The sequence below is a fragment of the Hyaena hyaena genome, unplaced genomic scaffold, assembly GCF_003009895.1.
Source record: "Hyaena hyaena isolate Hyena2069 unplaced genomic scaffold, ASM300989v1 scaffold_201, whole genome shotgun sequence".
NCBI classification, from domain to species: domain Eukaryota; kingdom Metazoa; phylum Chordata; class Mammalia; order Carnivora; family Hyaenidae; genus Hyaena; species Hyaena hyaena.
The window spans coordinates 28,301-172,479 of NW_024080833.1; the positions used below are offsets into that span (position 1 = coordinate 28,301).

Consider the following 144,179-nt stretch of genomic DNA (forward strand, 5'->3'; position numbering starts at 1 on the left):
TTTTGCAAAAGCACTTGTGAATAAGACCAGAATCACAGTCTGGAAAGAAAAAAAAAAAAAAACCCAACTATTTATTTATAGAACTCTGAAATGGATTGAATATCACTTTACTTAAAAAGCACACCCAGCGAATCTATTTCTAATGTAACTGGATCCATTTGTTTTCTAAAATCCTTTGGTTAGAACTTCAAAATATTATCAAAATCAACATTTACAAGGTGTAAGGCCTGGCTGCTGAGCAAAAGGTAAGTCAAGACAGGATGTGGGCAGCACAAATATGTGTCTCGTTCCCCTCTACCTCCCCCCCAACAAGAGTCCTTGGAGGAGTGGAGAATTTTGCTGACTCCCGCCCATGGACAAAAGGAAGGGCCTCCCCACCACTGCACAAACAGTGCCCTGGTCCTGTTTCACCAGGTCTGGGCTTCCTGGGATGCCCTTCATTTTGGTCATGCAATCAGTTGGTTTTCAATTAGAATCTAATTTTTAAACCTTTTCCTCTAAGGACAATGGACTGGTTAGCGCCCGTTTTACAGGAAAATAACTCAGATACTACTGACTAAAAAATCTAGAACCTTCCTTTTCTCATGGTCTCCGTGAATTCTGATCTCCTGGCAACAGCACAGAAGCGAACTCTAAAATGCATCAAGTGAAACCACTGAGCAAACACACTGTTGGCTCAGAACTTCCCTCAGACTTCCCTCAGGCTTCCCCTTCCCCACGTAGTGAGGGCTGGCTCTGTTCACACTCATCGTGGTGGACGGTCCGGGATGTGTGCTGCTGTAGCGCTTCTGCCACACTGAACACACACATCAACAGCCCTGCTTCGCAAACACCGAATGATGTCACTCTAGGACAGAAGAGACAAACCTGGTCTGCGAAGGGCCGGACGGCACAGTTTAGGTTTTGCCCTCACAGCACCAAAGGAGCCACAGGCAATATGCGAGTGAAGCCGCATCGCTCTGCTGCAGTACAAGCTTTTCACAAAATCAGGAGGTGGAACACAGTCGCCTTGCTAGCTGCAGTCTGCAGATCCCGGCACTGGGATTCTGGACTAAGAACATCCCAAGAGCAACCCCCCACTTACAAGAAGCGTAAGGATCTAACTGGCTAGCAAATCCACGAACTTGAAATTCCCAGTTCTTACAGAATCTTGCCACAACCTGAAACCAGGAGAGCCATTTTACAATGAGATCTTCAAGACGGCCCCACGTCCGTGATCCACCCCAGGGTGTCTGCTCTCCAGGAAGAGAACCTCTCAAAGTCAAGGGCACCATGTTCCTACTTCATCTCTGTGCAATTATTGTAACGTCAGCCCGCGGGTTCCAGGAAACCGTGCGTGCAGTTCCAGCACTGGCTCCTTTTCCTCTCCGCCTCCCTTCCCTTGTCTGTAAAGTGAGGGCGGTGGATTCAACAACCTCAGTCTCTTCAGCTCTCACGTTCTAAAGTCCTAGGAGGTAAAAGGCTGTGATCGCTAAACAGAGACAGCTGCCGCCGCCACGGAGCCCTCCAGTTTGCTCAGAATTTTCGGGTGTATGGAAACCAACTTGACAAGAAACTATAAAAGAAAAAAAAAATTCTCCAGGGGCACCTGGGTGGCTTAGTCGGTTAAGCGTCCGACTTTCGCTTAGGTCATGATCTCGCGGTTCGTGGGTTCGAGCCCCGCGTCGGGCTCTGTGCTGACTGCCGGCTCAGAGCCTGGAGCCTGTTTCAGTCTGTGACTCCCTCTCTCTCTGACCCTCCCCTGCTCGCGCTGTCTCTCTCTCTCTCATCTAGAAATAAATAAAACACTAAAAAAATTAAAAAAAAAATTCTTGTGTAAAGAGCACAGGCCTGGGAATCAGAGGAGCTGGGTTCTAACCCTGGTCCGGTCACTTCCACCCTCTGGGCTTCTGTTTCCTCCTCTGTACCCTGCAAAGGTTGACCTCACCCGTCTTTAAGGTCCCCCTGGATGCGGAGTCCATTACATTAGTGACCCGTCAGTCCCTCGAGACCATCCAGGTGGCAGGAGGCATCACCGAAAGCAGCATCCGTCCTCTGAGTTTTAACCTCAGTTTTTAACTTTTTCTCCGAGCTGTGAGATTCACAGATTGCCTCCCAGTCTCCTCCTTGATCCCTATCTCAGTCCCCTTACGGGGCTCCATGACAACACGTTACAACTGACTTGTCAAGAGCAGTGACATCTGCATTCCTGACATTCCAATCTGGAGATTGTCTTTTTATAGTCAGTGCGGTGGGAGGCTGCAGCAATGGCTGTAGCTCAGACAGGATGAATTTAGCATCGCAAACTGGGAGGAATACGTTGTCCTTAATCTGAATAAAGTGCCTCTAGTCTGGGACTGTTTCCCCAACAATTCCATCAAGTCTCTCCTTGCTTCCAAGGCAAGGAGGGTTCAGAGTGAGAGACGCGGTGACCTCACTACCAGGCCGGCCAGCACCCTCTGATGCTTCGCGCATCTCTGGCGGCCCTGCGCCGTGCTGCCTCTCACCGTGGACCGTCATTTGGAATCCATGCCAAAAAATCAGCTGTGTCAGCTGCAAAGTGTCCAAGGGCTGGGAGTGAGTGAAGGTTGGGGCCCTGCAGCTCAGTAATTTAAAAGTTCCCTTGACAAGAGGGGCAGCCCCTTTGCTAGCCCCTCGGTCTCTGCTTCTGGGGATCTCGGAGGAACGCAGGCCCCTCTTTTCTGCAGCTTCACTTGGCAGGCTCGTTCTTTCACTTTCACTGAGGCCTCCCCTTTAGCAAGTCAGCAGCTGGCCTGTTTGTTGTTCAGTGATGGGGCTTTCATGTTGGGGGGAAAACCTCACATCTTTTGTCATTATTGTGAATATATTTTAAAGAGAGGAGGAGGGAGAAGACTCTTCAAATACAATACTTCCAAGCCCAGGACTGCACACGCCCAGAACGCTGGCTACGCCAGGGGGAGAGGCAGCATAAACCGAGGCGATAGACGCTTCCTCTCCTCTTCACACCAGAAGCCCTTTCTCTCCCTTCTGTGTACTAGGAAGCTCGTCTCCTCAGGATGCCACCAGCTCCCTTGCTGCTCCTTCTAACCCTGAGAGCTCAGGGCACCCGAGTTTGATATCCCCCAAATCCCCTTGAGCTTCGAACTCCTGCCTGATGCACAGACCACACAGAACGAACAGATGCTCACATCTGCCTCTCATCCTCCTGGCCGGATCAAACTGAGCCAGCTCCTTCTCGACGTAGTACAGGACCTTCATAGAGTCTCTCTCTTTGTCAGCTTGGATCCGGTAGCCTTTGCGAACTGTTAAGGAAAGGACAGGAAGGTGAGCTGAAAAAAGCAGGAGTAAAGTTTTACTTTACCGAGTGAAAAACATGGTTCCCGCTTACAACACTCTTTTTGAAATCCCCCAGGAATAGTCATCTATATTTATACGTGTGGAACCATACCTGAGATCCCTTTCATCAGACGGTGCCCCTGGGATGGAGCGACAGCAGGTAAATAACAAAGTTCTATTACAGCATATTTTGGGTCATTTGTTAAGCTCTGCTTCCTACTTTCTGACCTCCTATAGCTCCACTTAAAGCTCATCTTCTCAAAGCTCAGGGAAGTATACTCACACTTAAAAAAGACCCTATTTCCTAGACAGATCACTCTATACCATCTGAGGATCACATCTTCACTTGGTAGGAGCACATGTAAATTAAACAGACAGCCCAACATGAGGGACCTTGACCAAGGTGGCCCGAAAGCCTCTAGTTTCCTGGGAGATGAAGCAAAAGTTCCGTAACTGGAATTAGAGATCATAATATACATTTGGGCAAAGTAAGATCCAAACGACATGAATTGCTAAGTATGGTTCCATTTATTTCTTTCACATTTTCCTTTTAGGAAATGGAATACCATATTCTAGATGTGATAAATTCAACCTGCCACTATGTGGTTACAAGCAGGTGTTATTTTCAGGGCTCAATAAAAGAAACAAAACTAAACTAAAGCCTGAGAGATAATACCATCTCCTACCTCCCCATCACCCATGTTGTCAGGCACAAGGCTGTGTAAGCCCCATATCACTTAAGTATCAGTCAAGTCCAATACCAGCCCCAAGGGTGATCAGACACAGGCAAGTCTAATCTTCACAGATAAGGGAAAGGAGAGAAAGAGAAGGGAAGGGATGGGATGGGGCCGGAACGATAATGGCAAGAGACAACACTCCCTGGGCACCGTAATGTGCTAGGCTCTGTGCGACGTGCTTTGATGGACATCCATTCCTCACAACCCCTAATGAAGTTTCTATCGCCTCATTTTATGGTTGAGAAAACTTTGATTCGGAGGGATTTCATAAGTTGCTCAAGAATAACTGGCAGCCTGGGGCTGAGGCCATGTAGTCGGACCGAAGCCTCTCTGGAACCTCGGAGCAGGGGCGGTAGGAAAGATAGAAGAGAAAGGCAAGAGAGCTCAGAGTAGGAAATGCTCGGAGGCGTGCCCTGCGTCGTAGGATTCGAGACGTAGTCCTATTTTCTGGCCGGTTGGGCCTCTCCAGTGGGAGGGAAGCAAGCGACCCCATCCCCTGTGTTCTCTGTCCCCAAAGCAGGGCGAATACCATAAAGAAACCACATGACTGCATGCGCCTCCAGAGGGGGCTGTGCTTCCTGTTCTCTGGTCACCTGACTGGCTGTGGACAAAGTCCCGCACACAAACTAAGTCCATGGAAGATTAAAATAACAGCACTCCGCAGCACCCTGATCACAGCCCTGGCACTGGAAACTGGAAGAACGCCCCCACACCCGTTTGCAGGTGCACCGATTTTCTCTATGAGAACATTCTGGGCAGTTCAGATTCATCTCAAATTGTGGAATTACTTTAAAAAAAAAAAAAAACCCAACAACTAATGAATCTCAGCACACGCTTTTAAGTGGCACCTTCTCCTGGAGGTTAGATCCATAATCCTTATGCAGAAGCAATTATTAGTAGGGATGATTTTATTTATCAAGCTACACACTCTTCCATCTCTGCAGAGGCGGTTACAGAGTAGTACAGACAGTTCAATTAAAGTGCAATTATCTCACGGAACTGCTAGGTCTGTTCCGAGGCAGTTCTGTCTGATGGGTGAAACACAGGGCTGCGAAATAGGGAACTGGGTAATTGTAGGCACGTTGCTGGTTTATTGAGGGGCTTCAAATAAAAGATGACCTATCAAGGACCCGGGTTTAATGTCTATAAAATGCAACTAATACTTCCCAAACTTTAAGTCTTCCCAACCTTTCTCTTCGCAAGGAAGAGAAGACAAATATAGAAAACATTTAAAAAGGAAAATAAAAGGAGGACAACAAAGACCAAATCAGTAGAGTACTTTGAGTTCTTTGTAGTTATTACGGGCAGCTCAAATGGCACCACATCCAAAAAGTGTTCTCTGATTCCCATAGCTAGAAAGTTCTATTTCTTCTCTCTGTCCATCTCATTTCTCTCTTACAAGCCATTTACCTTGAACTTTCAGTATGGCCGTCAATACGTTCTAGTTTGTTCCAAGTTATGTGTAGAAATGCCTAATCTTCCCAAAGATTTCTGAAGGAAAAGAATTCTTATTCTAGATGAGTGTAAAGCCCGGGGCAGTGCTCTAAGCACTCAACATATGTTTGTTTGAGCTGAATTGGTGCTCGTCTGGAGACGGTGTTGGGGGTAATGATGTCTTTGGAGAGTATTTTCCATGGAGCCTCCCTGCCTGGAGTGTGAACTTGCTGAGCACAAGGACCAGAGCTACGTCTCCATCGCCAGCACTAGCATAGAGCCTAGCACACTGCACACACTCAAAACACGTGTTGGTATGAATGAATGAATGAGTGAATGAATGAATGAACGAACGAACGAACAGAAATCAGGAATAGAAGCTATATTACAAGGGATTGCAGAGCAAGGCAGAAGCAGCCACGTGGTTGGTTGGTTAGAGGGCTTTGGCCAGGAAGGGGAGGACTTGAACGACAGCTGGAGGGAGCTCAAGCAAGGTTTAGGTCAGTTTCGCTATTATTGATGGTTATTTTTTAAAGGAGGAAACTAGCATGTGTCTAGGCTTTAGGGAGGGACCCATCCTACCTGAGCTATGCCTTTAGCTAGGTGTTCTAAAGAAGGGAAGCACTGTTTCGGTAAACATTCAGCCATACTGCGATGAAGTGGAGGTGGGGAGCTGTTGCTTTCTGGAACAGTGTAACGGCTGTTCTCTGGCGGTGAGAGATGGTGGCCTCTCTCAGCAACAGCTGGAAACCTCTCAGTTAATTGCAACTTGGAGTAGAGCATAGATTGTTTTCTGTGTCATTATAACGAACTGTGTTCCCCCTTGTGAGACAGATTTGATTATGTATGACAGGTTATCGCATCCCTGAAAAGTCACAGTAACTATCTGCAGCCTCAAATAAAGAGAGTTGCGTCACCTTCCACGCCGGCATTATGAAGAGACTCCACTGGAATGGACACTTTCTGCCTCGACTTCTCAGTCACACAGCTAATGCCGTCAGAAATCTAAATCCCTCTGGTTTGCCAAGAAGGACAAAGGCAAGTTATTGATATTTAGACTTTAGAGGAATCATCTATTCGGTGTCGGTAGCTAAAAAGCTGGGCAAGTCTCCTTGTAAAAAGGTGTTTCTTTTTTTTTTAGATCAAAAACTAAGTTTGACTGTGCGGCACACTCCAACTAGAACTAACACTAGTTCTCTCATCCTGGCAGAATCTGGCTCTGTCACACATATGCTCAGGAGCATTTCAAACACGAGAAAACTTCTCTTCATCCCTCTAAGCAGGTGAGACTTTTCCTTCTCTGAGCTTGCGTCAAAGAACAGTCTCATCATATACTGCTTTGGATGATTTTACTCATTTTATTTCCACCCGCAACCCCCCAAGTGCCCATTTTGCTAGGCTGCAAATTCGGTGAGGGAAAATTCGTAGGCATTCGTTAAATTTTTCCTTGATTTGAGAACAAATAAAATGGTGTCAGGCTGATTTTTATCTGTAATTTGCCTGAAGACCCGGGAACTCTCTGACGTATGGTGATAGTTTAATAAGACAGGCCCTGGACTATTGGCCAAAGTCCAGCACTTTCTGGAAAATGACTCCCCAGGGATGTTTCAGTTTAGCATGGATGGAGGACTTATTTATCTTTTCAAGTTCTGGCCGGTCCAAGTCCTTTGGTTGGTGTGGCTCCTCATAGTTCAGCTCCTCTCATCGATTAGCCATGGCAACTTTGGTTCTAGCAGAGAGGGAATATTGGGATATTAATTTCAATGCCAAACTACAAAAATTCTTCTTGTTAAAGTAGTTGAGCTGATATGTTTGACCCAGTTAACTGAATATTAGCTAGTTTTCAGTTAATTTCTCCTCTACAGCCAAGTCTAACTTCTAAAACTTGCAAAAGGAGTCTCGAAGGCAGATACCCATGGATATAGCCTTGTTTTTCCCGTCCTATCTTAATGAGCTAAGTAAGGCTGTTTATGGATGATGGAACAGGTGCCAGATTCCACCCCCAGGGTGACAGCAGCTCAGTTGTGGGAGAAGTGATGTTTAAAATTTGCATATTCTCTGTATACATACAGTAGGCATATATATAGACACATATCCTTATTAGTTTTGAAAATGACATTTCAAAACCCGACTTGCCTACTCAATTCTTTTGTAAGAAGAATGAGGGGAGGCCAGGTAGATGTGAAAATGAATTAGAACAAGGCAAGTGTAGCTGTGGGAAGCCGATGCCGGAGACAGTTGCACTAATCAGCGTGAGAGATGACGGAGCAAGGACCAGGATGGTACGATACAGGTGGAGGAACGTAGGCCGATTCAAGGTTATGTTGAGGTATAATGTGAGGGCCCGGGTCACCAACTGGATGAGGGAAGTGAGGAAGAGACGTGAAGGCGAAGAATGGCAGATTAATTCAATTTCCTACAGTCTGAGTTTGAAATGCCTGCGCGATGTCCAGGCAGTTGGGTATATGGGACTGAGGAGCAGAAGTGGGGCTAGAGACAGTGAGTGGGGGCCACAAGCATAGAAGAAATGACTGAAGCCATGGGAGTAGATAACATTTCCCAGGGAGAGGACCTTGGACAGAACAGGAGAGCCAGCGTCTGGGTACAGAGGAAGGCCCGCCAGCATACAGAGAAATAAGTAGGAGATGCCACTAACCGAAGTGCTGAGGACGGCAAAGAAAGATGAGTGGGGCAGGGGTGGTAAACGCTTTGAGGGAAGTTAAGCATTGAGAAGAGCGGATTAGATTTAGCACTAAGGCAATCTTCACAAGCACTGGTTTGGGGAGTAGTAAAAGCGATAGCAAGATGGAGTCGAGGAGCTGGTGAAAGGCAGAGGAAATGCAGATATGAAATATCCCGAACGTTGAAGGAGTTTAGCCACGAGGAGGGAAAAGGGATAAGGGAAGTTAAATCCGAGGACTACGGGGTTTTTGCAAATTGTTGTTTTATTTTAATGGAAGAGATTTAAGCATGTTTTGAATGCTGCTAGGAAGGAGACCCTAGAGGAAGACAAGCTGGCGATGACAGGGGAGATGGGGGTGGCGTGTGGATACTCCATAAAGAGAGAACCTGGACAAAGCTAAAGAGGCTGAGTCCAGAGCAGGACAGGAGGAGAGTTCTTCTATTTAACAGAGGTCTCAAATAGCTGCCAAGAAGAACGAGGGAGGGAATCAAGGCACCTCTTCTCTCTCCCAGTTGGTAACGGACTGGCTGTACTCTACATAGCTCATCAAAGATGCCTTTCCATCTACCCAGAGGGTTCAAAAGGGTACTGTATACAACTGTAATCTGAAAAATCACTGTTGCTAGATGATTACCCTAAAATTGAACTAGCATATAAAATAAAATAGGCTAAATTTACATCTTTATAAGTCAGCATTTCTTACGATCTCTAACATTCTTTAAAAAATAATGTGCATAAGAACGTTGGCTGAAGTCACCATTTTCTGAACAGACAACCAAATGCCATCAATAATTCTGTCCACGGAGCCATGAGTACACAAACATGCCCACAGGGGATCATGAGGAACTCTATCCTGACTCAGTGGACCAGATAATGACACCCTGAGCCAGACTAGCGGTGACTAACATAGGTTGTGCGTCTTCCCCATTTTGCTTGCTAACGGAGCCCCGACTTTGTTCATTTTCAAGGTGATTGGGTGTTTTTGGCCGAAGCGATGAATCTTGATTAGTTCAAGCCAATCTGGTGTGGAAATGGGCACAGGACACAACTCTTGCCAATAAAACTGCCAGAAGTCCATTAGAAGGGGGACGGGCTCCTATAAAAGTGCTTCTTGAGAAAAGCAGCACAAGGGAGAAGCATAACTTTTTCTTCTCCGAAAGCATTTAGTGCCTGGAACTAAGGAAGTCATCAGGGGATCGTAAAGGGAGCCAGCCCAGAAGGACAGAACCAAAGATGTAAAGAACTAAGCCCGAGCTGATCCACGCAGCGACCCGGAGCCACTTTTCCTTAGGATTTCTTGCTGTGGGAAATAATACGCGTTCCTATTTTTTAAGCCACTTCTTGCAGTTGGTTAGTATGGCAGGAACCAGGAAAAGGATGAAATCGGGAGAGAGGAAGTATCTGTCACCCTATGAATAAGAATCATCTCATTATGAGAATCCATTTTCAGAAAGGAAGTCGGCATGGGTTCCGGTCGGAGGAAGGATAAAAAGACTGGAGAAAGGGGAAGCTACGAATAGGGCATGAGACGGCCTCCATTAATGCCCTGCCCATTCCATCCCTGGGGAGGTGAGCTGCATTGTCTTTCTCTCTCCAATTCCCTGTGTCCTTGATCATTAACTTTTACTTCTCAGTCTGTGACTCATTCCCAGGCTCAGACGTCAGAGCTCTACTAATAGTTCCAAAAAGAGGGGAAAAAAAACCCTCACAAATACCAATTACTCACTGAGGATATCCACTCCTTCCACGGTCCAGCACTGACAGTTCATTCAGTGGGCGGGGCACTCTTCCCGCACCCACCGAAGGAAGTCCAGATCCCTCCAGAGAAGTGTCTGTTTTACCAACCCTACTGGCTCGTCCAGACCTAGGGATTTAAGTTACCTCCCAAATATACTTCACACACGTCTAACCTTTCCTACTCTGTGATCCTGTTCGGACACCTCCAGGAAAGCTACTTTTTAACGTCTCTCTGCCCTTCTCCCCCTGTGCCCTTGCCAATGACCACACATTCATCATGCCCCGAATACCGGGGCTAATCTCCGTCCAAATAAGCTCTCCCTTACCTGTTACTTAATTCTGTCTATGGGGTGCATCACTGGACAGCTTGTGCTCATCCGGAAGCCTCCCCTTTCCTTCATTCCCTACAGTCACCTTGCTTCCTCTTTTGAAGTATCTCTCAGATCTACCTGCTCCTTTCAACTTCCATGGCCTCCGTCAGACCCAGATGCTCTCCCACCCCGAGCGGCTTCAATCGCATGGCAGCTGGGGACCGCCGACCCCACTCTCTTCCGTTACCACTTGCCGTGTTAGCACGTCACCCCTCCGGGAACTCAGGAACCGGTCTGCAGTGGCTCCAGCCTCCGCATGGCACGAGCCCGGCTCTCCTGGGTAGGTTTCAAGGCCCTCCTTCACCCGGATGAGGCCCCGCCGAAGCCATCCCCTTTCCTCCCATCAGCCAGGTTGGAGACTGTCAAACACACACCCTGTTCTTCCAGCCCCAGGCTTCCACCAAAACTCCTTCCTGGGGGTGCCCGGGAACCCCCTCTCTGCTCTACTCTTCCTCTGTGTTCTTCTAGGCCCAGCTCAAATTCACCTCTTCCCGGAACACTCTGCAACTGCTCCAGCTCTTTCTCCTTTGAATTCCCAGCGCCATACTCTTTACAGCACCTGATTGTCCCTAATAAAAGTCTATTCTGTCTCCCTGGCTAGGCCTACTGCTTCCGGGGCAAACCGTGTCCTCTACTTCTTACTGTCCCGCACAGGGCCTGCGATAGCCCTGAACACTAGAGACGGCTGAAATAACTGTGTCAACTGGATGACCAACATTCAATGGGTGCCTTGCCTCCTTATCATCTGAGTTACTGAGGAGCCTGGGAAGCGGCGGCATCCCGCGGCCCTTGGAAAGCCTGATATCCAGATGGCATCTGGTACAGCTAGAGAGCTCCCACTTCTGGAATGGTGACCATCACTTTGCAAAGAAGAACCGCTGAGCTGACGGTTCTTATCAGTAAGGAGCCAGAGCGGAAGCCAGAGAGGAGCGCGGGGCGGGGCCGTCTGGAACTACATTTACCACTGTGGCTTCCTCCAGTGGGGTCACTTGGTGCCAGGGGAGGTGGATGCGGCTTGTCCATCAGCATGCCGGACGAGGGGGCTCCTCCCAAGGGGACAGAGGGGATGGAGTAAGGGCCGGGGACACCGGAGACAGAGGGGGGGTGCCCGGCCTTTGCTGCTCTCCCTGCTTCATACACTGTGGAGGGAGATGAAGAGCAAAAGAGATTATATTATGGTCCCGCCCTCCACAACCCTCACACCAAAACTCCCTGAGCCTGCGCCTCCGGGAGCGCTTGGGTGTGTGCCTGTGTGTGTGTGTGTGTGTGTGTGTGTGTGTGTTCTCCTAGGCCTGAACTGATTCATCAGAAGCACTTTCCCCCAGCCCCCTGGACTCCTCCTGCTCCACCAAAAGCAATGACATAAGGAATTACAGTGCTTAGTACCTGACAGGCGAGTAATTAAGCAGTACTAGGAGCCGTCATGGCAGCCTCTGCGGTGACAGCGCAGCCCACTGCTAACCGCACTGTCTGTAGGCTGCCTCCGTCCCTCCGGAGCAGGCCTAGCACCAGGCCACCCACCCTGCTGGGTGCCAGGAGGGCCCCAAACCTCTTCTAGAGCCAGGCCATGAGCTTGCACCCGGCTCTGCTCTGTGATCTCAAAGGCAGAGCAAGTAACTTAACTCTTCTGGGAAACTGCTTTACGCCTAAGGGTCTTGAAGACACACGTATGTCTTTCTCCTTCAAGATGTATTTGGTTTATGGCTGGGGTGCCAACTTAGTGGCTAGACGGGCTCATCCACTAAGGTAAAATTGTGAGGCTCAGTGCTGACAGCTCCGGGCCTGGAGCTGCTTCAGATTCTGTGTCTCCCTCTCTCTCTGAGCCTCCCCCGCTCATGCTGTTTCTCTCTGTCTCAATAATAAATGAAACATTTAAAAAAATTAAGGTAAAATTGTGGATCCCCAGGTGAGGGCTCGCCCCTTTGTGGACCATTCTGTCACAGGGACAAATAAAACTCATTCCCGGTTGGATGGTATTGGAGGCTGCAGTCTGCATACTCTGCTTGTAAAAAGCGTTCTCTGCACAGGAGAGGCATGGCCTGAGCCTGAGTGCCTGAGGACGGCGCCAAAGCCTCGCCCACGACCTGACCATCTGGAACCCGCCCTTCCTTTCTTCACTAGTGCCAATGAGAATGGCACGGGCAGGGGTGATTGGTGAGGATAAGAAGTATGGAGGGGTGCACGCAGGGGAGAAGGCAAACACTCGGTCATCTCAGGATCAGAGGCGTGGGCCTTGAACGACCAGCTTTTAAGGTGGAAGGAAGGGAGGTGGAGATGGGACTGAGGGTACACAGCTGTCTGATGGAGAGGCGACATTTCTTGCGCCCTCTCTCCATCTCCCCACCGGTCAGTCGCTTTACTCACAGGCCTGAGGGCAGCAGCAGGAATCTGGGCAGCACGGGCAGCGGATGTAGCAGCAGCAGCTGTGAGGGCAGCACTGGCACCAGCACACGCCAACCAGGACGAAGAAGAGGAAGACTCCCAGGAGCACCAGGCCAACGAACACCCACTCTGCAAGGACGCACAGAGAAACCACCGTTGGGGGGCGCACCGCCGGGGCGGGCAAACTCCCTGCCTGGCTCCTGTGGGGGGGGTGGGATCTCCTGACGGGGCAGGATTCTCCAAACTCAGGGGTAACTCTGAGGGAGAAGCGCAGACTTTACAGGGCTGGGGGGGTGGGACGGGGACGAGGAAGGAGGGTGACCTAGGACGTGCGGAGCTCACCATGACCAGCACAAGTGACGGGGGCAGGGGGGCTTCAGGGCCCCCTCCTGGGAAAAAGGTTCACCGTAGCAACTGTAGTGTCAGAACAAGTATGGGATGGGAACAGACAGACTCCCGGCTGGGGAGAGGAGGAGGCACGCTGGCTGAGCTACGAAGCGGGGGGTTCTGTGAATATGTTCCTTTTGTGGCAAAGTTGTTCTTATCGACAAAAATATAAGTCCTGGGGCGACTGGGTGGCTTAGTGGGTTAAGCATCCAACTTCAGCTCAGGTCATGATCACAGTCCGTGGGTTCGAGCCCCGCGTCAGGCTCTGTGCTGACAGCTCAGAGCTTGGAGCCTGCTTCCGATTCTGTGTCTCCTTCTCTGTCTGCCCTTCCCCCCCTCAAAAATAAATAAACATTAAAATATTTTTAAAAATATATATTAGTCCTGAGAAAAAGTCCTCTGTGTCTACATGGTCTAAACTAGAACATATTTAAGTGGTCCAGGTCTCTTGTGTGTTCATCTACTTTCCCTGCAGACCAGTCCTGTAACACGCTTCCTACAGGAAGCATCAAGGCTGAGATCGAAATCTTTTTCTTATACCTATGGAACAAACCATGGCTAGGGAAATCTAGAGACAAAGACTCAGGCAGAGAATCTGATGCCCCCATGCCCCAAGAATGGCTTGGTTTGAATCACGCTCTGGCTGACCGTGCTCGACAGCCAGCATCGCTGTGGCGAGATGGCTCAGGGCGGTGGTGACTCTGCTGCTGTGTTTGCTAACTCCTGCTAGTTTCACACCTCTACCAGAGGATGGCCACAAATTTTAGTTCATTTGCTCATCCAAAAGACAAAGAGAAAGGACACAAATTCCATTTGGCTTAGATAAAAAGGACCGTGACCCTCGAGTGGCTTTGAGTTGTGCTTTTGGGATTTGGCTATAGGACTCAACTTCCTATAGCCTTGCACAGACTAGAGTGAGCCACAGGTTCCTTTAAAAGTCAAAAAATTAACGTAATTCATTTTGATTGAAAGCCCTCTACCCAAAATCCCTTTACAGTGAACTTTAAGTATATATTGTTTTTCTTGCACTGTGGTTATTAAATATTCCTTCAATTAAATGGGCATTCAGTTGGAGCTTGAGAATATGACATTTGAGTTATATAAAAGGTTTTGTGATAATGATAAAATTATTTGACCTTTGTCTAGAACATAATTTCCTCAGAGAAAAAACCAAAAACCTTTATTTCCTGAATGTCCCTCCTCTCATCCACCTGAAATACATTCAATGTAGCCAGGTCACCATCTCTTCAGTGAGGAAATGAGAAGGCCCTGCGCCTGGTGAGAATGGTCTGGAGAACATTCCTGCTAAGGACAACAGACAGCTGAGGGCTCTGTCCTGGACCTGAGCAATAGCCCAGTAACATTCTGTAGGACTGGATGACCTGAGGATTGGATGACCGTTGTGGCACACGGTGGTTACAGCAGTCTTGGGTCAAGGAGTCAAGGGTAAAAGACTAGCGGGTTATCTTGGAGAAACAAAAGAATGTTATCCATGAAAGGATTCTTGGAATCAAAAGGGAGGGACGTTCAAGGGACCAGGACCAGATATGAAAAATACAGTAACTCTTGTCTTAGGATGGGGGAAACAACATCTAGTTTGAACCAATGCTTTGTAACATTGTACGTGTGTGTTTGTGTGTAATGAACAAATGGATACACACTGACAGCACTCTGGATAAGGGGGATCACAAAGAGATATTTATTTGTGTCCGAGGGATCAACATCAACACCAAGCAGGTCTATATTTGGGTTGGGCAGCTAATGGCAAAACAGGAGAATTCATGGAAGAATAGTTAGTGAAATTCAACTGTGAAGACTTTGGACATTTTTAAACCTGAGTAAAGTCAAAACCAATGGCCAGGAATCGTCTGTATCTGTCTCTTGCTCCCAGTTATTATGCAGCTCTTAACCCTTTGGCAGAAGCCCTCCAAAGCAAGAATGAATCCTAAGTCTTTCCTGTGCCCTGAGTTCGGATATGTCCTTTCCCACAGTTCAGTCCTGTTTCTCTCTGAACCTCCTTCCACTTGGAACGACAGTGCTGTGCTGAACTGATGCTGGCTTGTCTAGGCTGGTGCGTTCAACTTCAGCTAAGTAACACGACAGAGGTGTGCATCTGGGGTTTCCTTGACATGTGGTCCATGGAGCCCACAGACTTCTGGGATCCCAGAAGCCCCTGAAATTGACTACAAAGCAAGGTCGGTCTGTAAATGTGTGCTTTTCAAGGGAGGAGGGGTGTACTGCCTTCATGAGGATTGAAAAATGTTTCGATAAAGTTATAAAAAGGCAATTCAGAGCGACACGGTCGTACACTATTGAGTGGGTAACATATGACTTAGGGACTAAGGAAATGCAGGTAAATCCTAACTTCATCACGGATGCCTAGAGCTGACTGGGCACAGCTGAGATACTGACTGGTTATGGGGCTTGCCACAGCGGCACACCTGACGCTGAAGGACAGGGTCCCCATGGCAGCTTATTTTTAATTATCATTATCCTTTTAGGGCCTAGTGACAGAAGAAGAAAAACAATCTAAAGGCTCTTCTGTTGGGCTTCGTTCATCCTGGAAAAGAACACAGCAATAATGCAGACAAATGTGCAAATAAACGAAAGGAGCAATTAGTGACTAATGCAGAAGCAAGACAGATGGGGTGGCAGCAAATGAAGCCAACAAAGAGTTAAATGACTGAGTACCTGGCATAATGTCCTCGGCAAAACTGGGCAAGAGGTCAGCAAGCAGCCCTGTCCTGCCTGGAGGAGGCGGAGGAAAAGAAGAAGGAAAGAGGTTACTCCAAGGGAAAATACAGGGTGACGGCAGGCTCTGGGTGGTGACATCCGTGCCCGGGGCCATGGGCCCAGGCTCCTTGGGGCGGGAGAGGCAAGTCACCGGGGAGGGGCGCCGTCAAGAGAGTGACTGTCTCCATCAATCTTTGGCAGCCATCTACGTGAACTCTGTACCTAAACCAGATGGAAGCAGAGACAGAACTTTCTCTCCAACTATTTATAGAAGGAGGAAATCTCTGCTTCGAATATGAAAAGCCCTGCCTGAGCAGACTGACACACCATCTCCATTCAGTTCTACATTCTTCTCCGCACATTTTATTGGAAAGTCAAACCCAACTGTGTCCAAACGTTCAACCTACATTTTCATACATCCATACACAGTCCTATGTCCATATAAAAACAAAAGTACATATTTGGTTTTAAGTCAGAATTGTCTCACTACATGCTTCTATTTATAGCCTAAAGATGTTTCAATGATTAAAATTTTCAAAGGCAAGCAAAAGATAAAGCGAGATGAGTTACACGCTCTTCTACACTCCTTCTGGTTTCAGAAATACTCTATACATATGTATATGGTATGGCTTTTCCATATGGGACCCACAGCTGGCAGCGTATGAACCCAAGTGTCTCCTGCATGATGCGGCATATGAGCTGATGAGCCGGCTGGTGTCAGAACAGGCGCCCCCTCGGGGCTCCGGGAGGCAAAGAGCTGCACAGGAACCGGGACTGGGGAAGATGTGGGGGAGGTTAGTCCTTTTAAAAACTAGTCTGACTTAGGGCGCCTGGGTGGCTCAGTCAGTTAAGCCTCTGATCCTTGTTTGTTTGTTTTTTTTTAATTTTTTTAACGTTATATTTATTTCTGAGAGAGAGAGAGAGAGAGAGAGACAGCGTGAGCAGGGGAGGGTCAGAGAGAGAGGGAGACACAGAATCTGAAACAGGCTCCAGGCTCTGAGCTAGCTGTCAGCACAGAGCCCAACGTGGGGCTCGAACCCACGAACCATAAGGTCATGACCCGAGCCGAAGTCGGACGCTCAACCAACTGAGCCACCCAGGCGCCCCTGATTCTTGGTTTAAGCTCAGGTGATGATCTCACGGTCCATGAGTTCGAGCCCCACATGGTACTCTGCAGGGACAGTGCGGAGGCTGCTTGGGATTCTCTGCCCCTCCCTCTTTCTGCCCTTCCCTCTCTTTGCCCTTCACCCACTCATGCTCTCTCTCTCTCTCAAAATAAGTAAACCTTAAAAAAAAAAAACTAGCCTGATTTATAGGAAGAAGCACTGAATGCTTTCATCAAGTTCTCATATCAAGGTAAACGTAAAGGCCCTTTTGCACCTGTACCAGATGTTTCTACCACACTGAAGCCTTGCTAATAAACAAGACTTGCATTATGAAACAACTAGCAAACTGCTCTCCTTTCCGACCTCTGCTAGCAAAAAGTCACTACGGTAGCTCCTAAGCACGCAATGGAATCTTACTTCAGTTCCGTGAATAACATATGCCTCTAGAACGGCTCTATCTGATAGAAATATAATGTGAGCGACAGGTGATTTTAGCTTTTCTAGTAATCATATCAAGGAGAAAGAAAAAGAAATTAATTTAATACTATATTTTACTCATACCAATGTAGCCAAAATACTAAACACTTCAAAGGCTCGGTAGCCGCATGTCACTGTTGAAAACACACTTAGGGGTCTGTTTCATGCATATGGACTGGGCTCCTTTAGAAAACAAGCTTGTTGAGGTGCATTGGAGAAAAAGTTACCCATGTGTAGTTTATATTTCAAATCTAAAGGGTTGGCTTGGCATGGTTGGTCACTGGTCCCTGCCTCTGTCAAACCACTCTACAGAAAAGAAGGTCTGACAAACTTCAAAAAAAAAAAAAAAAAAGGGAGACCCCCCCCCCCCTCAGGATACTTACTTTACCCTGGCTGTCCCTAACTACACAAGGTCAACGGGGCAAAATGTGCTCTGGTCATGTCTCCCGCATGGGTCACGGTTCCTCATCTGAAAAATTAATTGGGACCACAACATAGTCCAAGGGGAAGGAAGGATAGAATGAGTGACTTGGGCTATCTTGGCAGGAAAGGCTTCTTTCTGTCTGTCTGTCTATCTTGTGCAGCTGACACGGTAAGGATGGTCTGCTGCTTGCAAGGTCTCTTAGAAGAACACACGAGAGCCAAGTGGGACGCTGGAAAAGATGTATCCTGAAGGAGGTTTCTCAGGCTAGCCTGTGGCCTAAGCCTTCATGAAAGTCAAAGAGATGCCCCGAAGACTCACGCGTGATCTAGGATGGGATACCAGACAGAAATCTGGGGCCAAATTCTGAGCAAGTGATTCGGAGCATGAATTGGTCTCATCTGGAGTGTTGTGTGTACAAATATCTCTTGGACACCCAACAAGGAAACAGCTGGTCCAGGACCGGGGAATTTGGGATGTTGGCCATCTCTGAGAGACATAATTAATATTAATTACCAGCCAATAGCCAATGATCAAAAAGTCAATATATGATGTTTTTCGAAAGCTAGTTATGGGATACTTACTGAATGGTGGTTTAAAAAAAGAAAATCCAGGGGCGCCTGGGTGGCTCAGTCAGTTAAGTGTCCGACTTCAACTCAGGTCATGATCTCCCTGTTCCCGAGTTCAAGCCTCGCATCGAGCTCTGTGCTGACAGCTCAGAGCCTGGAGCCTGTTTCTGATTCTGTGTCTCTCTTTGGCTCTCTGCCCCTCCCCCACTCACACTGTCTCTGTCTCTCAAAAATAAATAAACATTAAAAGAAAATTTTTTAGGGGCACCTGGGTGGCTCAGTCGGTTAAGCGTCCGACTTCGGATCAGGTCATGATCTCACGGTTAGTGGGTTCGAGCCCAGTGTCGGGCTCTGTGCTGACAGCTCAGAGCCTGGGGCCTGTTTCAGATTCTGTGTCTCCCTCTCTCTCCGACCCTCCCCTACTCACTCTGTCTCTCTCTCTCTCTCTCTCTCAGAAATAAATAAAATCTGGATTTAAAAAATCCAGAAAATTATCACTTCTGAATGTACCTCTTATTGTATCTAGTAAAATGAGAAGCTTTTCTTGTGTCTAGTCTCAAGCTCTCAAGCCTGCCAATGTTTTAAACATCTCTAGATATGCTATAGCCCATAATTAACTACACTTATAATAGAAATGTTGTTGATGATATAAACTACTGATCTGTACACTCACAGGAAATTAGCCAGGTGATAATTATTAACTATAAAAAATCTATACATTCAAGGAAAATATGGTGCTCATCCCTATTATAGAACACATTATATTGGAGAAAGCAGTGAACTGGCAATCAGGGTACTTAGGGCACCTTTGCCATTAGTTTACTTGGTGACTATAGGCAAATTACTTCCTCTTTCTAGGTCTCAGTTTTCTCATTAGTCAAATGAGGTGACTGAATAAAGTGACCTATAAATAGGGAGACCATATAGCCCGGTTTGTGCCTGGTGTAAATACTAATAGCCTACCTTTTACTCTCTCTGAGTCTTATCGTGGACAATTAATTATATGGTCACCCAACCTATAGTATTTTCGGTTCTCAAATCTGAGACTTCGTGATTAGAGTTGCAAACTCAGCTCTGTATGTTGACAGGGACAGCAGGTAATGCAAGTGAATGCAGCTAGCCGAATGTAACACACGGTGTAACGAATAATGTAACACACGGTATAGCTAACGTAACACGTTGTAGCGAAATTTGTAACACACGGTGTAGGGAACAGCAGATTATGTGTAGACACTTACTGCTCAAGTCTAGCCAACTGCAGACCCACAGGGATGTGTCTTCATGGCTGCAGGTCTTCCTATTTTTCAAGATTAGCCAGACCCCTGGTTTTTGTGCAAAATATCTTCATTTTCAGTGCTGGCGACCGATTCGTAGATTTTTAAAAAAAAAAAACACCAGACAAACCATACAAAGTATGTTTTGGGGCTGTATGGAGCGCACAGATCACACACTTGCAACCACTGATGGGTATATATAAGCCAAAATATTTATGAGCAGGTAAAATACAAAAGCCAGATTTCCCCATAGGCTGGTGTTCCGACATTGCTTCTACACCAAGAATGTCAGCAAATATGAACTCTAGGAACCTAGGTTCAAATGAAAATCTGTAAGAACCAGCACTGCACAGCAAACTGTGTGCCTTTCTAATTTCTGGGGACCTGGAATGGCCATCATGGAGAAACAATGGAGAGAGTTTCATTTCTAGATTTCTTTTTTTACATTTGTAATAAAAAAAATTAAGGATAAGGTGGTGTCAGAAATACAGACAGGAGATTCACAAAACTTGGCATTCCAACTGGAAGACGTACATCAAGCTTCTCATTCTCCCTTAGGGAACAGCCAATAGCTGATGCTTCAGAAGAAGATGATGCTTTCCCATAATGCACCTGGTTGTGCCAGCCCCAGGATGGCGTGGGGGACAGAATCTTGCCCTAGAATCAGTGAAATGTAATGTCTTCAGAATTCAGAACACAACGGGGGTTTTGGGGTAGCGGACAATATACCATGTCAACAGCAGAGACCGTGCAAAGCTGTCTGGCTTTTACACCACAATTATATTTTACTGGGACTAAAGGCATTTTTTACAAGTAGATTTATGCTGGAATAACATATTTCTGAAAATCATCTGCTTCCAGTTTGTTGCCTAACCGTTTCTAAGAAATGCAGTTGCCAGTAAGGAATGTTGTATCTTTTCTTCCTATTCTATCACATCCGATGAAGGTCTGATCTTAGAAAGTCCAAACAATTGCAGTAAATACTTTCCAGATTTCAGTAGCACTTTAACAACACTTGTGAATCATTGCAATTCTTCCAGGATTCCGTTTAAGTGGGGCAATTAGAAGTCACTTTAATGTCTGAGGAGAGGATAGAAAGCGGACCCTGCAAATAGAAGGCCACATTTATGCTTTTCAAACCACAGCTCACACCATCAGAAGAAAATACAGTTTTTATGTAAGCACTCAAACAGTTTTCCCCAAACCTTGCAGAATCCATTACTTTTAAGAAATTTCCACATGAATAGACCAAACAAAGTAGGCATACGAACAGTTGGTACATGCACGCCAGTGTCGGCTTCGTACAAAACCATCACTAAGTGTGTAGCCAAAACCAGTCATGTCCTTTCAGCGACTGGTAAGGGCAGAAACGTGCGTTGTGAACGGAACGACCTCCGTAACCATGGAATTCCCGGCGCGGCTGTGTTCTGACACACCGAGGGTCCCCCCAACTGTCTGTCGTACATATTCATGAGGACCAGCTCACCTCTGGAAGGTCTCCAGCTCATTCACTCATCATTCGGTCAACAGGGAAACATGTACTGTGACCGGGGGAGATGTGGACCCTAGGCCGGGGAGGCTCATTGTCCAGCCTGGGCAGCTTATCACACGGTGTCGCCGTAAGAACTCGGTGTTAGTCACCTGCTTCTGTTTCACAAGGCGTACGAAGGCCAATGGGCTTGCCTCCTGCCAAATCCAATTCTCACCAGTCTTTTTCTTTCTTGTTTTACGTTTTTGACATCAGGTTGCACCCAGCATGAGGCCTTTCCCCAGGGACAGAGTCTTTGCCTGCTTTCCCACTTCTCTTCTAGTCACGGCCCTATCTTCGCACGTTTCACGACAAAACGTGTCCTGGTGACACTTCCCGAGGTTCAGATGCTCTCTTCCTAGTAACCAGGGTCCTCAAGGCAGGATTACCTGCCTGCTTTACTAACAGAAGCAGCTAATACACTCCTCAAGCCCCTGCTTTGTTCGAACCCTCACCGCACACGGCCTGCGAGGCTCTGAAATCCGTCCCCACAGAGCCCCGGAAGAGCGCTGCACCGACGGGCGCCTCCATGCTCCCCGGGAGCACCGAGCACACCTTGGTGAGCACTCAGCAGCACGGACTCCTTTACAGGCGCCTCCACCCGCAGCTTGGAAGCCCCTGGGGGCAGAGCCTGCGTGGTGTGTGGCGGCCTTCCGCACCCAGCAGGGCCTCGCCGGGCTTCCAGGAGCAAATCCCCACTGAACGGTGCGCCGAGCTGCCGGCTGCACTTCGGGTTCCCTGCCCGTGCGAGTGCATTCTGTCCCAGAGGAAACAGGCTTTTAATAAGAACATGAAGGAAGCGTTCATTCATTCACTCATTAAGCGCCACTCTGTGTCCTGGAGTATGTTCGGCTCCCCTGGGCTCAGGGCTTGAGGCCAGGAGCATCCTCTAGCCCTCCAACGTCCCCAAATGCCATCTTGCTCTCTAGGGGGACGGAAGCACAACGCCACCCCACACGATGACATCTACCAGGCGATGTTGTGTGAAAGGCAGTCCTTACAGAGAGACGCAACACACATGCAAATGTTAGCCGAAACAACTGTCTCTGTCTCTTCTTTGCCACTTCCTACCACCTAACCTGCATGCACTCACTGCAAGTCCTCTCTGCTATCTTCTTTTTTTTGCTTGTTTTCTTGTTTTGTTTTGTTTTTATTGCTTTTCTCTCTACTCTAACGAGTACAACTATGGTCTTTGGAAGGGACTCACATATTTATAGTGCATGCATGGATTGCTCACAGTTCTGACGACTAGTCTATGTCTTCAATTAACTCCTGTTCACTTCCACCTGGAGGCCTTCCGTCCTTCTTCAACTCAGCATGACCAAACTCTAAGCACATTTGTTCAACAAAACTAAGGACCTATGCAGCAGGTCCCCTGTTTAAGAATTTATGCCGGGGCGCCTGGGTGGCTTAGTCGGTTAAGCGTCCGACTTTCGCTTAGGTCATGATCTCACGGTTCGTGGGTTCGAGCCCCGCGTCGGGCTCTGTGCTGACTGCCAGCTCAGAGCCTGGAGCCTGTTTCAGAGTCTGTATCTCCCTCTCTCTCTGACCCTCCCCTGCTCACGCTCTCTCTCTCCTAAAAATAAATAAAAATATTAAAATAAATAAAACTGAAATCTAAGCTCCGATTATTAGTCCAAACCTTCAAAGTGCAATGGAAGGTACTAGAATTCTGGGTTTAGGAGAAATTTGTTTTCAAATCCCAGCTCTGCTATTCAATTACTTGCGGACAACTGACACATTATTTCATGCACTAGAACCTACAGAAAGAAGGAAAAGCAAAACTTCCTTCGCACTCAGGATGTCACCAGGACGCACAGCACGGTCGGCTTCGTTCATCTTTGAACTTCGTGCCTCGGGGTCCTCCTCAGGCTTGCCAGGATCCCACGCTAATGAACTTTCTGCTCGGGACAATCCGGAATACTTTTCTTCCCCCGTTGCCGTGATTCCCTTCTTCTCCCTTCTGTTTAACGCACATCTGGGCTTCATCCCACTTCTGAGCTTCCCTAACATGCCCTAGATCCATTTTCGGGGTGTACTGTACCCACCCCCTGGTCTCTCAGCTCCTAACCGTCCAAAACGTTTCTCTCCTAAGTCTTTTAGGAGAGCAGATGGCTTTCTCTGGCCCTCTTAAGTGTAAAGTTGTTTCTATGGCTATCTGGAATCCCAAATAGACTGGAAATTTCCCAAGTGCACACACATCCCTGTTTTTATTCTCTATTCCCATAGCAACCATGCATTCAATAAATATAATTTATGATTATCCATTGGAAACGTGGGTATAGCTTTCCTTTCTTTTATATGTATTTATAAACTGTATTTAAGCGTTTCATGCATATATTTTTTCCTTTTTATAGCTTTTACATTTTAGGTCACTATAAGTCATAGCGAACAATTGTGACAGTGAATTCTCTCCACAAAATGACTAGTATTGGACCATCTGCAATTAACTGTTAATAAATGCTTCAGGCTTTTTGGCAGTGATCATAAGCTTGGCCTAAGGCAGTGACTTCTTCTATTCACATAGATTCTAGAAATAGGTTTTATAGCTAGAAAGAGTCTCAAGGGTCATCTAATCCATCACCCACTCCATGTTTTCAGGAATCTGAGGCTCAGAGAGTTTAAGAATCTTACTCAAAGTCACACAGCTAATAGTCGAACCGGGAGAAAAAACTGCTCCTACCCGTCTCCATTGCAGTATTTTTTCCGAATACCTCATCCCCTCTCAAGCTTTGCTTATCCTTAATTTAGAAATATATATAGCAACAACTCTGTAGTCTCCTAGTATTTGCAGGGAATGTGCAGGCAGCAACCCTGAAATTTATGCCTGTGGCATTATTGCTCTACTTATATAATTAAGGTATATTTCTGGATGTAAAAAATGGTAGAGATGGCTAAATTTTTCAGCATCTTTTAAACTTGTGACCGGAAAGTGATTACTGAACACCTCATAACACAGTATGAGCTAATTAGGCGGCATTCACCATTCTGCTACAAACTAATAAACAATAATGAAATGACTGCAAAGTATTCTGCCTTTGCAAAGCGCTGTAGTGAACCAGCTCCCAGCCCCCAGAGGGAGAGGAGATGCCAAGTATTACGCGTCCTATAACATGCACAACTTGGCCTGGGATGAAATACAGAAGAGGCTAGATTTGATCCGAACCGACACGGGGGAAGGTGGGATTTAACGGAAGAAGGAAAGGGACTTTCTTGGGACCCGGTGTGATTTTCTGAGCTCACGCGCTCCATCCAACAGACTATCAGAGGGAACTCAAACTCAAGACGCCAAAAATGGCTACTTTCCTGAAGCCCCTGAGCCCTGCTGGTCTGACGCAGGCTCGGAGGCGCGCCGCGCGTGGGTCTGGGACGGTGGGGGACCCTGCCCCTCCCTCTGGGGGTGAGGGGCGCCCACCTCGGGGCTCCCCCGCCGGGCCCGGCCACCGCCGGCGTGTGAGCGCGAACCTTCGCGCTCAAAGGGCAGCAGGTGGCCCCGGAGAAGAAGGCGCGACTGTCTCCGGACCGGCTTTCGGGGGCCGCAGTTCTTTCCCTGCAGGGCTGAGCCGGTTCCCCGGCGCCGCCCCCGCGCCCGGGCCCCCCGGTGACGCCCCCGCGCCCGGGCCCCCGGTGACACCCCCGCGCCCCCGGTGACGCCCCCGCGCCCGCGCCCCCCGCGCCTGGGCCCCCGGTGACGCCCTCACCGCCCTCACTCCCGCGCCGCCCCCGCTGACACCCCCGCGCCCCCGGTGACGCCCCCGCGCCCGCGCCCCCGGTGACGCCCTCGCACCCGCGCCCGGGCCCGGGCCCCAGGCGACAATGGAGCAGCGGGCTGACCCCGCCGCGCCAGCCCGCGCCCGGTAACCAGGGCAACCGCGGGCTGCGGGAATGCGCGCTAATTGAAGGCCGAGTTTCCTCCCACAGTGATGAGCAACAAGTGAAGCAAAAATAGTGAGGCGGGAGAGCGGCTGCGGGGGGTGCGGGGGAGCGGGGGCGGGGCTGGGGGAGAGGGGTGGGGGCTGGGGAGCGCGGAAGGCAGGGAGCGCCTTCAAGACCTCGTTTGTTCCCTTAACGACCCGGGTCCCGAAGAGCTAGACCGACACCCTTCCCCCTGCGGACGGCTTAGTGCAAAACATCCTCGGTGACCGGGCACGAAGGCGAACCACCGGCGCCGGGCTGGGCCCCTCTGGTTCCCGTCCACCAGCGGCGACGTGCGCATCCCGAGGAGCCGCAAGTTAACTAGCGGCGAGGGTTCAGCTGGTGAGGGACTGAGCTACCCTGCGTCTTCTGTTCTCTTCAACCGAAAGGAGAGCCTTCGAGGTGGTCGTATTCACGGGGTGCGCGTCATACCAGTGCGGACAGTAGAGTTATGCCTTATCAAGTGGTCTTGACAGTAATTATTAAAAGTTTCCCCTTTTCACTGTCAAGTATCCTGATGTGGGCGGTAAATTATGAAGTCGTCCAATCTGAAGTCTTTCCAGAGCCATCCAGATCCTCATGCAAGTCAGGTGTTTCCCCCAAACCCCTCCAGACTTCATCAAATGGCCTGTGTGATGTACTCCTTGCATTTAGGCACTGAGCACCCTGTAGTTAACTAAGGGCCATCCGCTGAGGAATCCGGACGTCCAACAGCAACCAAAACATAGCAACCAACACATAGCATGCTGGGTCAGAATGTCCTGAAACCCACGAGCAGGAAGCTTCCCGCTTCCTGGGTCACCACTGGCAAGGCGCTGCACACATGTCATGGAGAAAACGTGCATCTATTAGTAATAGGACCGCCGATTCACAGATGGCCCATTAAAGGCTCTGCCTATGGAGCGGGCTAAAGGGAGATCAGCTCTCCAGCAGGAGCCCCAGAGCGCAGAATTCCCTAGAGAGGGCACCTTCAGATGAAGGGTAACACACTGGCAATGAGATGGGGGGATGGGAACCGGTGGGAGTTCTTATTATGTGCCATTTAATCCTCACAGTAGATCTACCCTGTAACTTTTATTGCCCCTTCCCTATTTTTACAGATAAGGAAACCCAGGCTCAAGGTTGTATCGCTGCACTGAGTCCAGGGATATCTGACCCCAAAGCCCTTGCTCTTCACATAGACCTTGCCAAGTATCCAGATGGACCTTTGATCAAGATCAGGGTTTTGCAACATGGGCATTATTGCCACTTGGGGCCAGATAACTGTGTGGGGAGGGCTGTCCTGTGCATGCAGCAGCCTCCTCGGATTCTACCCACTAGATGCCATAGCACCCTGCAAGCTGTGACAAGCAAAGTGTTTCTAGACATTGCCAAATGTCTCCTGGGGGGGCACAGTGGCCCTCCTCTTGAGAACCAACAGCCGAGATATTTAATATCAGTCTTATCTTTTCTCGTATTCTCTAATTGCTTCAGAAATATAATATGTTTCTTCATCAAAAGACAGTAATTTTTATAGGGACAACCTGGCGTCATTTATTTATTTCGTATCCTTACGGTGCTAGGGACATAGTAGGCAAAAAAGAGTAGTTCGATGTAAACCATAATTTCGATGTAAATCATACTTGAAGCAAAACTGACTCGACTGCACGGTGCCTATCGTAGAGCAAGGGTGCGGTTGTGCGCTAGAGAGGTCCAAAGGCCGTGGGGGGTTCCTGCAAAGAGTAAAAGGCGTGATCCCAACTCTTAGCAGCAACGCCAACCCCAGTCCGCCGCTCCTATGGTAGAATGGTTGTTACGGACGGTCATTAGCCAGAACCCTACGCCAGTTGGTGCCTGGCTACCTTTCAGTTCTTCCAACAGAGGCATCTAGGTCAGCTCAGGGCAGAGCCAGGGCTGGGAGCGAGGGCTGGGGACAGACGGCGATGGGGCTGAAGCCTAAAGAGCTCACTTCTCATTAGGTCTCTGTCCTCTCACAGGGGCTGGCACAGTTATCTTGGCCCCTCTGGATACCTGAGGGCACAAGTGTCCACTGAAGACACAAAAGATGGCTCTGCCCTCCTAGTAGAACCAAGTCCACTTGAGGTCTTTCACGTGTGGCCAAGGTACCTGAGGTACAGTTGAGTCCGCAAATGAAACCATGGGCACAGCCCAAATCCAAAGGTGTTCCAAAGGAGTGACCCCCAGATTTATGGCTAGAGTGTGGCTCTTAATTAATTCCTTCTCTCCTTTCTGCAAGGAGTAAACTTTTTCTTTCTTCTCCCCCGATTCTTTTTCCCTCTTCTTCTGTTTGTAAATCTTGGAGAGAAGCAGCAGCAGCCACTCTAAGAGATCAAAGTTTTAGCGAGCAACAAAGACCTCCAAGGAGGCTGTTGCCATGGGAACCCTTGGAGCTGAAGCCCTTTTAATCAGCAAATCTCCTTGGTTAGCAGCAAAGAGGAAGAGAAGGAGGAGGAGGGACCTTGGCAACAAGTAGCCTTTCTTAACAGCCAGAGCTAACGTCACAGGGGTGGGGGGGATACAATGGGATTCAGACTGAGGCAGCACGGACACCGGGGTGAGTGCTAAAGCATCTCTGCTCAGCCTTAGAAACACACACCTGTCCAAAATCCCTAGAGTCAACGCCAAGTTGAGATGTCCCCTCCCAAGAATTCCCTGATTTCTGATTGATTGTGTTTTTTTTTTTTTTTTGAAGTTTATCTATTTTTGAGAGAGAGACAGAGAGGGTGAGCGGGAGAGAGGCAGAGAGAGAGATGGAGAGAGAGAATGTCAAGCAAGCTCCATGCTGTCAGTGCAGAGCCTGATGCGGGGCCTGAACTCACAAATCAGGAGACCATAACCTGAGCTGAAACCAAGAGTCAGAGGCTTAACTGACTGAGCCACCCAGGCACCCCTCTGATTGTGTTCTTAATGGCTTCTTTTTTAAAATGTTTATTTATTTATTTTGAGGGGGTGGTGAGAGAGGGGTAGAGAGAGGAGCGTGAGCCACGGAAAGGAAGAGAGCGAGAGAGACAGAGAATCCCAAGCAAGCTCTGTCAGCACAGAGCCCAACAGTATGGGGCTCGAACTCACGAACTGTGAGATCATGACCTGAGCCAAAACCAAGAGTGGGACACTTAACTGACTGCGCTGCGCAGGCGCCCCTAATTGGCTTTTTGATACTAACAGGCTGGGGGCCCTTGGGTGGCTCAGTCAGTTAAGTGTTCAGCTTTGGCTCAGGTGGTGACTTTACAGTTTATGGGTTCAAGCCCCCACGCCAGGCTCTATGCTGACAGTTTGGAGCCTGGAGCCTGCTTCAGATTCTGGGTCTCTCCCTCTCTCTTTGCCGTGCACCCCCCCCCCAACTTGTGCTCCGTCTCTTTTTCTCTCAAAAATAAATAACACTAAAAAAAAAATTTTTTTTAATACTAACAGCCTGAAAGGTTTATTTTAGACTGCAGTAACAATTTCAGGCACAGTGCTGTGAATAGTTGATTTTATAAAAACTCATATATGTCTGTTCCTTCACCCCTTGCCTAGGTAATATATGTTTGTACTTCTGGGTAAGTCACAGAAGGAGACAGACGGAAAGCTAGAAGCACGACAGAAAAACAAAGGTAGCTCTGTGGCATTACCATCACAGGGAAGAATCAATCCTAACTTAGCACCTCCTCACAAGGACCTGCTGGGAGCAAACCTATTTTTGGCTTCCTGGAATAGCAATGCACTTGGCCTGTAAAGAAGCAGAAACGGATGAATTCCACAAAATATTAACAGTGTTTGTTTTTGCCTGCCTTCTTCATTTGGAAACGACTGCCCAGTTCCCCTTTAGGAAGCTACTCTTCCCTCTTCCCTTCAGTGCCTACAGTTCAGCGGGGGCTGATGGCCCCTGGGTCCGTCCCTCTGCCAGGGCACGGCCACCCCAGCAAGAGGACTTCTGCCGAAACCTCGACGAAAGGCACTCTGTCCTCCTGAGATGGAAGGCAGCAAAGACCGTTTAACTCTGGACCTGCTTGGGGCCACCTTTGCCCCAAACGGAGAGCCTTCCTGAGAATTAAGCTAACACCGAGGAGACAGAGACTCTTTAAAATATAATCTGGGGGCAGCTGGGTGGTCCGCTCAGTTGAGTGACCAACTCTTGATTTCAGCCAGGCTGATCCCAGGGTCATGGGATCAAGCCCCACATCGGGCTCTGCACTAAATATGAGGCTTGCGTAAGATTCTCTCTCCCTCTCTCTCTGCCGCTCTCACCCGCCCACATGCACTCTCTCTAAAATAAAATGTAAAAGTTTAAAAAATAAATAAGGGGCGCCTGGGTGGTACAGTCAGTTAAGTGTCCGACTCCTGATCTTGGCTCACGTCATGATCTCACAGATTGTGGGTTCGAGCCCCTCATTGGGCTCTGCACTGATGGTGCTTCGGATGCGGCCTGCTTGGGATTCTGTCTCTCCTACTCTCTGCCCCTCCCCTGCTTGTGCGTGCTCTCTCACTCTCACTCAAAATAAATAAACTTAAAAAAAAATTTTTAAATAAGTGAAATATAGTATAATCTGAACATAGACATACCTGAACTTGGACTTACCAATTACCTAAGCCACAAAAGTCCCCTAAGCCAGGCTAAGTGTCTATTCCTTGCAATCAGAAGCGTTCTGAAGGATAGATTCATTAGCTCTGGATAGTGAGATTTTAGGAGATATTTTCTTCTTTTGTACATTTCTCTTCTGATTGAAATGTTTACAATACACACACATCCTTTTCTCTAAAACAGAAACAATATTAAAGCAAAACAAGACAGCCATAACTTAGGCATCACCCTATAGAGAGAATTAATTTTGCAATCTGTGGATCTTTCCAGTAAAGTCAAAATCAGAGAAAGGACTCTGAAAGCGATCTTGTTTATCCTAATGTTCTAGACAAGAGAACCGGTTCATTGTTGAAAGCTCATCAGAGAGGGAGTTTCTGTCATTTCCTCCACCAACCATATTTTCTAAAAGTTGTTTGTTATTTACCATCAGGAGAGCCTTCCTTAGCTTTAACCTAAACACCCCCTCGGGTAATGTTCTCTTACTCTGTTCTTGGCCCAGAAGGAGGAGTATTCACGCGCCCATCCTTCCACGGGCACCCTTTCCCTCATTTTTCTATTTGAAGGCACTTAAAACACAAGCTACCACGTGAGACTTCAGAAAGGAGGGGTCAGGCCCTCACATTGTGCATGGAAAGAAGAACAAGGCGAGCTGCTTTTAGATTTTAAAATAATAACTTCTCTGCTTGAGCCTTCCTGAATGGTGAGGTCCTTTCCTGCCAGCTGGAGCCGCCTAGGGGACTTGACTTCTATCCAAATGGTGGCATGTTTCCAGGCTAGAGACACCCCGTCCTTGTCAGAGACGTCCTTGCCACAGACCTTAGACCAGCGTCTAAGCTCAGGGTGGCAGGCTCCCGGACATTCCCTCCTTCTGTCGCCCCGTATGGCCCTATGATCCCAAACATCTAAACGTTTCTAAGGCACCTGACACAGTCCTCTCAAAGCACCCAAAACACCAAGTGCATCTCCAACTTCAGTTTGACTTTACTTTCTGAACCATCAAAGAGAGATGAAAGAATGTTTGGTATAGTTTTTGTGTTTAATGTTGAATCAGTGGTTGTCTCCTCATTTCTCTGAATCACTTGTCTTCAGATATTTCTGAAACGTCTGAAAGAAGCTTCCAGAGCGATCTGTAGAGGGCTCAGATGTATGGGGGAAGGAGGGTGGGGTCACGCTCCGTGGGGAGAGATGCAAGCCAGGCAATGGCAACTACGCCTTTGAAGTGAGCGCCTAGGTCACTGGTTACAGGCAGCTGCCCTTAGAAATACAGTAAAATACTAAAGCAAATCCGGGACAAGTGAAAATGATTACCCATGACCTCAAAGCAGCAACCACAATTTTCAAAACATGGCTTATGGAGGGGAGCATCCTATAGCTTCTTAATATACATAGGTCATGTGGCTCTGTGGACAGAGATGAGGCTAGGAATCAAAACATTTGGGTTTGACCATTAAAAAAAAACCATTTCTTTAAAGGGAGGGTGGGCGCCTGGGTGGCTCAGTCGGTTAAGTGGTCTGCTCAGGTCAGGATCTCGTACTTTGTGAGTTCAAGCGCTGCATCGGGCTCTGCGCTGACAGCTCGGAGCCTGCCTGGAGTTCTCTCTCTCTCTCTGCCCCTTTTTGTGTGCGCTTGCTCTCTCTCTCTCTCTCTCTCAAAAATAAATAAATAAATATTTGGGTTTGATCATCAACATTGTCCTTTTATTTTTGTTTTTGCTTTTTTACTGGGATGATTGTTATAAAACCGAAACGTTAATTTCTTCATTTGGAAAATGAGGAAAATAGTGCCCGCTCTCCTACCTAACATGGTCATTACAGAAAAAAAATCTGTGAACTACAAATTATTATCACTGTACATTAGTACTAGTATCAGACATAGTAGTGGACATTTATTACTTTTTTTGGCATCTCACATCCATTCTTCTTTTATAACAGTGCCTCAGTTTACTCTGAAGAATGAATTCTTCTCCATATCTGGATGGACTGGCCACCAACAGCCCCAGGTCTCCCAAAGCTCAGCACTGGACACCGGTCCAAATTGGGCCACCTGGACTCTCTCCGGAGACAGATTCTCGAGTTGGAAAATGCAAAACCGGAAAAAAACAACAGTTGAATTGATTTATTTTCCTGGCTAAGGAGCCCTAAAAAGACATTTTCTTTTTTTTTTTTTAATATTTTTATTTATTTCTAGGACAGAGAGAGAGAGAGAGAGACAGCGTGAGCAGGGGAGGGTCAGAGAGAGAGGGAGATACAGACTCTGAAATTGGCTCCAGGCTCTGAGCTGGCAGTCAGCACAGAGCCCGATGCGGGGCTCGAACCCACAAACCGTGAGATCATACCTAAGCGAAAGTCGGACGCCTAACCGACTAAGCCACCCAGGCGCCCCTAAAAAGACATTTTCTATTAATTCTTGCTACATAGACCCTGGAGCGTCTCTGGCACCACAAGGACCATGCTGTGCTCATCACAACATTTTTACTTTTTTCCTGGGGAAATACAAAGTAATGGCAGAAGTGACCCATGTCACCGCCAGACCTGGCAGCTAAAAACTCTCACATGACCTTTCTCGCTCTCTTTCCGAAGCAGCTGTGAGTAAATGTTTCCAGTACAGCCGAGCCAAACAAGGGAGGGGCTGAGACTTGTGTCCAGAGAGCTCCCCAGGTGCGTCCCCCAGCCCAGAGTTGACCAGGACGAGAGGAAGTAATAGACTTCCACTGCGGTGAGAAGGGGGGTGGGACTGGGGGCTGTTTTTGTAGAAACTAACAAGTGTCACCCTAACACGCTATCCTTTTCAGAGACTGTCCAGGCTTCCTTTCAATGATGATACCCTTCCAACAAATTGTTTTCCGGCTGAAGTTAGCCAGAGTCAACCTCTGTTGCTCTCACCCACATCCCTGACGGGTCGATCGCCAATAACAATTTCAACAGCCAGGTAAAGAATTATGACCAGTGAGATTAAACCATGTTAACTCACTTGAGTCGGTACACATTTATTGTACTGACCCTTTATAAAGCAACAGATATATACTCGGCATTGACTAACATTTAAGAAGCATCATGTGTTAGTTGCAGATTCTGCTCGTTTATCAGTTAAAAAAAAAACAAAAACATTCACATGAGCCTCTTTACACCCGACATTCTGCGAGGCATTACAGGTAGAAAGACACATGAGAGTTGGCCCTATATCTGAAGAGCGCGTGGTCCAGTGCTACCGAGAAGCTTCCAGTGTCGTGGGAGAAACCAAGACAAGTACCTACACAGTACCGGTGTTACTACTCACAGGAAGTAACACTAGAATGCAGGACTGACAGGTTCTGTCTTTGGCCCCTTCCACTTTATATAAAATCTTCCTGGGTGACTCATCCATTCTTTCATGGTTCTGATGATCACTAAGTAGTCTCAAATCTATCTTCTCTGATCCTTGCTTCTCCACTGAGCTCCAGAGCTACGTTTCTGGTCCCCGAGACATCCGTACCTTGGTTCCCATAGGCCTCTCCTATTCAACCTGTCAAGAACCAAAGTCATTCTCCTGCCTCCCCAACCTGGTTTCCAATCTGCGTCCTCTCTTAGTTGATAGAACAGCTGGCTACCCAGCTAGCTAGAAGTCATGGCGTCCTTTTGACTCATCCCTCTCCCTCGTCTCCTTTCATACATTAGTCACCAAGATCCATCACTTCCATCTCAGAAATGCTTCTGTATTGTTGCTTCCCAATTCACTGCTCTGGTTCAGAATCTCCTAGGCTTTCACCCACACTGCTGCTGCAGCCCCAGGGCCCATCCATCTGTTCTAGCCTTGCTTTTGCACTGTCTACGCTGCTGCTGGTTATTGTTTTGACCCTAAGATCTCACTTCATTCCTCTTATCATTACTTTACCGGATCCCCCAAAGTCTTCAGGATGAAGTCCAAACTTCTTAGTCTGACATATAAGCCACTTGGCAATCTGGCTCTGTCAATTTTCCCATCTTCACCTTTGTATGATGAGAAAAATAAATTCCTAACTTTGCCTCTAATTTACCCCCTTTAACTCATCTTTCCTTGCTGATTGGTCATCTGAAATTCCAACGAGTTTTCTGCTCCCCACTTCGGGACCATCTCCAAGGAAAGCTACTTTCAACTCTGTGGCTTCCTTGTGAATGAGCATCACCCTGTACATCCTTGTAGCCAGCCTGTACCCCCTTCTATCTCTGTCACGAGGACTGAAGTCCTGGGAGGCCATTTTCTCATCTACCGAGGTGGTCACATCCCTCATCTACTTTTCAATCCAAAACTTTAAAATTGAAACAAAGCTCAAAAGTTACCTAGATCCCATTTCCTCTACATGAATGTCTCTTTTATAACAACTCATAAGAAATTTTCCACCCTCTTGGGACAAAGAAATCACGATTCCTGAGAATACTTATTCCATCTTTAGATGTCCCCAGTGGTTACCAGCTATTTCTTCGTACTGGGCTGGACTCCTGCCCCATGTAGCCTCTACTCCTGGTTCTGGTTCTACACAGCCACGCAGTTTCCAGTCCCTCTTCTGTATGATTTCACTTCTGATATGTGGAGCTGCTTCCCGTAATCCCTTTCCCAAGGCCTCCTTCATTAGATCAAACCCTCTCAGCCCCTGCAATCAACCATTCCTCATGTAAAATTCAGTGACTGAACCAGTTGCTCATGGAGGTTGTAATTAGCAGTCTGCGGGCCCAGTTACATTATCCCTGAGGCCTCCATGACTCCTTGAGATTGACCTCAGCCATCAGGTTGCTCTCCCGGGCTCACATCAAAGGAATCCTTAACAATTAGGCCTGCCGGAGATAACAACCAAATCGTTAGAATTTTAGAAACTGCGACAATATTTTGAAAAATTCTATACAGCGTGTCGAGACAAAGACGACTCAGAATTTTGCATCTGGAAAGTAAATACAGTCGTTTGTGTGGCCAGAAAGTTCTCCCAGATTTCCAAATAACTTCTTTACATAAATAGCACGACCAGTGTTGCCCTAAGAAGTTTACATGGCAAATATATCATCCTCTGAACATTTCTCATTAACGTGGAGCACAGCAGAAGGGTGTGCTTCTCCTCCCCAAGGACCCGGCATGTGTCTGCTTATCCCACAGAGCAACTGCTTCCGCCTGTGGTGAGCTCACCTGCAGCCTCCTCGGTTTTCCTTCACGGCTCTTTCTGGACTGAACTGGCTTCCGTTCCTCATCGTCGCCCTCACCCTCGGCGACCATCCTCATGCGAGCCTGTCTCTCACCCACCTGTTTCTGTCCTACGGACAGACAGCCCCTTCCCCCCAGCGACTGCGCGTTTCGATCCAGGGAAATGCCCTTCCTATACTTGCCGCACATCCTCAGAGGACAAGCCTTTCCCTCCGTTCGTTCCCCCGCATTTGCAGAACTGGGAACGAATTATTTAAAGTGGTTTCTACCTGGCCTCGTTTTCCTCTGCAGGCAATTACTTCTCTGCAAATGGCTGCACTAGCCAAATAACCGTGTCCACAATTAGCTAATTGCAGGTTCAACGAGCCACTTGTTCCTTCAGACTCGGCCATTAGAGTTGTGTGACTGGGCAGAAATTTATCTTTCTATTCCCCTCTGATTTACAGAGTCACAAATCTGATTTCCCTGCATTCTTTTCCAGTGTGAATCTAAGCCTTTTTACTTTACTTCCTTTTGTGTATCTGCATCCCACTCTTCTACAAACTGCAGCAGCCGTGCTTTACATATTAGACCCAAGGAATATGGATTTGATTTAAGTCACCCTTCTAATAAGGGTTAGTTGTTATTGATTAAAGGGTGAATTATTAATAAATAATCATGACTTTAACCCATTTTATAAACCGTAAAAGTAAGGCCGCAAAAGAGGTGATTTGCCAAAGGCAAGCAGTCATGTTAGAATAAAACTAAACGTCCTAAATAGCAAACTCCACCTTCTCCCTAGGCACTGAGTTTCCACATAGGGTAAAAATTAACCTTCAAGCTCATTTGTCTTCAAAAGAAAGTACCCGTAGGCGCCCCCGGGTGGCTCAGTCAGTTAAGCATCAGACTTCGGCTCAGGTCATGATCTCACGGCTCTTAGTGAGTTTGAGCCCAGCGTCGGGCTCTGTGCTGACAGCTCAGAGCCTGGAGCCTGCTTTGGATTCTCGGTCTCCCCATCTCTGCTCCTTCCCTACTCATGCTCAGTCTCTCTGTCTCTCAATACTAAATAAGTGTTAAAAAAAAGAAAAAAGAAAGTACCCTTAAACATTCCTCCAAATCATCACCACCTAGGTTCTTTGAAACTACAAAAAATGTCATTTCTTTTTTAAAAGTTGCTTCAATTTTTCTCCTACAATTAATGTATTTTCTTTTCTTAATTTCTGTATATTTTACTCTAATTTCTTTGTTCAACCAAGACTTATAAAACATGAAATATGTGCTCAATTTTCAATTTTCCTACAAGGAGGTCATCTCCCACTGACATTCCTCCAATCCACGAAAAAAGAAAAGTAGCCAAGAATCGTGAGTTTTCATTTATGAACAAATTAATATTAATAAGGATTAGATATATTTGCTTTGAGAATGACTCAGACGCTTTTAGGTTTCCATTTACCTTCCAATTTAAACACTAACAGACTGTCCAGTGGCTCTTCTCACCGGGAACGTTTTATTGTTAAACTCTCTAGTTGACAGCCCCCTTCTTCAGGATGGTCCTAACTATTGTACGTAACTAAATGGGGAAGATTCCTGATGTCTTGGAAGACCCTGACTCACCAATAAATTCTGATCTCTCGATTGTCTCTACTCTGCTTCAAAAGCCTCTGGTATTTTCTCCAACACTTAGCATATAAAAAAGGCAAGTAAAGCATGAGAGCAAAGAAATCAGGGTTAAAGGCTTGCAAGTGGAAAGGAGGGAAAAGCAACCCTCAGAAAGCAGAAGAAACACTCAGGACAATGCTAAAAAAAAGGAAGGGGGGGAGGGAGCACAGCCTCCAGGAAACAGGATACAATAACACCTACCGCTTATAAAGAGCACACTGTAAAGCCGGTGTGCGCACCAAAGGTTAAAGCCTGTGTGTGCACCTGTTGGAGCGCGCAGGGAGAAGTGAGGGGACGGAAGAGCGCAAGCGTCTAAGAGGCACACGCTGCTGCCGGTGTCCACTTACCCAACACCAGCAGTTCCACCGAGTCCTCGTTTTTGCCCTCCAGGTCATCAGGGGTCGTGATAATACAATAATAGAGTCCGCTGTCTCCCCACATGAGTTTTCCAATTTGAAGATCTGCATCTGCGATCACAAAAAGAAGTGCCCAGTCCTAAAGGTGCCCCCTGGAAGGAAAACACTGAGCAATGGGGGGGTGAAGTGTGTGGGGAGGGGAGGGCCTCTGGACTGTTTGCAGTGATCTACTTCTCCACTTAGATGGTGGCTGACCAGATGTTTGCTTTATTTCAAACAAGCAAACAAAAAAACAAAAACCCAATAGCAAACACCAGCATCCCTAAGGTGAGAGACTTAGGGTGTCCCCAGAAACTGATCTAGTGCCAGTCCAGTTTTGGGAACAGAAGACGGCTTGCAACCAACCAGGTCTGCAGAGGGCCCTGAAAGCCAGATACATTCCTGAAAGACTCTGGACTCCTGGAAACGAGCTGGCTCCGTAGGAGTTCTTCAAAATTCACAGGTCACGTCAGCCTCTTAGACCCTTCTCTTGTCCAAAGCTTGAGGGAGCAGAAGAAAGGGTAGAGGTGATGCAGAACCACCTGGGGCTTGGGCCGTGGCATCTACCTGGCTCTGTGACCTGCTGGACTCATCCTGTCTCCCAGCGGAGCAGCCCCTTAAGGAGGTCTGCTTTCTGAGTTTGGGAAACGGCCATCAAGGCTGACGTCAAGGTGTAAGGTTTTGACAACATTCTTTCACTGGAATCTCTTTCAATCCAGTTCTGATAACAAGCTCCTCAGGGCAGGGGCAGGAAAGCCCATTTCCGGAGCTCATCTCTGCGTCTCTTCTAGATAGTACACCTTTTACGCTTTCTACACTCACTGTCCCATTAAGTAATCTGCTAAGCTTCTTGACACTTCCATCTCCCATAAAATCAAGATCTGGACGGACTGCAAGGCTGACAGGCTGGCACCCCCTTGTTTCGGGGAGAGTGGAACTAATCTCCCTTCCACTCCCGGGTTCAAAGCAGAGGCGAGGCGTCATTACCATGCACGATCGTGATCTCTCTGCCCCTGTAGAAGTCTCCCAGGGTGACGGTCGAGCCCTGCTTTGAAGCTACCACTCGAACAGTCCGCCTGCTGTCTAAACAGTCCAAGTAGGGGTCCCATTCCAGATTTCTTTTGCTGAGGGACTGGGCCCGGGGAGAGGACATGCCCAGGGACTCCCCCATGCGATCCTGGCAGTAGGACTTGAACTTCCACTGCACGACGGCAGGCTGATGGGAAGACGTGGAGAAGTGGCAGCGAAGCACAGTGGGCTGGAAGAGCATGGCCACCTTCTTCTTGTCAGGCACGGTGACTTGAAGGCCATCAGCCACGGCTGCAAAACACAAGGAAGATGCCCAAGTGGTATCCATATCCTGGAGCTCACCTCCCACCAGAGTCATGCCTTTCCACCTCGCCTCCCTAACCTGTCCCTCCACACTTTCTGCATCACTGTTAATGGCATCGTATCCATCCGGTTGCATTGTCCAGAAACCTGCCCTCACTCCCAATATCCAATCAATCACTAAGCCACGTCCATTTGATCTCTTAACATCTTTACTATTTCTTCTCTCGTCTTTGACCTCACACTACCATTGCTTTGGTTGGCACCCTTTTTAATTCTTGCTTATAATAGTACAATAATCTCATCTCGTCTCCCCAGCTGCCATTGCCCACACGCCATCCATTCTCCTTGCTATATAATTCAGGTAATCTTTCTAAATCTGACTGCTATGGCTCTCCTTAAAACCCTTCACTCAACCTCCATGGCCTGCAGGAAAGAACCCAAAGTGTCTGGAAAAGATTTAAGATGCTCCATCATCTAGCTTCCTACCTCCTCAGCCTCCCTTGTACTGGCACCTTTATTTGAGCACCAACTCCCAAGAATAACCAAGCAAGTAACAGTTTCCTCAAGTGGGACATGCTATCTCACACCTCTGGGTCTTTGTACATGACGCTCCTAGTTTCCAGAATGAGTTTTCTTCACTTCTTTCTTTGGGAAACCCTTTTCCACCTTTCAAAGCCCAGGTCAAAAGCTTTTTGTAAGTCTTCTCTGACCCTCAGTCCATTCATCACTCCCCCTTTGTGCCATCAGAATCCCAGGATCCCCTTCTAGACATTTCTTACCATTACTTTGCAAGTATTTGTTTTCATGCCTGTCACCCCATTCAGACTCGTCAGGTAAGGTATGTGTCTTATCTTACTGTCCTGGCTTGTGAAACCCACAGGTGCTCAACAAATATTTCATATATAAAGACAATGAAGCTGGGAAGTATGACTTCAGGAGGAAGTGACTTCCCTTCCCGATGATACGCTAGCAAAGGGGACAGAGATGAAGGGAAACGAAAGCTTTAAGAGAAATGAAGATTTTTCAGTTCAAAGGCAATAGACTAAGTTCAAAAGCTTTGAAGGGTAATCAAAAAAAGGCAGAAGGGTGCCTGGGTGGCTCAGTCGATTGAGCATCTGACTCTTGATTTCTGCTGAGGTCAGGATCTCACGGTTTGTGGGTTTGAGTCCCACGTCAGGCTCCATGCTGACAACACGTCAGGCTCCATGCTGACAACACAGAGCCTACTTGGGATTCCCCCCCCGCATCTGCTCCTGCTGTGTATGCTCTCTCCCTCTCTCTCTCTCTCCCTGAAAATAATTTTTTTTTAAAAAGGAGAAAGAACACTAGAAAGCAGACGAGAAGTCTAAGGGGTGAAAAGATACAACCTGAGGCTTTGTCCAAGAAAGAGAGGGAAATTTCAGTGAATGGAAGACCAGGGGAGTGTTTGAGAGGTAAAAGGTCTCTATTACCTCAATGGCGAGATCTAGAAATTCCAAGGAAAGAGAACTTAACTCTCTCAGTTCAATGAGAGAATCAGGAGTTTCTAGCTTGATCTAACATAGAAGCAGAAACAGAATGGTAATGAAAGGCAGAAAAAGGAATATGAATAGAAAGACATGATAAAGAGGCTCTGAATTAAATCCAGGACCTTGCCACGTCAACTTCCGGGAGCTTGAGACAGAAAGTTTCACCCTAGAATTCCAGTGGACTTGAGGCACGCAAGGAAGGAGTCATTTCCCTGGGGCACCTCTGTCCTTGATCACTGCCAGTGTGCAAAATGACATCCTGAAAGCACACTCACTCTTCTAGTTCAAACATACACTTCTTTATTTATGAGTGTGTCCTATGGAAGCACCCTCAACAAAGGCAAAAGACCACACTTGCGCTCCTGTCTTCTGAGTTCCAGACCAGCGCATCTCACAAGAAAAAGCAGGTTCTAATTTCTTCTGGGGAGAAAACATTTTCTGCATTCTGTGGAATGAGGAGGTGAATCCAACAGAGTATTTGAGATTTACCGAACTGTAGTGTTTTGAACCTACCAAGTGCTATAGAATACATGAAGGAATGCATGCACAATTGAATGACTATTACTACAGGAATTTCTAGGGCTGTGCAGAGAAAACTGGTTACAGGGTCATAGATAGCACAGTACAGTAAAATAGCAGTGGAATCGAATAGCTAGTACTTTGAATCCCGTCTGGCCATCCACTAGCAATGAGGCCTTCACGAAGCCTTTGAAGCAGCCCTCACTTACAAAATGAGCCTCGTGATCCTTGCTCACAGGGTTGTTAACAAACACTAGGCCACTGGTCACCTGCCCGGAGGAGACTCTACCGCAGAGGACTGCGTAGACCATGCCCTGTAGCGGTAGATCCCAAACACTGATCCTCCCTCACTGTCCCTGCCTTTCCTCTCACCTCCCGCACTAAGGCTCCCGAATCTCCATGGACATTCACCCCCAGCAGGTGTGATTACAGCCGGACTACGCAGATCAGCCCCATCCAAGGGGCAAATAATGCCTATCTGGAAGCTCACTGTAGAATCTCAGTTTCTAGGCTCCATCGCTTCCTTCCACCCCCTCCAAATGTTGATGTGGCTAATTCTACTGCTCCCTAACTCCAGAGCTGCATTGGGAAAAGAAATTTCTTTACAGTGTCTCCTTAAATTCTATTGCATTAATTTTTAACCTTGTAATTCTTCTCCAAATCCTTATCCACACTCCAATTTTCCAGGTAACAAAAATGAAACAGAGAGGTGAAAAGACTTCAGTTAGTAATGGTTGAGGTTGGATAGCCAATCATGGGCATTGTTCCCAGAACAAGTACTTTGTACTTGACCACACCACCTTTCTTCTCTGCTACCTCTTTAGACTATACCTGGGAAATCGCATTTCCTAGCTTTTCTAGGATAAATAAAACCAGCAAAGAAGGCAGGTGATAAATAAAAGTGTTGTAGGGTTTTCTGTTTGTTTGTTTTGTTTTGTCAGGGTTTTATGGGGCTTTTTTTTGTTTGTGGGAGAGTTAAGTATGGCGTTTTGTTCATTAGGTGATTACTAAGAATAACCTCCTTTACAGCTCTGTTCTCTGTTAATGAGATTAGCCACTTGACCAAGCTATTGGACCCCCTTAATTACTAACAGAGGCTAGTTGGTTTTCAGTTTATTCCATGATGTACAATATAAATCCAAGTTCCAAAGAATAAGGAATACATTCTCAGAAACATCTGCCCTTTGATAGCATGATAGTTAGACTCATGGATTTTGGGATCCAGTCCTAAATTAGAATCCAAGCTCTCCCACTTCCTCGCTGCATGACCTAAGGCAAATTTCTCAACTCATGAATTTTAGTTTCTTCGCTGGTAAAACCAGAATAATCATAACTACCTATGGAGTTGGCTGAAGGCTAAATGAAGTGTTAACCTAAGCACTTAGGATAATACGGTATATAGTAAACACTCACTAAATGTGGCTGCTGCTACTGTCAAGACCAGTCTGTTGACTTCTGGGAACCTAGGATCCTAGAGCCAGGCGAGCACAGATATCGAGATGGATGACATGCTAAGTGTGTACAGTGTGGAACGGGCAGAAACCACACAGGAACGCTAGAATAGGTCATCAGGAGCTCAGCAGTGACAGTGCCTGGGCGTCCTCATCACTGCACAATCGCACGCGCACCTCCTGGAAATCGGAAATGGAGGGTAACCCTGTGTGTACGTGGGCAGGCATAATAGGAAGCCCGGGACTCTAAGCTACGGATACGTTTGGACAACTGGAGAAGATGGGACTAAAAATTTCAAGTAAATCCCAGCTTACTGGATCTTTATTTATTTATTTAAATTTTTTTTTAATGTTTTATTTATTTCTAGGAGAGAGAGAGAGAGAGAGAGACAGCATAGGCAGGGGAGGGTCAGAGAGAGAGGGAGACACAGACTGAAACAGGCTCCAGGCTCTGAGCTGGCAGTCAGCACAGAGCCCGAAGCAGGGCTCGAACCCACGAACCGCGAGATCATGACCTAAGCGAAAGTCGGACGCTTAACCAACTAAGCCACCCAGGCGCCCCCCAGCTTACTGGATCTTTAAGGACCTTGAGTGAAGAGTTAGAAAGATGGAAATGCCAATCCCTGCTTCTGCTCTGTGAACTTCAAACTGTAGGATGAATGCCGCCCAAGTGTTGAGCCCGCCCTTAGGAACCCCGCCCCACTCCCACTGGAGAGTGGGGTCTAGAATCGCTCTCCTGGCCCTCACCCCGAATTCTGGGTGAGGGCGTAGATTCCTGACACACACTCAGCACCATTTCTTTCCCTCAACCCGTGGTTATCTTAGACGGTTTCCTGCTGCTTTGCAATCCATTTGCCCAACTGGGGCTGAGGCCTTATTTTAGGCTCTAGCCTGCTTACCTGGGTCATGATACTAGCCCCTTCTCCAGAGGATTCGGTACTGTTTCCTCTCCCCCTTACACGTGACGGAACCAAATCTGAAACAGATGTAACTAACCACCCAACTTCAAAAAACACCTCTCATGGGATCTTCATTCCTACCACCAACCAGATCAGGCCCCTCAGAGAGGGTATGTAATTGGGGTGAAAACTAAGTCTGAGAGGTCCCCAGGGACACCGAGACATGGCCTGGGAACAGCCTCCCTCTGGTTCCCATTTCCAGAGATCTGCCCTGGGGGAAGGCTGGTGTCCTGAGCTTTGGTCCTACGTCCCACAGAGTTTTTTCTATTTCACTACTTGTCAGATGCCAGAAACCTAGTACTTCTTAGGCTGGAGTCTATACAGGCTAATAAGAGTATCTTTGCGTGCCAGGTAAATCAATTAAAATTGTGCAGCCTCTTTGTGGTGTTCATCTGTGCATTTGATCTATGAAATCTTATTCACTCCCACGGTTCCAACTATCATTTATGTCTCAGACCCTGAGCTCTCTGAAGCCTCATCTGCATGTTTTAACAGGTACTTCACATTCAACACGTCTAACCCCATTCATCATCTCTTTTCCCACTTCTTGCTTATAAAGCCGTCCTTCCTGTCTCTCTAGCTCCTCTGCCAGTGTACCCCCATCTTGTCACCTTGGACAGAAATCATAGCTTTGATGATTTCCTCTCTGTCCCCGAATACATTTGGTTGGTCACTAAATCAAAACATCTCTCAAATTTGACCCATCTCTACTGCCCCTGTCACCCCCTTAAATTAGGTTTCTATTCCTCCTCCTAGATAGTAATTAAGAAATGCTACTGTGTGTCAGAAACTGTGTTAAGCATTATTCATGTAGTATCTTCACGGATTCTCTCAAAAAATTCTATAAGGTAGTTATTATTATTATGCTCGCTGTATAGATGGAGAACCTGATTCTCAGAGAATGTATGTATCTTCCCTAACATCTCAGAGTTAGCAAGTAACAGTCAGATATGAACCCAGGCTGACGGGCTCCACAGCTCTCAACCATCACTTCACATAGATCTCTTTACCTCCTCAGTTTTATAATAGCCGCCTATGTGGTCTCCCTACTTCCAGCCAAGCACAGCTTTTTCCACTCTCCACTCTTCCACTCCCCACGTTTTTTTAAATCTAGGGTGGTTGTTTTTTTTTAAGACATACCTAATGGTATCTGTTCCCTGCTTTAAGGCTTCCATTGATTCCCCATTCCTTCCAGGATAGGACCCGAATCCCCTGACATGGCACGTAAGGTCTTCACTGTGATTTGGTCCCAAGCACACTCCAGACATACTAAAATATTTTTCATTTTCTAACTATAAATATGTTATTCCTTTCACTGGGGAAAGGCGACAGCATGTAACTGAAGGAATCCTTCAGAGCCAGAGCAAGAGCAGTCGGGTGTCACACCCACGCTGGCACAATGGGAAGCATGGGGCTCTGAGTCCAGCCACTGGTGACAACAGACGGGACTTCTGTCTCAGTGCTCTTACGAGGTGATTTACGGAGGTGAGGAAAGAATCTGTGTTTTGTCCTATAAACAAAAGCAAGTATTTCAGAACACTGGAGAGAAACGGTTAGGGAAGGGAGCAAAAGACAGAAAAAGAAGTGAAGTGAGGTAAGGAATCGTCCCTTACAGAACTTATCTGGAGAATTTAGGATTCCTGACTGACAGGAGCATTAGACAGCACACTGAGGATCGCCGGTGAGGACTGGGATTATATGCTTTTCCACACGTGCAGAGGAAGCAGTCTTCATTCTAGACCACCAGACCATTCTTGCAATTTTTATTGATGCCCCTGGTGCACAGGGAAACTGCCCTTGACTATCAAATTCAAATTCAACCAAAACTGTATTTTAAAACACTCTGGGGGGTGCCTGGGGGACTCAGTCAGTTAAGCATCCGACTTCAGCTCAGGTCATGAACTCACGGTTCGTGAGCTCGAGCCCCACGTCGGGCTCTGTGCTGACAGCTAGCTCAGAGCCTGGAGCCCGCCTCAGATACTGTATGTGTGTGTCTCTCTCTGTTCCTCCCCCGCTTGCACTCTGTGTGTCTCTCTCTCTCAAAAATAAATAAAGATTAAAAAGACATTTAAAAAAATAAATAAAAATAAAACACTCTGTTAATTTCTGGGAAGATCGATTTGAAAGACCAGTCCCTGATCTTGAAAAATTCAATATAAGGTTAATTTTTAACTCTAAGGTCCCTGAGGGCAGGGACCAGGATTTGGTGGACTCTGTATCCCCAGTAGTTAGCAAGCCATAGGATACGGCTGAAGCTCACATGATGTGGAATGAATCAATGAATGAAAGAATAAATGAAGGAGTGACTTACCCCAGCGCAGAGAATGGACTCTGGCCAATAACTAGAAAAGCTGCCTAAAAGGAGAGTGACGCATGACAGCCGAGAGCAGCCCCCGTCTCTGCTCGTCACTAGACCAGGGGACTTCAGCTCCAAGCGCAGACAACACTTCCCTCCAGGTGGCAAAATAGGGTCCTGCCCCAATTCTCTCAAGAAAAGGATTCCATACGTGACAAACTGTGTTCTTGCAAGAATAACAAAAGCAGTATCTAAAGCAAAGCTGTTCTTATTTTAGCAATTTCATTTTTTTCCAAAGCAAGTTCCTTTTCCCCCACTAGCTCCTGCCAGCATCTTCAGGAGGCAGATCTATAAGCACAGCCCCCTTTTAGAGAAACAAAGATTGCTGGCTGAAGGTCATGGGCAATCATCAGGGGATTAGGGATAGGCATCTTTAGAAAATTCGTATAAAGTCCATCCATCCTTGAAGTTCCAGAAGTGGGGTTTTGACCTCAGAATCACCCGTTCCCCAGAATAGCTTGGCCTTGGCCGTCAGACTCCTAAGGCTCTGCTTCATTCAGTATGACAATACAAATCTTCCTTTTCCTGCCTTCAAGTTAGATCTTATTTAAGAAATTTATCTTTTGCCTTCACACTTTCAACATAGTGTCCCAATTTCTTAAGATACTGCCTACCATGGGCAGGTTTCCCAAGTGTAGGAGAGGAGTAGGAAGTATCCACGCATCTCCTCCAGGTTTGGTCCAGAGTCCAGAAGAGGAAATAAAGCTTGTCCATCCTTGTCGGGATGGGAGCAAAGTATTTGGAGAAACACCCTGCAGGCTCAAGACTTAAAGGTAAAGAGAAGGCAGCTTGGATCTTTCTTCTCCCTTAAAAAATAGGAACAATTCCTCTTCCTGACGTACTTGGGTTAAAAAAGAAAATAAAAAGGCTTTACAAAGAACAGTAGACATTCCCTTGGTATTTGCCTAATATCTAAGCTTTCCCATGGGTTCTGCAAGGTAATCACCTTCCTTCTACCAAGCTCCTTTCCTCCCTCAATTGGCCACAGTAAGTTTCCTCTCATTTGCGATCACGACACCTGATTGCTTCATCCATTTTAGTGTTAGTGACCAGATGTACCATTTGGATATTTTAAAAACATGACAGCATTCTTGTATATTTTCTCCCTGGCAGTCCCCAAAGGCAGCGATAGCTCCCTTCTTCCATGGGGCTATGGTAAACGCCAGTGCTGCCCTGGCTCAAGTAGGCTTTGCTCATGGCCTAGTTATTATTCGCTGCCCGTAACTCTGGTACTTGTGCACACAGAACTTGCCATTCATTAAGCATATGTTCTGTGTGTCCAACTGAGCCGTGCTTTCCTATTCTCGGCCACCACTGTGCAGATAAAAGCCAGAAGCAGATCTCTCTCCTGTCTGACTTGCCTGGTCTTCCAGAGATCTGAAGTGAGCTCCTGAGTAATGTCTAGCTGGCCTACCTCCTGTTCCAAATAGGACCAAAGCTGCACTAAAAGAGGTTGGTGCCTAGCCTGCAAGGCACAGGGACTTTGCAAACCGCCCTGGTTCGTTCGGGGGGGTCAGAGTCCCGGGATGGACCAGCTACTTGGACAGAGAAAGCTCCTACAAGAACGTTCTGACCAACCTTGTTATCTGCATTTCCAATCTAGCTCTCTCGCCTGAGCTCCAGACCCAAGAACACAACCTCATTCTCCAGGCGGATGCTCCACAGGCACCTCCGACTTGTCACTACAGAGGGAGATGCCAAGTGTCCCCTCCATCAGTAATGGCACTTCTGGGGGTTTCAGCCAGCCAGCCGTGCCCACCCAGTCCTGGGTTTCCTGGCTTCCCCGTGGCTGCCTGCCTGCCCCCCGCTCTCCCTGCCCGTCACCGCAGCAGTGCTGGCCGCTACGTGTTGGGAACGGCAAAGTCACCCCCACTAGGTCTGGATGATTATAGGAGAGAGAAAGGAAATATTTTGTGTGAGTTATTATATTCTAGAGTCTCTGTTAGAGCAGCTCAGACTCTACTTTCATAAAATGCCAAATATTGAAATGCTATCTCCCTCCCTTACACGTTTCCCCTCCTGTATGCCCACCCCGCACGTGGGGACCCCAGCAGCCCCCCCCACCCTGTATGCCCACCCCGCACGTGGGGACCCCAGCAGCCCCCGGCCACAGCCTGAAGGCATCTTTGACACTTGTGCCCCTTCAACCTGCACATCCAGCCTCGCCACCACCACTGCCCATCCCCCACGCGCCCTGTGGTGCATCCGTCTCCCTCTGGGCGTGCCTGTCTCTCCCTCCACCAGGGCCGCCCAGGCGGTTCCTGCTGCAAGTTTGCCCACGTCTAACCCATTCTCCACACTGAGGTCCACATGGTATTTCTAAAATGTACGTCTGTGTGTGGCACTCCCTTGCTCTGAGACTTTTAAAGACTCCTTCCAGAAGCACCTGGGGGCTCAGTCGGTTAAGCGTCCGACCTTGGCTGAGGTCATGATCTCACGGTTCGTGGGTTCGAGCTCCGTGTAGGGCTCTGTGCTGACAGCTCAGAGCCTGGAGCCTGTTTCGGTTTCTGTATCTCCCTCTCTCTCTGCCCCTCCCCTGCTCACGCTCTCTCTCTTTCTCTCTCTCTCTCTCTATTTCTCTCTCTCTCAGAAATAAATAAAACATTTTTTAAAAAAGACTCCTCCAGCCACTTCAGGAGTATAAGGGACAACTGACCCCATTTCAGAGGGGGCCACTCTCTTTCATCCCTCCCGCAGCACTAAATTCCGCAGCCAAACTGAAATATTTGTTAATTTTCAGAAATCACGTCCTCCCCCATTCTTGTCTTTCGCACATGCTGTTCCCTCTGCAAGCGTCCCCTCTCCCATCCGGCTTTTCCCCTGGCAATTCCTCCTCATCCCTCCAACTTGCTCGGCTATCGCTTCCTCCAGGAGTTTCTCTTGCTCTAACTCCAGCCCCGGCACCCGGGAACGGGACATCGCGTTGCCTAAGAGCCTCGGTAGCTGTCTGTCTCCGCCATTAACGGCAAACTCCCTCCCGCGCCTTTTAAAGACTCCGCTACACAGTAGGCACGCAACACATTCGCTGAATGATTCAACCCAGTTGATAGGTCATATTATTTATTCCCAGTTAGTTTCCCCCCCAGACTCGTGCGTTGTCCCCTGCAGGCAGAGTGCACTTGCCACTCCAAAAACCATGGGCTTTTCCACGTGACTTGCATCGGCCAACGGAAGGTGAGTTCACGGGCCATAAGACATGTCCAAGAAGAAACTTAAAAGGCGAGTGCACGCTTTGGCTCTGGTCACTCTAGGCCCTCCCCGGCTCTCTTGAGCCCTCCGCCATGACAACAGCATGCCCCAGATAGAGGTGCTTCTTCGTCCTGGGTCTCGGAAGAAGAAGACATCTGGAAGCGAGCCAAGTCTACCAACCCTAGCCAACGCACGGCTGACTTCAGCTCCCGTGCGTTATGAGCAAGAGCAAATGTCTGCTCGTATGAGCCCTTGAGATTTGGAGGTTGCTCGCTGCTGTATCAAAACGCTGACTAATCTACCTATTCGGGGTTCATAATCAGTATTGAGGACCTACTGCATACCAAACACTGTGCTGGCAGTTTTACATAATTCCATCTTAATGGTCACAACAACCCTAGAAGGTGAGCTAATTTCCCATTTTAAAGCCAAAGAAAATAAGGTAAATATTGAGCTAGTATTCAAATCCAGGTCAGTCTGAATCGAATCCCTCTCCCTGCACTGCCTCTGGGTCTGCCTCCTGATGAGCCACGGGCATGAGAGGAGTGAGGATGCAGGATCCCAGCTGAATGCGAAGGCTCGGCACCTAATGCAGGGCACCCCTTCCCCCGCAGGGCTGCAGACACCGCAGGAGACCAGGAAGCAGCATGTCCTTCTGACTTCTTTGTTGCTTGGCCCATAAAGAACACTAGTCAACCAAAATGCATTCTTTCGTTTTCAGAAAGCCAAAAACTATCTTGAAGAGCAAAATTTCAAGTACACATATGCTCCCGCTGCATCCTGTGTGGCTCCTGGGTACGGAGCAGCAGCCCCAGCCCCAGATGGGCTGACACACCAGCGGTATCTGCCCGCACTCCTTTAGATCTTAGAATTTAGCTGGAAAAGCTAAATGCTACCCTTTATCCCTCTTCCCTGCAATATTTCCTTGAGTTCCATGAACTCTGAGCCTCACTACCCAGGGCCCCATAATAGACACCACATATGTTCAATCAAGAGTTCTACTTCGGCCCACTGTAAGCAGAAAAGAATGTTTCACCGGGATTCGGGCACTTGAAACAACCAAGTCGTATTAAGTCAATGACACTATTTCTTATTTTTTTTAATCGAGAAGATACCAGCGACTTGGACAAGTCACTTATTCTGAGCCTTTGTCCTCTGAAGCAGAGGCAGGTCATAGCAGCCAGTCTTACTTAGAATGATCAAAAGGCATGATGTGTACGATAGCCATTTAACATATGGAGAAGCGTCATAGCATGTAAAGAAGCAAGAACAGCTGCCACGTTATACCTCTTTATGTTCTTGGCTGGAGAAAAAGAGGCATAAAAGCTAAAACGCTGGAAGAGGTGAGGGGGTGAGTGGGTCCTGGAACGGAAAGTTGAGACCAGAAGGGATGTTCTAGGGCCAGGTTGGCTATGGAGGATTCGTCCCACCTGGCCCAGAGTGCTGGGCTTGCTTGCCAGTCCCCAGTATGTCCACGTCTGATCCTTCAGAGTGGACCCTCCCTCCCCACAGGCACTGGGTGCTGCCCCATCTGACAATCCTAACAAGAGCTCTCCCTCCCCGGCTGGTGTCTTTCATTCCCAACATTCATGATCCGGAAGGCTGAGGAAGCGAGCTGGCTGGTGGCTCTTCCCTGGGTGAGTGACAGAAGGAAGACTGGGCCTGTCACTTTTCAGTTGTGACTCTTCCAAATCATCCAAATGAAATGGAGAAAAGACTCTAAACCATAGAACCTTAGAGCTGAAAGTGACCTTAGAAGTCACCTCACTGAACAGAACCTGAGCCCCAGATGCCATGGTTACACAGTCAGTCTGTGGAGCAGACAGGACTAGAACCCGATCCTCCACGGCTAAGGGTGCCATCCACCAACCAAGTCCTGGTACCAATACTACGAACACTGCACTGTACTGAGCACCAAGCACTCGCACGAAGACCACCAGTACTCATGATTCCAAGTGTGTCGAAGCAGCCAAACAGCAGAGTCCGATGAGCGTAAAACCTGAGGAGCGGTTCCGACACAAGCCGCCCTGCTCCGGTCCGGGGGGAACCGGCCCGGCCGGGACGGAGGGGCTGAAAGCAGAGCAGAGGAGGGAGGGGACCTGAAAGGAACGCAGGACAGGAGAGGAGACAAGGGCAGTCTCGGGGAGCCCCCCTCCCCATTCTCCAGGCTCTACCTCCGCGTGGCCTCTCCTCAGAAGGCACCAGGTGTCTCCCTGAAGACGACGCACCCGACAGCCGCTCCTGGGTGCCTCCTGCCCCCTCCAGGCTGGGTTCGGAGCCCCCCGAAGCACCCCCAGAGCACGGGGTACTGCTCTGGCACAGGCTACCCCGTGGCTGGGTCGGGCCCCCGCGGGTGCCGGAAGGCGGGGCTGCGTCTCCGCCATTTACATGAGCCCATTTCACCGACTGCCCGGTCGTGACTCCGCGCGTCCTCCCCTCAGTCCTCCCCTCAGCCACCGCCGGTCCTGGGGCTCCATCTCGGGGCCGCCCGCCTCCCCCTCGGGTCGGGCTCCGGCGGCCCCCCCCTCCCCCCCGCCGCGCGGCCCAGGCTCCCACCGAGGCCCGGCCGCTTCCACGCGCCAGTCACCAGAGGCGCGCCTGAGGCTCGGCCTCGACCGCGCGTCCTGCTGCTCGGCCCTGCGCGGGGGGGGGGGGGGGGTCCCAGGGCACAGGCGCGGCGGGGGGGGCTCCCGGGGCACAGGCGCGGCGGGGGGCCCCCCTCGGGGCACAGGCGCGGGCGGGGGGGACCCCCGGGGCACAGGCGCGGCGGGGGGGGGCTCCCGGGGCACAGGCGCGGCGGGGGGGGGGGACCCCCGGGGCACAGGCGCCGCGGCCGCGCCTCAGGACCGGCTGACGAAGGCGCGAGTGGAAGCGGGAGGCCGGCCGGAAGCAATGCCCACGGCGCGGGCGACCGTCCTCCGGGGGCGCCGCCAAGCCTCCGGGAAAACGCGTGTGAGTGCGCTCGCGGGGCGGCCCCGGCGCCAGCGTTTCTCGCAGCTTCTGCCGCCGGGGACGCAGGAAACGCCAGCATCCACGTGCGGGAACAAAGACCGCGCGAACCCTCCTTCAGGTCCGACTGCTACATGGCACCTGTTGCTAAAATAACGGCTGATGAGCGTCGCGTTTTGTTCAACAACAACGACAAGCTATTACAGGAAGCGCATCACAATGACAAGAAGAAATCAGGAGGCTAAATATACAGCCGAATTTTAGCAATGAAAAGACAAGGAAGGAGCCGCTAGAGACTGAGGGGGAAAAACCTCAAGTGTTGATTAGAAATTGCTCAGCCTGCGTTAGAAGAAACGGCGGGCGGGGGGGGGGGGGGGACGGGAGGGGGGGGAGAATGAACGTGTTCTTCCCTCGGCTCTGACTCATTTTTAATCTGTCCTTTCCTCTCTCCCTCCCTTTGAACCACCCCCTCAAGAGAATTCATTGATTGGGCCGGACTGAGGTCTCTCACCTTTCCTCTCTGGCTTCTCTGTGAAGCGGAGTCTGAATCGGCCTCATCTTTGCCCCCCCACCACCCCGGGAAGCAGGGATGGGATCAGGGGGACGCCGGCAGCGTCACTGTGTCTCCAGAGCCGGCCTCACGGGCAGNGGGAGGGGGAGGAGAATGAACGTGTTCTTCCCTCGGCTCTGACTCATTTTTAATCTGTCCTTTCCTCTCTCCCTCCCTTTGAACCACCCCCTCAAGAGAATTCATTGATTGGGCCGGACTGAGGTCTCTCACCTTTCCTCTCTGGCTTCTCTGTGAAGCGGAGTCTGAATCGGCCTCATCTTTGCCCCCCCACCACCCCGGGAAGCAGGGATGGGATCAGGGGGACGCCGGCAGCGTCACTGTGTCTCCAGAGCCGGCCTCACGGGCAGAGCACCGACGCCATCAGACGGAGAGCCGAGGGGGCCCTGGGAACTAACTTGTTGCCTCCTCCAGGCAGCCGGCGGGCGGCCTCCCCAGGCACAGCGCAAAAAAGGCACAAAGCAGCAACTCCCCTCAAAATAAGTACAAAACAACCCCCCCCACAACAACCACACACACACACACACACACACACACACACACACACACACACACACACACCCCAGAGCGGCAGCAGCTTAGGGAGAGTGCAAATAGGACTGGCCTGAGGTGGGTTCTGTTCCCTCACTGACTTGCCTGTGTGCCTGTCACCTCTCTGGACGACCATCTCCGTAAACTGAGAGGCCTGGACGAGACGGCCTTCCAGGCATGAGTTCATCTCAGAAAAAGCCGTTAGCCGGCTGGCGAGGGCTAGAATGTCCCCCTTCGACTCCACCCCCTGCCAGTCCCTAGAGGGCCTTTCTTGGGCACATCCCTGGGTATCTGGAAGAGCATCTCTGACTTAGAGCGCACCCCCCCCCCCCAGATACCTCGCTGACCTTGGGGAGGTGCTGATGATACAGGCCTCAGGCCCAAGTTCCTTCCGCTGGGCACGCAGAAGCAGAGGCAAAGTAAGGACATTCGGAACCAGTGAGGGTGGACGCGGAGGGCACTGGAGGCCAGGGCAGTGGGGAGACATGGATCGGCCAAACCCTGAGATTGGAGATGATTCATATTTGAATCATGTGGGAGGGATGAACTCAGAGCAGCCAGGAGGAGAGGCTGGGGGGGGGGGGGTGAGGCAGGGCCAGTGTTAGGGGCCCTTCATCGGGAATAGGGGTAAAAAACGGAGGCAATCAATAATCTTACTCCGAAGCTAAAGGACATAGAGATTTTGCTTTTCTTCTTAAATTTATTTCACCCTCTCCCCATGACTTGCCTTCGATATTCTAAACTAGAACCCCTGTCCCTACTGACTAGACTTTTCCAAATCTTCTGAGCGGTGCCCCCAGAGGAAACAGAACTTCATTTTATTTGGGGGGGTGCTATCTTCTGTTGTCTCCCCCTGCCCTTCACTGCCTGCATCCAGTCCTCACCACCTTTCTGATCTTGTCCCTTTTCTCCATCACTCCGTCCCCACCTTGGTCTCAACCTCTTCCCAACTACCTGACCCTTCCTACCCACCCCCACCCAAGCAAGGCTGCTGGGGGGGGGTCTCTCGGAGCTAGGCGCCCCGTGTGGCCACCGGTCCCTCAACCTCTCGGGGCCATCGTGTGGGACAACGTGCCAGGAACCTCGGCCCCTCCGGACCTCAGGCGGGTGAGGAGAAAGTTCGCCGAAAGGCAGGGGCGAACACAGACGCCCCGGCTAGAGGGAGTGAGGAGCTCTACCCTCCGAGCATCTCTGCAGTTTCCCTTTATTGGGGGAGGGGCCTGCTTCTTGGGGGGAGGAAGGCTCTTCTCCCCTAAGAGCCCACACTCCCCAAATCGTACCAAGCGCGAGGCTGAGCAGGGCCCTAAACTCCGCAACCAATCAGGCCTCGGTCCCCACCTCGTTCCTCCTGCGCCCCAGGGCGCCCCCGGGGGCCACAGAGCCGAGGCCGCCGGCTCTCCCGGCTTCTCCGGGGGCGGACTTGAGGAGACGCTGCTTCCTCCCCCCTCGCCTCCAGAAGCCCAGGTCGGCTCCCCAAGCGGTCTCCTCCGAGCCTGCTTGCTCTCCACCGGGCTCTTCCCAGGACCCAGAGCATCACAAACTCGGGAGAAGACCGAGAAAGAAGGCTGGGTGCAGAAGGAAATGCTCGTTCGAAGGGACAAAATCCTGCCGAGTCCAACACCTGCACCTCGACCCGTCTCACTTGCAATCGGGGTTCTCCGCCGCCCCCATCATTCACACACACACACACACACACACACACACACACACACACGCAGCCCCCTCCCCCACTTACCGCCGGCCAGCTAAGCAGCTTTGAGCCCAGCCCGGGGGACAGTGGGGGTGGGGGGGGTGGGGGTGGGAGCCGGAGCCCCGAGGGAATACGGGAAAGTTCTTCGCCCGGGAACGCACGGACTCCTACCTGTTAGCCAGAAGACGGCGATCCACGCCAGCACGACCCCGTCCATGTTCCCCAACTTCCCATCCAGGCGAAGCGGCGGGCAAAGTGGGGACGGAGCCGCGCGAGGCTCGCGGTGAGCAGGCGGCAGCGGCGGGGCTGCGGCCGCGCGCGCGCGGGCCCCCGGCGTCCCTGGGCGCCTCCGCCGCCGCCGCCGCCGCCCGGCCCGCCTGCCGCCCGGCCCGCCCGCCCGACGCGCGCCGCCGCGGGCTCCCCGGCGCGGCGCGGCTCCCGGCGGCGCTCCCGCAACGCCCAGGCGGCGAGCGCGGCGCCGGCCGGCCTCCCCGCCGCACAGCCGGCCGCGCGGGGGCGCTCGCCGCCGCCCGCGCCGCGGGCCTGCCGAAGTTTCTGGGTCACGTGTGGCCCCGAGGTCGCGCCGGGCCCCCGAAGGACGCGGGCGGAGAGGGTGCGGGGGAGAGTCGGGGGCGGAGGCTAGGGCGCCGCTTCTCCAGGGAGGTCCACGTCCGGGAGCCCGAGTCGGAAGACGCAGGTGGCCGTGGCCAACCGGAACGGGGGGCGGGGGCAGACGCGAGGGGGGGACCTGCGGGGACTTGGCATAACTTGTCACGGGGCTCCTCCCAGCGAGTCCTCCGGGCAAGGGTGTTTGCTTCGGCTGGACCCCCGCCCCTGGCCCCTCTCCCCCCGGCGCTCTCTTCTGCCCCCTGCAGGCAGCTTCCAGGAGGCGGTGCAGGGAAGCGGGGTCCCCGGGTCAGGAGGGGCGGTCGGCCGACCCCCGGGGCAGCTTTCTCCTGGGAAAGCGTTGCGAGGCCAACGAAGGGCGCAGCGTCTCTAGCAGAAAATAGGGAGCCTAGAATGAAATCAACAATTCCCACCGCGTGCGTGTGTCCAGGGCCTAATCGCTTCCCGGCCTTTGGCTAAGATCAAACGCATTTGTCCAAAACGGTCGTTTGCAGGGTGCTTTCACATGGGTTATTTCATTTTTTAAAACATTTATTTATTTATTTGAGAGAGAAAGAAAGAGAGTACTACTGGGGGAGGGGGAGGGAACGATGGAGACAGAATCCCAAGCGCCCTGGGCGCTCTGAGCTGTCAGCACGGAGCCCAATGTGGGGCTCGAACTCATGAGCTGTAAGATCGTGACCCGAGCCCAAGTCAGACGCTGAATCCCCCGAGCCACCCAGGCGCCCTGATTTCCATGTTTTAAACAGATCTGTCACACATGTGTAGGAAAGGAGGCTGAATGTATGTGTTGAGCGACAAGTGAGAAGAGACTTTTGCTTTGCTTAACAAAAATGTATGAAGCATCTACTGGCTACTAACAACCAAGGCTACCGGATAAACAAGACTGACTTCCTGTTCAAGAGCTTCACCTTGAGTCCAGGAGAGGGAAGAAGGTCAGGCCATTAGGCGCCTAAACCATTCTGGTAGTCATGCAATTAGCACAAAGCAAAGGTGATAATGGAGACATAGAGAACGTGCCCTGAGAACGTAAGGGAAGGAACAGTTTAGGGGGGTTGGGGGGCACCACAAGATAGAAGGGGTACCATCTCCACTAGCATTTGCAGAATGGGCAAGATTTGAACTGTTCAGGGATTGGTAGTGGAAAGGGGGCAGGGTAGGGAATTCCGGGCAGAGGGAAGGAGACCAGGCGGGTAGAACATCGCCTCTGAAACGGTGGTTCTAGGCTTGAGGGGAATTTCTGGAGAGAAGGACAACACACTTAATGAATTTATATGTGAAACAGGGACGAGATGTGAACGTCAGAGATGGTGAGAGAAGACTCTGGACGCTGATCTTCCATGACTACTTGAGATCTGAGGTCCCTTCTTATTGAGATGGGGAAACGGAAGGGACCCACTGCTTTTTTACTCGCTTTCCTATTTTTTTCTTGCTACCCCTGCATCATGCCCACCTTACCTGTGCTTTATAGTACAGATATTGTATATCCTCCTTGTAAAGGTCAAGGAGTTAATGATTTCTTTGGAGTCTTCCAGCACAATAGATAACATCTAAGGAGTGACTGCGGGAGGGTGGGGGGGGGGCGCGCATCTTGTAGACCACCAACTCCAGACACCTTGACACCAAAACTGCTGTTTCCAGGGCTTAGTGACTAACGGACACCTGAGTAGTGGTCCTTGTTTTGACTGGTTCCTGGATGCATGAAAGAACACGTACTTGAGACCCTCAAGCAAAGATAAGACTCATTCTTTTCCTTTCTGAGTCTACCAGAAAGAGTATCTACCCTTTCTATGTTGCCAATAAACTCTGTTCTCACCTCCTCACAGCCCACATTTGCTTTCTATCCTGTGCAAAGCCAAGGACACTCTTAGCTGGTCTTTGGGACCCCCTCTGGGTCCTCAGACCGGGCCTGCCTACATCGTTAGTTTTTAAGAACTCCAGCCGTAGAAGCTAGAAAATCTAGAGCCTTCTCCCTGGACAGGGACTCTCTCACTCAGAGCTTTCTGATTCTGGAGTAAGGGATAAAAGAAGCAGAGACAGCAGAGAATCAGAATCAGGTCTCCCCCCCGCCGCGGGGACAGGAGCATCCAGTGCTCAGGCTGCTCTGAGGTGTGACTTTGGCTGTGGTCTTGCTCGTGCGGACCTCTCTGGGTTCCAGCCCATTTCTGCACCTGGCTCTTCAGCCTTCTTGGCATTTCTGTGAGCCATCCTTTCATAAATTCCCTCTTTGTAGTTCAGCCAGAAATTATTTCTGATAGCTGCAATTAAGAACCCTGACTAATGTGCTATGTGAGAGAAATTTGGAGGACTATTTCCTTTTATAAAGAAAAAATAAAATAAAAATAGAAAATAAGAATAAAGCAGGTACCTAACATTCCCTATCAGGTTGTAAGGACAGTCCTAGATGTTTTATAAGCTTTCTTATTTAATCTTAATAAGGAAGCTCAGGCCCAAAGAATTGAATTAACTTTTCTAAGATTAATTAGGTAGCTAATAAATGGCAGAGGTAGGATTTGAACTGAGGTCTTTTGATTGCCAGCATATGCCCTTTGCATCATAAAAAGGAACATCTAGACCTCCTTGTAAAGGTCAAGGAGTTGATGATTTCTTTGGAGACTTCCAGCACAATAGATAACATCTAAGGGGGGGGGGGGGCGTCACGTAGACCACTAACTCCAGACACCTTGATGCCAAGACCCCTGTCTCCAGGGCGTAGTAACTTATGGACACCTGAGCTGATAGGATAATGCATTTGTGTTATGCTCTGCCATTTACTGTCTGTGTGTGTGACTGTGTGCATGGGCAGGTGCTCACAGTGCACAGAAGAGTTTCAACAGTGTTTGGTACCTAAGGGTACAGAACAGTGGTATTTGATGCAAAATGTGGGCAACTTTTAAGAGTCGGACTAAGCAAAGAGAGCCTGCATGTGCACAAAAGTGGAAAGTGAGGGGCGCCTGGGGGCTCAGTCGGTTCCACGTCCGGCTTCAGCTCAGGTCATGATCTCACTGTTCGTGGGTTCGAGCCCCGCGTCGGGCTCTGTGCTGACAGTCAGCTCAGGGCCTGGAGCCTGTTTCAGATTCTGTGTCTCCCTCTCTCTCTGACCCTCCCCTGCTCACACACACTCTCTCTCTCTCTCTCAGAAATAAATAAAAAACATTATAAATTTTTTTTTAAGTGGAAAGTGAAAGGACACTGAAGAAGTGAGCTTCGAGCATGTGCTCGAATCGACAAGATTTCAGGGGACTTGAGGAAGAGCTTGTGCCAGAGCAAGTCATAGAATGCAGGAGCCTCATCCAGCATCCTGGGAATTTGTGTCGCGTGTAGCAGTCTACACGTCTACCTTCCGGCTAGATGGGTAGAGAGTAACACTTGGCGGAGCCGGCATCTTCCTGAATGGGTGGGGCTCCCAGCCATCTCTAAGGAGGTACTAAACTGGATTACTTCACTAGGTGCGTCCCTCCCCAACGTGCAAGTTATTAGCAAGCCGATGGAGGGTGAAGAGAAACTTTGAGGGTACACCCAATGATGGCCACTGCAAAGAAGTCAGAACAGTGGTATTATTTTACCGTATTGTTGGTGGTAGAGGGGCATGACATCAGAATCCTGGTGTTCTGCTAAGTGTGGTTCTTGAACTTTCAGCATGGGAATCACCTTAAAGTGCTTGCTTAAAATGCAGATTCTCTGGCTCCTATACAAGCTAAGATCAGAAACTCTGGGGGGAGCCTGAAAATCTGCATTTTAACCGCCTTCTTCAAGTGCTTCTGAAGCTCTCGAAGGTTTAAGAAGTACTACCTAGTTACTTTTTTGTTTCCCTGGGTAGCCATTGAGTTGATATTTGCAAATGAGCCTCAGATTCAGATCTGGTCAAGCTCCAGCTGTCCGTTTCTCTGGATAGGACAGGACCCCCAAGTGGGGATTAATTTTCACAGTGATGGCAGGGTCTGAATCCCCTATACTTCAATCTTTCTGCGGCAACCAGAGACAAACATGTCAGAACATAGGCCTGTGTGGGAGCAGAGCAGGACTTGAAGGAAGCCACAGCCAGAACTGCGGGTCATTCGGGGTGGAGGGAGAGTGCACTGCTCGTCCACTAAAGCTGCACACTTTAGAACCGAATTAGGACACAAAGAGAGGTGAACCACCACCAGCCGACATGCTGGTAGAAGCCCTGTGGTTATAAATATAATACAGCTGAGTCCTCTTTAAAACACGATTTCATTGCAGGCACACGGGCATGCATGCACACGAATCCTGCTTAACATAGGTCTTTTTAAAGCACACAGATAACGTCACATTTCCACTTCTCCTCTGATCTTGACTTCCAGGAAGAATCTATGAGGTGTGACTTTAAAATAGATACCGTGTTTCTTATCTAAGCTGTGTTCAGCTTTCCTTCCCTGGTGCTACCTTTTAGCTTTGTTTTCTTCCCCATCTTCTGCATCTTCAAAACAACATTCAATGAATTATAAGTTTTAAAAAATCTAAATTGAAGCAAGGAACTAAAAAAAGAGGGGGAGATTCTAGGCACCCTATACTGGAAACTAGAAACGTTTCCAATCTGGAAGCACTTTCATATTGAGGAATAAATTGTTTCATTAAGAAAATGCCTTAAAGAAAGGAGATGCAAATGTAGAGTGCACGATGCCAAAAAAATTTAAAAAGTTGTACTGCCAGAAACAGTGGTAAGTATATAATAAGTAAAAGATTGGGAAAATGTGCTGAACATTCTATGTACTTGAGGCAGCTTTAACCCAAGAGCCTGTCGTCTCCGGCTTCAAAGTGAACTGCAGTGAAGGCTGCTGAATTCGATGATGTCCGCGGCCTCATCCTGAGGCCAACCCTCACCAACAGTGGGCAGCGTCCACCTGAGTTAGTTTTCTAATGACAATTTCCCACGGAGGTCCATCCAAGGACAATGTACAGGAAAAAAAGAGCTGAACATAAAATTGCATCACACCAAGGTCTCAAATATGGGAAATGCATTTAGAAGAGTTGATGGAAACGACAAAAAACTGGCAAGGGTTATTTCTGGGTTGGGTTGTCATTCATTTATATCTTCTGCATGATTTTCTGTACCCTCTCATATTTCTTTTTTTTTTTTTTCTATGAGAGAGAGAGACAGCGTGAGCAGGGGAGGGTCAGAGAGAGAGGGAGTCACGGACTGAAACAGGCTCCAGGCTCTGAGCCGGCAGTCAGCACAGAGCCCGAGGCGGGGCTCAAACCCACGAACCGCGACATCATGACCCAAGCAAAAGTCGGATGCTTAACCGACTAAGCCACCCAGGCGCCCCAATACCCTCTCATATTTCTACAATGTAGAAAAAGTTGCTGGACGAAAGATACAACTGCGCCACAATTTACCCAGTTTCTGGGATATCCCTGGAGGAAGGAGAGAGGCACAGAGAAGGAGTGACAGGTGTTTTGTCAGGCCTGCATCTTTAGCCAGATACAAAGCCCCCAAATGTAAACCTGCTCTCATTCTGTCTCAATCCTGAGCAGTTAATCAAGTTAATTATGAGCAATTGAAGCCCTGGGAGCCCTTACTAACTGATAGTTCAACTATAATTTCTTTGTGAGTTACAGAGCCAAAGATGAAGTAAGCTTGCTTCTCTTTCATGCGCCCTTTCTCTAGTTTTTACTTTTGTTTCTCTTTTCGTTTTAATGTTAGCACATTTGGGAGCCAGAACAACATTCACAGCCCCCCAAAATGACCAAGAGAACAGATTCCAGTGGTCGATCAGTATTCTTTAGCCCAAAGGGAGGACAATAATAGAAGGCATGTCTTTCTGCATTTTACCAGGGACTTGGGCACTAGCTCTTGATGATTAAGCCAGGCGATTGCTCCTCAGCCCCAAGCATCTCCTAGAAGCCTCCTCCCCTGGCACAGATCAAAGATGGGACCCAAGAGAGGGAAGTGAGCCAGAACAAGTATGTCATCCAATGACCTCACCCCCAGAAGGCAGGGGAGGGAGCTAGAATAAGAAAGCCTGAACACTGAGCATAAAAGGAAACAGCTCAACCAAAAGAGGGGTCATTTGTGGGGTCTCAAAAGCTAGAGTTAAAAAACAGCAGCCTTGACCATCGTGTTGGCGTTTGGGGTGAGGCTCTCTCATAGAATTGTTAATTCCATACTCCTTCCCCAATTATGAGTGGATGCCTTATACACAGAGATAATCAGGTGGAGTTTTGTCTAATTAATTACAAACTGTTTTAGGGTCTTCCTCCCTTTTCTTCGTCTTTTCTTCTCTCTTCCCTGAATTCATTCATTTAGTCCATGCACATTTATTGAGCACTTATTTTGTTCCAGACACTATGCTGTCTCGAGATTTAAGATGAAAGGAATTTAATGAATCACAGCCCCTTATGCCAACGAGTTTACAGTTGAGATGCGGCCGTGTGTGTGTGTGTGTTGGGGTGGGGAAGAGACAGACATATGGTCTTTAACTGTGGCGGTGGGACAGGACTTATATTAGGGCCATGCCAGGAATGGCGGTGGAACAAAACGAGAGAGGGTCAATTACTCATTAGGAGTGCTTGTCAGAGATCTCTTCAAGGAAAGGTAACCCCTGAGCTAAGTCTTAAATGTGATCCGGGCAGAATTTCTCACAGCAGGAACGGAGCAGGAGGCAGAGAGAAGAGTGGGGTCTGCTGCCTGGAACACGACCTCACAAAGGGCAGAGTCAGCAGCAGGGCTAGAAAGGTAGGCAGAGGTCAGACCAGGGGGGGCCAGCATACCAGGCCTGAGCTTACTTCCACAGGCTGCGGACCACACAAGGATTTCTTTCTTTTTTTTTTTTTTAATGTTTTATTTATTTCTAGGAGAGAGAGAGAGATAGCGTGAGCAGGGGAGGGTCAGAGAGAGAGGGAGTCACAGACTCTGAAACAGGCTCCAGGCTCTGAGCTGGCAGTCAGCACAGAGCCCGACGCGGGGCTCGAACCCACGAACCGCGAGATCATGACCTAAGCGAAAGTCGGACGCTTAACCGACTAAGCCACCCAGGCGCCCCCACACAAGGATTTCTAAGCACAAGACCAAGATTAGACTTGCGTTTCAGCCAAGTTATTCTGGCCACAGGAGGAGAGACAACCTCTCCCATGTGAGAGCTCGTTGCAGGAGCCCAAAAAGGAACAAGCACCAAAACTAGGCTACAGGGTAGCAGAAATGGGAAGCAAACAGCAAGTGGGAGAGACATTGCAGGGAGACACAAGGCAGAATTTGCATGACCTGACTGAGCCAGCAGAGGGATCAGCTGGACTTCGGGCTGAGTTATTCAAGAGTACGGTGATGCATTCAGGCAGATCTAGACATGATGGGGAACTCGGAAATCCCTCTTTGGCAACCATTATGTAATGAAAGTCCTTGAGTATCAATAATGAACAGCCTGGAGTAAGAGTCCTAAAGGAGGGAATCTCATAGAGGTCAGAGGCACACTCATGGGCTGCGTGGGCTGCTCTGTGACTTTACTACTCTAAGCCTCAATTTCCTGCTCTGCAAAATGGAGATACTTCTATAATCTGTTTCATAGGATTGCTGTGAGGAGGAGAAATAAGATGAGCCTCATGCAATGCTCAGCAGAAAGTCTGACACGGCAGCTTTCGGTGGACATCAGCTACTATTACTATTATATCAGCACAGGTTGGAGGATGCACGCTGAACAATGTCAGGACCTTAACCTAAACTAGCATCTGGAAAGAAGTAGCATTAGGAAAGGCATTTTCTTAAAATGCTGTGAGTTCTTGGTGATTCCATCACACTCACTTAGCTTACAATGACTCCATATTTCATATTTTAAAAAAAATAGTAGAAGTCGCTCAAATCTCCAATGGCTTCTCACCCGCTTAGGTGAAATCTAAAGTCTTTACGGTGGCCTTTAAGCCCTGTGTGGTTCCTTCCAAACTCCCTCTCTATTACCCTCTCTGTTTTCCCACCTGCTTCCTTCACGGCAACCAGACTCCTTTGCTGTTCGTCACACATACCTGATATGTGCCCACCTTGGGGTCTATGCACTTGCTATTCCCTCTGCTTGGAATTCTCTTTGCCTCCTTATATCCTTCTGCTGTTTGCTTAAATTTCATTTCCTCAAATAGGGCCTTTTTGGACCACCCTAAATTGCACCTTCAATCAGTCCCCCATTCCCTTAGCCTGCAATATTTATCTTCACTGGACTTTTTGTCCAATAATATGTTCAGACATCTGCTTATAGAGAAAATTGTTTCTTTCTTCATGGCCTGCATTCCTCGCTTTGTTACAAGCTTTGCTCTGTTTAAGGCGGTATTGGGCCTCAAACTGAGCTTGGTACTCCGCAGACTTTTCATATATATTTATTGAATAAACGAAGCACTTCCTCTTGTAAATACTCTCTTGTTTTGGTTTCCCTGGTTTTCTCCTTGCTTCTCCAGACATTCCTTTTTAGTCACCTTTGCTGGGTTTTTCTTTTTTTAACTGACTTCTAAATGCTGGTGTTATTCAGGACTCCATCCTAGAATTTTTTTTCCGTTCTTCACTCTCAGCCTAGGTGATCTAATCCATTTCTATGAATATAAATACCATCTTTAAGTATAAATTGCTCCCAAATCTTGTCTCTAGCCCAGAACCCCAGATGTAGACAGCCAAATGCCTACTTGACATCTTCACTTGAATGTATAAGAGGCATTTCAAAATTAACGTAACCGTAACTGAAATTTTGATCCCCCTGCCAGCCCAAACCTACCACCGTCTAGAATTTCTGAAAAGGAAGATCAATCTGGTTGGAAAGAGGGAAAAATTGTTCCATTTACATAGGAGTTTATTTAAGTAAGATTTTTATTATTTTTTTAAATGTTTATTTATTTTTGAGAGAGAGAAAGACAGTATGAGCAGGCGAGGGGCAGAGATGGAGGGAGACAGAGAATCTGAAGCAGCCCCAGGCTCTGAGCTGTCAGCACAGAGCCCGACATGGGGCTTGAACTTGCAAACTGCGAGGTCATGACCTGAAGCCGTAGTTGGACGCTTAACTGAGTGAGCACTCCGGGCACCCCTTAAATAAGATTTTTTTAAAAAAAATCAGTTGTGGGGCACCTGGGTGGCTCAGTCGGTTAAGCGACCGACTTCGGCTCGGGTCATGATCTCATGGTTCGTGGGTTCGAGCCCCGCGTCGGGCTCTGTGCTGACAGCTAGCTCTGAGCCTGGAGCCTGTTTCAGATTCTGTGTCTCCCTCTCTCTGACCTTCCCCTGCTCACGATGTCTCTCTCTCTCTCTCTCAGAAATAAATAAAACATTAAAAATTTTTTTTTTAAAAAATCAGTTGTATCAAAGGAGAGGAGCAGCTAATAGCGATTATGAGGAGCGTCGGACCCTCTTTGCCACTGGCACTGTCGCCCCTCCCCCAGTCCTTGCTATTTTAGAAAAAAGACACGACTTGCCACCGGGTTACCCAAGCCAAAACCCTAGGATCCCTCCCTTTCTCTCATTTCTACATCCAACCCATCCGTTAGTTCTTTTTTCCCCAAAGTACAATTTGAAGCCATCATTTCTCCTGCTTCTCTTCTGCTCTAGGTCACCATCATCTCTCACACGGACTCAGGGGACTTCCTACCTAGTATCCCTGGGCCCACTCTCGCTGTCCTGAACCTAGTCTCCAAATAGCACCAAGACGGATCTTCTTCGGCTGTAAACCGTATCACGACACTTCATAAGAGGATCTTTCAATGGCCACCCATGCTCTTAGTAATACTTGAACCCTTGACATTGCCATGTGCAAATCCCTGCTGATCCCTTCATCCTCAGCTCGCACCTTCCCCGCCTGAGTGGACACGCTGCTGCAACAGCCACCAGTACACCACGCCATTTATTGTCTGAGGCCATTACATATGCTTCTCCCTCTGTCTAGAATGCTCTCCTTGTGACTCTTCACACGACTAGCTCTATTCTTTGGCTTTTTTTTTTCCATTTTAAATGGCATCTCCTCAGAGAGACGTGTCCTGATCACAAATCTAAAAATTTAGCAGTCGGATCTAAATATTGTTTTAAATGTTTAAAATAAGATACGGCAATCTTGGCCAAGATGGAGTAACAGGGAATGTGCTTATCCAGCAGGCTTAAACAACCAAAAGTCTGATCCAATTTATAAAGCAGTGTTTTCAGACACTGGACATCAGGGAGCAGAGGTGAGGAACCCCTGAAAGAACAGGAACAAAAAGGTGAGCCCTGTGATTGCCCCAGGTTGGGGCCTGGAGAGAGTACCCCGAAGGCAGCAAGAAGGGCAACCGAGGCAGAGCCCTGTGGTCTCCGTAGGTTGAGGAGATGGAGTGGGCGGCTAGGTAGGCCACAGTGACTAGAGTTTGCAGGGCAGAGTACCAGAAAATAGATAACAGCACAAAGAAAGAGCTCTGGAAATCTGTTCAGGACCTCCCTTGAAGCTCCAGCTGAATACTGATCAGTGCATGTGTGGGAGGAAACTACACAGTGCCAGGGAAAGAACAACCTGAAAGGATTAGAAGGAACAATCCTTGAAATTCACACAGGGCTAGAAATTGTTTGTGTTCCCTTCAGCCAAAGTGAAAAAAGCTTCCAAATTCATGGGTTGTCAGGCAGGGAGAGTACTAAGAAGGGTATTATATCTGAAGAGGAGAAAATTAGCCCTAAAGGTTGCTCTGATTCCAAATAACAAAGCAGAAAAGTAAGTCTCAAAAGGAGAAAAAACTACATTGAACTGTTTCCAAATAACAACCCTGTCCCAGAAAAAGCACAAGAACATTTATAAGATCACAAAAACATGCAGCATTCTAAAGGATAAAATTTACAACCGTAAGCCAATCAAATGTCACTAGGCTTGCAAAGATGCAGGGCAATACAACCCATAATAAGGAGAAAAATCAACCAGTAGAAACAGACCCAGAAATGACACAGATGATGGAATAAGTACACAAGGACATTTAAAAGTTGGTGGGGCGCCTGGGGGCTCAGTCAGTTAGGCATCCGACTTCAGCTCAGGTCATGATCTCATGGTTCGTGGGTTCAAGCCCCACGTCGGGCTCTGTGCTGACAGCTAGCTCAGAGCCTGGAGCCTGTTTCAGATTCTCTATCTCCTCTCTCTGACCCTCCCCTGCTCACGCTGTCTCTCTCTCTCTCTCTCNTCACGGTTCGTGGGCTCGAGCCCCGCGTCGGGCTCTGTGCTGACAGCTAGCTCAGAGCCTGGAGCCTGTTTCAGATTCTCTATCTCCTCTCTCTGACCCTCCCCTGCTCACGCTGTCTCTCTCTCTCTCTCTCAGAAATAAATAAAACATTAAAAAAATGAAAAAGAAAAGAGTTGTTATAACTATAGTCCATATTATAACCACATTCCACACTAAAGATAGAGGAAAGATAGACCATGTTAAGTAGAAATGTGGAAAATATAAGAAGGATTCAAATCAAATTCTAGAGATGAAAACTAAATGATCTGATACCAAAAACAAACAAAAACAAAAAACAAAAAACTCCCACCCTGGATGGGATTAATAGCAGATTAGACATTACAGAAGAAAAGATTAGCAAACATGAAGAAATAGTAACAGAAATTGCAAAAATGAAAATCAGAGAAAAAAGACTGACGGCAAAAACAAACAGAGCATCAGTGAACCTCCGGCAACTTCAAGCAGCCTAAGGGGGTGGTGAGGAATTAGGGATGGATATGTTCATTATCTTGATGGGGATGGTAGCTTCACAGTTGTACACACATGCCAAAGCTCATCAAATTGTATGCTTTAGACATAGTCTTCAGCTAGTCTTCAATCATGTCTCAACATTAGTATAACAAAGCAACCTAGAACTAAAATCCCAGATGATGCCACCATGCTAGACAGAAGTGGGGTGGTGAAGGAATGAGTTGGGAAACTAAGTGGGAGAAAGCAATAATTTCCTAAACTTCTAGTCTATTTGGGAAGAGTGTGTATGTTACTCAGTAACATATACAATAATAATATATACCATATTGTTATAAAATACATTTTAATGCAAGTATCTTAAACATTTATGAGTAGCCACTGAATGAAGTAAAATAGAATGTATAACTTGAAACCAACAAAAGAAAATGTATAGTAAAAAATACTGGTCAATCTTACTAAAGCAGAAAAAGGAAAAATAAGAAACCTAAAGATAGTAAATATAAATAGAAAATAACTGAATGAAGCTTTTAATCAGGAAACTAGGGGAAAAAAACACAAAATAGCCGCTAATAAGCAGAAAGATGGTGTTCATTAACTTAAAGTTGAAATTAAAATGAAAAGGGAAACTACATTTCACCAATGAAATGCAAACCTATTTTTTTAAAAGATCAATAAAATAAAATTTGGCAAATATTAACGGGAAGAAACACAAAATGTGTAAGTAATAATAGGAATGAAAAGGGGAGGCAATATTAGAATACGTATATTTTTAAATATAAGCAAATATTATTTTATGCCAATAAAGTTTTTGGGTTTTAAATCAACTTTTTTAAGGTATAATTTAGACACAGAATCTGAAGTGGGCTCCAGGTTCTGAGCTGTCAGCACAGAGCCCGATGTGGGGCTTGAACCCATCGACTGAGATCATGACCTGAGCAGAAGTTGGAGGTTTAATCTGTTGTGCCCGAATCGCGAGTCCCCTGAGACCCCTAAGGAGCCGACACCGATGCAAGTACAAAAGGGTCTTTATTACAAGCTTGAGCCGGGGCTCACCCGCCTACCTGCGCAGCAAGGTGGAGTGAAGAACAATAGCGAACAGGGTTTTTAAGGAGTAAGGGATGGGGGTGTTACAGTACATATAGCATCATCACATAAGCACCAATTACAATTGTACAGCAGCACCCATGGTAACAGCTTTGACCATTCAGTATCTGTGAGGTGTTCATTACTTTTGGTGGGACCCAATCACGACTTTTGAGAATCCTTTGAAAATGACCAGTTATGAAGTGAGTTCAAAGGGCCCACGTGGGGTGCAGGCAAGCGGTGAGAAATTGGCTAGTTTGTATAAAATAACTGTCTACAGTTCCCAGCCTTGACTCAGACCATAGGCATGTTTTTTGATTAGCTGATCTGAGGCGGTCCGAGGATGGCTTTAGCCATGAACAATCTGAGGCTTTTCCTGGAACTGGAATTGGGGCTACGTGCAGCCCAAGGTTGCTCTTAATGGAGGACTTAATTTTTGGCTCTTCAAATCTGCTGAGCCACCCAGGTGCCTCCCCCCCGCAACAATATCATGTATATTAGCAAATTAAAGAATAAAACCATATGATCACCTGAAACAATCCACAGAAAGCATTGAATAAGTTTTCAACTCCTATGCTTGATTTAAAAACATATGTATCAGGTTGGCTCAGTAGGTTGAGCGCTCAGACCTCTGCTCAAGTTGTGATCTTGCGGTTTGTGAGTCCCAGCCCCACATCACGCTCTCTACTTTCAGTGCAGAGCCCGCTTCAGACACTTTGTCCCTCTCTCTCTTTCAAAAATAAAATATAGTTTAAAAAAAAAAACACCCCATATATCAACATGTATATACATGCTTAATAAACTGAACCGGAAGGGGATTTCTCTGTGAAGCATATATAACTAGAACATTCAAGAAAATCAATGGGCACTAAGTACACAAAATCAACACTGAACCCAAAACCTTCTGTATACACCAGTAGTAACCAGTTAAAAGATGCAAGTTTCCGTAATAGCTACAAATAATTCCCAGAAATAAAACTAACAAAAAGGACATGACGTTTATGAGGACATCTATAAGATTTTATTCAAGGACGTTATGTTTTATTTTTTCAGGGACATTATTTTAAATCTCAGCTTCTTATTGTAGGTTTTCTTTCTAACATACTGCATATTGCATTTAGAAAACCCACGTTCTTTGCAACTATAGCAAGTGTAACTTAAGAATGGGGGGAAACGAGAAAGTAACGACTCCTCCCCGTTATGCATGTGTTATGTCATCTTTCCCCTCAAACGCTCCCCAATAGACTGTAAACCTCTTGAGGGAAAAGATCTTGTTTGCCGCGCTCCCCACTCCTTCCCCCACCCAACACCTCTCACAGGGCCTGACCCAGAGGCGGCCTTTCACGCGTGTGAACCACGAAAGAACCTGAACAACTCTCCAGACCTCTTTTCCTCTACCCGCTTTGACACCCATTACGCAATAATGTATAGGAATCGCGTGGAAGGCCACGTGACAGCACGCTCCCCGACGCCTCACCCCAGCCAATCAGAGCGCTCTGCACCTGTGACGGCTCTCCCGCCACGCCCCGCCCCCACCGCCCCACGAGTCGGCCTCAGGCTGTTTTTCTCCCAGCAAGGCCAGAGCGGCTGCGCCCCGCGCCCTGATTGGCTGGGAGCTGCAGGCCTTCGCGCGCAGGCGCCCACCTCGTTACTAAGGGCGGGAGCCCGGCGAGGGCGCCGGTGGCTTGTGGTGTCTCAGGCGCTCGGCGTCGAATCCCGGCCTCGCTCGCCATGCCAAACCGCAGGGCCAGCCGTAATGCCTACTATTTCTTCGTGCAGGAGAAGATCCCCGAACTACGGCGGCGAGGCCTGCCCGTGGCTCGCGTGCCCGACGCCATCCCCTACTGCTCTGCTGACTGGGCGGTAAGGCGGCAGGGAGCGGGGGGCCGGGCGGTTGGGCAAGTGGGCGGGCGAGGTGGGAAGGAGCGGGGCCTCGAAGGCACTGGGGACCCCGCGGCGCCTGCTGGAGGGAAGGGAAGCCCCCCTGTTCCCGCCATAAGGCACACCGACGCGGAACCGCCTGGAAAGCCTAGGCTCCCGCCTCCGGGGCCCGGGGCGCCAGGTCCGCCTTGCTGCCTCTCACCTTTCTGTCCCCCGAAATGTCCCCCCAAGCTCCTGAGGGAGGAAGAAAAGGAGAAGTATGCAGAAATGGCTCGGGAGTGGAGAGCAGCCCAGGGAAAGGACTCCGGGCCGTCGGAGAAGCAGGTAAAGTTAGAGAAGAGCGGTTACCTGCTTGGCCCCTAGGTGTTCAGTAGGTGCTGGAGGAGTGAATGGGAGAAGGGTAGACCCAAAGGGTAGGCTGGCGGGTGATTTGGGTTAATGCAAAGAAGGTTCCCCCCCCCCCCCCCCGTGTGAGAATGCCTGTTAAAAAGCCATCGGGCTCCCTGCTTCAGATTCTGTGTCTCCCTCTCTCTCTGCCCGTCCCCTGCTCATGCTCTGTCTCTGTCTCAAAAATAAACTATTAAAAAAAAAAAGCTATCGGGCTCCCTGGGCACCTGGCTGGCTTGGTTGGTGGAGCACATGACTCTCGATCTCAGGGTTGTGAGTTGAGCCCCAAGTTGGGCAGGGAGCCTGCTGGAAAAAAACCTAAAAGCCAGCAGGTTCCCTAGCTAGGGCACGCCACGCTTGTCGTTATTTGGTGGTGTGAAATCACCAAGCAGGGAAATCCCTGTTAGGAAACCTGCAGCCAATAAGCCGTGATCAGCAGGGGGAGACTTGGGTTTTAGGTTTGTACTAGATGGTCTTTAAGGCTTCCTCTCAACCCCTTGAGGATCAAAGACTCCCTTTTTGAATGTTTGAACATAGCTTGGGCCATTCTTTCTTTTTTTATTTTATTTTATTTTATTTTATTTTATTTTTTAAAATGTTTTATTTATTTCTAGGAGAGAGAGAGAGACAGCGTGAGCAGGGGAGGGTCAGAGAGAGAGGGAGTCACAGAGCGAAACAGGCTCCAGGCTCTGAGCTGGCAGTCAGCACAGAGCCCGACGCGGGGCTCGAACCCACGAACCGCGAGGTCATGACCTAAGCGAAAGTCGGACGCTTAACCGACTAAGCCACCCAGGCGCCCCCATTCTTTCTTTTTAAATGGCACTTGAAACCAGACCAGTTGTTGTGTTTGAAATTTTGAAATGACGAAACTTGCCCATGGGTTTTGTGTGTTTAGTGTGCCTTATAGATTAGAGTTGAATAGAGTTTATTTAGATGAAGTTATGATTGGTAGAATGGTAGTGTATTAAATAGAAATTTTCTTGTCGATTGGTATCAAGAAAATGCAGGGTTGGGGCTCCTGGGTGGCTCACTGGGTTAAGTGTCTGACTTTGGCTCAGGTCTTGATCTCAGGGTCTGTGAGTTCACGCTCCTCGCTGGGCCCTCTGGTGTCAGCGCGGAGCCCTCTTAGGATCTTTGTCCTTCCACGGTGAGCACACACACACACAAAAATAAATAAACATTTAACAAAAATTCAGGGTAAAAGTAAACAAACATTTAACAGAAATTCAGGGTAGTGGTGGACTTTTCCCCCTCCCTCTGTGTTCTTCCCATTCTTACATAGTAAAATTCCATTCTTTTTTTTAAACTGCCAACATTGGATTGAAATTCAAGAGAGCTTTGCTTGCTTTAGGTTTGAGACATTTTTATTTTGTAGATGTATGTTTGAGTAGAAGCTCTAATCAGTTGCATTAATACTTAGTTATACTTGTGAGCTTTGATTTTTTTAAACTATAATTTCTTCTAAGACATTTCATCTCAAAATGTAAGCCATGTTGTATACATACCTCCTTGAGCCTTGAAATCCGCATGATCCAGTATTTACTTTAAGCAAAAACCATATTAGAATATTTGTTCTTTTGGCCACTGGCCAGCATACATTATGTGATTCAGTGGGATTAATTTAGGTTATGAGTAGTGGGCATTAAAAAAAATTGTTTTTAGATTATCAGTAGCGGGCAAGTGTTTTTCAGCAATAGTTGAGTTGGTTGTTTACTCACCTTTTGATTCAGCATATTTAGAGATATTGCCCATGTCTACCTTTGGGTGTTGATGTCGGTGACAAATACGTGTTTATTTACTCATTGGGGTTCATTGACCTAGGGAGGTTACTGAAATAGTCTGTGAGCTGTTTTTTCAGTTATTTTGCTAAATTTAAGTATATGGATAAAGTGCCCAGTAAGAGTTTAAGGATGTGATGAATTCTCTTCTTCTTTAGAAACCTGTTTGCACCCCACTGAGGAGGCCAGGCATGCTTGTACCAAAGCAGAATGTTTCACCCCCGGATATGTCAAGGTTGTCTCTAAAAAATGATCAAGGTATAATAATCCTAACATGTTTTGCTTAGATAAATGTGAGTGCTCAAAACACTATGATATTTCAATCCGTAAATATGTGTTCTGTTCATTTTGATCCTGCATTTCAAAATAACTGGCTTCAAGTGTTCAAATTATAGTGGCACTAAAGTGGTAAAAGATCAGCTAATTTGCATTTGTTGAAATAACACTGGAGAGATTTTGTTTTATACTAAAATCTGGTCTCTCGGTTAATAACCACTTCATATGTTACTAAATATACTTCTTAGATTTAAGTGTTTGTATCTAGACCCTTAAAATACATTTAAATTATAAAGAAGTTGAATTATTGAGCTGGCCTGGGACGGGAAAAGAATTTAGCTAATAAGATCTATTCCTTCTGGCTGTTTTTACTGTGTTCTGAATGTATTGAAATTCTAAACTTTTAACAGTCTTAAACAGTCAACCCTAGTATATAAAACTCTTCTCACAATCTTCTATTTCTTCCTTCCTTTAGAGAATTTGTTGATATTCTTGTGTATATTGGTAAAAAGTAAAGAGTGAACTAAATTGTCCATTTATATCATACAGTTTTTCTACACTATTTCTACTTGGCTCTATTTCCCAAACCTCTTGTATTTGTTGAATATGGGTCACAGCTTTTCTTCTGTCATTCCTGAAATTCAAGGCATATGTATAACTAAATTGTGTAGAGCTGGCTGCAAATTTGAATAATTTTGTTGCTTCATGCAGGGTGGTTACCACTGTAATCCTTGATAAGTATAATTAAAAATATAAGTATAAAAATTTTGATTCGTTTATCTTGTACCGATAATTAGTTTTCTCGTTTCCAGCTCATTTAGGATTATAGGAACACAGGGAAAATGGTTCTAAAACCTTCTTTTGTAGAGGGGTAAACTATTTGTGTTGTCTTACTGTTTTTTTTGTTTTTTCAGCTCTCCTAGGAGGCATTTTTTATTTTTTGAACATTTTTAGCCATGGTGAACTACCTCCTCATTGTGAACAGCGCTTCCTCCCTTGTGAAATAGGCTGTGTTAAATACTCTCTCCAAGAAGGTATTATGGCAGATTTCCACAGTTTTATAAATCCTGGTAAGTATTCAGAGTGGGTAGAGGCTAGATCTTAAAAAGTACGCATTTTATCTTGACTATTTACCAGTATTTTCTTAAAAGCTGATGCATCCTTGAGTTCTTAAAATGTAACAAGACTTCATCATAATTGGTTGAAAAAATCATTAAGAATTAGGTGTTTATGGGGCGCCTGGGTGGCTTAGTCGGTTAAGCCTCCGACTTTCGCTTAGGTCATGATCTCGCGGTTCGTGGGTTCAGGCCCCGCGTCGGGCTCTGTGCTGACTGCCAGCTCGGAGCCTAGAGCCTGTTTCAGTCTGTGATTCCCTCTCTCTCTGACCCTCCCCTGCTCACGCTGTCTCTCTCTCTCCTAGAAATAAATAAAACATTAAAAAAAAAAAATTAAAAAAAAAAAAGAATTAGGTGTTTATATGTGGTTTTTAGTTGAAGCTTTTAACCGCAAGAAAGCATTAGAGTTGGGTGGATAGTGTGCCTAAAAATGTGTAGCCTGGCGTTTGCTTACCTGTGGCCTTATATCTTGGAATTTTCTAAAAGCTTTTTATACCTTTGCTCTTTTATTTCTTTAACCCATCCTTTACCTCGACGATTGCTAGTTTGTAACTTGCTGTTGCTTTGTAACCTTGAGCAAAGTTATTAACCTTTCTGAGCTTACTAACTTATCTGTAAAGTGGGAATAATTCCTGTAGTCGGCTGCTCTAAGGAATACAAGAGAAGGTATGGAAATAGCCTTGGACTTAATAGTTTCTCAGATATTCTCAATACCTCTTTTTCTGGATATCCCACTCAGGAAAAAGAGGTAGTAATGAAGACATAGGATTCAGTTCAGGTGCCAAGAGAGTAGATAAAGGACCAGTAATACTCTCTAAGGCAAGTGGGAGAGCTATATAGGGAGAAGAGTAATGGGAAAGAGGTTGGGAAGAGAACTTCATCTTTAGTTTTGTCACTGGCTTTAAAATTCATTAGTACAGGCCAGTGCTTTTCCTTGTGTTCAGATGACCGAAAAACTGAAAACTAATTATCCCACTCACACTTGTGAGACTTGCTGCTTAGGATAAGTTAACTACTTTTCTTCATATGATTGTAAAACATTAAAAAGAATTTGGAGACTTTTTTTTTTTCTTGAGAAATACATACATGAGTGCCTGTATCAAGGGCCTTCTGGACCCCTAGCTAAGACTCCTTTAGCACAAATTTTCTTTACCTAGTATTTTTTCCTGTAACTTTCTGTGTGTGTGTGTGTGTACACGTGTGTATATATGTATATATATATGTGTATATATGTGTGTGTATATATATGTATATACACAGAAAGTATTTGCATGTATATACAGAAATTAGTATATATATAAAGTTTATTTTGAGAGACAGCAAATGGGGGTTGGGGGAGAGAAGGTAAAGGGGGTGGGGCAGAGAGAGAGAGAGAGAAAGAATCTCAATAAGGGCTCCATCCCATGAGACCATGACCTAAGCTGAAACCAAAGGTCAGACACTTAACTGACTGAGCCACCCAGGTGCCCCCTAGGAGTAACTTCCTTTTTAGAGTAGGTTAGACAATATACCAGAATTCTTTAATAGTCCTCATTCCTTTGGGAAAACAAAACAACCTCTATGAAAATTTAATCTTTTGTGTTTTCACATAGTGGTAACAATGATCTATGTATGTTATGACTTGGTCATCCTATGAAATATTGCTATGGCAAAACCAGAGAACTTCTCTCAACAAAATATTTTGTATTGTAGGTGAAATTCCACGAGGATTTCGGTTTCATTGTCAGGCTGCAAGTAAGTATAAAGGAATGGGGCAGAATATAGGCATTGAATATGTATATACCTGGTTAAGACTTGATGCTTTAAATGAACGCATAAAACATAATTTGGAGGAAGAATACTCTTATTGTTGGAGACTCTTCATAGAAATGATAGATGGTGTATGTGATCCTTAAAAACTTCAGAATTAAATAGACTTGTGGGACACCAAAGGATATGACTATATACCTAAGCTCTGAACTAAGCTCTTCTAGAAACTAGGTTTTAACAAGTTTCCTCTGTGATTAGAATGGAAATCATGATAATTTTTTATATTCAAAATCATTATTTTATTAAGTTGTTTTCTTTTTTACTTAAAAATGCAGACACCTAGCCTGTAGAAGTTTGACGTTAGAAATAGTTTTCAAATCTACCATGATAAGCAGTTTTTATGTAACATTTATAATGCTGTTCTTTATAAATGAAGAGAACATTTTAGAGTCACTCTTAGTTATGTCCTTTGAGTTTTTCCCAGTCTTAGTGAAACTATGTACTAGTCCCTTTTTTTGTTTGCCTGGGATCAGGGCCATAGACTGTGGAACAAGGTAAGGGCAAGTTTTTTTATTTTGGTTCCTTTATGTAGCTTTGAATGAAAAAAATTGTAAAACAGAAGAATTCTTTTGCAGTTTTTTAAGAGTGAACCTAGCTAATCTCCCCACGTGTTCCATCATCTGAGGTTATTCAACTAAATAGTAAAACAAAACTTGGAAACTTAGCTGGTGAATTAACTTCACTTTTTTACTTAAGCTGGTTTTGGTTTGTTCATCTGTTGAGCACATTGGAATCCCTATGATTTGTCAGACACTCATTTGTGAGAGTGCCACTGGCTTACTGTTTATTATTCTGGTTCTGATAAATACTTAAAAATAAGTTTTTAAGGCTTATTTTTACATTTTCAAGCTAACCAGATTAACAGAAAATGTGGTTCTTAAAAACCTATTAAAGACTCCAAGAGTGTTTTCTTAATATATTATTTCAAACTAATTAAAATTGAACACAGTTCATTCAGGAAACTTAGGTTTTTGGAGCTCATCAATGTATCCATGTCTTAAATTGCCAATTTGATAATGCTGGGAAATGTGCCAGTTAAATAAAATAAATGATTCTATTAGGATGATGGCTGTGTCAACATTATAACTAAAAATGCTTATGCTGGTGTAATCAACCTGATGCTTAGGAAAAGATCATGTTTCAGAGGGGAGCACGCTGAAGCAAATTTACATGTGGATGCAGTTTAGTAGCTAAGGAATGTACATGTAGATCTTTCAGATGCTCCTGTGCTATCTGGCCTTTTATGAAATATATGTGAGTCAGGTGAATACTTCATGGATGGGCGTTCTGGTTTAGCACATTAGAATCAAAGAATTTCAAGACTGGAAGAGATTTTGATATGGAATCTATTGATTTCCCCACCCCCACTGCCATGCTTTTCTCTGAAGAGGTACTTCAGATTCTGTGTGAGACTATGGGAGTCGGAGGTCTTGGACCTTCTCATACTCCCCCACCTTAACTAGAGGAGCTCTGCTTCTGTACATTTTACTGGTGAATTTTATTTAAAAAAAATTTTTTTTAAGTTTTATTTATTTCTGAGAGAGCGATAGAGAGACAGCGTGAGCAGGGGAGGGTCAGAGAGAGAGGGAGACACCGAATCTGAAACAGGCTCCAGGCTCTGAGCTGGCTGTTAGCACGGAGCCCGTTACTGGTGAATTTTCTTGAGAGAAGTTCTGCATTAAAAAAATGCAAAGCTTTGAAAACTGGCTTTGGCTTCCTGTACAAAAGGTCTGTCAGCTTTTAAAATTAGTCTTCATACACAAAGAATATAACATTGACTTAAGGTGTAAGGAATATTAATGAAGAGCTGTGCATTCGTCACTCCGCTGAAGAAATAATGGCAGTGCCTTATCATTGAAGGTCCCTGTGTCTCTCCTTGATTGTATCGCCCTCCCTTTTTATAAGAAAGACACTATTTGGAAATTTGTGCTAATAATTTTCTCTTTTCTGAATAGTTCTATTATGACTACATATGTATTTAAATGGTGTACTTATGGGCGCCTGCGTGGCTCAGTTGGTTAAGCCTCCCACTTCGGCTCAGGTCATGGTCTCCTAGTTCATGAGTTCAAGCCCCACATCGGGTTCTCTGCTGTCAGCAGGGAGCCAACTTTGGACTCTGTTCCTTGCTCCCTGCCCCTCCACTGCTTGTTCTCTCTCAAAAATGAATACATATTTAAAAAAATTAAATGGTATATTTAATTTTGGTTTCTTTGAACTTTTATGTAATTAACATTATGGGCTTGTTTCCATACTTGTATTTTTATTAACTCAATATTGCCTTTTCCCCATTTTTATATTGGACTGTCTTTTATATTGCTTTGGGGAATTTTATTATGTATCTGCTTACTGATTTAATTGCAGGTAACTGTTTTCAGTGTATGCATTGTATTTTTTTTTTTTTTTTACTGTCATTATGGTGTCTTCCAATGAACAGAAGTGTTAATTTTTAATTTAGTAAATGTATCCTCCTTTCCCTTCGGGTTTGAAGGTTTTTAATGTCTTATTTAAGAATCCTCTTCTACCTGAAGGTGATAAAGATAGCTTTTATTAAGTTTTGTTTTTCATATCCAAGTTCTTATGCCATCTGGCACTGACTTGTGTATGGTATGAAGTAGAGGTTCTATTTCTTTTTTCTCCGCATGTAGATAATTAGTTGTCTCAGCATCATTTATTATTAGTGTTTTTAAAAAACATTTATTTTGAGAGAGTGCGCTCAGGCGAGAGGGGAGTGACAGCATCCCAGGCAGGCTCCATGCTCAGTGCAGAGCATCATGCAGGGCTTGAACTGACGATCCGTGAGATCGTGACCTGAGCCGAAATCGAGAGTCAGATGCTCAGCAGACTGAGCCACCAGGCAGCCCTCAGCATCCTTTATTAACTAACCAGCTTGTTCCTCAGTATGTAGTGCCACACTCCTGTACATGCATGGTCTTCGTGGTCTGTTTATTTTGTCCTGTTGGTCTGCTTGGTTTTTGTTTGTTTGTTTTGTTCATATCATTGAACACAATATTTTGATAGTATTTACGTGGGTTCCTTGACTTTGTTTTGGAATGTCACAGCTATTCTTGACCCTTTGCTCTTCCATACAGTTCAGAGTCTGAGTATCATGCTTCATAAAGAGCTTTGTTTAAATTTAGGTTGGAATCACCTTTAAATCTTTAGATCGTTTTGGACAAAACTGACAGCTTCATGATACTCTGAATTCTTCCAGATACTCTTCCAGAATTCGTAAATGCCCCAAATTACCAGTGAACCCAAATGCCAGAATCTCCTTTCTAGGATTCCTTCTTCTCCAAGATTTTGGACCCCTGATTTCTCACTGCAGTTTTCTCTCTGCAGTGCTCTCAAGCAGGTGTGTCATTTGTACAGTTCTAGTCTGTCGTTATCAGAAACTGAACTCTTCCTCTGTGTCCTTTTTTTATAACTTTAGGCTAAAATTCATAATTTGATCATAGCATGATTATTTACCATCTGTGCTGAATAATTTCAGTCACTGGAATACTTTTGGATCTCTTTCTGTCAAATTCAGTTTGGTTCTCATTCTTCTTTCATCATGTACCTGGATCATCTAGAATGTTTGAGTTTGACAAGTTTATTGGTATTTTAGTAAAGATATTCATCTCGGTCGTTTTCTCTCCTGTCTTGACCTTAGGTTAATAATTCATTTGAGTCAAATATGTTGGAAAGGATGTTATTTTAACATAAACAGCAAAATGGACAAAAGTGGAAAGTTTGCCTACATTAAAGCAAGTTAAGTTAATGTATCTCATGTGAGAACTAACAGTTCTATCCCATTGTTTTACTTGGGCTCCACTTTAAACTTAAACGTACACACTGCAGATGAACAAAGTGTTAGGGATACAGGCTGCTTCTCTGGACTTAATCCCTATTTAAAAGCTCCGCGAGTTACTACCAATAAAGTGGTCTGAAGCTGCTTCCAAATTAAATATTGCAGGAATTTTCAAGGAAATCATTATACTGTATGTTTTTTTAAAGCTCTGACTATGCTGTTAAAGATGTGTTTAACTGTTACATTAAAAAAACTAAAAAAAAAATTTTTAACCTATAGTACATAGATCTAACAATGTATATGTGGTCGAAGATTCCATAGAATATATTTAAAGATGTATTTTCTTTATATTTATTTTCAATACCTAAAATGTACATGATTAATGTGTATAATACTTAAAAAATATATGTATAATAATTCACATAAGCCATATTGTTATACTAACGAAGATTTCTTGTATTAAGTTCAAGTCAAATTCCATTTTCATAAGTTAGTAAATTAAGATTTAACAAAGGTATAGAAAGTGTGTTTTTCTCATTTTCATCTTCATACAACGTGGCTTTTTTGGTGTTACTACTTTTTAAAAAACAAAACCACTCAAATATCTAAGTATCATACATACATTTAAGTTTTTGGTGGTAGTTTCTATTTTAAAAGAAACCCAACTTCCTTATGAGTTACCTCAAGACCTGGTAGAAATGTTTACAGGAACTAGCTAATAACAAAAACTAAGAAGCATATTCACAATATACTGATTTACTTTGGTAGCAGATGATCTTTGACGACTAACAAAGGTAGCCAAGACCCATTCAGGTGAAGTGTACTATTTCAAATACTTAACAATTTACATAAGATGAAAAAAAATTATTTTATTTTTAAATATCTATTTATTTTTGAGAGAGACAGAGAGAGACAGTGTGCAAGTGAGGGAGGGGCAGAGAGAGGGAGACACAGAATCTGAAGCAGCTTCAGGCTCTGGGCTCGAACTCACCAACTGCGAGACCATGACCTAAGCCGAAGTCAGACGCTTAACCTAAGCCACCCAGGCGCCCTGAAAAAAATTTTTAAAGAGCTAATAAGCATCTGTACCAGCTGATAGCAATGCAGTACTTAGTTTATAGGGACTTGAAACAAATACCCATTAGGAAAAAAAAAAGCCATATTTTAATTTTATCTAACGTACTTTCAGTCAGTAGTCTAATAACATTATCTTCCCAGCACAGCACTCTCCGTAAGGCTGGTCCTGGGAGACAGTTTATATTAAGAAGGGAGTTAAGAGTAATTGCTTGCAGTTTAAATAGATAATAACTTTTTGCATCCCTCTTAGTAGTGTCTAAAAAATGTTCAATTCTTAGATACCATTTCTGATTTTTCTATTATCTATAAGCTAATCACATGAAACTATAAAATTAGCAAATGTCTTGAAATCTGAATATAAAACATAAATTACCTCTAATTTCAGACTCATTTTTTAATGTACCAATCTTAAAGTCCCTAAAGATAATCTTTTACCATTCTTTTTAATAGGAAACTATTCCTTTTAACTTTATACCCACCCCACACCCCAATTTTAAAACACATCATTTAATTTTCTTGGTCATGGACATTTCCAAGATGAGATTTTATATTTTGCTTCCATAGGTTCTGGCCATCAGAAAAACCATGCTTTCCTTTCTTGAAGGAGTTTGGTCCTAATGATGCTGGTGTATCCCTTCCAATATTTTCATCCTCATCTTTGTTTCTGGAGGCATTTCCTCTGGTTCAGTATCGTCATCTTCATTAAAGGCTGCTGCTACTGAAAGGGTTTTTGGAGCAAGAGCTGGAACAGTTTCTTTAGGCTTACGTAGTCCAAGTTCGATGGATATGGCGAGGCTTTGTTGTCTGACTACCTATGGCGCTTCCAAACTTAGGGGGTCTTTGCAGGCTTTGTTGAGAGGTCTGCAGCTTCCAGTTCACTTCTTAGTGTTGCAGCTGGAACTTTCCTTTTCATTATTCTGGCAGCTCCAGCTCACTGTGGCTTCTTGGGCTTCTGCCTTCCTGTCCACCATTTTCTCCACTATGCTGAAAAAATTAATTTGAGGCTTATAGTGATGTTCCTTTCCTCCAGAAAAGATTTATGTTTGCTTTTGCTAGATCCTGGGGGCCTAGCAAATGGGCCCCAGAAGCTGACAAATGCACACTGCTCAGCCGTTCAACGGCTCCTTTTCTGGAGCTGGTAAATAACTGCAGGGGAAACCTGCTCCAAAAGCGAGGCTCTCTGGAGAGCCTTTATGAATTTGTGTATTCTCTTGCATCTAGATCTATTAATTCCTCACTACTGTGTATTCTGGATATTCTCAAGTATTTTAAATTTTTGTGGAAGGTTGGCCTGAATTACTTGGTCCATTTTTTATTGGAAGTGGAAATCTTGATCATACAATCTTTTAAAAAGCAATCATTGCTATTAAGTTTTCCAGCCTCACATATAACACAGATTCATGAAAAGCAGATGGGAATCATGAAAACATACAGGCTTAGTCACTTAAACTTGGTTTTGAATCCTGACTCCCATTGATCACCAACTGTTAACTTACTATACTAACTTCTGTGTTGTCTCTTCTCCAATAGGTATATATCACCTTTCTCATAAGAATATTGGATAAAATAAAGTACCTAATTATAACTAGGCTTGGTATACGTGCTTGAACATGAGTCACTACCCTCTTCCTGTACCCTACTTCCTTACCCACTTTGTCCTATTTGTCTCGGTCAAATTTTGAACTCCTACCTCCTTTTGTTTCCGTCAGGTGATTCTAGTCACAAGATCCCTATTTCAAACTTTGAATCTGGGCGTGACCAAGCAACTGTGTTACAAGACCTTTATGGGTTTATTCACCCAAACCCAGGAAACTGGCCACCTGTCTACTGCAAGGTAATGTCAGTGTAAGCATTTTTTTTAAGGCATCCACTTAGATACCGGAAGATCCACAGAAGGTACCCAAAGAAATTCTTTTAGACTAGGAGTTGAAGAACTGGGTTTTAACCTTATTAGTTTAGTGTAACCATGAGCAGATTACTTTTTTCTGCATGTTGGTTTCTTCATGCACCTACCCTAGGTCTCCCTTGCTTTTCACAAAGTCTGTTAACGTTGCTTTATAAATGTAACTGTTAATAGCAGTAGTTTTTAAAAATATGTTATTCTTTTTGATGGTTCTCATTTAGTTGTCACAAACTCTTTAGTCTTTCCCTTCCTGCCACCCCCACCTCCCCAGTTTGAAAGAACAGCAATTGATTAAAATCAACTCAGTGTAGGAGAAAATACAAGTGAATTTTTTTCCTTCTCCAGTCTGATGACAGAGCCAGAGTCAACTGGTGTTTGAAGCATATGGCAAAGGCATCAGGTAAGTAAAACTAAGTTACTGTTCAAGTGCTTTATAACATCTGTATTTGTTTCCATTTTGATGTACATCTTCTCTGTATCTAAATTCATTAACTGTATGTCTTTCTATTTATCAATGAAAGCAATAAGGCAAGATCTAGAGCTTCTCACTGTAGAAGATCTTGTAGTGGGGATCTACCAGCAAAAATTTCTTAAGGAGCCCTCTAAAACCTGGGTTCGGAGCCTCCTAGATGTGGCCATGTGGGATTATTCTAGCAATACAAGGTATGTGGAGTGATTTTGTGATAGTGATTTTGACTTCTGAACTGAGAAAATATGACCAGATTGGTTTTTCCTTTTCCATCAGTGGGCAGTATTTTCCTATGAAACTTTGGAATCATTGTTTCCTTGAATATAAGATTCCATTGATTGTCAGATACATTGTTACTTTGTCTACAGCTGAAAACAAACACACTACCAAATAACTGACCAGGTGCTTTATCATTTAGAATTTTTATACTGATGGAAGAATATATTTATTTAAACAGATGTCTTATTATGTAGAATTCTTGTACATATATTTAAGAACCAATGTAAGCGAAGTAAGCTTAAAATAGTTTTTAATTTGAAGTAATTTCAGGTTTACAGAAAAGATGCAAGAATAGTGCAGAAAAATCCTATGTCATTCTCTCAGATTCCCTAATTGTTAACATTTTATTTATTTATTTTTTAATGTTTATTTTTGGGAAAGAGAGAGTGCATATATATGTGTGAGCAGGGGAGGGGCAGAGAGAGAGGGAGACAGAGGATCCAAAGCAGGCTCTGCATTGACAGCAGAGAGCCCAATGGAGGGCTCGAACCCACAAATCATGAGATCATGACCTGAGCCAAAGTCTGATGCTTCAGGGACTGAGCCACCCAGGCGCCCCTCTAATTGCTAACGTTCTAATACATTTTCTTTATAGCTTCTTCTCTAGATACATATACAGTTTCTTTCTCTGAACCACTTGAGAGTAAGTTGCTGCCATGATGTCTTTTCCCTCCTAAATATCAATGTATTTTTCCTAAGAACAAAAACATGTATATTGACGTGATAAAATTATCAAAACAAGATATCACCCTTGACATAATACTGTTGTCTAATTGGAAGGCCATATTCATATTTTTCTAGAGTTTCAGTAGTTTCTTTTATAGCAAAAGAAAATGTAGTCTAGGGTCCAACTCAGGAGCATGTGTTGCATTTAGTTCTTTTTAAATTTTTATTTATGTTTGAGAGAGACAGAATGTGAGTGGGGGAGGGGCAGAGAGCGAGGGAGACACAGAATCTGAGCTGTCAGCACAGAACCTGTCGCAGGGCTTGAATTTACGAACTGCAAGATAATGACCTGAGCCACCCATGCACCCCTTAGTTAATGTTTTTTTAGCCTCCTTTAATCTGAAATCATTTCTTAGTCTGACTTTCTTTTTGTTTTGTTTTTTTTCCAAGTTTTTATTTAAATTCCAGTTAACATATTGTATAATATTAATTTCAGGTGTAGAGTGTAGTAATTCATCATTTATATGCAAAACCCGGCGCTCATCACAACTGCCCTCAATACCCATCACCTATTTAACCCCTCCCACCTCCCAAGTCCCCTCTAATAACTCTCAGTTTGTTCTCTATAGTTCAGAGTCTGTTTCTTAGCTTGCCTTTCTTTTTTACCCCCCTGTGTTCATCTATTTTCTTTTTTAAATTCCACAAATGAGTGAGATCATATGGTATTTGTCTTACTGACTAGCTCCATCCATGGCATTGAAAATGGTAAGATTTCATTCTTTTTCATGGCTGAGTAATATTCCTTTGTATATATCTTCTTTATCCATTCATCAATTGATGGACCTTTGGGCTTTTTTGATAATTTGGCTATTGTTGATAATGCTGCTATAAATATTGGGGTGCATGGACCCCTCTGAATCCATGTATTCGTATCCTTTGGGTAAATACTTAGTAGCGCAATTGCCAGATCATAGAGTAGTTCTATTTTTAACTTTTTGAGGAAGCTCCATACTGTTTTTCAGAGTGGCTGCAAGCATGAAGTTTGCATTCCCACCAACAGTGTAAGAGGATTGACCTTTCTACACATCCTCATCAACACCTCTTGTTTCCTATGTTGTTAATTTTGGCCATTCTGACTGGTGTGAGGTGATACCTTGTTGTAGTTTTGATTTGTATTTGCCTGATGATGAGTGATGTTGAGCTTCTTTTCATGTGTCAGCCATTGTATGCCTTTTTCAGAAAAATATATTCATATCTTTTGCCAATTTTTAACTGGGTTTTTTGGATGTTCAGTTTTATAAGTTCTTTATATATTAACAAATGATGTTGGGAAAACTGGACAGCAACATGCAAAAGAGTGAAACTGAACACTTTTTTTTTAACTTTTTTTTAAATGTTTTATTTATTTCTGAGAGAGAGACAGAGCATGAACAGGGGAGGGTCAGAGAGAGAGGGAGATACAGAATCTGAAGCGGCTCCAGGCTCTGAGCTGTCAGCACAGAGCCCGACGTGAGGCTCAAACCCACGAACCGTGAGATCACAACCTCAGCCGAGGTTGGACGCTTAACTGACTGAGCCACGCAGGCGCCCCAAAATTGTACCACTTTCTTACCATACACAAAAATAAATTAAAAATGGATGAAGGTCCTAAATGTAAGACAGGAAACCATCAAAATCCTAGAGGACAACATAGGCAGTAACTACTTTGACATTGGCCATAGGAACTTCTTACTAGATATCTTACTAAATATGTCTCCAGAGGCAAGGGAAACAAAACAAGAATAAACTTTTGGGACAACATCAAAGTAAAAAGCGTTTGCACAGTGAAGGAGACCACCAGCAAAACTAAAAGTTGGTCTGCAGAATGGGAGAAGATGTTTGGAAGGGACTGACTTAGACTCTCATGATCTTGACATTTTTGAAGAGTATAGGCTGGTTACTTTATAGACTGTCCCTTAGTTTTAGTTTGTCTGTATTTGCTCCTGAGTAGATTGAGGTTCTATATTTTTGGCAGGAGCACCACAAAAGTTAGGTATCTTCTCAGTATGTTATATCTGGATGCATATGATGTCCGTTTGTTCTATTACTGATGATAACTTTGATCACTTGAGATATTGTCTGTCAGATTTCTCCCATTGAAAAGTTGCTGTTTTTCATCTTAAAAATAATATTTTGTAGGGAGATATTTTGAGATTTGGTAGATCATCTTTTCCTCAAATTTCAGCTTGCCTATTAGTTTTCACATCCACTGATGAGTTTTGCCTGAATCAGTAATTACTACATTTGTGAATTGGTGATTTTTATTTTTTTATGGTTTATTTGAGTGAGAGAGTGCTCAAGCATTTGGGGGAAGGTCAGAGAGAGAGAGGGAGGGAACTTCCATGCTATCAGCACAGAGCTTGATGAGGGGCTCAAACTCAAACTGTGAGATCATGACCTGAGCTGAAATCAAGATTTGGAGACTTACGCAGCTGAGCCACCCAGACGCCCCTGTGAAATGGTGATTTTCTAATCCAGTTTTTCCTTTGACATTTTACTGTAAGGAAGAGCTTTTAATTTTGAAAATAACGATTATTGGGGGATGCCTGGGTGGCTCAATCGGTTAAGTGTCCGACTTCGGCTCAGGTCACGATCTCGTGATTCTTGGGTTTGAGCCCCGTGTCAGGCTCTGTGCTGATAGCTCAGAGCCTAGAACCTGCTTCAGATTCTGTGTCTCCCTCTCTCTCTGAGCCTACCCCATTGTCTGTTTCTCTCTGTCTCAATAATAAATAAACATTAAAAAAATAATGAGTATCGACTCATGGATTCCTATTCTATTGAATGGGCTATAATCTGTTACTATTAACTTATTTTTTATACTTCTGTTGTTTCTTTATGGCCAGTGGGAGTCCCTTCAAAGCAATTGTTTCTGTTTCCTTTTGGCATTTCTTCATCATTCTTTGAGTGCTTCTTTGCTTTCTAGCTTAATACATTCAGGCTCATCGTTGTACTTTCCCTGCTTCAGCTTTGAGTTAGCCATTTCTCCAAAAAGCCCTAGTTCCTTTAAACGGAGGAGGAGCATATTTAGGAGACAGGATATGGGTGCTAGGTGTGCCCATTCCTACTGGAGCATCACTGATTCTAGTCCCCCTAGCTGGGAAATACACATGTATACACCACGCACACTTTGATCTGTCTCCCTGTGAGTTCATACTAAACCTACAATTCCACTTCAACACATATTGTTTCCTGTTTTCCACTTTTCTATTTTTGTATTTCTCTTCTCTGAGTGAAAAACTGGCACTCAATATTCTTGTTTGTTCAGTCCTAAAATACAGTAAGTAAAAGTCAATCGTTAGAGAACTGTTAAGTGATTCCACTGTAAAACAACATATTATCTATTTCAATTGTGGTTTAGTCTGAAGATACATAGTCAAAATACTTCTTTCAAAAGTTATTTGGGTTGGTTCTTCCCCCTTCTTCATTGTGGTGAAATTATTCATTTGAAATCTAGTTCAGTCCATTTGCTTGTTTATTCCATTTTCCCCCATCCTTGTTGATTTTATTATTTTTAATGTATTTAAACAAAAAAGTATATTCAGAAGAACCACTTCACTTCAATCTAAGTCCATAAAACTCCTTGGGTTGCATTGAGCTTACAAATTGGGGAGAACCGAAATGTTTATAATGTTGAATTCTGTCCAAGGTGAGATGTCTTTGCATTTCTCAAATCTGCTTTTGGTCCTTTCAAGACTTTTAAAATTTTCTCGTACAAGTTGTGCATATCTGGGACTGGATAATTTTTGTGAGGCAGTTCTCTAATAACTTTGTTTCTTCTATCTGATTAGGCTTTCTAACTTTAATGGAATCAATGTTGGTAGTCTGTATTTCTCTAGGAAATTATACATTTTTATATAAGTTTCCAAATTTGTTTAAAAGTCTGCAGAGTTAGTCTCATGATTTTTAAAATTTACTGTTTCATGGGGCGCCTGGGTGGCTTAGTCGGTTAAGCGTCCGACTTTCGCTTAGGTCATGATCTCGCGGTTTGTGGGTTCGGGCCCCGCGTCGGGCTCTGTGCTGACTGCCGGCTCAGAGCCTGGAGCCTGTTTCAGTCTGTGACTCCCTCTCTCTCTGACCCTCCCCTGCTCACGCTGTCTCTCTCTCTCTCTCCTAGAAATAAATAAAACATTAAAAAAAATAAAAATAAATAAAATAAAATAAAATTTACTGTTTCAGTGGTTATCTTGTATATTTGTGCTTTTCCCCCCTTAAATGAAACTAGCATATTGTCTATTTTGTTATTTTTTTCTTCAAAACAACAGGATTTTATTAGATTTGGGTTTTTTAAAATTCTCTTCCACATTAATTTCTGTTTTTTTTTTCTCATTTTCTGGGTACTCTGGTTCTTTTTCTACTTTGGGGGCTCAGAATTCATTAGTTTTTATTATTTATTGAGAAATGTTTAGTAGAGTGAATTTTCTTCTTAACATTGCTTTCGGTGCATCTCACAGATTCACTTACAGTATTATGTCATTTAAAAAACATTCTGGATGCGCCTGGGTGGCTTAGTCGGTTAAGCGTCCAACTTTCGCTTAGGTCATTATCTCACCGTTTGTGGGTTCGAGCCCCGTGTCGGGCTCTGTGCTGACTGCCAGCTCAGAGCCTGGAGCCTGTTTCCAGTTCTGTGACTTCCTCTCTCTCTGACCCTCCCCTGCTCATGCTGTTCTCTATCTCTCCTAGAAATAAATAAAACATTAAAAAATTTTAAAAAACCCTTAAAAAAAATTCTGTAGTTTTAACCCTTCAGTTAATAATCCCCGGGTGGAAAAGCCTTTCTGGTTTTTGTTAGTAAATTCTAGTGTTTTTGCATTGTGATCACTTTAGTTCATAATATTTCTGCTTTATGGAAGTTTTGCAGTTTTTTGCCAACTTAATATATGATCAGTTTTGTGAATGTTCTGTGGGCATGTGAGAAGAATATTTATTATCAGGGTGTAGCATTTGACATTCGCCTGTGAGGACTACTTTATGTTGTTTAAGTTGTTTTATCTCTTTTTTTTCCTTTCATAAGTTTTATTGTTGTTGTTGTTGTTTGTTTTATCTCTTAAGAAAGACAAAGGCTGGTGAGGATGTGGAGAAAAGGGAGCCTGAGGGCCCTACTGGTGGGAATGTAAATTGGTGCAACCACTGTGGAAAATAGCATGGAGCTTAACATTAGAAATAGAAAGACCGAGGGGCGCCTGAGTGGCTCAGTCAGTTAAGCATCCGACCTTGGCTCAGGTCATGATCTCATGATTCGTGGGTTCGAACCCCACATCGGGCTTTGTGCTGACAGCCAGCTCAGAGCCTGGAGCCTGTTTCGGATTCTGTGTCTCCCTCTCTCTCTGACCCTCCCCTGCTCACACTGTCTCTATCTTTCTCTCAAAAATAAATAGAACATTAAAAAAAAATAGACTGTGAGATCTGGTAATTCCATTACTGGGTATCTACCCAAAGAAAGGAAAACACGAATTTGAAAAGATACCTGCTTCCCCATGAGTATTTAGAATAGACAAGACATGGGAGCAACCCAGCTGCCCATCGATAAATAAATGGATTGTTGTGCCCAAATCACGAGTCCCAGAGACCCCCCAAGGAGCTGGCATCGATGCAAGTACAAAAGGGTCTTTATTACAAGCTCGAGCAGGGGCTCACCAGCCTGCCGGTGTCATGGCAGCAAGGTGAAGCCAAGAACAATAGCGAACAGGGTTTTTAAGGAGTAAGGGATGGGGGTGTTACAGTACATGTAGCATCATCACATAAGCACCAATTACAATTACAGCTTTGACCATTCAGTATCTGTGAGGTGTTCATTACTTTTGGTGGGACCCAATCATGACTTTTGAGAATCCTTTGAAAATGACCAATTGTGAGGTGAGTTCAAAGGGCCCACGGGGGTTCAGACAAGCAGTGAGAAATTGGCTAATTTGTATCTGCAGTTTCCAGCCTTGACTCAGACCATAGGAATTTTTTTTTTTTTTTCTTTTTGATTAACTGAACTGAGGGCGGTCTGATGATGGCTTTAGCCTTGAACAGTCTGAGGCTTTTCCTAGGACTGGGACTGGGGCTACGTGCAGCCCAAGGTTGCACTTAATGGAGGACTTAATTTTTGGCTCTTCAGGATAAAGGAGATTGGTGTGCACAACACACACATACATGCCGGAATATTACTGCGCCACAAAAAAAGAATGCATCTTTCAGTTTATGGCAACATGGATAGACCTAGACGGTATTATGCTGAGTGAAATAAGTCAGACAGACAAATACTGTCACATCTGTGTGGACTCTAAAAACAAAGACCAACTAAAAACCAAACTGACTTTAAATACAGAGAACAAACTGGTAGTTGTCACAGGGGGAGGCTGGTGAGAGGATGGGCTATTTAGCTGAAGATTAGAAGGTACAAACTTCCAGTTATTAAAAAAAATTACCTGTTTTAAAAAATGTGTTTTATTTATTTCTGAGAGAGAGAGAGAGACAGTGTGAGCAGAGAAGGGTCAGAGAAAGAGGGAGACACAGAATCCAAAACAGTCTCCACGCTCTGAACTAGCTGTCAGCACAGAGCCTGACATGGGGCTTGAACCCACGAACCGTGAGATCATGAGCTGAGCCGAAGTCGACGCTTAGACTGAGCCACCCAGGCGCCCTCCAAAAAAAAATTTTATCTTAATCCCTTTAGCTATGTCTGCTTGATCTGTCACATGTTGAGAATGGTATATAAAAGTTTTTTGTTATACTGTGTTTCTGTGTTTCATTGAATATCCCATAGTTTTAACTTGCTTACTGTGTTATTTTGGTGTCTTAAAAAAAAAATTTTTTTTTTAATGTTTATTTTTGAGAGAGAGACAGAGCACAAGCAGGAGAGGGTCAGAGAGAGAGGGAGACACAGGATCCCAAGCAGGCTCCAGGCTCTGAGCTGTCCACACAGAGCCTGATGCCAGTCTGGAACCCACAAACCACGAGATCATGACTTGAGCCGAAGTCAGATGCTTAACCCACTGAGCCCCCCAGGCGCCCCCTATTTGGGTGTGGAATCTTGATCTGGTAAATTAATTAAGGGCTTTTGGGAACAGTTCTCCCTGTGTTCTTGCCTATTGAAAACTTGTTATTGATTTATCTTTTATTTCCTTGAGTTTCTACAAAATACAGCTTCATTGTTAGATTGCATTGTGTGTTGCTTTTGAGAAGTTTGGTCATTTAATTCTCTTGGCCTTTTAAGTTACTTGATCTTTTTGCCTAGAGACTTTAAGGATGTTTTTTCATCTTTAAAAAATCTAATAGTTTTATTATGATATTTCTCTGAGTATATTATTGCAGGGTAGTTTTCTCAGTTGTTTGGTGACCTCTTTCAATATGCAGAATCAGGCCTTACTCCAGGAGAGTTTTCTTTGATCATTGTTTAGTATTCTGTTCTATTTCATTTCCCTTCTCAGGGGAGTCCAGCATAGGTATGTTTGGTCTTCTTTGCCTATCTTTCATTTTGATCATGGTCTCTGACCCTTTTCTCTCTTTTTATGTTTTTAATCTTTAATTCTTCCTTAGGTAGTTTGTAACTTAGTTCTTTTCTGATATAGTTTTTATTTCCATAGTTTTGTAAACTCTTACGTCTTTTTTATTCTGTTCTTAGTTTTGAAATTTCTCACTCAGGACATGTTTTCATATCTTAAAATTCTTTTGCATTTCCTGGACAGGGCTGCTGATTTGGGAGGTTTGACACTCTTCGCTCCAGTGCTCCCTCTTCTGTCAGTGTAGAAAATGGTGGTTCCTTTGAATGCTTCCAGGGTGGTGGGTCTTCCCATTTTTCTGTTCTCTTTTGTCCTGAAAAATCCTAAAATTTTCCCTCTCTCCCCTTTGCTTTTTTTTTTTCCCCCCTCTCCATGCAATTTCTAAACAACTCTTCTCCCTTCCTCTTACCTCCTGCTGCCCAGAAGCCTTACCTTCCAGACTGCCTCCTAGAGCCTCACAGGCACTGGTAAGTTCCTTTGCTGTAGCCAGTGCTCTGATCTGTCAGGACTCTGGAAATATCCAGATCTCATTGTGGAATTGTTGTAATTTAATCTTAGGCTCTTTGTTTCCCTTCTGTCTCTCCTCCAGTGTTTTCTGGACTGCAGCCTCCTTCTAAAGCCATATAAAATAGTTTGGTATGAAATTACTCCACTGGAAATTAAGAGGTCCCCCCCATTTTTATGTAATTGACTTTTGTAATTCTCTCTTGGTTATGTATCATCTATAGATTTTCTGTTTTTATTCTTCTTAATCTACAAAATTTATGGATGATATGATAGCATATTTAGGTTTATATACTCTTACTTCAGCTATTCATTAATGTATTTCTAAAACTTTACCTTCAGAGTCATTCATTGTCTGTGTTTATATATATTATTGACTTCTCTGCCATCCAGAGTGTTGGTGATAACAGTGTTTCTTAAAAGAGAACTGCACCATACACCATAAACAAAAATAAACTCAAAATGTATTGAAGACTTGAAGCTATAAAATTCCTAGGGGCGCCTCATTTGGCTCAGTGGGTAAAGTGTCCAGCTTCAGACCAGGTCATGATCTTGTGATCCATGAGTTTGAGTCCCACGTCGGGCTCTGTGCTGGCAGTTCAAAGCTTGGAGCCTGCTGCAGATTCTCTGCCTCCCTTTCTCTCAGCCCCTCCCCCGCCCCTCTGTTTCTCTTTCTCAAAAATAAACAAACATTAAAAAAAGAATTTAAGAAACCATAAAACTCCTTGAAGAAAACACAGGCAGTAGTCTCTTTAACATCTGCTGTAGCAATATTTTTCTCAGGCAAGGGAAACAAAAGCAAAAATAAACTGTTGGGACTACACCAAAATGAAAAGCTTTTGCACCATGAAAGAAACCATTAACAAAATAAAAAGGCAACTTACTGAATGGGAAAAGATATTTCTAAGTTATATATCTGATAATAGGTTAGTATCCAAAATGCATAAAAAATTTCTACAACTCAACACACACATACACACACACACACACACACACACAAATCTGATTTAAGAAATGAGCATAGGGGGCGCCTGGGTGGCTTAGTCGGTTAAGCATCCGACTTTCGCTTAGGTCATGATCTCGTGGTTCGTGGGTTCGAGCCCCGCGTCGGGCTCTGTGCTGACTGCCAGCTCAGAGCCTGGAGCCTGTTTCAGTCTGTGACTCCCTCTCTCTCTGACCCTCCCCTGCTCACGCTGTCTCTCTCTCTGTCTCCTAGAAATAAATAAAACATTAAAAAAAAAAAAAAAGAAATGAGCATAGAACCCATATAGACCTTTTTCCAAAGAAGCCATACAGACAGCAGACACGTGAGAAGATGCTCAACATCACTCATCATGAGAGAATGCAAATCAAAACCACAATGAGCTAGCTATTACCTTACACCTGTCAGAACACCTAGAATCAAAGGCAACAAATAACAAGTGTTGATGAGGATGTGGAGAAAAAACGATCCTTGAGCACTTTGGTGGGAATGTAAATTGGTACAGCAACTATGAAAACAGTATGGAAGTTCCTCAAAAAATTAGAAATAGAAATATCATATGATCCAGTACTTCCATTACTGCATATATTGTCCAAAGAAAAAACACTAATTGGAAAGATCTATGCACCCCAGTGTTGCAGTATTGCAGCATTGCAGTATTATTTACAATAGCCAGGATATGAAAGCAAACCAGATGTCCTTCCAAAGATGAATGGGTAAAGAAGATGTGAAAATTACTCAGCCATAAAAAGGAATGAGCTCTTGCCATTTGTAAAGCATGGATGGACCTAGAGGGTGTTACGCCAGGTGAAATGGATCAAAGAAACACAAATACCATAGGGTATCACTTCTGTGTGAAATCTAAAAAACAAAAGCAGAAGCAGACTCATAAATACAGAGAACAAAGCAGGGGAATGTGGAAAAATGAGTGAAGGGGGTAAGAGGTACAGACTTCCACTGAATAAGTTATGAATAAGGACTGAATAAGTTACGGGGATGAGAAGCACAGCACAGGGAATATAGTCAGTGGTGTCATCATAGTGTTGTATGGTGACAGATTAGCTACACTTGTGAGCACAGTGTAGTAGTTATTAAATGTGTCGAGTCACTGTTGTGCAGCTGAAAGTCTCTACTTCAGTTAAAATGAGAAATAATTTTAGGGGAAGGATAAAATGTATGGTTACTAGGAGGAAAAAGGAAACCAAATAGACCGAGCAAGTATTTTGCAAAGAAAGGGAACAACATGATTAGTGAAGCACACAATGGACATATGTGTTTGTTTATATGCTGGTGTATCAAATACTTACTGCCACTAACAGCAGCCTTTATGCAGGTTACTATGCTGGGTCTTGATGTCAGCAGAATGTGTTCAGAGACAAATCAGTATTTTCTCAAATAACCTTCAGTTGGTTTGTTGAATAAAATGGGTTGCAATTGTTTATCATCAGGAACAACCAAATTTGTACATTTTCAGGCAGTGCAACTATTTCTAGGCCAATAGCAATTGTAAAGTACCTTCAGTTGGAAAATGCATTTCCACTTAAGTTAAAAAGTGAAAAAAAGCATGTTTCAAAATTGAAGAAACACCGTGTTGAGCTCAGTTGAGTAAGTAGGCTACCATAAGAGTAGCTTTGGCATATGAGAAAGAGAGAGACCTTGTGCCAAGGGATTTTGTTAGTGATGAAACTACCACATAGCACTTTAAGCACTTTTATAATAAACTGCTTTGGACGGGATGGATTCCAAGATGTAGTATTGTTTAGAAGGGAGATTGTTTGTAGTAGTCAACAGAAGCTACTGTTGGAATCTGTTAATATAAGCAGATAGGACTCTCTTCAAAGGCTTCTCTTAAACTTCTTTTACATTGAAGTTTGTGATAAATTTTTGATAGATGCTGCTAGCTTTTGGACGAATGTGTAGATGAAATGGATAGGTATTGGTGAAATTGAGTACAGTTAGAGAAAGTATCAGAATCTTAAGTAAAGAGGTTGTTGATGACTGTCCTGGTGTTTTGAAGGCTAGAATATTCATAACTTTTATAGGTCTCCCATTCTCTTTGTTGCTTTTTGTCATAACTGTCCTTGAATTAATTCACTCTGTAATGACGTATGTTTGAAACAAGGCAGCTTTTAATCAGTCAGCCAGTATTTATTGAGCATCTCCTCTGACCCAGGCACTGTGCTGAACAGTGGTGAACAAGATCTGCATGGTCTCTGCCTTCATGAAGCCAACGTTTTAATGGGAAAGAGAAATATACAGTAAATAATAAAATGGTAATTTTAGCTTGTGATCAGTGCAGAGAAGGAAATCAGCAGGATACTGTTCTTCCTCTTGCAGAGAAGACTGTATAAAAAGACTACTTTCTAGAATAGTTAAGAATAGGGGCTTTTTTTTTTTTTTTTTGAGGATGTGGTAATGCACTTGATCTTAGCCAAAAGACCGAGAAGCAATTGAGGATGTATTATTGAAACAGATCTGAAGTGAGAGAGATGTAGCCATGCAAAAACGAAAGAAGGGCATCCTGGACAGAGAGAGGCAAAGGCGTTGAGGTGAAAGCTTGGTTTTACTGGAAATTGTTAGCTTGACTGGAAAGTAGTGAGCAAAGGGGAGAATGCACAAGGTGAGGTTCAAGAAATAAGCAAGGAATGGGGCGCCTGGGTGGCTTAGTCGGTTAAGCGTCCGACTTTCGCTTAGGTCATGATCTCGCGGTTTGTGGGTTCGAGCCCCGCGTCGGGCTCTGTGCTGACTGCCAGCTCAGAGCCTGGAGCCTGTTTCAGTCTGTGACTCCCTCTCTCTCTGACCCTCCCCTGCTCAGGCTGTCTCTCTCTCTCCTAGAAATAAATAAAAACATTAAAAAAAAAAAAAAAGAAATAAGCAAGGACCATAAACACTATAAGCCTTCTTAGCTACAGGAAGCTACAGGAATTTTTTTCCCCATCTCTCCTCCCTTCCCATCTGCCAACCATCAGGTCTCTGTATTTGGGGGGTACAGGAAGGAATTTTATCAACCTGACAGTTTGCTTAGGTTTCTAAAAGGTCCTCTTGAGTTTTTAATGGATATATTGAAAGGCAAGAAAGGAAGAATACAGTCTATAACTATTAAACCGTCTCTAGTCCAGGCAAGAAATGGCTTGGACCAGAGTGGTGACAGTAGAGATGGAGATTTCATCTTGGTAAAAATTAGTAGACCTTGCTGATGGGCTGGATACAGGAAGAGCTTGAAAGAAAGACAGTGCTCAGGTTTGTAGTATATATATTTCAGGGTAAACAGAGACGAGAGAGAGGAGCAAGTTTAGAATGTTTTGAGGTCCTTGTGAGGTAAGATCTAGAAATAACAGGCAAGCAGCTGGTCATCCCAGCCTAGAACTCCATGAAGAGATTTGGATAATGCCACCATTCATCCTTTCACTATGTGCCAGGCACTGTTCTGGGCACTGAAAATGCAGTGAAGGGAGACTAGTTCTCTTCTTTATTGGATCTATCGGATATTGACAAAGTCACTTAGGCAGACGACACAAAGGGCACTGAGCACAGCACCCCAACAAGCTGTGGCATTTCAATACTGGGCAGAGGCTGACTTGTTGAGGTCTCAGTACCTCTCTGCCTGCAGTACTGTCCTGAGGTCTCAGTACCTCTCTGCCTGCAGTACTGTCCTGTTGCACACACTGTCCCAGCTGTCGTCAGTGCTGATTTGGGTTGAAGATATGAGGAAGAAATGTAGGATCATAGATACAGTAATTCCATAGCTCTCATTGGGGTACTTGCTGGTGGGGCAGGGATGTTCGTGTGCTTTTGTTCTCTGGGTTTTCATTCTTTGGGGTTGTGACTTGTGATGTTCCTGTCTTGACCTTTTTGTGACGCAGACTTTCTTTGAATGTCTGATCGTCTTTGGTTACGGTCATATTTAGAAATGAGGCTGCAGCACTGAGTAAGGGTTCAGTATTGTTCATTGGAGATTATCAACGAATTGGGCTTTAGGGGAAGCAGACAAGGGAGCTGGATGTTAAGCTGAGACAAAATCCTAAATGCCAGAATATTGAGGGCTTTGTCTTAAGGTACTAGCACCCATTCTTGCTGCCTAGTTCTCCAAGAAGGGTTTACTTCTTTGCACAGTCAGGGCACATGACCATTCTTTGTACAGAAGAAGTTCAGCCTCCTGTCTTACCTCTGCTCTCTGGCCAGAGGCCTGTCCGTGGCTTCAGAGCCTGTCTAGGGTTCTGGTGGCCAGAGCTCCCGAGTAGCCGGGTCTGAGAGGGCTGAGGGCTGTGACTTCCGGTGTCTTCCCTCATCAGTGCGCACTCCTTCATTTACTTTCTGTATCCTGCGGGCTTGGTCACTTCTCTCCCGTGGAGGCCTCTTCCTACTGCAGACTGCTACTATCGTTCTTCTTTTGACTGTCATTTCCATAGGGTTTGGGGAGGAAGAGAAGATAATTCATGCATTTTTAACCAGAAGCCCCAGCAATAGTTTTAAGGGGTACAGCTTTTTTTTTCTTTCAAGTAATAATTTTACTTGTTAAACTTAAATCCAAGTCAGTTAACATATAGTATAATAATGGTTTCAGGAATAGAATTTAGTGATCACGTATAACACCCAGTGCTCATCTCAACAAGTGTCCTCCTCACTGCCCCTTGCCCAGTTAGCCCATCCCCCCATCCAGCACCCCTCCAGCAACCCTCAGTTTGTTCTCTGTATTTAAGAGTCTCTTATGGTTTGTCTCCCTCTCTGTTTTTATATTGTTTTTGCTTCCCTTCCCTTAGGTTCATTTGTTTTGTATCTTAAACTCCACATATGAGTGAAGTCATGTGGTATTTGTCTTGCTCTGACTGACTTTTATTTCACTTAGCATATAATACTCTCTAGTTCTGGGGCACCTGGGTGGCTTAGTCATTTGAGTGTCCAACTTTGGCTCAGGTCATGATCTCACTGTTCGTGGGTTCAAGCCCCGCATTGGGCTCTGTGCTGACAATTCAGAGCCTGGAGCATGCTTTGAATTCTGTGTGTGTGTCTCTCTCTCTCTATTCCAACCTTGCTCACACTCTCTCAAAAATAAACATTATAAAAAATTTTTAAAAAATACCCTCTAGTTCCATTCACATTGTTGCAAATGGCAAGATTTCATTCTTTTTTTTTTTTTTTTTTAATTTTTTTTAATGTTTTATTTATTTCTAGGAGGGAGAGAGAGACAGCATGAGCAGGGGAGGGTCAGAGAGAGAGGGAGTCACAGACTGAAACAGGCTCCAGGCTCTGAGCCGGCAGTCAGCACAGAGCCGGACGCGGGGCTCGAACCCACGAACCGCGAGATCATGACCTAAGCGAAAGTCGGACGCTTAACCGACTAAGCCACCCAGGCGCCCCAAGATTTCATTCTTTTTGATCACCAAGTAATATTCCATCGTGTGTGTGTGTGTGTGTGTGTGTGTGTGTGTATGCACACATACATTTTATATACACACATACCCCACATCATCTTTATCCATTCATCCATCGATGGACATTTGGGCTCTTCCCATACTACGCCTGTTGTCGATAGTGCTGCCTTAAACATTGGGGTGCATGTGCCCTTAAGAGTTGCAGCTTTATATTTTGACATCACTTTAGAGTCATTTTTTTCTTAGACCAATTTATTGAATTTTTATTTTTTAATGTTTATTTTTGAGAGAGAGTGTGGGCAGAGAAGGGGCAGGAAGAGAGGGAGACAGAGGATCCCAGGCGGGCTCCCCGCTGCCAGCAGCTTGCCCAACAATTCCCAAACAGAACTGTGAGATCATAACATGAGCCGAAGTTGGAAGCTCAACCAGTTGGGCCACCCAGGTGCCCTGAGTTTTTATCATTAACAAATGTTTAGGTGGCTCTCATCTGTAAGGTCGAAGACTAGGTTCTGTGGGAAACACAGGAAGGAGTGACATGATTGTCCTCGCCTTTAGTGTCTCCTGTCTGACAAGAGCAATAAAGCAGGGTAATGACAGTGAAGTTGTATACGGTAATTTCTTACAATTTTCCAGAGATTATGATATATCAGGGAGAAATCACTTCAGGTATGAGGGTTAAAAATATGTGAAATACGTGCTGGGGTAAATATTTTATTTGGTTCTCTTGGAAAGATGAATAGAATTTCTGTGAGCAGAGATTTGGGTTGAAGGGAGGACCTTCCAAGACAAGAAAAGGACCTGAACAGTGACTCAAAGGAATGAAAGCACAGAGACTATTTAAGAGAAACTCGTGAGTCACTTTGAGGAGCATTTAGAGGCTCTCTAGCAGCCTGGTTCTGAGCGGGTGTAAAGGCTGGCTTGTCCTCAGGAAGGAGGAGGGAAGAGGGAGGACTTTTTGAGACAGGAAAAGACGATTGTCAAGGCCTTCGTGCTACACATCGTTGGCGTGAATGACATCATGTTGGAACTCAGGAGCAGGTTGCACATTCACTCAAAAGACCAACTGACTTGTGACCTTATGACTTTGGAGTGGAATTTCATAAAAGAAACCCATCTAAGAGGTGTTCATGCTGGGGCTAGATTTGAGGCTGCAAAGTGAATATTAATAGCTTAACAAAGTGTACAAAGCAGTTCTAATTTTTGACAGATTTTTAGAGTAAATCCTTCTTTACTAGAAAATACAGTCATTTTTAGGGGGATTGGTGGTATGATTTTGAGGAAGAGAATCCAGAAGAAATAAGTCAGAGGAAGACAAATACCATATGATTTCACTCATGTGGAATTTAAGAAACAAAACAAATGATGATGGAAAAAAGAGACAAACCAAGAAACAGATTCTTAATACCAGAAGGGAAGGGGTGGGGGGATGGCTCAAAGAGGTGAGGGAGGAGGGAGTACATTTGTGAAGAGCGGTGATTTATGAAAATGTTTAATCACTGAATTGTACACCTGAAACTAATATTACACTGTGTTAACTAACTGGAATTCAAGTTAAAATTTTAAAAAGTATAAGTAAAAACATCAAAACGTCATTTTTAACATTGTAACTGTTAGATTTGGAGGCATTTTCCGCTGGGATCAGGTTTCTGCAGGTTTGTTTTTGGGCTTTTTGTTTTTAATCCTGGAATACATTGTTCGATTTTCAGTTGCTTTTATTTCACATACGATCTACGTGGAAATGTGTATAGGAGGCACTGAACTTGGGGGGTTTAGGTTCTGGAAAAGGAGCAAAACTAACTGGAAATTTAAAAATTACTTGATTCTGTGTGCCTATGTAAGAACTTAGGCTTAGTTTCAACCTAATCCTTCATTTTAGACCTAAGAGTTTTATGAATCCCATTTATTGAATCACTTTATAAAAGCAGTGAGAAATTCTTAATTTTATATTTAGTCTTCCATTCAGTTAAATAACTTAAATTAAGTTCAGATAATTGACTTTTTACACTTAGTGTTTAGCATGGTTTCAGTAATTTTAAAGTGATTCTTGCTAGGTTCAGGCAAGCTTTTAATTACTCAAATAGTAAGTCCTGTTCCGAGTCTCAGTAGACTGTGCTAAGTGGAAACCTACGGTGTATAGTGGCTGTCGTAAAAGTGTGCTGTTCATCATTTTCTCTGCGGTCCCTCTCAGTGGTGCCTCTCCTGGCGGCCTCACCTAAAATGTCACCTCTTCGCAACATCTCACGTCATGTTTTTCATCTTTGTTTTCCTCCTTAGAACTTGTCTTGATCTAATTTATTGTGTATTATGCCTACATCTTTTTTGATCAGTCTTCCTATGAAAGTAAGTTTTGTGTGGATCAGAGTTTGTGTTTCATTCAGTGCTGTATCTAGTGCTGGTGAATAGTGTGCATGTAGTGAGTGGATGTCAAACAGGTGCCTGGTAACCATAGTCACAGGGGCGTGTCTGTCACACTCATTTCGCTTCACAGTAGAACATACCTGGTATGTGCAATTTATGAATTTGCGTCAGAGGAGATACATTTAAAAAAATATTTTTTAAAAAATCTAATTTTTGTTAAATGTTAAAACTTTGAGTCAGTTTTTCTTAAATGATTTTAACTAGGTACGTTAACTAGGTAAGTTAACTAGGTAAATTAGAAATCTGGCTATATATATAAAACCCCTCAAACGACACTACTGCTCTTAAGGATATTAAAGTCCTTTTTCTTTTTTGTACAGGTGCAAGTGGCATGAAGAAAACGATATTCTCTTCTGTGCTTTAGCTGTTTGCAAGAAAATTGCGTAAGTTGGAGAAAGGAGTTTCTTCATAATGCTGTATCCTGCATTGAGTTCTTAGCCGTTTCACTTGCTGTTGCTTTCACAAATGGGGTTAAACACTGTTCATGTCTATTTCCATAATTCTCTTTTAAAACAAAGGGTCGGGTGTCTGTGTGTGTGCGTGTGCGCACGTGTGTGCGTGTGTTTTAAACTTCACGTTACTTTTATTATTCTGTGCATGCCACACTTGTTTGGTATAGTTAACCACCTGAGCAATTTGAGTGAACCTTCAGAAGCATTTATTGAAAATTTTCATTATAGGAGAGTAAAATTCCCTACCGTCATTAACAACAGCACTTCCTTGTTCAGATGCTTAAAAGCCCTTTTCTTCTCGTTTTTAAAAGTGTTTATTTATTTTTGAGAGAAAGAATGAGCAGGGGTGGGGCAGAGAGAAGAAGAATCTCAAACAAGCTCCACAACGCAGAGCTCAGGGCTTGAACTCAACGAACTGCGAGATCAGAACCTGAGCCAAAATCAAGGCGGACATTTAGCCAAGTGAGCCAGGCGGACGCCCGGCTTCTCATTCTATAGTGAAGGCGCCTGGAGCCTCAGATCCCTGGTGCTCTGGTGCTCCCTTTACATGCCTAGTGGCAGTTGGTTCTGAGGGTAGATAAGTGTTTTTAAAATTACAGCCTAATTTCTGTTGCCCTCTCCTTGCCTTAAACATTTGAGAATTCTGGTAATCTTTACTCCCATCCATGTTCCCTTATAATAAACCTGAAATTTTATCTGGTAATCAGAAGAGTATTGCTTACTAGCAGTGACCAGTTTATGATATGTGTTGCTACCCAATCCCATTTCTCTGAATCTCTAACCACCCCCAAGTTAGAATGGTATATCTTATATCTTTATATTAGAAATTTAAAAAATCTGAATCATTTTAGAACGAATTAGATTCTGATAATGAATTTTATTATTTCCTTTTAAAGATACTGCATCAGTAATTCTCTGGCCACTCTCTTTGGAATCCAGCTTACAGAAACTCACGTACCACTTCAAGATTACGAGGCCAGCAATAGTGTGACCCCCAAGATGGTTGTATTGGATGCAGGGCGTTACCAGGTAAGGAGCTGACTTCAGGACCTGTGGCCTCCCTGTGCTACTGCACGGGGTACCGGCCAGGAACAGCTGCAGATCTGGACTCTGGTTCTCTTTTTTCTAAAACATTTTTTAAAAATCCTCTGTGGAATGTTAAACACTTCTTAATCCAGTTGGACCCAGTTGCATAAATCTTTTTCTTTCTATATTTTCCTACTATGTTTAACAAAGTTTTAGGAAAATCAAAATTAGCAATAGTCTATCTTTATACAAACCATATGCAAAATTCATTCCAAAAATTGTCTAAATATAGATAATATAAATATTTAAAATATTTACTTCAAAAATGTATAAGACCTGATTTAGGATTTGATTAAAAGCTGTCTAATTTCCCTACCACCTTTCTTCCCTCCTTGCTATTTATTTACTAGTACTCCTCTGTATACCACTAATAGCATAGCAGTTAAGAGAGAGACTGTGGAGTTAGAATTCCTAAATTGCATTTCAGGCCTGCTACATACAATCTTTGTGTGTCTTTATGCAAGTTATTTGAACTTTCAGTGCTGATTCCTTATCTGTAAAACAAGAATAATAATAAGGGCTAGTAGTTATAGGATTAAAGGCAGCTGTATATGAAAGAACTCTGCCTAGGAACATAGTACATAATCAATAAATGTTGTTGTCATTTAAAGATGGTTCCTAGGGGCGCCTGGGTGGCTCAGTCAGTTAAGCGTCTGACTTCAACTCAGGTCGTGATCTCACAGCTTGTGAGTTTGAGCCCCGCGTCAGGCTCTATGCTGACCTCTCAGAGCCTGGAGTCTGCTTCAGATTCTTTGTCTTCTTCTCTCTCTCTGCCCCTCCCCTCTCATGCTCTGTCTCTCTCTCTCAAAATAAAACATTAAAAAAAAATAAAGATGGTTCATAAAACAGTGAAAAGGGAACCCTCAAAATAGAATGAACTGTTGTTACACTCAATGATTAGGGTCTCGTGGGTATTAATTATATTTAGCAAAAGAAGCAGTCTCAAGATGTTATATGACATTCTTAAAAAGACAAAACAGTAATGATAAAGAACATATCAGGGGTTCTCAGGGGGTTGGGATAACTGTAAGGGGACAGCATGAGGGAAGTTTTTGAGGTGGTAGAATGGCGCTATCTCCAGACTACAGCAGTGGTTCCACAGATCTCTTCATGTGGTACAACCTGTATAGGCGTCTGCACCCCAGAAAAGTCCATCTTCGTGTATGACAGTTTAAAAAATGAAAAAGAGAGGCGTGCCTGAGGGCTCAGTGGGTTAAGCGTTGACTCTCTTGATTTTGGCTCAAGTCATGATCTCACAGGTTCATAAGATAAAGCCCCACTGACTGTGCAGAGCCTGCTTGGGATTCTCTCTCTCTTTCTCTCTGCCCCAACCTCCTTCGTGTGTGTGTGTGTGTGTGTGCACGCGCGCGCACGCACACTTCTTTGCTCGCTCTCAAAATAAACATTTTATTTTATTTTTATTGTTGTATTTATTTCTAGGAGAGAGAGAGAGACAGTGTGAGCAGGGGAGGGTCAGAGAGAGAGGGAGTCACAGACTGAAACAGGCTCCAGGCTCTGAGCTGGCAGTCAGCACAGAGCCCGACGCGGGGCTCGAACCCATGAACCGTGAGATCATGACCTAAGCGAAAGTTGGAGGCTTAACCAACTAAGCCACCCAAGCGCCCCACAAAATAAACATTTCAAAGAATAAAAATAAAGAGGCTGTCCCAGAGGTCTCCATATATTCTTTGAGCAAGACTTTTCCTTCTCCTGTTAACTCTCAACCCAGTAGTTATCAGCCAGGACCTATTTTGTGCCCTTCAAGGGACGTTTGGGAATGTTTGGAGACTTGGTTATCACATCTGGGGAAAGGGTGCTACTGGCATCAAATGAGTAGAGGCCAGACATCTTGTGACGACACAGGACAGCCTCCCGCAACAAAGTGTTACCTAGCCTGAAATGGCAGTAATGCCAGGTTGAGAATCCCTGCCTCCTTCGCCCCATTGTCGCTGTGCTGAGACCAGCAGAGTTAATCTCAGAATGTTCCTCTCCATTGTTTCTGTCAGTCACTACAGAAACTCAGGATACCTCAATTCTCTCTCCTCTCCCAGACTCCTCCCATTTGGCGGACTGTGTTTTCCACTCCTAACCAAGTCCTGAAGAACTTTTCCATGCATCTCTTACCCTTAGTTATCAGCAATCTCAAATATCTTTAATCTTTTCTTGGGAAGATCTGTTTATCTTCTCTCTTCTAACTAAAATATGGCTGTCCTCTAAAGATACTGCCTCCCTGTTAACGCTATCAAATCGTGCTGTTGTGGGGCGCCTGGGGGGCTCAGTAGGTTAAGTGTTAGACTTTGGCTCAGGTCATGATCTCATGGTTCATGAATTCAAATCCTGTATCGGGCTCTGTGCTGACAGCTCAGAGCCTGGAGCCTGCTTCAGATTCTGTGTCTCCCTCTCTCTCTGCCCCTCCCCCATCTTATTCTCTCCCTCCCTCTCTCTCTCTCAAAAATAAACATTAAAAAAATTTTTAAATGGTGATTTTTTTTCCCCCTCATTTATCATGGGCTTAGGTTTGAGGTAGTTTTCCAAATTTAACGTTGCCTCTTATAGGCTTGTTCCTATCTTCTCCCTAAAATCCGGAGACTTTGGGTCTTCTGTCATAGAGGCTCTAGTGCCTGAGAGCCACATCTTAGAGTCAGTGGCCCCTGAGTGGGTTGTCCTCATTCCTAGAGCAGCACTGAGCCATGTTATCAAACAGTATTTCCCATAGGTAATCCAGCTCCCCAACCTGTCAGTTCTTGACTTTCCTTTCTCCAGTGGTCCTGGACTGAGCCACCAAGGCGCCCCTATAATCTCGTCTTTAAAAATAATCCTCTCTTGACCCTGCAGTTCCCTTCCAAACATTACCCTCTGTTCCCTTTACAGCAGTCTCTTCAAAAGTTCATCAGACATTGTAAAATTGGGTGTTTGTATTTTATAAACAGTAATTTGAAATTGAAGTAGATAATCCAATAATCGATAAGAAAACAACTTTTTCCCTTGTATTTTTGTTACTTATAGAAGCTAAGAGTTGAGAGTTCAGGATTTTCTCATTTCAACTCTTCTAATCCGGAACAAAGGTCAAACACACCCACTGGTAAGCATCTTCTATTTTCTAAGAATGCACCTCGGGAAGTACTGGGCCTTAAAGCTTATTCAGATCCCAGGGTATGGTACTTATTAAACAGATGGCTCCAAATTAGTTTTAGGATATGAAGATTTTATTGAATTGGGATTTTATTTGACGTTACCACCTTAAACAATTTCAATATGTACATTTTTGTATCACTTTAATATAATTTAATTTAGTCTTCTGATTTTTGTTCAAGGCATTTAAAATAAACCTGTTATTCCTGTAGCAGCTATAGTTTTAGAGTTTAGGATGTCTTTGGGCAGAGTGGAAAATTTAAAAGCTAGTGACATGAAATTTCAAATGGTGTCTGAAGAACTTCAATTAAGGTTTCTGGGGCTAAACGCAAAAAGAAATATTCTTGTTCAGGCTTTTACCTTTATTCTGAGAATCTGTCTTTCTTTACTAAGAATTTCTGTCCTATTCATGAAAGGCCTGTAGTAGGATAAGAGTTAATTGAGGGATCTCTATGTAATAAAACTATAAAATTAACTACTTTTCTTGTCTTGTGTCCAATATCCTTAGGTGACTATCCATCTGGGGTGAAAATTTCTGGCCAAAAGAGCAGTGTTCGGGGAAGAGGGATTACACGCTTGCTAGAGAGCATCTCCAATTCCTCCAGCAATATCCACAAATTCTCCACCTGTGAGACTGCACTCTCACCTTACATGTCCCAAAAAGATGGATACAAATCTTTCTCTTCCTTATCTTAATGATGGTACTTTTTTCAATTTCTGGAAAAATAACAGGCCCAACTTCCCTTCTGACTACAGCCATAATAAACAGATCACATCAAGGATAAATGTCACTACTGTAGAAACTACTTAATTTGTAAGGCGATTCTGTTTCATAGATTAAAATTAATTGTGGCTGGAGAAGATCTTGGCACTTTTGCTTTTCTTTTCTGAGGGCTTGTTCTACTTCCTGACTGTGTGGTGTGAACGCCATCAAAGTGTGAGTCCTTTACAAACAAAACTGGCATTTTAGAGCTGTACTTTTGGGAATGTTTTGATAATCTTTTCCTCTACAATAAAGATACTGAATATCTGTTATAAAAGTTTTTCAAATAGTGTTAGTTTATTCTCTTTATGAAATGTGGACCTTACTTAAGTACCTAGTTTATGGACATATATATCTGTCATCTTGTGAAATCCTCATAACCATTTTGAGAAAGGAGATTACCTCCATTTTACACACACATGCACACACACACACACACACACCCCTCAGAGATTCAGGTTATATTCAAGAGGAACTGTAACTGACTCCAAAGACTGTTTCTCATATATGGCATTTTCTTCTACTTCCTTTTTATCTATTTTTGATATCAGATCTTTTAACAAGAAATAACTCATACGGTGTAAGTTTATATTGCATTTTCTACTAGTAGATTTTTAAAAATCATATATCCAAGCTTTGAAAACCTATCTTTCTTCAAAATCAACATGACAGTAATTGGGTTGGCTGCGGAAATGAAGGGAAAGCCTAAAATTAGAATTCAGATCAATGGCTTTAGGTGCCTAAGTCCAGTTCTATGCCATTTGAATTTAATCTTGTGTTAATTATTCAACTTATATTTTAAAAATATTACAGGTTGTGCTGTACTTTTGTAGTATATATGTCAGATAAACCAAAACAATAAGTACCAGAAATTTAGTTTAGAAAAATAGCGGTTTTTCTCTTCAGAAACCCCCAAATCCTATTAGTAAAATTCAAACTCATGTCTCCTCTTTTTTTCAAAATTCTTTTGGAAGCAAATTTGAGGTATTTACTACCCTTCAAGAATACTTTATGAGTGATTGGGATACTCAAAGTTATCCTGGTTGAAAGTGATTTCTGCTCCATTTTCAGTAGCATTTTCTTTGTGTTATCTTACAATACTTAAGAGCTTTTAACTGTTGCTGTTTGAGTTCATGACTGAGTTTTTCCTCAGTTGCCCATTTTGAGGTGCCCAGATTTCTGTACGAGATGTTCAGAAAAAGAATGAATAATTTCCAATAACTTCTCCCATTTTATAGGCTGCCTTCCAGTTTTGCTGCCCAGAAGCTTTTTATATGGATGAAATCCCAATTTTTGCTTTTGTTTCCCTTGCCTCCCAAGTTGCCACGACTGTTGTCAGAGAAAGTACTGCTGCCTGTTCTCTCTTCTGGGATTTTAATGGTTTCCCCTCTTACATTTAGGTCTTTAATCCATTTTGAATCTCTTTTTGTGTATGGTATAAGAAAGTGGACCAGTTTGTTTCTTCAGCATGTTGCTGTCTAGTTTTCCCAGCAGCATTTGTTGAAGAAACCATCTTTCTTTTGGATATTCTTTCCTGCTTTGTCAAAGATTAATTGGCCATATAGTTGTGGGTTCATTTCTAGGTTTTCTGTTCTGTTCCATTGATCTATGTGTCTGTTTTGTGTCAGTACCATACTGTCTTGATCACTACAGCTTTGTATTCTAGCTTGAAGTCGGAAATTGTGATCCCTCCAGCTTAGCTTCATTTTCCTTTTTCAAGGTTACTTTGGCTGTTTGAGGTCTTGTGGTTCCAAAATGTATAAAGAACTTAAAACTCAACACCCAAAAAAACAATCCAGTTAAAAAATGTACAGAAGACATGAACAGATATTTTCCAAAGACCAACATATGGAAACAGACACATGAAAAGATGCTCAACATCACTCATCGTCAGGAAAATACAAATCAAAACCACAATGAGATACCACCTCATACCTGTCAGAATGGCTAACATTAACACAAGAAACAACAGGTGTCCGTGAGCATGTGAAGAGCACCGGGTGTTGTGTGTAAGTGTTGAGTCAGTAAATTGTACACTTGAAACTTAAAAAAAATACTACCATTGCCAACAACGGAGAAGGAATGCCAGAATTCCAAATCCACATCAAACAGTAAAGTACTCCATGAGGAAAGGAGCCCATCTTTCTTGTGGACTCCATTCCCATTCCTTTCCTCAGAAGTAAATAATTTGTTCAGTGAACATGTTCTCAGGGTCTGCTAAGTGCTGGGTAAATACCAAGGTAAATAAGTTGTTTCCCCTGTCTTCTAGAAATGTCATTTCATGGGTTTAATAACGGATTGCTGTATTATTAAAAGTGCTTAGGGGCACCTGGGTGGCTCAGTCGGTTAAGCATCCAACTTCAGCTCAGGTCATGATTTCACAGCTCCTGAGTTCACACCCCACGTCGGGCTCTATTGCTGACAGCTCAGAGCCTGGAGCCTGCTTCAGAATCTGTGTCTCCCTCTCTCTCTTTGCCCTTCCCCAACTCACACTCTGTCTCTCTCTCCTTCAAAAATAAACATTTATAAAAAAGTGTTTACATCTGTAGATCAACTAATAGAATTGAGAAATAAACGGTCTATGGTCATTTGGTTTGACACTTGTGCCAAGACCATTCAATGGGGGAAATAATGGTCTTTCTACAAATGGTGCTGGGACAATTGGATATCTACATTCAAAAGAATTAATTTGGGCCCTATCATTTACAAAAATTAGCTCAAGATGGATGAAAACCTTAAGTGTTAGAGCTAAGACTATACAACTCTTAGAAGAAAATACAAGGGTAAATCATGACCTTGGATGAGGCATTGGTTTCTTAATAGGACAGCAAACGTAAAAGCAACAAAAGAAAAAATAAATCGGACTTCATCAAAATTAAGTCCGGTAAAAGTGTTCTTATGCATTAAAAGACACTATCAAAGTCGAAAAAAAGACCCACAGAATGGATGAAAATATTTGGAGATCATTTTATCTGATAAAGATATCCAGAATATATAAATAACTCTTAGAACAGCAATAAAAGTCAACCTAATTTTAAAACAGGTGTGATATCCTTTAAGTTCTTTTGCCCATTTTTTAATTGGGTGGTTTATTTTCTTACTAAGTTTTAAGGGCTCTTTATACAGCTTGGATAACTATCACATGTGTCTTTTACAAACAGTTTTTCATCTGTGGCTTTTCATTTTCTTTGTATGGTTTCTTTGCAGAACAGAATAATTTGAATGAAGCCCAGCTTATCATTGATTTCTTTCAGGGATTGTGCCTGTAATGTTATACATGAAAAACCATTTCCATATTCAAGGTCATCTTAAGATTTTCTTCTTTGTTATCTTCTAGGAGTTTTATATTTTGTGTTTTACATTTACGTTTACGATCTAGCTTGAGTTAAATTTTGTGAAGGATATAAGGTCTGCGACATTCATCTTTTTTTTTTTTTTTTTTTTTGCATGTGGATGTTTAGTTCCAGCACCATTTGTTGAAAAGACCTTCTATCCATTGTGTTAACCTTTGCTTGTTTGTCAAAGATCAGTTAACCATATTTATGTGGGTCTATTCTGCTCCACTGATGTGTTGTCTATTTCAGTAGCACACTGTCTGGATTACTGTAACTTTATAGTAAGTCTTGAAGTCCTTTGACATTGGTTTTCAATGCTCAATGCGTTCTATTAGGTCCTTCACCTTCCCATTTATACTTTAAAATCAGCTGATTAATATCCCCAAAACAACTAACTGGGACTTTGATTGAGATTGTATTGGATCTAAAGAACTGACATCTTGACAATGTTGAGTCTTCCTATCCAAGAACTTGGGATATCTTTCCATTAAATTTTCTTTGATAACTCATTTTTTATAGTTTTCTTCTTATAGATCTAATACATATTTTGTTCGGCTTCTACCTAAGTTTTTTATTTTTAGGGGTTGGTAATGGAAATAGTTTTTTAAGTATTTAAAGAATTTATTCTTTTAGAGGAGTTTTAGATTCATAGCAAAATTTAAAGGAAGCTGCAGAGATGTGTATATCTCCTGCTCCCACACAGACATAGCTTTGCCTATTATAAACATCCCACACGAGACTGGTACAGTGGTTACAAGTAAGAAACCTTACATTGATACATCATAATCACCCAAAGTCCATAGTTTACCTGAGGGTTCACTCATGGTGTTGTATAATCTGTGGGTTTGGCTAAATGCATGATGACGTGTATCCATCATTACAGAAAGCATATTTTTACTACCTTAAAAATTCTCTGTGCTCTGCTGGTAATGTGTTTTTATTTAAAATTTCACTTGCTCATAGCTGATATATAGGAAACTGACTGACTTTTGTATATTAATCTTGTATAATTGCATATTGATTCCAGGAGGGGTTTTTTGTTTGTTTTTTTGTCTTTGGATTTTCTACATGTTGATGTCATCCGTGAACAGAGACAGTTTTATTTCTTCCTTCCCAACCTGTGTACCTTTTATTTTCTTTTCATATCTTAACTATATTAGCTAGGACTTCTGGTACAGTGTTGAAAAGTAGTGGTGAGAGGAGACATGCTTGCCTTGTTCCTGATCTTTGCAGGAAAGTCTTGAATTTTTCACCATTCAGTAGGATTATTAGCTATAGGCTTTTGGTAGATATTCTTTAAAAGATTTTTTAAAAATTTTAATCCAGTATACTTAACAGTTTTATATTAGTTTCAGTGTACAATATAAGTGATTTAACAATTCTATATGTTAGTGCTTATCATGGTAACTGTACTTTTAATGTCCTTCACCTATTTTACTCATCCCTCCATCTACCTCCTCTCTGGTAACCATCAGTTCTCTATAGTTAATAGTCTTGCTTTTGTTTGGTTGGTTGGTAGATCCTCTTTATTAAGTTAGGAAGTTCACCTCTATTCCTAGTTTGCTAAGAGGATTTTCTTTTTTATCATGAATGATTATTAAATTTTATCAAATGCTTTATCTTTGTCTGTTTTTTTAATATTTTTAAGGTTTTTAATTTACATTTTTTATTTTAGGGGGGCAGAAAGAGAAGGAGAGAAAGAATCTTAAGCAGACTCTGTGCTCAGCCTGGAGCCCCACATGGGGCATGATCTCATAACTGAGATCATGACCTGAGCTGAAATCAAGAATTGGATGCTTAACCAATGGAAGCACCCACCCAAGTGCCCCTTAAAGTTTTTATTTTAATTTCAGTTAACATACAGTTATATTAGTTTCAGGTGTACAGTATAGTGATTCAACAATTCCATACATTACCCAGTGCCCATCACAACTAGTGTACTCCTTAATCCCCACCACCTATTTAACCCATCTCCCACCCCCTAACCCATCAAATTGTTCTCCTCTGGTAACCATCGTTTTGTTCTCTATAGTTGAGTTTGTTTCTTGGTTTGTACCTCTCCCCCCTGCAACCACCATTGCCCATTTGATTTTTTGGGTCTGTTGATATGATCATGTGATTTTTCTTCATTAACCTGTTGTATGATAGATGACATTAATTGGTTTTTGAATGTTGAATCAGCTTTGCATACCTGGGATAAATCCCATTTGGTTCTAGTGCATAGTTTTTTTAGACAATATTGGATTTTATTCACTAATATCTTGTGGATTTTTACATCTATGTCAGTGACAGATACAGCTTTGTAGTTTTCCTATAATGTCTATCTGGTTTTGGTAGTAAGCAAATACTGGCCTCAAAGAATGAGTTAAAAAGTATTCCCTCTGATTCTATTTTCTGGAAGAGATTGTGATAATTGGTACAGTTTCTTAAGTGTTTGTTAAAATTCTCCAGGAAACCCATATGGGCCTGATGCTGTCTCTTTTGAAATGTTATTATGTTTCAATTTCTTTTTTTTTTTTTAGTTTACCTGTTTATTTTGAGAGAGAGAGAATAAGAGAGAGTGAGTGCATGTGCAAATGAAGGAGAGGCCGAAAGGGAGGGAGAAAGAGAATCCCAAGCAAGCTCTGTGCTGTTAGCACGGACCCCTTCATGGTGCTTGATCCCACAAACTGTGAGATCATGACCTGAGCCAAAACCAAGAGTTGGATGCTTAACTGACTGAGCCACCCAGGTGCCCCTCAATTTCTTTTAATAGATAATGGGCTTATTCAGATTGTCTGTTTCTTCTTGTCTGAGTTTTAGCAGATTGTGTAAAGGAATTGGTCATTTCATCTAAGTTATGAAATTTGTATGTATAAGTTGTTCATAAATTCCTTTATTATCTTTTTAGTATTTATTATCCTTTTAATGGGATCCATAATGATGTCCCTTCTTTCATTTCTGATATAAGTAATTTGTGTCCTCTCTCTTTTTTTTCTTAGTCTGGCTAGAGGCTTGTCAATTTTATTGATCTTTTCAAAGAACTAGCTTTTGAAAATGTTGATTTTCTCTATTTTCTGTTTCATTGATTTCTGCTCTAACTTTTGTTTTCTTCTTCTTACTCTGCATTTAACTCTTCTTTTTCTATTTACCTAAAGTGGAATTTTAGATGATTGATTTCAGATCTTTCTTTTTTTCTAACATATGCATGGAATGCTATAAATTTCCCTTTCAAAAAATAAAAAGCATAGAGTTGAGGAACAGGAAAAATAGAAATTACAAAGTAAATAGTAAAAATTTAGTGCTATATATTAATAATTACATTAAATGTAAATAGACTAGCCAGTCAAAAGTTTGCAGATTGGATGTTTGTTTATTATTTTAGAGAGAGACAGAGAAGGGAGAGGTAGGGAGAGAGAGAGAGAAAGAGAGAGAGAGAGAATCCCAAGGAGGCTCCACACTGACATGGGGCTTGATCCCATGACCCTGGGATCATGACCCAAGGGGAAATCAAGAGTCAGACTCCCAACCGACTGAGCAACCCAGGCACCCCAAGATTGGATTTTTAAAAACCCAGTTATATGTTGTTTGCAAATGCACTGGTAGCGAAATGACAGGGAAAAATGGAAAATAAACGGATAAAAATATGTATGTCCCAGAGAAAAACTAACCTCCTGAAATCTGTCATATTAACATCAAACAAAAAAATGTATTAGAGTAAAATTATGCACCTACTATAGTAGTTTTTAAAACTGCAAAGTTAAAGGTAATAGAGCATAAGGAAAAATAGACAAATCTACTATCATGCTGAAAGATTGAAATACAAGTCTTTTATTGATAAGCATACTAGAAATGAGGGTATCTAGATATAGAATATCTAGAATCTGGTCTAGATTAATATAGGTATTTTCTATCTGGATATAGACTAGATAGTTCTAGGCTAGATGGAGAATATCTAGAAATATTAACAAACTTGAACTAATAGTTAACTATTCATTTCAAACACATGGAGTTTTTTTCAAAAATGGTAATGGACCAAACTGCAAACAAGTCTCAAATTTCAAGGGATTGACAAGTCATGTTCTTTTTCCACTATTGAATGAACAATATAGTTCCAAAATATATACATTTTTAAAACCCCATACATTGGAATCTAAAAACTTCTTTGTAACTAAATGATAGTAACTAATGTTATGATTCTGCATAAAATTAATAATGTAAATATTACATATTACATTAGGATACTGAGAGAAAGAAAATATGGTTTTAAGTGCTTACACTGGAAGAAAAGAAGGGCTGAAAATTAAGCAACTAAATATTCAACTTAAAAAATTAGAAGAAAGGAGAAAATGACTCAACATCAGTGAAATAGAAAACAAAGATACAGTAGTAAGGTTCAACATAGCCCTAGTTGGCTCTTTGAAAAGACTATTAAAATAGATAAAAGCTGATGAGATGAACCATGCAAAACAGAAAGAAGGCACAAACAATATTAGGGATGTAAAAGAGGTCATAATCTAGGCCAGCAGAGGTTAAAGAGATGGACTAATACTATGAACATTTTGAACCAATAAATTTGAAAACTTAGGTGAACCAGAAACAAATTCCTAGAAAAATATAATTCACTAGAAATGCCTATATATATATATGTCTATATATATGTGTGTGTGTGTGTGTGTGTGTGTGTGTGTGTGTGTCCAAGTTGGGTTTATTCAGGAGAGCAAAAGTGATTTAGCATTAGAAAATATATAAATGTCATTTATTACATTAATAGATTCAAGGGAGAAAAGCATGTTATTATTAGGATAGATGGAGAAAGAAGCATTTGACAAAATTCAACACCTATTCATAATCAAAATTCCAAGCAAACTAGAGATAAGACTGGAACTTCCTTAACCTGATAAAAAGCAACTACAAAAAGTCTACAGCAAATATTCTTAATGGGGAAACTCTAATTTTTTTTATGTCTTTATTTTATTTTGAGAGACAGCGAGCAGGAGAGGGGCAGAGAGAGAGGGAGACACAGAATCTGAAGCAGCTCCAGGCTCTAGCAGCACAGCCCCAACATGGGGCTCAAACCCATGGACTGTGAGATCATGACCTGAGCTGAAGTCGGATGCCTAACCCGACTGAGCCACCCAGGCGCCCCTTAATGGGGAAACTTTAAAAGCACCTCCTTTAAAACCAGGATTAAGACAAAATGCCCTTTGTTACTGCCTCTGTTCAACATCGTACCGGAGTTTCTAGCAAATATAATAAAGAAAGGAAAATAAAATTTGGAAAGGAATAAATTGTCATTCACAGATATGGCTGTCTACATAAAAGCTTAAAAGAACTACAGAAATGGGCAGAAAGAAGTTTCGCTGGCTGAAGATCAGTATAAAAAATCAAATGCATTTCTATACATCAGCAACAAATAGTTTGGGAAAAAAAAGTTTTAGAAAAGAAAAGATAGCACTTATAATAGCAAAAACCAGGGGCGCCTGGATGGCTCAGTCGGTCGGGCAACCGACTTCGGCTCAGGGCATGATCTCATGGTTCGTAGGTTCGAGCCCCGCGTCGGGCTCTGTGCTGACAGCTCCCTCAGTGCCTGGAGCCTGTTTCAGATTCTGTGTCTCTCTTTCTGACCCTCCCCTGTTCACGCTGTCTCTCTCTCTCTCTCAGAAATAAAACATTAAAAAACATTTTAAATGATAGCAAAAACTGTGAGGTACCTAGGAATAAATCTGAAAAAAATGTATAACACCCATATATATGTATAAAAAAAACTATATAACCTTAGTGAAAAACATTAATAAAGACCTACACAGAGATTTCTTTAATATTGAGTCTTTCCATAGATAGGTTTTCTCTCTACAGATAGTTTTTCTAACTATAGAAAGAATATTATAAAGATTTCAGTTCTCCCTGGACTCATCTGTAGATTGAATGCAATTTTAGTTATATCCCTACCTTGTTTTTATGGGACTTAGTAAGCAGATTCTGGGAAGAATGGAGGCGAAGAAAAGCCAGGACACCTGTAGAATAATGTGGATCTTTAGATCCCTGGTTTTTTCAGTTTATTTCAAAAAGTATTATAATGATAATTAAGGTTGTGAATACTGCCGTATGATATATGGCAGTAAGGATAGACAAAGTAGCAAATAAAACAGAGTCAAAGACCCATGCATTTATGGAACTGATATATGACAAGTGACATTTCAGACCAATGGGACTATTTAGAAAATTGTCCACTTAGAAATTGTCTATTTAGAGAAATTGATAAATGCAAAAGAAAAAAAAACCAACCCTGAAATTAGACCCCTTCCCTACCTTATTCAAAAAAGTAATTCTACTTGGTCTAAGGATTTAAATATGAAAAGAAATTTAAAATTTTAGAAGATGTATAAGGTCACAAGGATTGAGGTCATAAGGATTTTTGGAACATATAATACAGAAAGAGTTCACTATAAAAAACTGTTGATATGTGTGACTTTAAAGAACTTGAGTTCGTTAAAACAAAAACAAAACTACACAGATGATGCAAAGACAAGCCACAGGCTGGAAAGTATAAACACAGAGTCAGGATTGTGGTTGCCTCTGGGGAATGAAAGTATAAAAGGCAGAGGAATATTGTGTGTCAAATATTCACTTAAAAGGACAATACAGAGCAAATTTTAATAGAGGCTTGTTGGTGACTCGGGCAATAAACAGTGAAATAAAGAGCTTCCTTCTCTCAAGTTACAGTATCTTAAAGACCGTTGCTCCTAGTTGGTATGGAAAGGGCTAGAATTAATGAGTCACCTGAAACTTTAGAAAATGAAGGCAGAAGTGCTGTGTGTCGTACATCAGTAAATTAGGTGTCTGTATCAGCTGCTGAGCTGAGACTTTGTGTCCTTCCTTGGCTTTAAGAAGAAAAATCCAAAACTTTTTCTCAGCCCCAGTTGGATGCCACCTTGGGAATTTATTCACCCACCACATCACAGCTGGAGGAGTCTAAAAAGTCCATTTCTCCATTTGAGATGACAGGCAAGGATGGCAATTTAAATAAATTTGGCTTCCCAGGAGCTGAGAGGCCAATCTGCCAGCAGAGTCCAAAGAGCATCTACCATTTTTACTAGAATTTGCTAAAAATAACATACATTTTCTGTCTCCCACTGGCACACAGTGGTGTTAAGTACAGTTACTTTACCACCAGAACAGGTCAGAAAGGAGCCTGATGAACGCTTAGAAAGCCTTTAACTAGTAACATCAGACCCTTAACTTTTACCACATGCTCTCCGTGCTCTTATGGAATTCTCCAACTTTTCAGGCACCTGCTTTTAACCGGAAAAAAAGCTTGTTGGGGGCCAAAGTATGCCTGAACATGACCTGAAAGTAGACATAAGTATACTCATTCCAGATCCATTTGGGTATATTTAAAATACAAGCACGCCCCCGCTAAATTCCCTCCAGCCCTGTCTTTCTAGCCAAGCCAGAACATGATTTCATCTCTGCCTCTCTCAGGACACCTAACATTTTTCATCTTGTGGCAAAGCAGTGTCTCCCCAACTTGAGGACGAAAAGACATTCTTTTTATATCACTACAATTATGTGGAATAGGTACTTTATGCACAAATTCAAAAGATACAAGGGTATGCATTAATCTCTATGCCTGACATGTGAGACACCGCTGTGTGTTCCTCATATACTCAATTATTTTTCCCAGAGGCAGCCAACATTGCCAGTTTCTCGGGTATCTTTCCACAGTATTCTACTCCTCTCGAACCATACCAACACGTATACATTCATATACGCTTTATCCTCTCTCAGAGAAAAAAAAAAGAAAGAAAACAATTGCTAACATACTGTTCCGCCCCTTGTTTTTTCTACTTAGTGAACTTTGGAGCTCATTCCACCCCATTCTAGAGTTTCCTCCTGCTTTTTAACAGGTGCTTGTGTTTACATGTACGCGTAGCCACACACCATTGTGTAGCATATCCCTGTATCCTTAATGGATTCTTATCTTTTGCCGTTACAAAAGCTTCAGTGAATATCCTTGTCATATGTAATTTTGCACATGCCTGAGTACGTAAGTTACCAGACTTACTCTCACCCTGTAGTATGTTATCAGACTTGGATTTTTCCCAGGTGTGATAGGAACATGGTAATGCAGTATAATTTAAATCCCATTTCTCTTCTTAGGGGTGAGGCTGAGGATATTTTGTATGCTTAATAGAAATTTATATTTCCATTTTTGTTAACTAAGAATTCCTGGTCTTTGTCCACTATGTTACTGAATTGTTTTTAACCTTGATTTTTGGAAGCCCTGTATGATATGAGTTACAAATATTTTAGCCCATCTTGTGGTAGATCTATTATCTTAATTGTGGGTTTTGCCATGCTGAAATTTTTATTTTTTATGTTGATCAGACTTATCAATCTTTTATGTTTTGGAGGTTCTTATTACATTTATAAATGCCTTCCACACATTGAGATTAAAAAGTAGTATTATACATCCTTGTCCCTCAGACTTCTAGAATTTCATTGTTTCATATTGTAAATTTTCATCCATCTAAATTGTATCCTGGTGACAATGTGACATGGATTTAGATTGCATTTTTTCTAGACGGATAAAGAGTTTCCCTGGATCACTTATTAAATCCATGTTTCCACAATAATTTCAAAATGCTGGTTTCTCATTTAATAAATTCCCCTGTATATTTATATATATATTGTATATTTAGGTCTAAGTCCTGACTTCTGTCCTATTCAAGTGTTCATTGCCCTGTTTTATGTATAGCTTTACAATGAGTATCTGGTTGTTTATTTGTAATATCTGTTATGGCCAAGGAACAGTTTCATTCATTTAAAACCCAACCTCTACCCTCCTGTAAGGTCAAAGTTTTTGGTTATTTCATTCATGTGTTCATTCAATTCATATATCCATTTATTTACTATTCAAACATTTGTTAAATACCTTCTAAATACCTGGCCTTATGCCAGTGCAGGAGAAAAAGATGACTAGCATATCCATACTCTTAGAGAGTTCACGGAGATGTGGGCACACAGATGCTACCCCGCCAATGTTCAACGCATGTCAAATATTGGTAGAGTCAGTGATCAAAACATGGCCCCTGAGGCAGACAGTGCCCATTTACATCTGGGCTTCACCTCTTACTGGCCGTATGGCCTCGGAGAAATTATTTAACCTCTCTGTGCTTCTCATCTAACAGTGGAGATAATAACATCTGCCCTGTCGGGTCGTTACGAAGGATTAAGAGGCTTAAAGCACTTAGAATACTCCTGGCACCAAGCAAGTAAGACAACCTTGCCCTGACGCCTACCTCCACAGGTGTCCAGGGATCTCTCAAGGCCCTCTCCCCGCCTCCTCATCTCTGGTTGACAGGAACGTTACCATAGCCCAACACCCTACGGCTCCCTCATATCCAACCTGCCGTGGCTTCACCACCTTCTATCTTGAGACTATTGAGACCAATCTCATTGGGCCATTTTTTCTGTCTCTATCACCCATCCCACCCCATGCTCGCCAGACTCAGGTCATCAGACTCAGGTCATCCTCTCTCCCCGCATGGGAATCCCTCTACAGTTCCGCACGTTTCTTTCCTGGCCCGATCTCCCAGCCCTCCCCATCTCATAAAAAGCTTCTACTGGGCCCTCTGGAGCTCAAGAGAGTTGTGGGCATGTCTTCCAGCACACTCCACCTCTTGTCGGAACATTCCCTTCCCTTCTTTCTCCTCAGTCCTCTCCACTTCTGGCTGGTTCTCTCTGGCCTTCCTCATTCCCCTGGGCCCAGGGGTGAGACGGATCCCCACCCCCCGCTCCTCATTTTCCCTCACTTCTCCCTAAGAACTTCCAGGTTGGAGTGTGGCCTGGATAGATTGTCACCTGCGCCTCCTCGCTGTTGTCGTCTACTCTGCCAGGAAACTCACCCTGGCTCTTTGACGATTTCAGCTCTGGGCTCACTGTCACACTCTCCACCGCTGCTTCGGCCATGGTTCTTGGTGATACCCGTCTCCATGGAGATGATCTTTCCGAGTCTTCATGTCTCAGTTCCTCGACAGCCTCTCCTCGGCACACTTGTCCTGCATCCCACTTCAGCTGCCCACTCCCTACTCGTACCCTGGCCCTTATGATTACCAGCAGCGCAGCCCCAGGGTGCGTTCATTTCAAATTCTGTACGCGACTCACCATCTCAGGGTTTTAGCTCCTATCTTCTGACACCCCAAGTTCAATAATTCTTGTGTTGCACAGGGACCTACAGCCTGTTGATTCAATCACCATTTCCCCCTGTCTTTTACCACAGTCTTCACTTTGCTTTTTCCCCCATGTTGAAAGTCCACATCAAGTGTCATAATCACTTCTTTGCATACATTCTCACCTCCTTTGCTGGCTTGTAGACTCCAGAATGTTGAGATAATACATTTCTATTGGCTTAGACTATCCAGTTTGTAGTAATTTGTATGACAGTCCTAAGAAATTAATACATATTTCAATAAACTAAAAAACACACCAATCAGAGGCACATGGCTGACTCAGTCAGTAGAGCACGCAACTCTTAATCTCAGGGTAGTGAGTTCAAGCCCCACGTTGGGCATGCATAGAGCCTACTTTCAAGTAAGTAAGTAAGTAAGTAAATAAATAAATAAAGTAATAAAAGCAGACCAATCAACCTTTAGCGGCTTTCCATTTCTTTTTTTCTTAAAAAGCCAAGCATATTATTTTATTTTATTTTTTTATTATAGTTTATTGTCAAGTTGGTTTCTATATAACACCCAGTGCTCATCCCAACAAGTGAATGGCTTTCCACTTCAATTCATGTCAGAGTCCTGTGTGTAGCTACCCTACACTATTCCCCTTGCTGTTCTATTAGCACTCTCGGTCCCCTCCTGCCTTAGTGCTGTGTGCTAGGTCCACCTGCCTGGGATGCTCTTCCCATAGGTACCTATGCAGCTCTCTCCTTCCCTTCGTTACATGTTTTCTCAAAATGTCATCTTCTCAAATGGATAAGTTCCTAGACACATGTAAACTACCAAAGCTGAAACAGGAAGAAATAGGAAATTTGAACAGACCAATAACCAGCAAAGAAATTATATCAGTAAACAAACAAACAAGTAAAAGCCTCCCCATAAACAAAAGTCCAGGACCAGATGGCTTCACAGGCTAATACTACCAAACATTTAAGGAAAAGGTAACACCTATTCTTCTCAAACTATTCCAAAAAATAGAAAAGGAAAGAAAACTTCCAAATTCATTCTATGAGGCCAGCATTATCCTGATACTAAAACCAGATGAAGACACCACTGCAGGCCAATATCCCTGATGAACATAGATGTTCAAAGATTGAGGAAAAAATCCTCAATAAAATACTAGCAAACCAAATCCAACAATACATTTAAAAAATCATTTCCCACAATCAAGTGAGATTTATTCCCATGTTACAAGGGTGGTTCAATATTCACAACTCAATCAACGTGATACATCACATCAATAAAAGAAAGGTTAACTTAACAAAAGACCATGGGGAAGGGGAAGGGGGAAAAGAGTTACCAACAGAGAGGGAGGGAGGCAAAGCACAAGAGACTCTTAAATACAGAGAACAAACAGGGGGCGGGGGAGGGGGGAAATGGGTGATGGGCATTCAGGAGGGCACTTGTTGGGATGAGCACTGGGTGTTGTATGTAAGCCCATTTGACAATAAATTATATTTTTAAAAAATAAGAGAAAGGTTAAGAACCATATGATCATTTCAATAGACATAGGAAAAGCATTTGAAAAAGCACAACATCTATTCACAATAAAACCCCTCAACAAAGTAGGTTTAGAGGGAACATAGCTCAACAAAATAAAGGCCATGGATGAAAAAACCTACAGCTAACATTATCTTTAATGGGAAAAACTGAGAGCTTTTCCCCTAAGGTCAGGAACAAGATGAAGATGTCCACTTTCACCAGTTTGATTTAACATAGTATTGGAAGTCTTAGCCACAGCAATCAGACAACAAAAACAAATAAAAGGCATCAAATCAGTAAGGAAAAAGTAAAACTTTCACTATTTGCAGATGACATGATACTCTATGTAGAAAACCTAAAGACTCCACCAAAAAACCGCTAGAACTGGTAAATGAATGAAGTAAAGTCACAAGATACAAGGTACAGGAATCCATTGCATTTCTATACAACAATAATGAAGCAGCAGAAAGATAAATTAATAAAATAATCCCATTTACAATTGCACCAAAAATAAAAAGAAACCTAGGGAAAAAACTGACCAAAGAAGTGAAAGACCTGCACCCTGAAAACTATAAAGCACTGATGAAAGAAATTGAAGACGACACATAGAAATAGAAAGACATTCCAGGTTCGTGGACTGGAAGAACAAATATTTTAAACTGTCTATACTACCCAAAGCCACCTACACATTTAATGCATCCCTATCAAAATACCAACAGCATTTTTCACAGAACTAGAATTAACAATCCTAAAATTTGTATGGAACCACAAAACACCCAAAATAGTCGAAACAATCTTGAGAAAGGAAGGCAAAGCTGGAGACACCACAAGTCCAAACTTCAAGTTTTATTACAAAGCTGTCGTGATCAAGACAGTATGGTCCTGACACAAAAATAGACATCCAGATCAATGGAACAGAATAGGAAACCCAGAAATGAATCCACAACTATATAGTCAGTTAACTTTCAACCAAGCAGGAAAGAACATCCAATGGGAAAAGGACAGTCTCTTCACCAGATGGTGTTGGGGAAGTTGGACAGCAACACGCAAAAGAAAGAAATTGGACCACTTTCTTACACCATACACAAAAATACACTCAGAATGGATTAGAGATATAAATGTGAGACCTGAAATCATAAAAATCCTAGAGAAGAGCACAGGCAGCAACCTCTTTGTCATCAGCCTTGGCAACTTTTTTCTAGATATGTCTCCTGAAGCGAGGGAAACAAAAGCAAAAATAAATTATTGGGACTACATCCAAACAAAGAGCTTCTACATTAAAATAAACAGCAAAGGAAAACAATCGACAAAACTAAAAGGCAACTGACTGAATGGGAGAAGACATTTGCAAAAGACATTTCTGATAGAGGATTAGCACCCAAAATATATAAAGAATTGACACAACTCAACATCCCAAAACTAAATAATCCAATTAAAAACGGACAGAAGACATGAACAGATATTCCTCCAGAGAAGACACCCAGATGGCCAGCAGACACATGAAAAGATAATCAACATCACTCATCATCAGGGAAATGCAAATCACAACCACAGTGACATAACACCTCATACCTGTCTGAATGGCTAAAAATCAGCAAGAAACAAGAGGTGTTGGCAAGGATGGGGGAAAAAAGGAACATTCATGCAGTGTTGGTGGAAATACAAGCTGGTACAGGGACTATGGTAGACAGTATGGAGGTTCCTCAGGAAGTTAAAAATAGAACTACCTGTGATCCAAATAACTGCACTACTTGTACTGGGTATTTACCCAAAGAATACAAAAGCACTGATTGAGAGAGATAGGTGCACCCTCAGGTTTATAGCAGCATGACTTACAATAGCCAAGATATGGAAGCAGCCCAAGTGTCCATTGATTGATGAATGGATAAAAAAGATGTTTCTTCTTGTGGTGTGTATGTATATATATATATATATACATATATATATAATGGAATGTTATTAAGCCATAAAAAAGAATGAAATTTTGCCTTTTGCAATGACATGGATGGAGCTAGAGAGTATAATGTGAAGCGAAATAAGTCAGACAGAGGAAGACAAATACCATACGATTTCACTCATGTGAAATTTAAGAAACAAAATAAGTGAGCAAAGGGGAAAAAGAGAGAGGGACAAATCAAGAAACAGACTCTTAATTATAGAGAACAGATGGCTACCAGTGGGGAAGTGGGGGGAGGGGTTAAGTCGGCGATGGGGATTTAGGAGGGCAGTTGTCACGATGAGCACCGGGTGATGTATAGAATTGTTGAATCACTATATTGTACACCTGAATCTACATAACACTGTTAACTGGAATTAAAATAAGAACTTAAAAAAAAAGAAAGAAAAAGAAATGGCATCGTCTTATGGAGAACTTCTTCAAAATAACTGTCCCCCCACATTCTCCTGCCCCCTAGCCTGACTGACAATCCACCGTCACAGTTAGAATCATCTGGCATACTTTGTTTCACTCACTCATTTTATTTACAGTGGCCTTTTCCCATCACTAGAATGGAAGCTCCACGTGACAAGGAATTTTTCTTTCTCTTCTGTTCACTGCTGTTTTTATGTTGTCTGGCCTAGAGTGGTGATCAATAATTTGTTGAATGAATGAATGAATTGCCTATTATTCCCTTTTTCAGTCAAAATAATGAGGTCATCTTATTATTTGATACAGGACTTTGGCTTTTGTTGTCTTTTGTTATTTTTATTTTTTATTGTAGAAATTTTCAAACATGTAAAAGTGGCATATTTAATATAGCTCTCACCCCAAATGAGCAATTATCAATACAAGTATGACCGAGTTTGTTTCACCTATGTTCCCACCCATTCCCTGTACCTTCCAAGAGATTACTTTGAAGCAAATCCCATACATCATATTATTTTAACTCGTAAGAATTGCACTGTGTGTCTCTGAAAGATAAGGAACCCTTTAAAAAGGCACAATGTCTGGGGCGCCTGGGTGGCTTAGTTGGTTAAGCGTCCAACTTTCGCTTAGGTCATGATCTCGCAGTTCGTGGGTTCGAGCCCCTCATCGGGCTCTGTGCTGACTGCCAGCTCAGAGCCTGGAACCTGTTTCAGTCTGTGACTCCCTCTCTCTCTGACCCTCCCCTGCTCATGCTATCTCTCTCTCTCTCCTAGAAATTAAAAAAAAAAACTTAAAAAAAAATAAAAATAAAAAAATAAAAAGGCACAATGTCATCACACTTAAAATCAGTTAATTTCTTAATATCATCATATAATCTGTGTTCACATTTTTCCAGCTGTGTTTTTATATTTGCCTTGTTTTTCACTGTGATAGTTTGAATGAGGACACAAACTATATATATATATATATATATTCCAATTTCATGTTATGCCTCTTTTATTCTATAGAGTCTTCCTTTATTTTCTGCAAATTTTTGGGAGAGAAAACGAGCTCCATTGCACTCGGTCCGCAGAAGTGTACTGTATCCCCCATAGTCTGGACTCTGCTGCTTGTACAAATGCCTTCCCAAGGGTCCTTTAACATGTTCCCTTGCCTCCTGTGTTGCCTATAAACTGGTCAGTAGATTTAGGTGCTTGATCCCATTTTGGTTCCTCTGTTTTTCTCAAACCTGCTTTACTGGTGGCATTTGTACTTCTAAGAGGAGGAACAGTCTCTTGTTTTCTTTTTAAGGGGTGATGATCTTTGCCCAAATCCAATAGTTTATTAGTGTTTGACAAACAGTGGCATCCCATCATTCCTTCCCGTCTTTTTAGTTGAAATATTTCCACAAAAAGAAGCCCTTGCACATTTGCCCCACACCAACGGTCCTTCCCTGATCATCAGAAAAGCAGGGCAAATGCTTCATTGACCTCTTTTCAAATTAATGATTTGTGTTACTCCTGGCATCTTCCAAAGGTCAACAATGAATAATAGATATAAGTTTTTTTAAAAAAAAAATTTTAGTGTTTTTTTTTTTAATTTTTTTAAATTTATTTCTAGGAGAGAGAGAGAGAGAGACAGCGTGAGCGGGGGAGGGTCAGAGAGAGAAGGAGATACAGACTCTGAAACAGGCTCCAGGCTCTGAGCTGGCAGTCAGCACAGAGCCCGATGAGGGGCTCGAACCCACGAACCGCGAGATCGTGACCTAAGCGAAAGTCGGATGCCCAACTGACTAAGCCACCCAGGCGCCCCTTTTAGTGTTTATTTTTGAGAGAGAGAGAGACAAAGTGTGAGCAAGGGACAGGCAGAGAGAGAGGGAGACACAGAATCCCAAGCAGGCTCCAGGCTCTGAGCTGTCAGTACAGAGCACGACGCGGGGCTCGAACTCATGAACCACAAGCTCATGACCTGAACTGAAGTTGGAGGCTTAACTGACTGGGCCACCCAGAGGCCCTAGATATAAGTATTTTTTATATAAGTTTTAATCTACAGTAGTAATTATCTCTGTTGATGCTCAAATTGTTCTTTTTGGCCAATGAAAGATCGATTCCTGAACCCTACTGACACAATCCCAGTGGTCTTTGATAACTTACTCTGATATGACAATGGGTTCCAGGCTTGCCTCGTATGTTATTTCCCTAGGCCCGAATTAAGCCGTTTATCCAAAGGGCCCTATTTTCTTTTGTGAGCAGTAGTATTTAAAAACCACAATCGGGGGGCGCCTGAGTGGCTTAGTCGGTTAAGCATCCAACTTTCGCTTAGGTCATGATCTCACGGTTCGTGGGTTCGAGCCCCGCGTCGGGCTCTGTGCTGACTTCCAGCTCAGAGCCTGGAACCTGTTTCGGAGTCTGTATCTCCCTCTCGCTCTGACCCTCCCCTGCTCACGCTGTCTCTCGGAATACTAGTGGGGCCTCACTGGTACTAGGTCATTGTGGAGGAAAGAATGAATTCAGCTGGCCTGGGTCATCCAAAGCCTGCACATTTCAGAGAAAAATCTGGCCCTTGACTGACTCCTGGAAGATAACCTCTAAGTCCTTGGACTATCCCACCTGATAGGAGTGTTTATCTAGGACCTTGGGCCACAACAGATAGTCTGTGCTAACAATGTGATTTATGAGGGAGGGGGTCCTTGGGCCACGCAGCGTTAGATGACTTCAGACGGGTCATGCCTACGTGACTGACCCCCAATAGAAATCCTGACATCAAGACTCGGTAAGATTCTGTGGTTGGCAACACGTTGTGCGTGTTACCACACGTCACTGCTGGGAAATTAAGTACTGTCCGCCTGACCCCACCGAGAAGGGACAGCGGGCAGCTTACCCCGGCCTCTCCTGGCCTGTGTCCTGTGTGCCTGTTTCCATTGCTGAGTTCAGTCTGTACCCTATCATTGAGTGAGCTGTAACTGTGAGCATAACCACTTGGCCGAGTTCTGCAAGTATTTTTAGAGAATCAGTGAGGGTGGTGTTGGGGACCCCTGAACATAGCCAGAAACCGTGTCTGGATCTTCAGTAGATACAAGTAGAGAATATGCATTTTTAAGATTGAATACATCATGATTTCACACCGTATTGCAAACACAGTACAGGGCCGCAGGCTTTTGCTTAACTCACTAATCCTGCATCTGTATCTTCTTCCAACCATCCCAGAAATATCTGCTTCTTAACGATAACAAATAATCACTTTTCTTCACTCTTGCAGAACAACAATCTCAGAATAGCAGCACCAAATCTACCAGCAGCACTATGATTACTGAGAACAGTTTAAGGTTTTGTTTTGGTTTTTGCTGTTATTTTTGTGCTTAGGGCTGATCTCAGTGGGAATATATGGTCAAATTACCATTTTATTTAATTTTGAAAAAAATTTTTTAATGTTTATTTATTTTTGAGAGAGGGAGACAGAGCATGAGTGGGGAGGGACAGAGAGAGGGAGACACAGAATCTGAAGCAGCTCCAGGCTCCGAGCTGTCAGCACAGAGCCCGACGGGGGGCTCGAACTCACGAACCGTGAGGTTCTGACCTGAGCTGAAGTCGGACGCTTAACTGACTGAGCCACCCAGGCGCCCTTCAAATTCCTATTTGAAAGTCACTTGAAAAAGCTCATCTCTGTGTAATTATGCTATTAACTGGATATGCAGATAGAATCACTTGTATTTGATTTTTGTGTTTTAGGGGGTTTTATTTAATTCTGTTTTATAATTTTGTGAAATACTATGTTTCTAAAGACAAATCTTCATACTATTCAAAGAAGTTTCTCCATCTTCCCCTCTTTATAACCATTTTTAAATTTTGTACTACTCTTTTAGTGGTTTTTATGACATGAGAAAAGACATAAATGTATATCTGTATGCCTATCTAGTATCTATATCAACGTACAGATGAATGCAAATCTTCCCTTTCTAATATAAATGGTAGCCTACTATCCACGTTCTTCTCTGCTATGCCTTTTCTACTTAACAATATCCCTGGGGATCACTGCATTGTAGGCTGTAGAGATGCTCCTCATTCCTTTTTGCACTGTGCAGCCAAAGCACTTTTCATTTAACTGTTTTCCTAAGGACTCAGGTTATTGCCAGTCTTATTACTGTTACAGATGGTGTAGTAACAGTACCTTGGGCATACATCAGCTCATATTTTTGTTAGCATGTTTTCAGGATAGTGAAATCTAGATTCCTAAAATATCAATCTCTAGTGTGATTACTGGACCACGTGATACCTGTAGGTATGATGTCACCCAACATTGCCAGTTTCCCCTCCCCCAGGACGGCTGGGGCAGTTGTATGCCTCCCAGAAATGCAGACAGATGCCTGATTCACCGCGGCCTCACCCAGAGTGTAGGGTCCAAACTTTGGATTCTTGCAGATCTTATGGGCGGGAAATAGAGCTCAGTGTAGTTTTAATTTACATTTACCTTTCCTTTTCTTTCTTAAACATTAAAAAAAATTATTTTTAAGGGAGAGAGAGAGAGCTCATGAGCAGGGGCGGGAGCAGAGAAAGATAGGGACACAGAATCCAAAGCAGGCTCCAGGCTCCGAGCTGTCAGCACGGAGCCCGACGCAGGGCTCGAACCCATGAGCCGTGAGATCATGACCTGAACCAAAGTTGGTCCCTTAACTGACTGAGCCACCTAAGCATCTCTAATTTACATTTATCTTACAGTGAGTGATGTTGAACACCTTTTCGCATGGTTAAGGGTAATTTTCACTCTTTTTCTGTGCACTGTCTATTCATCTCTCTGATAATGAATTCTTCAGGCTTCTCCTTATGTTTCAAGTTATTATCTTTCTGCTAACACAGCCTCAAATTTTAGCAAGAATGGCATACATCCAAGAAGACTTACAGTTTGAAGTTGAAAGGTGAAATGTACACATATTTTCAAATATTGATCAGGGTTTTGAATTACGAGATTAAAAATCTTAGATTTCTTGGGTGTTTAAGTTAATTTCATTTACTCGTTAATTTAACTGACATTTACTGAGCACATGTTATATCCAAACACTGTTTTAGGTACTGGGCATCCAACAACGAGCTTGTTCTCTGACCTCAGGAAGCTGATGGAGAAGGAAATGACATTATTCTTCTGATTTGGGCTGAAAGATTTTCCCTAAAAGAATATGCTCTTGGGATGCCTGGGTAGCTCAGTCCATTGAGTGTCCAACTTTGGCTCAGGTCATATCTCACAGTTTGTGGGTTCGAGCCCCGCATCAGGCTCTGTGCTCACAGCTCAGAGCCTGGAGCTGCTTCAGATTCTGTGTTTCCCTCTCTTTCTGCCCCTCCCCCGCTCATGCTCTGTCTCTCTCAAAAATAAACATTAAGAAGGCATATACTCTTGGTTCATAAGCCTTTCCCCATGGTTCCACCCATGAAATCCAGAAATTTGGGGTCCTACTAGTGGGTCAAAAGCAGTAGTAAAGTTTTTGCCATAGAAATGGCTATTGGTGCTGGAATAGGACCCTTGGACCTCATTTTGTCTCATTGGCTTCTTTTATCAACGAAGGAGAAAAATTCAGAGATCTTATTGCTAAGTCACACAGCCTGGGGCCCTGGTTTTCAGGTCTTCCTGGGTTATTTCCACAGCACCAACATTGTAGTTAAGGGAGCAAAAATGACCCAAATGGAGCCCCATCTGTTGGTCCCTGTCTGGTCCAATTAATGGGGCCCTGGGCAGTTTTGGGTGGTGGTGGTATTTCTGCCTGCCTGTTCCCTGACTCTACCCTCTATGCCAAGCCACAGAGCTCTCCGGAGTCGTGGAGTGCGTTCAGAAGGACTGCAAGCTGTTTTCAATTTCACAAGGGAGACAATAAAGACCAGTTAGAGGGGAGCCTGGGTGGCTTAGTCGGTTAAGCGTCCGACTTTTGCTTAGGTCATGGCCTCACGGTTCGTGGGTTCGAGCCCCGCGTCGGGCTCTGTGTTGACAGCTCAGAGCCTGGAGCCTGTTTCAGAGTCTGCGTCTCCCTCTCTCTCTGACCCTCCCCTGCTCACGCTGTCTCTCTCTCTCTCTCTCTCCTAGAAATAAATAAAAAAATATTAAAAAAAAAAAAAAAGACCAGTTAGCGAAAAGTGGGAGCAGGAAGATAAAACCAACGTGCCGGGAAAGGAGGAAGGCTGCCCCCAGCTGATAGCCACACACGTTATTCCTGAAGGGAAGGACGAAGGCCCATGGCGTGTAGAACTGTCCGTAAGCAACTAACATATTTGTTCGAGGGTTCTGGCTCTCTCTCCGAGAGTAAAAGTTCAGTAACGAAGCCCAGGACTTACGTAGTTGGACCTGACTTTGGGTCCCTGCTCTGTCACTAACCAGCTGCTTGAATCCTTGACAAGTCACTTCAATTCTTCTGAACCTCGGTTTCTTCTGAGACAGTGTGGCCATCGGGCTGATAGCGTGACTGGGAAGATCCAACTAGGTCATGTCTTTGAATACTTTGAACTTTATAAAGTTCAATTCTTCTCCCGTTCCTGAACTCGCCATTCATGAACTTCTGATACATGCTTCCCACCCCAACAACCTCAAGCCTGTGTACACATACCACACAATATTTAGATAGACTAGTTGCCATTCACTGAGGCCGACTTTTCTAGAAAGTTGCTCAGTTAGTGTTTCAGCAGGTTCTTTGAAGCCTCCTCCTGGATGCGGGTGAGAAGAGACTCTTTAAATCCACCTCTCAGAACCCTGCTCCAGGGCAGCTGCGGCCTGTACTCTTTCTGGAGCGACATGAAATAATTACCCCCTGGCGCAGCGAGCCCATCTTCTCTCCTGGCAGCAGAAAAAAAAGCTCAAAAGCGTCTCCGGCTTTGATTGCCAAGTGGGGGAGGAAGTGACAGTTGCCTAAATTACGAGGCCAGGTGTCTCTGCAGAAATCCACTTCCGCCTCTCTGCGATGCTGACGTCACTTTCCGCCACCGAGGCTTCCTGAGCCCCAGGAGGTCAGCCTGAAAGTATTGGGAAGCCTCTTAACCTGGAGGTAGATCAGGCTGACAGGTGTCCATCAAGGCCGCCGCGAATGTTGGATGGAAACAGAAAAACTTGTCTCTCCCATGGGTAAAAAAAAAAAATCATAGAAGATTGTAATGCTGAATAAGCTACGCTCAGTCAACACTTTTAAACAGTGAAATACTTTGTGTTGATTGTATGAGGAAAAGGTGAAATAGAAACACGATGGGTTTGTTTAAGTTTTTTTAAGAGCGAGAACATGCACGCTGAGGGAAGAGGGGCAGAGAAAGAGAGAGAGAGAATCTCAAGCAGGCTCCATGCTCAGCGCGGAGCTCAACACGAGGCTCGATCTCATGTCCCTGGGATCATGACCTGAGCTGAAGTCAAGAGTGGGTTGCTCAAGGACTCAGCCACCCAGGCACCTCAGTTTAAGATATTTTAAAAGAGAAGGATCTCTATCCTACTGCTGTGTGGACCAACCTCTCTGGGCTTTCCTCCAACCTTGCTGCAGGCTTCCCTTTCGTCTCCTTTGCTGAGTTCTCTTCCTCCATGTGCCATTAGAGATGTCCTCAGGACTCCTTCCTGGCTGCGCTTTCACCATCCCTCACCCAGGGCATCTCCTCCATGTCCATGACTTCACCACCTCCTGGATTCTCATCACCCTTGAAGTGCTGAACCAGCTAAAACTCTCTCCAGAGCTCCAGGCACTTAGACCTCACACCCCATAACTGTTTCTATTATTCTTACTGCGAATCAAAACCAAGCCCATCTTATTTTCAGAAAAACTTAAAGTGGATTCCAAAAATACATAAAAGATGAAAACTAAAGACAATAAATAAAATCAAAATCAATGTGAAGATAAAAAATGAGGGCAAAAAAGTGTAAGGTAATGGAAAAAGCTAGTTTGCAAATCTATTTAGAAAAGTGCTATACAGGGGCACCTGGGTGGCTCAGGTAGTTAAGCGTCCAACTTTGGCTCAGGTCATGATCTCACGGTTCGTGTGTTCGAGCCCTGCGTCGGGCTCTGTACTGTCAGCTCAGAGCCTGGAGCGTGTTTCAGATTCTGTGTCTCCCTCTCTCTCTGCCCCTCCCATGCTCATGCTGCCTCTCTCTCTCTCTCAGAAATAAATAAAAACATTTTTTAAAATTTTTAAAAAGAAAAGTTCTATACAGTTGCTTGACCTGCATCATAGGTCTGACTTTGAGCTTGCTAGTAACCTTTGCAAAGAGGGAAACACAAGTTCACAATTCATATGTTAAATTGAAACAGTATGGCTGTAGCAAATTCGTTGTTCACAAGTAGTGAAAACCTTTCTAGTAAGCAGAACTGAGAAAAAAGTCTTGGGTGGATTTTCATCCATAAGAAGTTTGCAGTGTAATGACCAGCGTCCTCAATAACAACCTAAATACAAAAATGAAAGACCTAACACTGTTTCTAAAACTCTTCTACAATAGAGTCCGACGGAATAACATAGTTGCATAAAAGACTATGTTTAACACAGTTACTGTAAAAGAATTCCAGAAGAAATTAAGATGGTGCAAAGCAAGCATTCAGAACTGATGGTTTGGTTTCAGTCAAGGGTAAAGAATATTATAAACTCTGTAGAATTTTCTGTGAGTTTTATTCTTTTTCAGAAGACATTTTGAAATTCATTGACTGACAGGGAGCCTTAAGTTACAATTGCTTGATGCTTCAGGTGTGCAAATAGTCTTTCTTGGCAGTTAAGTGAGGACACACTTGCTTTAAAAGCCGGCCATTGGGGGTGGGGGTAAAAGTGCCATCCTTTTATGAATGTTGAAATGCATAATCTGAACACTTACCTAGCAGAGGCCACTCCACATGTTTCTTCATGGAGATGGACTGAGGGGCTACCAAAGGGCAGAAGACAACCCTGGGCTCACTCCACACCAGGGATGTGTCCATGAATGAGGCCCAGATGTCTACACCATGGAAAAATGCCAAAATAGCAAGGAGAATGGAGAGGAGACACAGGGAGAAAAGCAAAAGGGGTGGAGTCTTCAGAACTGACCACAGGTTGATTTGAAGAGAAAGAGTGGCCTAGCAGGACCTTCATGTTGGGGAAAGACTTGCGCTCATGCTCTTTTCCCTCCACTATGTTGCCCCGAGCAAATCACTACTGATACACAGAAAAGAGGTGGCTGCGATGCAACGCTACAGGATCCAGCTGCAAGCATCAAGGCACATGGCCAGAGCACGTAACAAGAGAGGGATCCTGGCTGGACCCTCCTTCTCTCTACACTTTTGAGGTTGAAGAGGGGTGATGCCTGAGGCTAATGTACAAAGAGGCTCCTTGGGGAAAACACGGTCCCTTCAACAAATAGTGTTGGGGAAACTGGGCAGCAACATGCAAAGGAATGAAACTGGACCACTTTCTTACACCATCCACAACAATACACTTGAAATGGATTAACTACCTAAATGTGAGACCTGAAACCATAGACATCTTAGGAAGAGAGCACAGGCAGAAACCTCTTTGACATCAGCCTTAGCAACTTTTTTCTAGTTACATCTCTAGATGTATTCTAGGCAAGGGAAACAAAAGCAAAAATAAACTATTGGGACTATGTCAAAATAAAGAGCTTCTGCACAGCAAAGGAAACAACCAACAAAACTAAAAACAACCTACGGAATGGGAGAAGATATTTGCAAATGACATATGTGATAAAGTGTTAGTGTCCAAAATATATAAAGAACGTATACAATTCAACATCCAAAAAACCAAATAATCCAATTAAAATAGGGCAGAAGAGGGGCACCCGGGGGGCTCAGTCAGTTAAGCCTCTGACTCTTGGTTTCAGCTCAGGCCATGATCTCACAATTCATGAGTTCGAGCCCTGAGCCGGCCTCCACACTGATGACACAGAGACTGCTTGGGATTCTCTCTCTCTCTCACTCTCTCTCTCACTCTTTCAAAAAATAAATAAATAAAAACTTAAAAAATGTATATGGGGAGAAGACATGAACAGACATTTCTCCAAAGAAGACACAGATGGACAATAGACACGTGAAAAGATGCTCAACGTCACTCATCATCAGGGACATGCAAATCAAAACCACAATGAGATACCACCTCACACCTGTCAGAGTGGCTAAAATAAAAAGCTCAAGAGACAACAAGTGTTGGTGAGGATGCGGAGGAAAAGAACCCTGTGCACCGTTGGTGGGAATGCAAACTGGTGCAGCCACTGTGGAAAACAGAATGGAGGCTCCTCGATACATGAAAACTAGGGCTACCCTACGATTCAGTAACTGCACTACAGGGTGTTTACCCAAAACATACGAAAACACGAATTCAAAGGGCTACATGCACCCCTACGGTTATGGTAGCGTTGTTTATAATAGCCAGACCAGGAAGCAGCCCAAGTCTCCAAGGACAGATGAAAGGATAATGAATAATGGAATATTATCCAACCATGAAAAAGAATGAAATCTTGCCATTTACAACAACATGGATGGACCTAGAGGGGATTATGCTAAGTGAGATAAGCCAGAGACAAATACCATACGATGTCACTTATATGTGGTTTAAGAAACAAAATAAACAAACAAGGGGCGGGGGGAGACAAACTAAAACAACAAAAACAAAACCCAGACTCTTAACTGTAGAAAACAAACGATATGGTCGCCGGAGGGGAGATAGGTGGGAGGCGGGTGAAACAGGTGAAGGGGAGAAGGGTGCCCTTATCATGATGAACCCTGAGTAGTTTACGGAATTGCTCAGTCACTACATTGTACACCTAACACTAATATAACGGATGTTATATATATATGTAATATGTGGATGCTAACTACACTGGAATTAAATTTAAAAATTTTTTAAATGTTTCATTTATTTTTGAGAGAGACAGAGCATGAGCGGGGGAAGGGCAAGACACAGAATCTGAAGCAGCTCCAGGCTCCGAGCTGTCAGCACAGAGCCCGACGTGGGGCTTGAACTCGTGGACCACGAGATCGTGACCTGAGCCGAGTTCGGATGCTTAACTGACTGCGACACCCAGGTGACCCTTGGAATAAAAAAAAAAAAAAAAGTTTCGTGTGGTCAGAGTGTCCTTGAAGTGGAGCAACCTTGTGGACTCTCCCCCTGGCGACTCGGGCTGGGCAGACACTGCGGCCCCTCACGTCAGCCTCCTGGTCCCCTGAGTCCAGTGCAGCTGGAAGGGACAGGCCGTGCACGACGCTCCTGCCCCCGCTGGGATGCATGCTGCAGTCTCTTTCCCTTCTTGCCTCCGGAGGACATCACATGGCCGATGCAGGTGAGCCAGGAGGGGCGGGAAGCGGGCCCCGCAGAGGCCACTCTGAGCCAGCAGGGTCTGTGGGGGTGGCGTTAGTAGATAAGTGGCCCTGCTGGCCATCCCATCAGTGGGACAATTCGGAGGCGCGTTGTAAGGTCCACAGTGTGCTTGGGCCCAGCTGCCCCCAGCAGGAGGCAGCTCCGCACACAGCGTCGCCGACCTGCCCCAGGCCGCTCTCCTCGCTGCATCACGGCTGCTCCCTGACATCGGCTCGGAAGGCAAGCGCCTTGTTCCCAGGCCCTGCTGTCAGTCGAAGCTGTAGGAAGCCAGCCCCAGCCCCAGAATTAGAGCCAGAAGACGAGATTAAGGAACATGCCCCAGAAGGCATTGGGAAGAAATCGGTGATGGAAAACCATAAGCTCTGGATGCTCTAAGTGGGGGTGGAGTTACTCAAATCATAGACGTTCCAGGTGGCAGACAAGCAGGTTATGGAAGTAGCTCAAGTTAGATGGTCTCTGTGTAACTGCATCGAATGCATCGATCACCTTCCACAAACCCTCATCCTCAAGTTCTCTGCCTTCCAACGAAGGAGGTGAAGAGGAAACAAGCGGCAGGTCAGGCACCTTGCTCTTGGCTCATTTCCCTCAGCATCTGGGGGCCAAAGCGCTCAGACGTCAATGCCAGTTGCTCAGGTCTCTGTTCTGCAGCTGAGATGCCATCGCTGCTGGCTTTCAGTTACCTCAGACCATCAGCCTCTTTGCCAAGACGTTTGTGTACGACCTGTACGTACCTTACTCTACAGCAGCTTCTGGTCATGGTGCGGAAGGCCCTTCAGAGAATGAGGGTAACCATCCGGATGAGTACTCCCTGCATGAGGGGGAGAGGAACAGACGTGGAGCGATTTCCCCTGCCGCGTGGCCCCTAGCAAGCTCAGAGGACAGTCTTTCTGTCTAGGATTAGAAGCGCATCCAGGCCACGCCGTACTGCTCAGAGTCAGAACCACCAAAATACGACGAGAAATTAAGCGTTCACTTGGCGGCTCTTTAGACTAGACCAACATCGCTTTCCTCCCCTTCTCTCTTTCTTCTCACTGACTTTATTGCTCCTCTGGGTGATCGTCTGTACCATAAAAATGACAAGTGACATTTGCACTGCTGAAAACCAAGTGGTGGAGTGTTTTCTCACAAATTTTCTTTTCATTTCTTTTCGGCTAATAGAGGTTTGCTGATAGAGGAGATCAGGGACGTGCTACTTCCCTTGAATTTGCTATAGGAAGTTGCCTCCAAATTTCTCTCATATCTGGAAGGAGAAAGATCCTGGACCCAGGGGTTCCCACCGCTGGAGAAGGAAGCTGCAAACATAGAAGCAGAGAAAACTCAAACTCTCTGGAGTGCTGGGCTCGAATCGGAGGCGCTGGTGTGAACTAATGGTCTTCAATATGCAGAGACTATTAATATAGGAATAAATATAGAGGTAAAGGGTAATTGGTCTGTAGGAAAATTATATAATAATTATGCATATTATTTAAAGTTACATATACTATTAAAATTATATAGTTATGCATATTACATATAACTTTTTATATATGATAGATATATAATTCATTCACTAGACCTTTGCATTGTTGAGAGGGCCTTGAGAAGAGCACACCTAACTCTCAGATCTTCATTTCAGAACACCATTTCTCACTAAAATGGACAAGTGCTCTTTGGGGAAACAACTGATTTCAGGGCTGCAAAAGAGAAAGTACAAAATGAACCTGAAATGCCTTGGGTCAGAAAATGATGACGTGCACTAAGAAGGATTGTCAGAGGTCAGAGAAGCCATCTAGAAAGGGGCTTCCACGGCCAAACCTGGGACTATTTGAGCATCAAAATAAAAAATGATAGCAACGGATTACAACCCAGGAGATAAAATAGAAACACAAAAGCTCATGGAGATTTAATAAATTGATGAGTAAGTTAAAAGTTTGATGAGAAATGAGATGTTTACATAGTCTCCAAGAAGTTCTCAAAAAAAAAGTTATTGCAGTGGGAAAACAAGTAACTTTGGAGTGGAAACCACTTGCAGACACCGCTTTAATTCAGTGATCAAAGTTAACATTATCAGTAATAAGAAAATGAAAATCCTGCGCCACCAGATAGGATGCAGTGAGGATGCGGCTTCATTTCTGTGATAGTCTCTCAAAAACACACAAGTTTAGTCATGAAGAAATAGAAGACAAACCAAAATTGAGAGACTTCCTCAAAATACCTAGCTTATCCTCATCAGAAGTGTCAGAGTCATGAAAATCAGAGAAAGACTGAGGAATTGTTTCAGACTGAATCTATATGAGATTGCTAGATGAAAGATGATAGATAGCTGATAGGTAGGTAAGTAGGTAGGTAGGTAGGTAGGTAGGTAGGTAGATGGATGGATGGATGGATGGATGGATGGATGGATGGATGGATGGAAGGAAGGATGGATGGATGGATGGATGGATGGATGGATGGATGGATGGATGGATAGATAGATAGATAGATAGATAGATAGATAGATAGATAGATGGATAGATGGATGGATAGATGGATAGATGGATAGATAGAGATGTATACATACAACTAGATGCAAGGAGTAATTACTGGGGAAATTGGGAAAACAATGGGGTCTGAGGATACTGATCCTGGTTTCCTGACATTGATGGCTGTATTGTGGCTCCACAGGTGAATATCCTTACAGGGAGAGAATGCACATTAAATGTGACACATGTATAATACATCTTCAGGGCGATGGAGCACTGTGTTGGCATTCTCAGACGGTTCGGGAAAAAAAGTTTTTCATGTTATACTTACACATTTTTTGTAAGTCTGAGGTTATTTCAAGAAAAATAGGGTAAGGAGAAAAACAATCCAGTGAGAGAGAGTGTAGAACGGCACCACGTTCCGCACATGTTTGGCATCCCCCATGCACCTCTCCGGCAGCCTCTCCCAGACACCCGTGATGCAGTCGCAGGACGAGCCATCTGAAGAACCAATCCCCCATTTTCTGGAACTAGGAAGACATTGAAAGGCATTTGTTCTTCAGGCCCTCAAAATAGGACATAAGTGTTTCTAAATTCCTTTTTTGGAACTTAGACTGAGTCATCTCTGAATGAGCTTTTACTCTTTTAGAAGGTAGAAATGGGGGCACCTGGTGGCTCAGGCCTGTCAAGCGTCCTGGCTCTTGGTTTCAGCTCAGGTCATGGTCTCACGGTTCGTGAGTTCAAGCCCCGTGTTGGGCTCTGTGCTGATAGTGCAGAGCCTGCTTGGGGTTCTCTCTCTCCCTCTCTCTCTCTGCCCCTCCCCTGCTCATGCTCTCTCAGTCTCTCTCAAAATAAATAAACTTAAAAAAAGAAAAAGAAAACAATAGAAGGTAGAATGAATCCCTCTTCATCCCTTAAGAAGGTGCAGGGCGGGCAGAGGAGTGGGGGCGAAGAGACTTAGTGCCCAGTAAAAATAGAATGCGTACCATTGGTTATAAGGGAAGGCAGATGTGTTGGTTATTCTTCATTTGCACCTTTCCCCACCTCTTCATTCTCTTGCCTTTTCTTCCTTGATTTTTACTCCAGGAGGCTGATCCCCAGAGTTGGCGTGACCTGATGGTGACCTGATGTGTTGCCATCTGGCTTCCACTTCAGTTCTGCCAGTGGGAGGCGGGCAGGGTGGGAGAGTGGTGTCTCCTCCCCTGCCCGCTGCCCGCATTGGTGCTGCCGTTCTGGCGTGAGCATCTCTCCATGACTTCACTTCCTGTCGGAAACCCCTTCACCATGTCTCCAGCCCCCACTGGGTTGTGGAAGGGTTCACTCCCTTCCCTCCCTTTGTCTTTTTGGGCCTTGGGTGGGGGGGAGGGGGGTGATGGCATTCCCAGACATGAGGAACAAGCTTTACCATAACGAAAGACAAAGCCTGAGCAATACACGGTGGCCTAAAAGCTAAATCTACTGCACAGATGCCTTCCTTTCATTCAAGAAGTGGCTTCAAGTTAAGCGATTTCAAGAATCGATTCACTTTGCTTTGTGTTAAAATGTGTGGCGAAGCCATGAGTGCCAAGGAGGAGACAGTGAAGGTGGAGTAGATAGTGTGATTGTTGAGTATATTCACCACTTCTCCCTGAGAAGGACGGCGGGCCTGTGTCCTGGTGACACGTGATGCGCTCCATGTGACCAACTGGGAGCAGAGGGTGTGGCGGCCCCTGCCAGGCGGAAGCTATATGAGAGTTCTGAGTCGGTCATTTCTCTTCTCCCTCTGCCATGAGACCCGCACCATCCCGAGAGCTGGGGTGATCCTCAGCCCGCATCCCACCATGAGGAAGACGTCAGCAACCCTGAGCTCAGCCGGGACCACACATAATATGGGGCAATAAACAACCCTTCGTTGCTGCGAGCCACTGAGATCTTAGTGTGTTACCATCGCATAACTTGCCTTAAGCTGATTAATACAAAAGGCACTTACCTTGCATTATTAAAAAAAAAAAAAAAAAAGGAAGCGTTGTTTTTTTAAAAGATGATCTAATGGTAAACCACCTTGCAATATATCCTGACCCCTTCCCACAGCTGGCAAAGGCAGGATATACACATACGCTAACACGAGAAATCAAGTACAAAGTTAGGCACATAGCTAAAATCAGCACACAGGATAAAAGCTAATCATTTTTAAAAGGAGATCCCCCAACTCCTCAGCCAGATGAATTGCCTGGGTCATTAAAATTTTTTTTAATGTTTCTTTTATTTTTGAGAGAGAGACAGAGTGTGAGCAGAGAAGGGCAGAGAGAGAAGAAGACACAGAATCCTAAGCAGCTCCAGGCTCCGAGCTGTCAGCACAGAGCCCGACGTGGGGCTCGAACCCACAAACCATGAGATCATGACCTGAGCTGAAGTTGGACACCGACTGAGCCACTCAGGCGCCCTGTCTTCATCTTTTTTTTTTAATTTTGATAAGTCAGTTGCTATAGAAACGAACATCAAAAGTGTTTGAGGGTCAAAGTTTGATGAGATACTTGCCGTTAACCGCACAGATTTAGCCCCACTGTATTTTTGCTGGAAATGTTGTTTTAAAAGTGATTCAGTTATAAAATTCCACTGGTTTTCTGTGGTCTGCCCCTTACCCTAATTTTCTTGTAAGCCCTATTATTTTTAGTGTGTGATTTTGCAGAATGCAAGGGTTTTCAGAAATGCACATATATAGTGTTATGTTTGAAATGCCTATATTATAGTAGATAACAATTCCCACATGCACATTTAAAACAAACAAAAACCTGTAAGTCTTTTTTCATCCATGCCTTTCCCCCATGCCGTCGTACTGTACATATGCATGGGGTCACGAGGAAATGCCGTCAAGTAGAAAGAACACGGTCTGTAGAATCGGACAGAACTGAGTCTAATCCTACTACCTATGTTAACTCGGATGACGTTATCTCCCTGGGCCTCGGCTTCCTCATCTGTGATGGAAAGGGTAGAAAGGACTTTCTGGAAATTGGCCAGAAGAGAGCCAATCTCCATGAACAAACTCAAGAGCCAATAGCTGAGTGTCCCTGAGGAGGTCCTTCCCACAGGACAGCACTTTCCAGTAGGGACTAGGAACACCCCCTGCCGATGCTCGGGGTCCTGAACCAGGGCCCCCTCCAGGGATGGCGAATCGTCCACCATCCCCCCAGATACCATGATGCCTGGTGACACACAGGCTCTCTGAACATAACTTGCTTCCCTTGTTCTAATTCCGTGTTCAATAAGCATCCGAGAGCATGGCACTCAGGGGGTGAGAATGCCTGGGGTAGGTAGACAGAAAGCCTGGTCTGCTTAACAGCCACAAAATGGCAAAGTGGCGTTCTGTGTTTATTCAGATTGCTAAAACTCACTGTGCTTCAGCTTCCTCAACTGTAACACGGGAATAATTATAGCGACCAACTCTCCAAGTTGCTGCGAGGCTTATGAGAGCTATGTGGAAAGGGTTTGGAACCATGGCTGGCTCAGAGCCAGGGCTACCCGAGTGTTTGCTATTAGTATTGTACATCAAGCTCTGTGAGGTCGGGTAATGTCACTCTGCCTTTGAAAGCACAAAAGCAACTTAAGAACAAGACCCTGAAGAGTGGCTGATTTACCAAGGTTCGTATTGATTTGAAGGAACGTCTCTGGGCAGCCGGAGTCCTCCCTTGGGTGATAATATGCATGCCTCATCTTACCATGTGTCTTCGTATTTGAAACTATAAATAAGGATTGTATGAACAACTGTCTCATATGCCCAGCACACAATCTTCCCTCATTCATTGGTGGCCTTTGTCTCTCTTCTCAAGCACCATAAGTCTGTGAGCTGTCAGCGGAAACCACAAATTGGGAAGGGAATGCCTGACTGCCTGAGGAGACTGGTTCTGACCAGAAGAAAACCTGCAACCATCTAATTCCCATTGAGTTTCTGGACTGAAATGAGCTCAGGAGACTGTAGCCTTGCTGGCTGATAATGTGATTTGAGATTCAAGTAAAAGACCCCACCTTGGAGTACGGACGGGTCACCACCCCTCTTCCACTGATAAAACCACTCATTTTCCGTCAAGATGCAGCTCAAACGTCACTTCCTCTTTGGAGCTTTCTTGAACTCCCCGAGGGTCCCCACTGTGTTCCTACGGCGTCTTCTCCGTCTCCTGTAATTATGTTCCTGTCTGTTACCTCCATTAGACTTCACCTCCTCCGGAGTAAGAGTGCCGTAGTGACCTTTATACACCCAGCATCCAGCACAGTGCTTGGTAATACGCACTCACGAAATATTTGTTATTGAATTAATGCCTTAGGTCCTGACCTAAGGTCATTGAATTAATGCAATGGGCCCTGATTTCCCCTATTCTCGTACTCGAGCCTGGAGCTAAGGCGCATGAACCTTCAGAGCCTTTCCAGAGGCAGAGAGACCAGCCAGCCCAAACTAGAGGAGGCGGCCACCGGCCCTTCCACAGCTACCTCAACAACACGCTGGTAGAGCCTTGCACCCTGAGGGCGGGAAGGCACCTCCGTGTATCTAGAAGACCAGGATGTGACCCTGGGCAAGATACACCGATACCAAACATGATTTATTCAGCAGACATTTATCAAGTGTCAGCCCGTGCCAGGCCCTCAATGAGATTCAGTTCGTGTCCTCATAAATCGGTAGAAGCCGACCATGGTAACAGGTGCGGGGACAGGAGGGAGCACGGGGTGCCACGGGAAGGGACATGGTAGAGAGAACTTTGAACGTGTAGCAGGGGAGACATTGTCAAAGGCGAGAACGAACTGTGGACCACGCGGCTTTGAGGAGGGAGAGCCACCTGTTCCCTCTGACAGCTCGAACGGGAGGACTGCTCCCTCCTCTCTCTCAGGAGGGGCGCCATGTCGGGCTTAACCATCTCCACCATCTTCCCCGAAGCCTGGGGACTGACTGCCAGGCCCGCCATGGTCTGTCCAGCACTTCACCTGGCATGTCTCTCCGCCACCAGGTAGGATTCTGTCCTGTCCCTAGCAACCACCAGAGACAGCCTGGCCCTACTATGGCCACGGGCAATGGGACCCACAGGATCTGAGCCTCTATTCTCACCGCACCACGTGGCCTTGCCTCTCCTAGGAAGCCGATGAGGGGTACAGAAAGGAGACACAAACTCATGAGACACAAGATTCACCTTGGTGTGAACAAGCCCCACGTTAAAAAAGAAATCAGAATTTCCCCTAAAAAGTTTACTATTACTGATAGCATTTTGAACAAACCAAAGAACTTAACAAAAAACAGAAACAAAAAACAAAAAACAAAAAAAAGATAAATATATATTTTTAATCGCAAACAGGCAACAGATTTACAGAATTGGCTTTCGATCACCCAGAAAAGACAACGATGTTTACTTAGTAGGAGCTGCCTTTGGGTGAGGCTGGCCACGGGGCCACGAGCCCTAAGCCGGGACACGTGGTGAGCTCCCGGCCGGCAGAGGAGTCGGGGCAGGACGACCGTCCCCCCGGGAGCGGAGCCAGAGCCAGGCAGGGCCAGGGCTGGGTGTCAGGACGCGGGTGGGCAGCCCGGCCATGCTGGCCTGGACGGAGTCCCCGGGACGTGAGAATGTGGGGCCAGCTGCAAACAAGCTCCCGTGTGCACACGTGTGTGTTCAATCAGTGCGCACTTCCTGCCCCAAACTAGCAAGAGGGCTTGGGTGGGAGTCGTGGGTGCACCAGCATCACAGAGACCAGGGAGGGGAGAGTCAGCCTCGCAAAGCAGGTGCCCGACTTCAGCCGGAGGAGCCCCTACCCGCGCGGTGGGGGAGCCCAGGCATTAGGGAGTTATTGTAATGTTAGTGTAGGGCGTTAGGGTAACGCCCAGACGGCTGCCGCGGGGCCCACAATGAGCGTGGGGACGAGGTGACCAGACCATCCCCACGTGCAGGAGGGTCAGGCTTGAGCCACAGGAGCCCCTGGGATTTGACACGGGCCTGCTGGGGGCACAGAGAGGGAAGCCGCCCGCGCCCCAGCTGGAGAGAGGAATCCAGGAGCCCCGGAGGAAGCGGGCAGTAGGTGCTGAGCTTCTGGAAAGCACCGGAAATCGGGTGGGAGGGGGCTGGAGGCCAAAGTGGGTCCCCAAGCAGGAGTTTTCACTTAAGTTGGATGAAGAACAGGGAGTCCTTCACGGACTCATTACTCTGTCTTTTATTCAACAAACACGCAGCATGCAGGCCCCGCCCCCCACCCCCACCCCTGGGTGCACCTGCTGGGCCCATCGCAGGAGCTCGGCAGGGCTGGGTGCTGGGAGCCACCACCAGCTCCAGAGGAAGGAGGGGCCCAGGGTGAGGGCCCGGCCCAAGCCAGGTAGGGAGGTGGCTTCCTGGGTGAGCAGGGTCAGTCCCCAGGGAGACCCCTTGGCCAGGTACGGGGAAGGGGCGGCGCATCGGTGGCGGGACGGAGGCAGGGTGGGGGGGCGGGGGCAGAGGACCGAGCAGTCCTCCCGGACCCCGGCCGCGTGTGCGCCCTCAGCGGTCGGCGAGGCCCGGGGACTCCCGCCCGTAGCTCCTCCGGTCTTCTATCCGGTCGCCATCCTCCTCCTCCCTCCCCGTCTGCTCCGGAGGCTTCACGTAGGCCACCCGGTCCCTGTGGGCACGAGGGGCGGGGTCGGGCCTCGAGCTCGCTGGGAAGAGCAGCCCCGGGCCCTGCCCCCCCCCCCCCGCAGTCGCAAAGGGACCCCGGGCTGGGGGCGGGCGGGGGGCACAGATTCGCGCGCTCCGGGACGGCCGGCTGCAACTGGACCAGGACAGGCCGCAGGGAGCCGGGGCCGCGGGATCGAGTCAGGTCGGGGCGGCGTGGCTAGAAGAGCCCCCCGGGGCCGTGACCCCCCCCCCCCCAATCAGAGCCTCGCCATCGGGCTGTCCCCACACACTCACGGCTTCGTGTCCCCAGCCTCGCCCCGGCAGCAGCAGCAGTAGATGGCGACGCCGAGGAGGACGATGGCCGCGGCCAGGCCCCCCGCGATGCCCGCGTACAAGGCCACGTTCATGGAGGCTGCGGGACACAGAGCGGCCAGGTGCACCTCCGGGGCCGCAGAAGCGCGGGCTCCGGGCGGCAGCAGGCTGGCGAGGACGAACCGGACCACGGAGGGCCCCCCACCCAAAGGCCCAGGCCCCTCCCAGCCCAGGGCAGCCAGCTTCTAGCCCACTCCGCGAGGCACGGCCTGGCGAGAGGGTCCCCGGGTGGGGCTGGGGACCCTTCGGGATGGACGTGTACGCAGATACACAGGCCAACGGATGTGGGTCTCAACACTCCCTGGGCTGCCCAGGCTCCTAAGAAGCCCTCAGCTGTCGGCCATGCCGGGTCCTCTCCGGCTTGTCCTTGAGCTGGTCAGGGTGACCGGGATGAGGTCCAGACTCTGCGGCCGCTGACTCCGGGCACCTCCCCGCAGCCCCCGAGCAGCCCTAAGGGCAGGTGGGACTGAGCAGGTCTCCAGAAGTCAGTCCGAGGCTCTTCTTCCAAAGAACCAAGGGAACAGGACTGGCCTCTAGGCAAGGGGGCCTGGGGCAGGAGCATCTAGATGTCCGACGCCACCCCAACTACCCTGCCAGCCGGTGACCCTAAAGAGGCTCCCCTGATTCACCTCCACAGGCTTTCTCTCTGCTGCCTCTTTGGACCCCAAGCCAGTGATCTTCTGGCCTCCATCCACTCCCCCTACCCTTTCCCTCCCTCCACACCCCAACCGCTCTTACGAGGTCTGACAGCCAAGGTGATGTTACAGGACTCCGTCCCCACCTCGTTGCTGGAGGTGCAGATGTAATAGCCTGACATATCTGTGGAGATGTTCTTCAGAGAGAGAGTCTGGCCTGTGACTGGGAAGGAAGAACAGTCAGGGTGAGGGGACTGGGCGCCACAGTCTGGAAGCAGCTGGCAATCCGGAAGCCGGAGCTCCTAGGTGGACACGCGCACTGCCACTGAACTTGTCTGAGCCTCCTCCAGAAAACGGAGAAAATATCCACCTCTGGGCCTTCTAGAACAACTGCAGGCAGGAACGCACAACTCTGAGTGCTTAGAATTCAAACCCCTTGGGTTTGTAGCCTGGTGCAGCCACGGATTAATTTTGTGACTTTGGCCCAGGAATTTAGCTGCACTGAACCTTAGCTTCTTTACTTAAAAATGGAAATAATCATAATCCCCAGCAGATGCGGAAATTGTGAGCATAAAATGAGGTACTAATCCATACAGGCCCACAACAGAATGTCTGGTGTACAGTCAG

At 44.7% G+C, this 144,179-nt stretch overlaps 3 protein-coding genes and 1 non-coding gene across 4 annotated transcripts in view; 1 reads left to right on the forward strand and 3 right to left on the reverse strand.

Annotated features, from left to right (window-relative positions):
* Window positions 1-38,177, reverse strand: part of ILDR2 (immunoglobulin like domain containing receptor 2) — a 43,254-nt gene extending 5,077 nt beyond the window's left edge. Inside the window, exons 1-7 of the mRNA XM_039241881.1 lie at window positions 38,162-38,177; window positions 37,778-38,110; window positions 36,743-36,862; window positions 15,720-15,776; window positions 12,624-12,770; window positions 11,222-11,398; window positions 3,150-3,263 (exon numbers count right to left, since the gene is read on the reverse strand). Of these exons, the coding sequence (XP_039097812.1) occupies window positions 3,150-3,263; window positions 11,222-11,398; window positions 12,624-12,770; window positions 15,720-15,776; window positions 36,743-36,862; window positions 37,778-38,110; window positions 38,162-38,177 (964 nt within the window). The remainder of the gene's footprint in view (window positions 1-3,149; window positions 3,264-11,221; window positions 11,399-12,623; window positions 12,771-15,719; window positions 15,777-36,742; window positions 36,863-37,777; window positions 38,111-38,161) is intronic.
* On the reverse strand, window positions 16,779-16,863 carry TRNAR-UCG. Its single transcript has one exon. It is a non-coding gene; the product is annotated as a tRNA-Arg (tRNA).
* A 30,627-nt stretch (window positions 38,178-68,804) lies between the features above and the next one.
* MAEL (maelstrom spermatogenic transposon silencer) lies at window positions 68,805-105,111 on the forward strand. Its single transcript, XM_039241887.1, has 12 exons — window positions 68,805-69,040; window positions 69,290-69,382; window positions 71,382-71,481; window positions 72,414-72,569; window positions 74,307-74,348; window positions 81,000-81,124; window positions 81,539-81,593; window positions 81,715-81,856; window positions 99,727-99,789; window positions 100,755-100,887; window positions 103,951-104,026; window positions 104,585-105,111. Exons 1-12 carry the CDS (start codon window positions 68,909-68,911, stop codon window positions 104,770-104,772), a joined length of 1,305 nt encoding a protein of 434 aa, XP_039097818.1. The 5' UTR covers window positions 68,805-68,908; the 3' UTR covers window positions 104,773-105,111.
* Window positions 105,112-142,431: 37,320 nt separating this feature from the next.
* GPA33 (glycoprotein A33) overlaps window positions 142,432-144,179 on the reverse strand; it is a 31,918-nt gene continuing 30,170 nt past the window's right edge. The window contains exons 6-8 of the mRNA XM_039241897.1: window positions 143,656-143,775; window positions 142,840-142,957; window positions 142,432-142,549 (exon numbers count right to left, since the gene is read on the reverse strand). Of these exons, the coding sequence (XP_039097828.1) occupies window positions 142,432-142,549; window positions 142,840-142,957; window positions 143,656-143,775 (356 nt within the window). The remainder of the gene's footprint in view (window positions 142,550-142,839; window positions 142,958-143,655; window positions 143,776-144,179) is intronic.

What these genes read in the sequence shown, in the direction of transcription:
- MAEL (XM_039241887.1), top strand. Translation starts at nt 68,909, where the DNA reads ATGCCAAACCGCAGGGCCAGCCGTAATGCCTACTATTTCTTCGTGCAG. An exon ending in CCACAGTTTTATAAATCCTG is followed by an intron (nt 72,570 to 74,306) that starts GTAAGTATTCAG and finishes TTTGTATTGTAG; the next exon opens with GTGAAATTCCACGAGGATTT. An exon ending in AAGGTCAAACACACCCACTG is followed by an intron (nt 104,027 to 104,584) that starts GTAAGCATCTTC and finishes CAATATCCTTAG; the next exon opens with GTGACTATCCATCTGGGGTG.